Source organism: Artemia sp. Qi Xiang Cuo, chromosome 15 (assembly GCF_049724085.1).
Source record: "Artemia sp. Qi Xiang Cuo chromosome 15, ASM4972408v1, whole genome shotgun sequence".
Taxonomy (NCBI): Eukaryota; Metazoa; Arthropoda; class Branchiopoda; order Anostraca; family Artemiidae; genus Artemia; species Artemia sp. Qi Xiang Cuo.
Window position 1 is genome coordinate 22,178,078 of NC_142808.1, and position 144,179 is coordinate 22,322,256.

Below are 144,179 nucleotides of genomic sequence, written 5' to 3' on the forward strand. Positions count from 1 at the left end.
TTAACCCCCATTGCTTTTGTCGAGAAAATATTTGATGAACTTAATACAGTTACTGATAAAACCTCTTCCAAATATTTGTTGATGGGTCAAAAATGAATGAGAAGGTAGCAACTAGTGCTTTCCTTCCTCACCTGAAAATTGCAATGGGCGAAAGATTATATAATAATCTATCTATAATGTCAGCTGAGTTTAAATATTATAGTCATGCCATTAGAACACCTTAAGGAAAACTAACCTTTGATTAGAAATTCAAATAATATTATTGTATATTCCAAATATTTATCAAGCTTTGAGTTGCTGGCCTCAGCTCCTCAGTATAAGCTGGATATTGACACTTATCATTGTCTTAGTATTATAGATAATCTTGCTTCAAGTGGCATAAGAACTTATTTTCAGTACATTCCTAGCCACTCTGGTATAAGTGGTAATCATCAGGTTGATGAAATAGCAAAATATGCTATAAATATTGACCAGCCAAGTGGGAGACCAATCCCAATTAGAGATATTTACCGATGGAGACTATCAGATATTAATTTTAATAAGATTAATCCTATCCTTTCCCCCTTTCCCAATAAGTATTTTTCTAAAATTTATCATAGAATTCGTTCTGGAACAAATGGACTAAATTTTCTTGCATTCTCGTATGAGTTTTCTAATTCAAGTGGTTCAATTCCCCTGTCCCCTCTTTGCAGGCATTGTAATGTGAATAATGAAACAATTGACCATTGCCTATTTGAATGTAATATGCTGACGTCTGCACAACATACCTTGCTTTGTAAACTGCTAAAATGCTTCAAACACCACTAAATCTCACTATCAGCCAAGAGCCTAGCCAACTGTACCTGCACACAGAGCATAGAAATCGACATCTGTCATATTATATTTAAACTCCACGAGTCGTAAGACCTACTGAAATATATAGCAAAATATCCAATAAATATGAAGAGATCACATTAGTAACTCAGTATCCCCAAGAGTGAATCAAAAACAAAAGGGCTAAATAGCATTACTGAAAAGCCCGCCTGCTGTTAAATAGAAGATTGTTCTTTATTTAGGCAGCGCTATTGTGCTGCCTATGGTTTGTTTTCTCTTGGGACTTGTTGTGATTTTCACTATTGCATGTCCTCTAGCTTCAGATTTCATTTAAAATTTGGTGTGATCATGACTGTCACATATATTCCAACTACAGATTTCTTTGTCTTTTATTTTCATTTGGGATTTATTGTGATGCTTTTTGTTGCATGTATTCTAACTATATGTGTCATTTGCCTTAGCTGTTTGGATTTATTCAAATCATGTATAATTTTGCATGATGTAATGGATATGAAACATTTCTTTCTCAGCTTTTCCCTGGTCTTTATATTTTTGCTTTAATTGTATTGTTAGGCCTATATAATTCAGTAACAACCACAAATTTCTAATGTCTGTCCCCTGACATTTTTGAATTATGCATAGGCACAATCATCATTTTACTCCTTTAGTTCAAGTCATAGAGCAGCAAATCAGCAATATCAGTTGAACTAAGAAACAATGATGTGAATTAAATTTCTCCTTCCATTTATCCTTGTGAAACAATATTGTAAACTTGGCACCCTGGGATTTTCTGGCCTGAAAAAATGACAGGCTGGACTTATAGCTGAAGTTCCATCAATACACTCTCTCAGCTGTTGGGACACTTAGTGCTTGAGTTTGGTGTAACACTAGCTTACTTGCAATTCAAGGAAGATAAACAAATCCTTCAAAATATCCAGCAGCATGTATCCAAAATACCATATAACCCAACAACTCTCCTGTGCCATGAGAGGCTTGCAGCATTAAAAATTCCAACCCTTAGCTACAGTAGAAAAAGAGGTGAAATCAGCACAGTATTCAATCAACTACAAGCCAACTCTTACTTGTCAATTCAAGCCCTATCCCCATCACCCTGACCATAGAATCTGGGGAAGCACCCAAAAAATTTCTCAACAAACTACTAACCACGGAAAATGTTACCACTCTCCCCCCTAACTGTGCTGCTGTACTTTTAAACTCCCTAAGGAATTGAACTATCCAACATCAAACCCTTGGATCATCCAAAAAAGGTGTCAACAAGGACTGGGGGCAGTAGGAGTGATGTGTACACTTGGATGCACAAGTGTTCTACACTCTTCAATGTATATATTAATGACGCTCCAAGAACCGTTACAAGCAAGCTTAGCCTGTGTGCTATCGACTCGAAGCTCATTGGTCCTGTTAGAACTCAGCAGGGTGTGACCTCAATACAGTCAGATCTTGATAGCTTTGGCAAATGGGCCAAGACATGGAGGCTCAAGTTTAATGTTGAAAAGTGCAAGGTTCTCCATTTTGGAAGAAATAACCCACAATGGCAATACTCGATGTCAGCAAAGGCTAGTGTGAGACAGCCACTCTCTGAGAGCCCCTCTGAAAGTGATATGGGGGTTATTGTAGCCAAAGACCTTAATTTCAACTGCCAAACCCGAGCTGCAGTAGTAAAGGTAAACCAAACTCTTGGTTTCATCAAATGTATAAAGACAAGTAGATCCCCTGCAATAATCACAAAACTATACAAGAGCCTGGTGAGACTAAGGTTAGAATTTGGAATGTGTGTCGCCACACCAATTAATAAAACAGACCAGATGGCTCTCGAGTCTGTCCAAAGATAGGCATCAAAATGTATAAAGGGGCTCAGAGACAAAGAGTATGAATGCCGACTGCAGAGCCTCAAGCTACCAACTCTGACATACCATCAGCAAAGAGGTGATATGATAATGACCTACAAACTGCTCAAGTCTGACGACAAGGACCTCTTTCAGCCTGCCCAGTTGTCAAGAACCAGGGGTCATTCAGCAAAGCTTTTTCAGAAGCGTGCTAATACAAGGAAGAGGAACCATTTTTTCTCCTACCGCATCATAAGCCTCTGGAACAATCTGAGCAAAACGACAGTGAGTTCACCATCTGTTGACAGTTTCAAAGCCAATCTTGATAAGGAATGGGACACCAAACTATGGCTAACGCAATGGGATGAAGCTGATGTCCCGCAGCCCTATCATCACTAACTGGCGTACACTGGACTCGTCCATATTGCTAGCAAGTGCGATTTAAGGTATTTAAGGTATTTAAGGTCATTTAATATATATATATATATATATATATATATATATATATATATATATATATATATATATATATATATATATATATATATATATATATATATATATATATGAAAAAGACTTTTTGAAAAGACTATGTCAGTATAAAACAAACAGAAATTAATTAAAAAAAAAACTTTCCACAAAATTTCCAAAAAAAAAAAAACATTTATCAAATTAATCAAACGTATACAAGTCTGCTGCATGCTTATTGCTGGGGCCCTTTGGCTGCCAGACTCCCAATAAATATATATATATATATATATATATATATATATATATATATATATATATATATATATATATATATATGAAAAGACTATGTCAGTATAAAACGAACAGAAAATTAACTAAAAAAATATATATATATATATATATATATATATATATTTATTGGGAGTTCAGATATTAATTTTAATAAGTTAATCCTATCCTTTCCCCCTTTCCCAATAAGTATTTTTCTAAAATTTATCATAGAATTTGTTCTGGAACAAATGGACTAAATTTTCTTGCATTCTTGTATAAGTTTTCTAATTCAAGTGGTTCAATTCCCCTGTCCCCTCTTTGCAGGCATTGTAATATGAATAATGAAACAATTGACCATTGCCTATTTGAATGTAATATGCTGACGCCTGCACAACACAAAAAAAAACATCCAAAGAAGGTGTCAACGAGGGCTGGGGCCAAAACGAGTGGTGTGTACACTTGGATGCACAAGTGTTCTCAGCCAAACTTTGAAGTCAATACTGGCAGGCATACCACAAGGAAAAATCCTTCTATGCCAGCATAAAAGAATTTAAGGTCATTTAAAGTAGTAATATTATATTTCATGTTTATTCAAAATATTCTGCTATTAGGACCAAAAATAGAAAATAATGCTGGGAGAGGGTTGGCCTTTATTAACTTGTAGGTTTAAATGGTATGACCTCTATTTCTCCTGTATAAAAGTATTGAGAGTTTCAGCTTAGCAGAGTAAGAGAGCTTCCACATTCCAGGTATCACTTTGGCAGGATGTCTCTCCATATCTTCCAAACGTTTTTGAAATAATGAGGCTATAGATATTACAAGTGCAAGCTTGGGTCAAACTAATCCTTTATACATAAGACTTATTATCTTGGGGAAACAATTGAAAAGGGTATATTTAATCAGCCCAAACTAGCACCAGCAGCAGACTTTTTAGTATGGGTACTGAATTTTAATTTATAGTCAATGGTGACTCAAGATCTCAATCATGATTTGCAGAGGATATTAAGCAGCCAAAGAGTAAATAAGAGGGTCAAAGATTCCAAAGATACCAAAGTGAATGACATGACAATTAGCAACATTGTACTCAGAGTCATCAAATAGCTACAAAATAGGCTTGGGGCTAAAATACTCTAAAGTTGCATTCAAATTGTGTTACCTATAATTATTCTGTGTATTAAACAGTAATACCTGATTTCTTAAGATATTTCCTTCTCAACAGCATTAATTCTGAAATTCTACAAAATTCTGGTTCTAAAGTTATGACTATATCTTGGCAGAAAAACTATAGGAAGCTACTTCTTCAGCATTGAATCCAGGGCCAAAAACAAACTACAGGAACGTATTGCCTAGCAACTATGTTAGGTAAATTTGAAGTTGGGAATATACATTTGAGTTGGTTATTATTAATTTTCTGTCTATTAATAACTCTAAGTGCAGTCAAGTCACTCTCTTTATTATAACTCTTTGTGTCTCCATTCTAAGGACTGTATCAAGTGGTATTGCCTATGGTAAAATCTCTCCAAATTGCACAGTTCAATCAGAGGGCACTTAGTCACCTATATAGTGCATATTGTGCCTGAACTATCTACTACCTACATGGTTTCAATCGCATCCACCATAAAAGGGATAGAAAAAAGTTGCAGACTAATTATTTTAAATTTGCAAAAAAAAAATTATGTACCTGCCTAGGTCCACACAAAATTAGTACCTCATAAATAATTTGCCAGTTAATGATGCCCTGCCTGTCTTGTTTGGGAGGATGTACAAGCAAACAGTTTTCTGCATTGGTCTTTATGATCAATTGGCTTATTTTTTTAATTTAAGTGATATTCTACCTATTTTGTATACTGTTTAATGTGATCTCAATTCACGTTCATATATATTATGAATCTTTCAGTGTATGCCCTTTTCTTTTTGTGTTTACTCTACTGTTTTTGTCTCTTGAGTGGGTAATAAATGTTTGATTGATTAAAATTAGCTAGAATGAAAGTGAAAATGTCATTTGATGGTTTTTTTATGCTCTTTCATCATTCACTAATTGCTTCTGGGGCTAATTGCAGCTTGAGCCCCTAGAGGAAACAAAAAGCATCAAATGATGTTCTCACTTTCATCCTAGCTAAATTATATAGCCCTCTGCAAATTTACCATGAACTTTACCCCCCCCCCTCCTAATGTGAAAATATATACCCTGGATTGTTGGTAGCAAAGTTTTGAATAAAAAAATCAGCCAGATTTTTAGTTGATGGCCGTCAGAAACTGCACACTTAAATTGAAATAGTAGAAAAGTGGTTTATAATTTGGTGGTGTAATAAATGAGGTCTGAATTGTTATAAATAAGTATTTTTGGAATATATTACTCTTGAACAACTTATTTATATGCTAGTGATATGTTTTAATCACTTTGAAATACCTTAGCTAGTGTTGATAAATTCTCTGTGTGGTTACAAAACTGATATACCTTTGGGGTCCCTTTAAGGGCTCAAGATGCAATTATTGAATTATGAAAGAGCATAAAAAAAGGCAACAAATGACATCTTCACTTTCATCCTGGCTATATTGTATAACCAACTACAAATTTACGCTATGTTAACTGTTTTCTGACTTCTACTGTTCTACATCTTGGAAATTTTTATACTTGATAGGTCTATATCTATTTGAATTTAGACAATAACAAATTATACCTTAATTTTTAGTTTTAGTATTGAAATTCTTATTATTTGATTAGAATTTAAAGCTATATCAATGGATGTTTTCTAAATCCAAAAAAAGAATTTGAAGATCTTTGAAACCTCATTAATTGGGATTGAGCAAAATTCTAAAGCTGAAAATACTTTTCTTGTACTTTATTTAAGCAAAAGATCTATTTTGCAAGGTTTCGATATTTCTACAGGTCAGTGCCCTCTAGAGGGAGAAAGAGTGGAGGTAGGTACTTAAGTTGGCACAACTTAAAGAAAAAAAAATTCAATTTTTTCCATGCTAAAATCTTTTGAAATTGCCAAATAAATTGTTCTTATAGATTACATTCATCCCAGTCATTGTTAATTCTATTTTTTTAAATTATATATAAAGCACTGGCAAAAATACAAAATAGTAATTCAACCTAACCTCAATTCAAAATCAACAGACTTGGTTGAGGCAGAAAGTCTCAACCAAGTCTGTTGAACTTGGCCAGGATGAACATTATCTATAAGAAAATTTTATTTGTCAATTTATAGCAGCAATTTCAAAAGATTTACACATTGCATTTTAGCATGGAGAAAATTGAATTTTTTTTTTCTTTAAGTTGGAAAAAGAAGGAAAAAAGAGGAAAGACTTGATGATAAAGGTTTTCCCCTTGGATAATATGTTAACTAGGATCATTATATATATTCTAAAGTAAGAATTGTTTTCTACACATGTCTCCTTATCAGAAGTCACAATTCTAAAATTTTACTGTCAATAATATGATTTGGTAAAAATTTACCTAGGGATGGGTCTACAGGTTAAAGTATGTCCAGGGAAGGTGGTTTGAAACACCTACCTCTACTCCTTCTCTCTCCAGAAGAGTTTGACCAGTAAAGTTCTACAAAATCATATTATTGAGTTAGGACAAAAGTGAATACACCATTCAATGCCTTTTTTATGCTGATTACAAATATAATAATCATTTCTATTGGAAATGAATTTCAGCCCCCTCCCCCTATATATGCCAATTCAGGGTTAGGTTAGGTATAGCCTATATAGGGGGGGGGGCTGAAATTCATTTCTGATAGAAATGCTTATTATATTTGTAATCAGCATAAAAAAAGGCATCAAATGGTGTATTCACCTTATTCCTAACTCAATAATATGATTTTGTAGAACTTTACTGCCTGACCTTTAAAAATGTGTGTGTTATAAAAGTGAACCCTTGCAAAATAGATCTTCTGCTTAAATGAAGAACAACAATATTGTTTTCAGCTTCACAACTTTGCTCAATCCCAATTTATATGGTTTTCAAGAAATGCAAATACATTTCTAAATTTTGAAAAAAAACATTGATATGTCTTAAAATTCTACTCAAATAACAAGAATTGCATTTTCAGAACTAGAAGGAGTGGAGGTAGGCTAGGTAGTTCAAAATATCTTCCAAGGACATACTTTAACCTGTAGACCCATCCCTGAAAGTTTCATTTTCCTAACCTAACCCCTTTCCAAGATAGCCTAAAGTATAATTTTACCATAGACAGTTCATACATTAAGCCATAGCCTATGAATATATTTTCTTTTAGTTTTGTAGCCTATATGTCCCAAGGCTAGGTTATGTAGGACCACCAGATAGGGATATTCTCAGAAGTGACAATGACTTTAATCCTTTGATCAGCATACTTCTTTTAGTTTCGCAAAACACTAGAACCTTATCATAAGTTTTATTACCTATAAATAATACAGCTCAAATACCACCCATTAATTTATTCTGTTTCTTCAACTGTAAAAGACAGCGTTGTCCATGAAGATATACTAGCCTCAATGGAAAAAAGGCAAGGGATGTATAAAAGGTGCGTGACTCAAGGTCACAAATGGATTACTATGCACATAAATTTACAGATTATGAAGGAAGCCCGGCTAAAACTTGGCAACTGATTAAGTCGGTAATAAGCCCAAATAGTGAACCAATAACTCCTAGTAATTTACCGTGGGAGTCGGATAGTGGTGTAGCCAATAACTTGTGTACCCACTTTTCAGAAGTAGGGCTAAAAATATCGACATCTGTGGAATGTATAAATGGTGATGGTACATACCAGAATTTTCTTACTGAAGCAAGTGATACAACCATTAACTTCAGCCAGTGAGATCGTGTGAACTTGAGGATATCTTAAAAAGTATGAAAAAATCGGCAGCTGAAATTGACTTAATAACCTTTCAAATAGTTCAAAAAATTTACCCAATTATATATAGTCATCTGTTGTACCTTTTTAATCAAAGTTTTGAATTTGGAGTGTACCCAAATTGCTTGAAAAGTTCTTTGGTTATTCCTCTGTATAGAGGAGGTGATAAGGAAGATATGAACAACTACCGTCCGATATCTCTGATGGACGACTGATGGATTATTTTGAAAAAAAGATTTTTTTTTTCACTCTAGTCAATTTGGTTTTAGAAAAAAATATGTCCACAGAGCATGCTTTATTATATTTGACAACATTTGTTAACGATTGCCTAGATTCAGGTTTAAAGGTGGGTTCAATTTTGCTAGATATTATAAAGGCTTTTGTCTGTGTTGATCATAAGATTTTATTGGCTAAGCTTGAAAATGCTGGAATTCGTTTTAAAAGTCTGAAATTAATTGCTTCATTTCTTGAAGGAAGAACGCAAAGAGTACGGCTGGTTACAGTCCTGTCAAAAGAGATGGTAGTAAAGTGCGGTGTGCCACAGGGGTCTGTGTTGGGTCCCCTATTATTTCTTGTGTACATTAATGATCTAAATGGATGCCTCAAACAACTGTCAACTCCAAGGTACACTGATTGCCCGGTGCGAGGAATACTTCCATGTTTTGCTGATGATACTCAATTTACAATGGCTGCGAAAACAGAAGCGGATTTGGAAAATGGCATGAAACAAGGAATGGTGATAATCGAAAGGTGGATGCGAGTGAACGAACTGCTTGTTAATCAGAAAAAAACAATGTTCATGTTATATGGCAGAAGTGCAAATAAGTACAGTAAGGTATCTTGGTGTAATGGTAGATGAATGCCTAAGTTTTAAAGATCATATTGCATTTATAAGTAGTAAATTAGCCAAAAATGTTGGAACTCTGCGGGAGCTGAAAAATATTTTCCTAAAAAGGTTATTAGAATGTTATATTTTTCTCTTATTCATCCATATTTGCTGTACTGTGTTACAGTTTGGTCGTCGATGTTCACTAGCCATTTGTATCCGCTCCGTGTGTTACAAAATAAAGCTGTAAGAGTTTTGACCAATGAATTGTCCCAGAATTCGTTAAGATCGAGGTATCACCAATTAAAAATTTTACCATTCTTTGGTTTGGTTAAATTTTATGTAAATTTGTTTATGTATAAATTTTTTTCTAATTTGTTACCTGCATGTTTTTCGGAACTTTATAATGAAAGTGACCATAGTTATGAAACTAGAAATGTTGAATTAGTTAGAACGCCGGTTCCAGTGACTACGAGATCTAAATTTTCTATTAAGTATATTGGTCCTGAAGTATAGAACAGGCTTCCGGCGGAAGTAAAAGGTAAGAAGGTTCTTGAGGAATTTCGTACTTCTTTGCGCCGTATTTGTTTTAACCAGTATTGTAGACACGGATAAGGTGATTGATCTGGGAGTGAGTATATGCTTGTGAATGTTAAAAGAGAAAAACTTTCTTGTGTGTTGATTGAGGTGATTGTCGGTATATGAAAGGAAGCATGATGAATCATAGAGTATGAGTGTTGAATTCCTTTAAGTTCCCTGTAAAAAATTGTATTATCCTTAGAAAATTGTTTAGTAGGGGTGGGGGAGGAGATGAAGAGTCAGAGAGTTTTATTTCCCCGAGGAAGTGCATTAGTGGATAAGTAGTTGAAGTGTTCCTTTTTTGGGGTCATCCCAAACACGCTAATATGCGTCGAGACCTATTTTGATACTGTTGGTATTATATGCAGTTCTGTTTTGTTAACATTATATGGAGATTTGTATGTAGTATTTTTTTGTGACCCATTTGTTAATAAAAAAAAATATATAATTAATCGAACTAATCAGACCCAGCAAAAAGTCCTTTTTTGGAAAAAGTTTTACCCCTCATAAAGTTTAGCGAAAATTGCACCTCGCACAACATTTGTAAATGATTTCACAAATTACTCCTTGGTATTACAAAAATATTGGGATTAAAGTGTATTTGAATTGTGTCTGAAATACGTTTCCTATCTTCATTTCTTTTGTGTTGTGAAATAACGGTCCAGTACCATCAAAGCATTGCTTAGAATCGCCAACCGAGATAATTTCTAACTTGCACCGGTCGTATGTTCAAATAATGTGAACCTAATACTAGAAAAGGTGAGCTCCTTTTGCGAACAGTAAGTTAATCATTTATTCAGTCCTTTAAAACAATGCTTAACTTACTGAAAGGAGCTATCTTCTAATTGGTGAAAGCAAATTATTTGTGTGTTTCTTCTTCAGAAGGCCCAGGTCAATTATGTAGTTGGTAGGATCCTACAATATCGGTAACAGAATTTTTATTTCAAGTAACTAATAGAGGTAATAATGTATTTCCCATAATAGAAAGAATCTCTCTGTTATTAAATAACGGCAAGCATAATCATAGAAGCAAAACACCCGGAGTCCATGAAACAAAACAGTTAGTTAGGTGATGAAGTCAACTATATCACGTTACTGCAAAATATTTTTAGTTTCTGGACTAGGAATCTGGTATTTTTGCCGCCTAACATCAAAAATGATTTCTGGCAGTGCTATATTTCAAAGTGGTTGCCAAATTAATTTAATTTCTAAAACTAATATTTAGCTGAAGTTCTGCTGTAAGGCAAAGACACAGTAACCTTTCTGAAAGTACATGGATTAGTAATTAAAGTATACCGCAATGGCATCCTTGGGAATAGAGACTTAATACCAGAACTGCAAAGTCACTATTTTTTCTTCTGCCACCTCTTTTTTCAGTGGTAGTTGCATCCAATCTCTTTTCAGGACATCAGCATTTATCTCACTGAAAGAGTCCCTGAATATGTGAAAAAAAACTGTAGAAGAAGCAGAACCGGAAAAAGAAGCATATGGTTAAGACTTGTAAAACATTTGATGTGCTAATGTTCGCTTTAACTCTTTCCTGATTTCGAGCACAACTTGACATGTTATAACGCAGAGAAATGTTCTTTCGTCACAGCTAGCTACCTTACTTGAAGTTTCTGACTTTGTATTTGATCAAGTCTGAAGAATTCAAATTTCCCAATTGGTCTCAGTTTCCATTGTTTTGAAGTTTCCTAGGCGTAAGAAACTAAACTGAAAGACTGAACAGAATGCCAATATTTTGTGTTTGGTGCAGATCCTTGCCTATTTGGAAAGAGTAAATTTCTTAAAATTTTGAAATTTATTAGTATCGTGCTTTATTAGCATATTAGCGAACATTGTGCCATATTAGTAATCAACAGAATTAGATCTGTAAGAATGAAATTAAAAGAGATACACTGTGTTTATATATGATTCTATACCGCACATGACTTTATACTGCAAGGACTGATTGTTCAGTTAAAACTCAACCATTATGAGCAAGAGCTCATGAATGAGCTGCTTTGTAAAACTTTGTTCAGGCAGAGGTTATGTGATAGTTGGCGCTCACACAAGAAGATATGTAACTAAACTCATTTGCTTGAGAATGTTTACCCAGTTAAGCACATTCCATTTATTTATCCATTCAGAATTCCTTCTAAGTCTGAGATTTTTAAGTAGATTCTGAAAGTCCCTAACAAAAAACACATAATGAAGTTAAATATTAATCACGACAAACAAAAAGAATTATTTGGGTTGATTTGAAAAATTATTCAAATACCATTTTAGGACAAAAAATGTACTACTTTTATTAAAGGAGTATTAGTTTCATGAAAAGTATGCAAACAGTACTACTTTCATCAAAAGGTACAAAACAGATTTTTCGTACTACCCATGTGTAAGTACTCTAGCATCACCAGTGTTATTTTCCCTAAGGAACAATATCTCAAAACATTGTAGGAACTTTTTCTATACCCTAAAAACTCTTTTTACTCTCTCTCTCCTCGTGGACAGCTGCACCTAGCTGAATAAATGATAAAGTAAAGGGATAATCAGCAACAGCTTAGGAACGGATTAGACTTTTAAGTTGAAACTTTCTGCCCATATTCTGTGGGGGATATTGACTTAGCCCAACGGTACTATTTGCATGCTACTACTGCTACTTTTATTGCTAGTATTGCTACTAGCTGCACAGTAACTACTCTTACTAAAGCTAAGGGTATGAAGGTGAAACTTTCAGGAATGTTTATATGAATGCTTAAATGAATCAAAACTCAGTCCGTAAATGCAGGTTGTCAAGGGAACGTATCAGCAATATTCCAAGAACGATCTAGGGTATTAAAACGAAACTTTTAGGGCATGTTAGGAGGATATTGGACTAACAAAAGGCACTATTTGAATACTATTATTGCTACTCCAACTACTAATATTACTGCTGCTATTACTCCGACTACTACTACTAAGAATACTACTAGTAATATAGCTATATATGTGGGTATTACAGGTAATCTTTCATGGAATGCTGAGAAGGATGTTGAACTAAATCAAAACACACTATATCGATGCAAGTTCTCATCAATGCAAGTTCTACTACTACTAATTCTACAAATACTGCTAATTCTACTACCATGGCTTAGTGCAGTAAGGAGTAATTTTCAAGAAATATTTAGAGGAATGTTGAATTTAAAAACGTCATGTGTATGGAGGCTGTCGAAAGGGTGTATCAGCAGTTTCCCAGGAATGGATGAGAGCATTAGGTTGAAACTTTCATGATATGACAAGGCATGTGTTGAACTATTAAAAATACACTGTGTGCTTATTATTACCACTAGTGATATAACTAGTGCAACCGCTACTTGTATTACTATTACTAAGGCTAATGGTTTCAGTGAGTAATTTTCCAGGAATGTTAGGAGAAACGAGGGGTAAAATTCTAACAACTATGTGCATGCAGGCTATCAAAAGGCCGTATCAAAAGTATCACAGAGACGGATTAAAGTACTGTGGGGCAAAATTATAACAACTATGTTCGTGCACGATATCAAAAGGCCGTATCAAAAGTATCACAGACACGGATTAAAGTACTAAGAGGAAATAAGCATGGCCCGAAGAGCGGATGTTGAACTAATTCTAATAGCTAATTTAGACTAGTGTCGTCGATTCGCAAAAATCTAGGGAGAGGACGAAATTTCCTTTTTAGTCCCTACAGGAGACGAATCAGTTTTTCTTTTTTTACAATGAAAAAGCCGAGAAAAAGCATTTTTTTAATGAAAATACTCCAAAAACGTGTTTTTTCAAGATATATACAATGGGGGACACAACACTCCTCGTTTTAAATTATTTAGAACTACGATAACAATTACCCTCTCCACACCCCTTGAATATTACCTGGAAAACTACTCACTAAAACCATTAGACTTAGTAGTTATATTACTAATGGTAGTAGTAAGCACATAGTGTATTTTTATTAGTTCAACACACGCCTTGTCATGTCGTGAAAGTTTCAACCTAATACTCTCAGCCATTTCGGAGAAACTGCTGAAACACCCTTTCGACAGACCCCACAAACATGGCGTTATTCAATTCAACATGCCACACAAAATTTCTGGAAAACTAATCCTTAATGCACTTAACCATAGTAGTAGGATTTATAATAGATGTGGAAGTAGTAGTAGTAGTATATGCGTATAGTGTCTTCTGTTTGGTCCGAAATAACTCCCAACATGCACTGACAGTTTCAATTTAGTGTTCGAAGCTGTTCGTTTAATGTAAATGTTAAGCCTTTTTGAGAACGTGCATCGATATGGTGTGTTTAGCTCAACATCCTCCTCAGCATTCCTTGAAAGCTCCCCTTTAATACCTACATATCCAGCTATATTACTAGTAGCATTCTTAGTAGTAGTAGTCGGAGTAAAATAGGAGTAGCAGTTGTATTAGCTAGAGTTGTAGCAATAGTAATATTATGCAAGTAGTGCCTTTTTGTTTGTCCATCATCCCCCTAAGATGCCCTGAAAGTTTCAACTTAATATCCTAGATCGTTTCTGGGATATTGCTGATTTGCCCTTTTGACAACCTGAATGTACAAAGTAAGTTTCGATTCATTTCAATACCCATATAACCATTCTCTGAAAGTTTCACCTTCATACCCTTAACTTTAGTAATAGTAGTTGTTGTGCAACTTGTAGTAATACTAGCAATAAAAGTAGCAGTAGCAGCATGCAAATATTGCCTTTGGGCTATTTCAACATTTCCCGCATTATATGACTAAAAAGCTTCAACTTAATAATCTAATCCGTTCCTAGGCTGTTGCTGATTAGCCCTTTACTTTATCATTTATTCAACCAGGTACAGACCCCCCAGGAGGTGTCAGAGAGTAAAAATATTTTTGGGGTATCGGAAAATCCCAACAATTTTTTGAAATTTTGTTCCTTACGGAAAATAACATTAGTGGTGCTACAGTACTTACACACGGGCTGTACGAAAGTGCTGTTTTTGTACCTTTTGATCTAATTAGTGCTGCTTGAATACTTTCTGTAAAAGTATTACTTCTTTAAGAATAATTCAGAGAAGTAGTATATTTACCGTCCTAAAATGGTATTTTAAGTAATTTTTTAAATCCTGCCAAAAAATCATTTTTTCGGTATCGTTAATATTTTGTTTCATTTTTTTGTCTTCGGTTACCGACTTTCAGACTCAACTTTAAACCGACTTAGTAGGAATTTCAAATAGATATCGAAATGGGTTGTGATTAGGTGGGTAAACATTTCAAAACAGATTAGTTTATTTGTACATCTTTTTGTACTAGTGCGGCCGTCGGCCGCACGGGTATAGGGGCGCGGCCAGCGGCCGCCCGGCTGGCCGCCAGCGGGGTGGGGGGCGCCACCACCAACGGTATCTTTGAATGACTTAAGATTTTTTTGCAGACTTTTGTAAATATACAAGTTGTTGTTGTTGTTGTTACATATTTTATTAAAGAGTTTTCTTATGCACAAATTTTTTTTTTACTGTTAAATCTTTTTTTGTATGTAAATATATTAAATATAGTAAACTATTGAATTTTAACTCAGTTGTTGATGTTCATTGAATAGAATCGCAAGCACCAGAAAAAGAGAGAGATTCTTAGATTATGTACAATTTTATAACACCCTTCAGAGCTTTTCTCTGTGGGCCATCAATGAGTTGAAAAACAACACTTTTGATGAAATAATTTAGAATTGACGTGAAATGTTGTTGTCAGCAGATCATACGTCATTAACAAATATATACTATTGCTATAGTGTTTGGCAAGAATCATATGATCGAATAAGGGAAATTGATCCTCAAATTAAATTCATCAAGGGATTGGATTCTGCATTCATTTCATCGGAACGAAATTCTTTGCTTATTCTTGGTGATTTGGCCAAATCGAACCAGCAATGGTCTGACGAAATGATTTAATTGTTCACAGTACGTTCTTATCATGAAAACATTCCCGTAACCACTATCCTAAAAAATATCTTTCATCAGTGTAAATGTATACAAACTCTTGCATTGAACTGTACTCATTACACTGTGAACGAAGTTATTCATGACTCAAGTTCTCTCATAACTTTAAACAAACAAATTTATCAGGGTCAACCTAAATTTTAGCTTTCAGCTTACAATCAGGCAACAAGCAAACCCTATGGATACATTGTAATTGACCTTAATCAAAATACAAAATACACCTGAAGAAATAAGTGTTGTTAGTAATATTTTTGATCGTGAAATAACTGTATATATGCCAGTGGGCGATAGGAAAAGATATTAGTTTAAACTCTGACGTTGAAGAAGTTACATCACAATAGATACTTTTTCTGTGTTTTAAGTAGTTCAAAACCACGTCTTATGAAGGCCATACTTAACAATATAGATACAGAATTTATTAAACTACCAGATGCTATTAAGAAGCAGACTAGAGAACATCAATCCATTGTTCGTGCACTGTCCAAGAGAAAAACTAGTCAAAAGAGGAAAAGAAAACATTTAGTTCAGGGGGGGGAAGTTTTTTCACAGTTTTATTGCCAATAATTGCTGGTCTTTTTAAAAATCTTCTTATTCCATAATCATCGTCGTCATGAGAAAAATTTGGCTAAACAATATAAATTGACTGCAATTGATGAGGCTCTATCTCCACTGCAAACTTTTTAGGGTAATCCTTACAGATTTCCTTAATGATAATAGTATACCTGATGATCAGAAACTTTTGATTTTTCAAATGGCCCTTCGACGTGTTGACAAACAAAAACCGTATCAATAAAACCCATTAGTGTTTTGAACGCTACAGATAAGACACAAGAGTCAAGTAGTTCTTCAACAGCAGCAGCAGCACCATTACTATCGGACATATCAAAAACATTAGATTTATTACCAGTTTCCTATTGAGAACGGGTTAAAACATTTTTAAATTATTTGAGTGAAAGCAGTGATGTCAAAATTGATGCTACAAGTAAGCAATTCACTCTAGGTAGCAGCACTTACAATCTCATTGATCTAATAACTGATTTTGTCTCAATTCACAAGAAACTCCATTGACACAAATCTTCTGAAATATTTAAACACATCAAACTTTCCCAAAGCACTTGTGTTTAACAGAAAAATTTTAAAAGAATTGATATTAGCAAATGGTGATGATTACAGTTCTGAAAAGGATAAGTTTAAAACGCTATTGCTAACTGGTGCACCCAAATCAATCAACAACATTGATGATGATGATTCAACTTTAAAGGGTAGGAAAAAACGTCTTTCTACCACCGCCAATGCCGCCACCGCCAGTGTACAAAAGGGTAGTGGAAGAGGAAGTAGACATTTACACATAGAATGGATGAAACTTTGAAACGTATCTATGCAAAGTTTAGTGAGAAGGGAAGGCTTAGTGTCCCCAGTACACTTGCTCACGCCTCTAATGTTCGACAGAGTGGAACAAAAGAACATATTCAAAGCGAACCGAGCTTTACTCTTCATTGAAATTGCACAATTTGCATCAATTAATATCGTAAAACAAAGGCTTTCTATCCACTGAAGGTTATGGAAGCTGATTTTGTGACTTTGGATGATATACAGTAACATTATAATAAACCCTATAATTACATTATGTTTGCGATTAGTATTTTTTGTCGCTACTCCTGTGCAATTTCATTGAAATCTAAACGTGGGGAGGACACTGTAATTGTTCTGGACACAATACTTCGCCTAGATTCTTATAGTAAAATTCAAACATATCAAGAGAGTGAGTTTATCAATCCGCATGTAAACAAAATTCTGTTGAAATATGGCACAGACTTGTGTAATAGTCATAGCCCAATCAAGGCTGCATTGGCTGAACGATTGATTAGAACCATTCGTCTTCTCATTTCCAGATATTGCACACTCAAAAATACTGCCGCTTTATTCATGATCTGGATAAAATAGTGCATGTTTACAAGCAACGTCCTCATCGCTCGCTGTTCAATCTTAGTCCTCCTGAAGTTCATCATGGTGACAATTCACTTTATACTTTTCTCTAACAATATTCTTTGTCTAGCAATGAAGGTGGAATTAAAAGCAAATTTCATGTCGGTGACACAGTTAGAATCAATCGTATAACCACTATTTTTGAAAAAGGAAATTATCTATGGTCTACGGAACTTTTTAAAGCGTTAACAGTGCTAAAGATTAAACCCGTGACCTTTTGACTACGAAAAAGCAAAGATGATGAGATTTTGGGAGAATTTTATGACTATGAATTACAAAAAGCTAAAGACACTGGTTTTTATCAAATTGAAAAAGTATTAAAGACTCGTACTCGCAGGGGGATGAGACAGTTGCTAGTTCGCTGGCTTGGGTACAAGCTCTGAATTTGATTCTTGGATAGGTGTTGAAGACGTACACAATGGCCAATTATTTCTATGTGACATTCATGTCCAATGTTCTGATCCTCTCTATGACAATTTGAATAAAACAAGTGATTTTTGTTCAAAACTCTCCCCCACCCTCAAATTCAATGGTACGTATGAAGTGGCTCTGGTCAATAGTATTTTCAAAAATACCCTTGACATCCTTAAAAAAAATTCCATGTATAATGTAGAAATTAGTACCCACGAATGATCACTCGTTAGCAACATCCTCTATATGATGATTTGCAACACCTTAGTGATCGAGATAAAATTGAAAACATCAATTCATTTAAATATCCATTTGTCGTATTACCATACGAGGAACTCAGTTGTATGAATGATTTGTGTCGTACTATCATTAAAAGAATTTCCGCTCGTAAAAATGGAACTTGTCAATTCAACTATTCAAAGGAAGAGGGCAGAATCTACATAGTTCACCCATTGCTAGTGAAAGAGTTATTCTCAATGATAATCTAAGAGACGTTCCTGGTTTTAAACACAATTTAATCAACGGTAGAAGTGCTGGAACTGCTAGTGGGATGAATCATGCTATTTTTGCAGATTATCCACCAGGTTTTGCCTCGGAATCTTGCATAATTCTTTATGCGTTCTTTGTGAAAACATCGAGAGTCGGTAATTAAAATATACCCCTCCTACGTTTTCTTGAACGAAAAACAACCCATGAACATGTTCATCACTATAATACAAAGCATCTTCAGTATGTTCCTATAAACATTTCATATTTGGAACTCTGTCAGTTAACAATAAGAAGTGAATTAGCTGATCCTCTAGCAATAACACAAGGTTTGGCTGTGATTACATGTCATTTTCGACCCGTTGCTTAAGATGAACAATAGAAGAGTTCCATTTGTCTGTCCTGAAATTGATTGTAATGTTGCTGCTCTGAGTCATCATCAAATAGATCATGGGTTGGACAATTACAAGGATCAGACTACAATGTCTGGCTATGGTCTTGGTAGTTGGTTTGCTAGGCTATTTCGTTCTGCACTACCCCTTGCCAGAAAATATATTGTACCGGCTGCAACAGATTTTGGTGCCTCAACACTACAGGACTGGGGGTCGGTTTAAAACTTCAACGAGAGTCTTAAGGAAAAGATTAAATCTTCAGCAATAGCTGTTGGCGAACAAATCATATGTGAGCAAAATGAGAAGTCATTAAAAAGGGTGTGTGATAATCATTCGAGCATCAGTGTCCACTCAGCGGGGAAGCGAAAGACATCAAAAGTGACTTCGAAGAAAAAAAGAAGAGCAATAAGAAGAAGAAGAGAAATATTTTTAGATCAAAGAAAGATCTTTTCTCTTAACATGACATATCTCCCTCACAAAGAATTGCATCCGTCAATCACCTTGTCATTGAATCTATTCAATACTGAAAATGTTAATGTCAATGTCAAGTATGGCTACTATGAACAATTTCATCCCCAACAACCCCGGTCGGAAAAATATAAACATCCAAATATTTTCCAATGAAGATTATTTCATTGACTTATCGTACACATTTATTAATTTAAATGTTGCGGTGAAGAAAAAGTCTGACAATCAAACTGCTATTGCTGCCGATGGTCTATCTTATGAAAACTGTATCCTACACAACTTGTTCAAACAAATTAATGTATTCATTAATGGAACATTGGTGAGCACTAGCAATAATTTATCAAACTATGCAAGCTACATACAATTTATGTTGATGACACCAAATTCATACAAGGAGTTGAGAGGACAGGCACTTGGTTATGAAAATAGATCAAACATTGATACTGATTGTGAGTTAACTACTGCAGTGACCAAAGAATATCATTTAGTTGGAAAATTAAATCATGAAATATTTAATATATCTCAATGATTGCCTCCCAATGTTAAGATTAACATAAAGTTACAGCTAGCTTAGGCCAGTTTCATTTTGAGAAAAACACTTGCTGCAGCACCTGATGCAAATGTCAATCTCACTTCAGCAATTCTTCATGTTCGAAAACAACAGTTTATGAGCTCTGTTGCAATGGCGGTGGAAAAACTGAGAGCAAATGGTAACAATATCGAACCTCTTGTTCCCCATACGATCACCAATCAGCCTTTGGATCCTGGACTGCATCCCCCCACGATTTTAATTTTTTCAGCTTATCAAGTCTTGTGTGCAAGGTGAATGGAATTCCCTTGTATACGTTATCATTTGATAAAAAATCTTACAGAACTCCGTATGAGTTTACTGTGTAATCAGTAGATTATGATTCACGACTATATTAAAATGGAATAACCAATTCAATGTTTTCAAAAACTCATGGTGTAATTGTTTTGGACTTGTCTGGCACTCAAGATATGAGTGTTGTCAGAAGTGGGAATGTACGTTTAGAGTGCTCATTCACTGACGCTTTGGCTGAAAGTGTCACCTTAATATCACTGAGTCAGTTTGAAACCTATTGGGAGATCACTCCCAGCGGTAGTGTTCTACTAGACCTGGCATCATGAACACGATCAAACAATTGATGTTTTTAACTTGGACTCGTTCATGTCCAAATACAGATCCTATTGTATACCCTCAGCTTTCCTTGAAAAGGAAATTCCAAGTGATAACCATACCCTAATCATTGTTAATAGCAGTACGTCGAAAATAAGAAATACTGGTCGCTGGCTATGCATATTTCAAACTAGGAAAAGTATTGAATTTTTGATCCTCATGGCTTGCCATATATATTCTAAATCCCTCATATCAGCACCTACACTGAAAGCCATAGTAAAACCATAATTCAAAACCAGAAGAAAGTGCAGGCTTTAACGACTAGAAGTTGTGGCTTTCATGCACTATTTTATTTTGTTTTCCGATGTCGTGGTTATACATACAAGGAGTTTATCAAAATTTACGTGGACAATCCTCGCCTGAATGATTTCATTGTGGAAAATGCCCTCTCCCAATTGTATAATATCGATTTCAGTGCTCTAAGAATAAAATGTTCTAATAACGTTTGTAAATTTGATTATAAATAAAATAAATATATATATACAAAAAAGTCTTTTTCGTTTTCTTTAGATTTCCTCCTCTAAGTGTAGGTATTCATTGTCGTCGGTCGACAACGACTAGCGGTGGTAGATCATTGCATTCACCTTGTATTGATCATGTAGGGAAAAGTCGGTATCACATTTACTACAATACAATGTAGTTTCACTCTTATAATATCTCTTTGTGAAGTCAATGATACTTTTTCCATTCATATTGTAAAATTCACGGGTTTCAATTTGTTTATTTATGTAATGTCACAAACAAAATTCTCAAATGAAGAATCACTCTCTGTAACTGCCAAATAAAAATCCGTAGTTTTATAATCAAAACTACCATGGTCCTTACAACGATGACGTAGAAACCATACTCTCTTGTTGTTTCGACAACTGAAACGTGGACCAAATTCTTCGTCCCAAAACAATTTAAATCCATGGCGATACCAGTCTCTTAGGAGTAAACTAAATGTTCATTGAGATTTTTTTCTGTTCATACCGGGATAAGTATTTTCCCACTGATCACATTTATCATAGTGGCAGTTTGAGCATAGGAAATCTCTAACATGAGAATCGCAAACTTCTTCAAGACACAAATTACAATCGTTAACAGAAATTGCATATCCTCGATGCAACTTACATGGATTGCACAATCTACACTTTTCATTATATCCGTCTGCGACAGTGCAATTCTCACAGGAAGACCAACTACCCTATGTATAAAAACATAGTGGCCAGGTACAGTATATTTTTCTTTTCCCTGTTGACTGTCACACTGCCAAATAGAAACTAACTTGCGTTCAAAAAGGAATATTCTTTTTACTTCTAGAGAGAGAGAGAGAGGGAGAGAGAAGGAGGTGTCTCATTTCAAAGTCAGTAAAAACATGCTTGGAATTATTTGTTGATTTATTTGTTGTTCTCGTGAAAGAAGTCATTCAGATAGACTTCTGAATCAACATAGCATGTTTAGATAGTGTTCAATAGCAAATACACAATACCATTTTGTTCTGTTTAAATTAATATGTCAATAAATTGTGTAAATGCGTTTGGACCACGACGTAAAAGTTTTATACAATAGTCTAATGATGGAGAATCATTTTGAATTATATCGATAAGTATTCTTTGAGAAAAAATGTTACTTTGAAGAGATAAATCTAGAAAATCATCATCTGGGATCAAACGTTTTTCCATAAACGCAAGATTCCGCATGATTTTGTTTTCTCAAATCCATCCATTTTTTTCTTCTTGAAACTCTCACCATCAAATATAAACTAAATCGTGGAAAAAGGAAGTTTTTTCTTCTATTTTTTAGCACACTCTCATCGCCTATTGGTTCCTTAGGGAAAGGAGGAAAAATCGATCAACAAGCAATATCTAAACAGAAAAAATCAATGTAAAAGATTTTATTGTCAGAAAATGTAATAATAAAATAACATATACATTTTCACTATTTTTTCACCAGATGTCCCAATCCGTTGTCCTCAGTGTGCTTCATGATTTCATTCAATCCAAGTTGTAGTCTAGATAAATGAATAATGTTCACTTTAGCGGCAAAGCATAATAGTTCTTCCAACTTGAATTTACTCGATGATATAACATATCTACCAAACATATCATCCCACTCAAATGTTGGCTGACAATACTTTGTAATTTCTACTGCCACATTAGGGACTTTCGTCTTCATATCATTATTGCTAACTCCTTAATTTTGCAATAGTGTAAAACCACTCGTTTTTAATAATAGAAGGTTTTTCGAACTTTAATTAATGTAATTTAGTCAAATATATATTTGGAACTGCGACATCAACTATACTTCAAGTAATTTAAATCCATACTGAAGGCCAAAGAAATCCGCTATACAAGAGTTCAGTGACTCCAAAGCACCTTAGGGCCATTGCGTAACTAATACTCAAAACCAAATTATGCAAGGGTTTACGAGAGTGCTTTATGAAATAGCCTTGATAAATTTCGTTCAACCTCAATAGAGGATGGTCGTGATAAAGTTCGTCCAACCTCAAGAGTGCTCTAGGGGATGACCTTGATAAAGTTCATTCAACTTGATGCACTTCAGTGGTTCCTGTAGCAGCACGCAAATAGTACAGTGATTCCTATGGCAGCACGGGAGAAACATTTATGCAGCACGGGAGAAAGCTGTATAGAGAAACATTTTAAATAATTCCTATTCCCCCTACCTCTTTCAATATTTATCTGAAGCCTTATGAAGAGTAAGCCGTTTGTCCATTTAAATGTACTCTTTTCAGGAATCTACCCTATCCCTAACTAAACAGTGACTCACCCCCTCCTTATTATAGCTGATATGCAATTACATATCACCAAACGTAGACTAATTACATTACAAATCAAGCGAATCAACTTGGCTGAATCCAGTACTGCCACCGTGTGGCATTACTTTTTTTGCAACTGGGAAGCCTAAAATGTAGTTATTGATACTTTTAATTCAGTTGGATTCTCAGAATTTTAAATTGATTGCAAATTCGGTCCTCTTTGGGGTAAAGTCGTAGTTGGGTGCCCTAAAATGGCGGAAAACAAGACTTTCCCTGACCAAACCTGTATGTCACTTAAAGAAGATCTTTAAATTTACATTTGAATGAGCCCCCTCCCAACTATCTTGGAGCTTCGGTTTGATACAATCGCCCCTGGGAAAAAGCAAAACAAATACACATGCATCGACGATGTTTCTTCGAAAAAAACAAGCCAAACTCCTCGTTTTGAAGATTGGAGCTTGAAACCTCTACGGTAGGGTTCTCCGATATGATGTATCTAATAAAAGGATTTTCACTAAGATCACTTGTTTTGTTGGGGGATGTTTCCCTTTTTTTCAAAAATAAGGCACATTTTCTCAGATTTTTAGTTTTGAGTGGGTAACAATAAACTGAAAGAATTTTATATATTTAGAATCAGCATAAAAAGCCAATACTGCCGGTGTAGCAGTTATCATGAGAATTCCATTTTTAGTTTTGCTGAATATTGGCCCAAGACACATTTCCCTTTAATTATTTGATAAGATTCTCCTGTGACAAAATTTCTTTTGAACCTGTTCATTTTATTTAGTTGAATAAGATAATAGAAATAAAGAGGGTCAATTTGACATCTGTATAGTAAGCTGTTTTTTTTCTTTCGCTATTCTATTTTTTTTGAATGTCTAAATATATAAGGGTTTAATTTCAAGGGGGAGAATTGTCTTGTCATGAAAGAGATACATTTTACATGGCCGTTATAAAATCAAAACGTGATTTGTATGCAGGCAGGAGGATTTTTGAGTATATCTACTCCTTCTGTAAACTATTCTAAGGCGTAGAAAATTGCATAAAGACAAGCCTACATCTGTAATAATTTACAGAAGCAATAAATCTTTCTGTAATTTTGGTTTGAGTTTGATTTTCTTTTATTATTAGATGCAGAATAATTAAACATATTATTTATTAAATAAATTGATCCCTTTTCGAAGAATCCTTGTCGTTTAAAACTTATTGTATTTTGTTTCATTTTACATGCAATTTAAGTGCTCTTTTTACTTCAATTTTTTCCTAAAAGTATTTGAAAATAAACTTATTCCTACGAAAAAATATCCTGAAATATATTCCCTGTCACCCAACCACCACTGCTATTTTGGCGTCTACCCCCCCCACCCCTGGAAAATTTTCTGCCGGCGCCCTTGGTCTATTTACAAAAAGAGGTTTAAGTAGTTTCAAATTGTCAAGAGGACCATCAAATGTGACAAGACCAATCCAAGCAGCTAAGATAAAGGGTATTGAAAAAACGTCTGAAGTAATGATAGACGAAAATGACGAACAAAGAAATATACAGTTAGAATACTGGCGTCAACGACAATTACAAAGAATCAAAAACAAAAGTGAAGAACAAAGAAATATGCAGTTACTAGGCGGGCGGTAACAAGGAGCAGAACGAATTAAAAAATCAAAAATAAAAGTGAAGAAGAAAAAATATCATGTGAGAGGAACAACGCCATCACGATCTTTGACGCCGACGAAATGTGGTGGAAAACCCTGAGCAAATCTACAAAGATGCCATAAACAACGAAAGCATTAACTACGTCACTGGGACCCTTCAACGTTAGCCTATATGTATTCCATGTAGAGCCCCCCCCCCCCCCATTTTCCGAAGGAAACAATAGCAAACAAAGATGATTCATTCGGAGGTTGCTACTTATAACGAGAATAATTATATACAAGCCTGCTGCATACCGAGTACCAGGGCCCAACTTCGAAATTGGTTACATATTTTTTTTATTTATTTTTTTTTTACTTAAAACTGGCATATTGACATTTCTGGCCATATATATATGTGCATATATATATATATATATATATATATATATATATATATATATATATATATATATATATATATATATATATATATATATATGTGTGTCATATATATATATTATATGTATATATATATATATATATATATATATATATATATATATATATATATATATATATATATATATATATATATATATATATATATATATATATATATATATATATATATATATATATATATATATATATATATATATATATATATATATATATATATATATATTATAAAAATTCCTGTTTGTACAGTTCTGGTTTCTATTAGCACCAGTCTTCTTTACATTCAAAGTTCATTAGAAAAAGTTGTCAGATTCTATTTCTGGTCACTATAGGTTTTAATTTCAGTCCTCGATGTTCAAAAGCTTTGTCCTGGAAAATATATACATTTTTTTTAGTGGATGAAAATGAATCATTCGTAGATAAGTTCATCGATATAATTTAATTTGAGATTGGAAGTCTTAGGTATCGTGAACTGATCGTTATGAACTTTAAAATAAATATGTAAATCCTTTCATAGGGTTACATCTGAACAATGTCACAAATGACGGCATTTTCCAAGAATGTAATATTAATCGTTTACTAGAATCCAGGTGTAAATTGCTTAGCACACGATACCCTAGAGCGTTGCTGCTTCTTAGGGTTCTGTCAAATGACTTGAGAACCCTATTTTGGGATTAACCCAGAGTAACCTATCAAAGGCAATGGTCAGTTGGGCGATTAGTGTTACATTGTGCTTGTACATTTTTTCCAGTTTTCTAGCTGATTATGTAGAGTATTCTTAAATAAGATGGAAAGCCTGATTTATGGTTCAAAGAGTTTGAAAGATGAAGAAGATGTTTTACCTCTTAATTTGTGCAAAAGCAATGGATCTAGGGAATCAACCCCCCTTTCCGAAGCATCTAGTAAGTAGGCTATAGTAGTCTGGTCTTTGTGATATAGGCTATACAAAAATTTTAAGTCAGATCTGTGGGGTTAGTGAAATGGAGGTAAATCGAGGTAATGGAGGTAAATATTTAGAGGTTGATCACTTCTGAAGGAAACATGCAAATAAAGATAATACCAGTGAATTTCATATTTTATTCTTTCCAAATATCATGGTTGCTTTTTTGACAATGCCCCCCCCCCCCCACGATGGTTCCATATATAGCCCTAATAATGTATTTTTCCGTTAATGAATCTCGTGATACATTATAGGTTCTTTGTTAAAACGGGTTTCTGGCATCAAAACTCGATTGAGTCTAGTTTCATCTGTGATTGATTGTAATTGTTGGATAAATAGTATTTGAAATGACTTTAAAAATAGATAACTGTGGACAGGGACATTCAAAGGGGGATGACCAGGGGAAGCTCCCTTGGACGCCCTGGCTGGGCGGCCGCGGCTTGGACTTTTTATTATTTATCTTGGAATCAGGAGGGATCCCCTTAGTTAATGTTGCCCCGGGTGCCACCAACCTAGGAATGACCCTGACTATATATATATATATAGTACCGGACAAGGCCGTTTACAGGGAGGTTAGAGGTTTGAGCCCCCCCAAAAAAAGTCCGACTTGTAAAAATGTAACACATATGGATATAAACAAAATTTTTGATGCGTTTTTTAAAGTTTTTTATCCCTCCCCCTGAAAAAAAATTTAATACAGCAATGGTACAGGAAGACCGGGGGCTTCGTCGCCGGCCCCGTCACGGCTACGCGGCAGGCTTCTATATAATATGGATTTTCATTGTCACTTGTCTTCTAACTGCAGACAGTGTGAGCCTCTTTTTGATGTCATGGCGTCAGCATATGTTCAATATAACCACACTATGAAAAACATAAAATCTCTCCTAGAGTTTTAGTGGAAGGGCTCATTCGAACGAAAATTAAAAGTTCTAGTGCCCTTTTGAAGTGACCAAATATAAATGGAGGGCAACTAGGCCCCCTCCCACGCTCATTTTTTGCCAAAGTCACCCGATAAAAAGCTTGATATAGTCACTTTGTTCAGCATGGTCGAAAATATGATAACTATGTCTTTTAGGATAACTTAATCCCCCAAAAGTCCCCGGGGGCAGGGCTGAAAGTTATGAACTTTACCCAATGTTTACATATAGTAGGCTATTGGTTATTGGGAAGTATGCAGACGTTTTCAGGGGGGATTTTTTCTGGTACTGGGGGGCGTAGGTGGTTATGTGGGAGGATCTTTCCATGGAGGAAGTTATCATGGGGTAAGGGAAATTGCTATAAAGGGGGCACCAGACTTCCCAGCATTATTTAAAAAAGATCAGAAATTAAATGAAAAAAAGGTTTTTCAACTAAAAGTAAGGAGCAACATCAAAACTTAAACCGAACAGAAAATATTACGTATATGATTGGGTTTGTCCCCTAGTCAATACCTAGCTCTTAAAGCCAAAGATTTTTTCTTTTAGTACTTTCATAAGAGCTATTTATTCTAATTAACGGCCTTTGTGGTTAAGGGGTAATTATTAAAGAATTGAAACAAAACTTGAACTTTAGCGTAAACAGCGAGGTATCGAATAGGGGGCGAACCCCCTAATATACGCATTAAAAACACATGGATATAAATGTTCGTTATATAAGTTAATTCGTAAGTTACGCATATTTATTACTAATTAATTAAAAAAACTTATTCCACAAACAAGTTTTTCAAAGAAAAGTAAAGAACTCCATTAAACAAAAAATGAGCAAAACTAAAATCAAATAATCTACCAAGCGTGAAACTACCACAAATCAGCATTGATAAATAAATGAAACCCAAAACGAACAGAAATTACAATAATTAACCGAGTCAAACTCAAAACGAGCAGAGATTATCATAAGTTGGGCGCAAAACCCTTATTCCTTCCCAAGGCCAGAAAAAAATTTGCACTTAACTGAAAAAATTTAAATGTTTTTACTTTTATAACTTTAATAAATCAAATCATATTAACATTTTGATTACTAAATATCAGTATATGTATATTAAACTGACAATGCACTTTCATTTGTTATATTTTTTGTACATATTTTCTATCTGGAAATCAACATGTTTCAAAAGAGTACAAAAACTTCAGAATAGAGCTGTAAAATTATTATCTGAATTTGATGATTCTGATGAGGTTCCTGCTTATGAGCATTTTAAAAAGAATAAGTTAATGGATGTATCCCAAATTCGAGATTACCATGTCGCGATTTTCTCGTATAAATATTTGAATCAGCTGCTCACCCCTGCTTTTGAAAATATTTTTACTTTTAATAGAGACCTTCATGATCATAATACAAGAAAAGCTTATGACTTAACTCATGAGTTTAGGAGCACCACTCGGGCATATTTTGTGATTCGCCATTATGGTCCCCAAGTTTGGAATATATAGCCCGAGTGTGTGAAAAATGCGCCTAGTCTTCCGGCTTTCAAGTCACGGGCAAAGAAGTTTCTTTTATCTCGTGAGTGAATTTGGTGTTATTCCCACTCCAGGTTGTCATTCTATTTAAGGTATTTCCCCGATTTAGTTTGCTTTTTTTCTTTTTTCTTTTTTTTTCTATCTACTTCTTGTCTTTTCCTCTTTCTCTCTTTTTTCCTTTATTCCTTCGTCAGATAATTTTCTTGTGTGTTGAGAAGCAAGGTATGAATGTTATTTTAATTAGCTGAGAGTGATAACCTCGCTTGCCCTTTCAAGCTTATTGTCTTTCTTGGCAGGCGAAAGGCGAATAGTGTTTGTTTTCTTTTTTAATAAATGTATATCTCATATATCTCATATCTCATAAACATATTTTCTATCTGGAAATCAACTGCGCTGGACAAAATGGCTATCTCAAAATTTTGATTGGATGTTTTTGGGGGAATGATGGGCCCGGGGGGGGGGCTAGTTGACCTCCAATCACTTTCGACTATTAAAACAGACACTAGCCCTTTGAATTTCCAAATGAATGAGCCTTTTTTGAAGTTTCTACAACAATGCCTTCTATAAAAACCTTATATGCACCCAGGGCAAAACTTACAACCCTTGCCCCGAGGGTTTTGGGGGAGAGTCCTCCTCAAAAAGATATTTTATATCGGGAAATCAACCACGCTGAACAAAATGGCTATATCAAATTTTGATTAGATGTGTTTGGGGGAATGATGGGCGTGGGGGGGCTAGTTGCCCTCCAATCACTTTTTACTATTGAAAAGTGCACTAGCCCTTTGAATTTCCAATCGAATGAGCCTTTTTTGAAGTTTCTACGACAACGCCTTCTATAAAAACCTTATATGCCCCCAGGGCATAACTTAAAACCCTTGCCCCGAGGATTGTGGGGGAGTGTCCTCTACAAAAAAAATTTCTATCTGGAAATCAACTACGCTGAACAAAATGACTTTCTCAAAATGTCGATTGGATGTGTTTGGGGGAATAATAGGAGTGGGGGGGGGGGGGCTAGTTGCCCTTCAATCACTTTCGACTATTAAAAAGGGCACTAGCCCTTTTAATTTCTAATCGAATGATTCTTTTTGAAGTTTCTACGACAAAGCCTACTATAAAAACCTTACATACCCTCAGGGCATAACTTAAAACTCTTGCCCCGTGGGTTGTGGGGGAGTGTCCTCCTCAAAAAGATATTTTCTATTTGGAAATCAACTACGCCGAACGAAAGGGCTATCTGAAAATTTTTAGTGGATGTGTTTGGGGGAATGATGGGCGTGGGGGGAGGCGCTAGTTGCCCTCCAATCACGTTCGACTATTAGAAAAGGGTACTAGCCCTTTGAATTTCAAATCGAATGAACCTTTCTTGAAGTTTCTGCGACAACACCTTCTATAAAAACCTTATATACCCCCAGGACATAACTTAAAACCCTTGCCCCGAGGGTTGTAGGGAAGTGTCCTCCTCAAAAACATAATTTTTATCTAGAAATCAAGTACGCTGGACATAATGGCTACCTCAAAATTTTGATTGGATGTGTTTGGGGGAATGATTGGCGCGGGGGGGGGGGGGCTAGTTGCCCTCCAATCACTTTCGACTATTAAAACGGACACTAGCCCTTTGAAGTTCCAATCGAATGAGCCTTTTTTGAAGTTTCTACCACAACGCCTTCTATAAAACCTTATATGCCCCCAGGGCATAACTTAAAACCCTTGCTCCTAGGGTTGTGGGGGAGTGTCCTCCACAAAAAAAAATTCTATTTTGAAATCAACTACGCTGAACAAAATGGCTATCTCAAAATTTTGATCGCATGTATTTGGGGCAATGATGGGCGTGGGGGGGGGGGGGGGCTAGTTGCCCTCCAATCACTTTCGACTATTAAAAAAGGCACTAGCCCTTTGAATTTCCAATCGAATGAGCCTTTTTAAAGTGTCTACGACAATGCCTACTATAAAAACTTTATATGACCTCAGGGCATAACTTAAAACCATTGCCCCGAGGGTTCTGGGGGAGTGTCCTCTTCAAAAAGATATTTTCTATTTGTAAATCAACTACTCTGTACAAAATGGCTATCTCAAAATTTTGATTTTATGTGTTTTGGGGAATGATGGGTGCGGGGGGGGGGGGGGGCTAGTTGCCCACAAATCACTTTCGACTATTAAAAAGGGCAATAGCCACTCCAATTTCCAAACGAATGAGCCCTTTTCGAATTTTCTACGACAACTCCTTCGATAGGAAGTGCCCGGGTATGGAGAAAAAAAGCCAAAAAAAAAAAACACATTGTGCCCACATCGTTCTTTACTTAGGCAGCGCTAACGCGCTGCCTATGATAAAAACGTTCGTAAATAAAATTAAACAACTATCGAGAAAGCCATTTAACAAAATAAAAGTAAAATTAATGTGCAATTTGTGTTTTAATTATTGATCTACGGTGAGCCGAAATCAAAACTTGCATTAATTCGAAAGCGCTCAAAAATTAAATAAAAAAAAACAAGTTTTTTAACTGAAAGTAAGGAGCGACATTAAAACTTAAAACGAACAGAAATTATTCCGTATATGAAAGGGGCTATCCCCTTCTCAACGTCTCGCTCTTTATTCTAAAGTTCGACTCTTTCTCACAACTCTTTTTTTTTTAAACAATAAAGAACTTTAGCGTTAAGAGCGAGACGTTGAGGAGGGGACAACCCCTCCTGTTCGTTTTAATTGTTCCAATTTCTGTTCGTTTTAAGTTTTAACGTAGCTCCTTACTTTCAGTTAAAAAAAAAATTTTTTTTTTTAATCACAGGTAGAAATTTGATGTTTTTACTAGGAAATTTTAACACCCAGGTCGGTAGAAATAGGGATAGATGGTATCCTAGCCTAGGTAAATTTGGTGTCGGAAAAGAAGGCAGTAATAGATACAGAATTTTCCAGTTTTGTAGGTATAACAATCTACTTATAACCAATACGGTGTTTGGTCATAAAAAGGCTCATAAGTTAACATGATATTCACGTGATGGTATGACAGCAAACCTTACTGATTATGTTATAGTAAACTGAAGACTTGCAGGATCGATACAAGATACTAGGGTATATAGGAGTGCTGTTATTGATGTTAAAAGTAAAGATCACCATCTAGTAGTGTCTTTTGTGGTTAATGTGGTTAATTTAAAGCTGAAATTTCGGAAGGGTAACTACCTCCCGGGAAGTTATGATGTTGGTAGACTCCAGGATGAGAATTTGCGATAAATTTTCCAGGAACAGTTGAATACTTAACTTAAGAGTTTAAAATTTGACAATGGGGAAGATGGTTGGAATGATTTAAGAAAAATAATTTGTAAAGTTGCTGAAGGTGTCTTAGGGAAGAAAGTTAGGACTGCAGCTAGGAATATAAGTGAAAAAGCGTTATGTTTAATAGAGAGAACAAGGAGCTTGTACAAGAATTATCTAAATGATGGATCATATGAAAACAAAAGGAATGTAAAGAAAGTGGAGAAAGCATTAAATTATGAACTAAGAAGTTTTGAAGTTGAGGCCATGGATAAAATTGTCGAGTATCTGGAAGATGCAGCTAGACGGTATAATAGTAAAATATTGTACTGGTATGTTAATAAATTGAGAGAGAGTAGTCACTCCGGACTTGTCCCAGTTAAAGATTGGAATGAGGCTACATTTAGTGATAAGGAAAAAGTTAAAGAGAGATGGGCAGAATATTTTGAGAATTTGCTAAACCGAGATAGACTTGCAGGAAAAGATACAGAGGAAAATTTAAAAAGGTGGTGATACCTTGGATGTGAAGGAAGATTTGTTCTGTGAGGAAGAATTAGTGACAGTACTAAAAGGATTAACAAGTAATAAGGCTCCAGGTGCTGATAGTGTGGTAAATGAGTTTCTTAAATATGGTAGCTCTGAGGTTAGAAATAGGTTACTGAAGATTATGAAAATGATTTTTGAAATAGGGGAAGTACTTATCGATTTTAGGAAACCTTAATTAAGCCACTGTATAAGAAAGTTGATAAGAGTGAGTGTGGTAATTATCGAGGCAATAGTCTGGTATCTGTAGGTAGCAAATTACTTAGTAATATGATACTTTTTAGACTGAGAGATGCTGTAGACAAAGTTTTAAGAGAAGAAAAGTGCGGTTTTAGAAAAGGTAGAGGACGTGTCGACCAAATTTTCACACTTAGGTTCATAATTGAGAAGTGCCTGAGTTGTCAAACGCCTTTGGTCCTCAGTTTTATAGATTATGACCAAGTGTTCAATTCTGTTAATAGAAGAGCTTTAGCGAAGGTTTTATCCTTGTATGGTATACCAGACAAATACATAAAAGTGATTAGTTCTATGTACGAGAATAACATTGCTGCGGTTAAGGAAGGAAATTAGGTTAGCAGCTGGTTTTGTATTAAATCAGCAGTTAAGCAGGGTTGTGTTCTATCCCCCTTTATATGGATTATTTTTATGGGCTTTGTCTTAAGGAGCATAGGAAAGTCAATGGGAGACCACGGAATCAAATGGGGAGGAAAAAGTCTCCTGGACTTAGATTATGCTGATGATTTAAGCATCCTAGATGAAAGTGTGAGAAAATGAATGAACTTTTAGAGGTTTTGCGAATTCAATGTGATAGAATATGTTTGAAAATTAATATTAAGAAGACTAAGTCACTAAGGCTACGAATAAGTGAAGATGAAAAGGTGACGATCGGGTCGGCAGCTTCACTTACCTCGGTAGTATTATTAGTAAAGATGGTGGGAGCAGTGAAGATGTTAAAAGTAGAATAGCCAAGATTCAGGGTGTTTTTCCACAGTTAAAAAAAAGTTTGAAAGAATAGGAAGATAAGTCTACAAAACAAAATTAGAATATTAGAAGCTACAGTGATGACAGTGGTCAAATATGGCTCTGAAGCATGGGCGCTCCGAAAAGCGGATGAAGATTTGCTAGATATTTTCCAGAGAAATTGCTTACGGATTGTTCTGGGTACCTGGCTGAATGACCGTATTTCAAACAGTAGGCTTTACGAAAAATGTAATTCAACATCGCTTTCTAGGGCTATAATGAAGGATAGGTTGAGGTGGCTAGGGCACGTTGTTTGGATGAAGGATGACAGATTGCCAAAGATTGTCCTTTTCGGCCAACCGTCTAGGACTAAACGAAAAGCAGGTCATCCTCGTCTGGGGTGGGAGTATGTCATAAAGAAAGATTTAAAGGAAATGTGAGCTTCCTGGGAGGGTGTAAAAAGGGAAGCTTTGAATAGATTGGGACGTAGGAGGAGTGTGCGTAGCTGTGTTGGCCTCAGGCGGCTTGGTGCTGCGGGGAGTTGTTAGTAGTAGTTGTAGTATTGGTTCCAGTGGCACCTATTCATGAAAATATAAAATTTGGGAGGAGGCAATTTGATTTGTTTTATCAATGTTTTTTCAATGAAAATATAAAAACGATATTAAAATCTAGAGGAGAGAAAGCCCCCTGGACCACCTCCTATTGACATCTCTGATCAGAGGCAGCACAATAGCGCTGCCTAAACAAAGAATGATGTTGGCACAATGTATTTTGGGGTGGGGGGTATCTTTTCCACTTTGGTACTTCGTATCGAAGGAGTTGTCGTAGAAACATCAAAAAGGGCTCATTCGATTGGGAACTGAAAGGGATTGTGCCCTTTTTAATTGTCGAAAGTGGTTGGAGGGCAACTAACCCCCCTCTCACACCCACCATTTCCCCAAACACATCAAATCACAATTTGAGATAGCCATTTTGTTCAACGTAGTTGAAAGTTCTGGAAATTAGGGGTTTGAGGATGACAAACCCCCAAACCCCTCAGGGCAAGCGTTGTAAGTTATGCCCTGGTGGCATATAAGATTTTCTATAGAAAACGTTGTCGTATTAACTTCAAAAAGGGCTCATTCGATTGAAAATTGAAAAGTCTAGTGCCCTTTTTCATAGTCGAAAGTAATTGAAGGGCAATTAACCCCCCTCTCACGCCCACCATTTCCCCAAACACATCCAATCAAAATTTTGAGCTAGGCATTTTGTTCAACGTAGTTGAAAGTTCTGGAAATTATGTCTTTAAGTATGACGACCCTCCCCCCCCCCCGTTGCCCTCAGGGCAAGGGTTATAAGCTATACCCAAGGGGCATATAAGGTTTTTATAGAAAGCGTTGTCGTAGAAACTTCAAATAGGGCTCATTAAATTGGAAATTGGATGGGCTAGTGCCCTTTTAATAGTCAAAAGTGATTGAAGGGCACCTAACCCCCCTCTCACGCCCACCATTTCCCCAAACACATCCAATCAAAATATTGAGAAAGGCATTCTGTTCAACGTAGTTAAAAGTTCAGAAAATTATGTCTTTGAGTATGACAACCCACCCTCCCCACGGCCCTTAGGACGAGGGTTGTAAGTTATGCCCTAGGAGCAGATAATGTTTTTATAGAAAGCGTTGTCGTAGAAACTTCAAATAGGGCTTATTAAATTGGAAATTGAAAGAACTATTGCCCTTTTTAATAGCCGAAAGTGATTGGAGGGCAACTAACCCCAATCTCACGCCCATTACTTCCCCAAATACATCCAATCAAAATTTTGAGATAGCCATTTTGTTCAACGTAGTTGAAAGGTCCGTAAATTATGTCTTTGATGAAGACAAACCGGGAGAAGGTTGTAAATTATGCCTTAGGGGCATATAGAAGGTGTTGTCGATAAACTTCAAAAAGGACTCATTCAATCGGGAATTGAGAGTTCTAGTTGCTTTATTAATAGTCAAAAGCGATTGGAGGGTGAGTGATCCCCCCTCCCACGCCCATCATTTCCCCAAACACTTCCGATTACCATTTTGATACAGACATTTTGTTGAACGTAGTTGATGAGTCAGGAAATTATGTCTTTTAGTATGGCAACCCTCTCCCCCGCACAGCCCTCAAGGCTAAGGTTATAAATTGTGCCCTGGGGGCATATGAGGTTTTTATTAAAAGCGTTGACGTAGAAACTTCAAAAAGGCCTCATTAAGTTGGAAATTGAAAGGGCGAGTGTCCTTTTTATTAGTCGAAAGTGATTGGAGGGAAATTAACCCCCGTTTGATGCCCACCTTTTCCCCAAACAAATTAAATCAAAATTTTTAGATAGCCATTTGGTTCAACGTATTTGAAAGGTCCGGAAATTGTGTCTTTGAAGATGAAAAATCCCACACAACCCTCAGGGCTAGGGTTGTAAGTTTTGCCCTGGGGGCATATAAGGACTTTATAGAAAGCGTTGTCGTAGAAACTACAAAAAGGGCTAATATGATTGGAAATTGAATGGGCTAATGCCCTTGTTTATAGTCTAAAGTGATTGGAGGGCAGCTAACCCCCCCCCCCTCTCACGCCCACCATTTCCCCGAGCACATCCAAGCAAAATTTGGAGGTAGTCATTTTGTCAACGTTGCTGAAAGTTCTGTAAATTAGGTCTTTGAGGATGACAACACCCCCCCCCCAAAGACCAAAGCCATTTTGTTCACCGTAGCTGACAATTCTGGAAATTAGGTCTTTGGTGATGACCCCCCCCCCCCCCAAAGCCCTCAGGGTAAGGGCTGTAAGTTATACCCTGAGGGCATATAAGGTTTTTATAGAAAGACTTGTCGTAAAAACTTCACAAAAGGGCTCATTCGATTGGAAACTGAAAGACTAGTGTCCTTTTTAATAGTAGAAAGTGATTGGAAGGAGACTAACCCCCCTTTGACACCCACCATTGCCCCGAACACATCCAATAAAAATTTTGAGATAGCCACTTTGTTCAACGTAGTTGAAATTTCTGGAAATCCTTTTTCTGAGGATGACACCCCCCAAGAGCCCCCACGGTGAAAGTTATGCCCTGGGGATATATAGAAAATATTGTCGTAGAAAATTCAAAAAGGGCTCATTCAATCGGGAATTGAGAGTCGAAAGTCGAAAGTGATTAGTCGAAAGTGATTGGGGGGCAACTAACCCCCCTTTCACGCCCACCATTTCCCCAAACACATCCAATCAAAATTTTGAGATAGCCATTTCGTTCAACGTAGTTGAAAATCCGGAAATTATGTGTTTGAAGATAAAAAAAAACCACATCCCTCAGGGCAAGGGTTGTAAGTTTTGCCCTGGGGGCATATAAGGACTTTATAGAAAGCATTGTCGTAGAAATTACAAAAAGGGCTCATATGATTGGAAAATGAAAGGGCTAATGCCCTTTTTTACAGTCGATACTGATTAGAGGATAACTAACCCCCTCTCACGCCCACCATTTCCACAAGCACATCCAGGCAAAATTTGAGATAGCCATTTTGTCAACGTTGCTGAAAGTTCTGGAAATTAGGTCTTTGAGGATGACAAGCCCCCCCCCCCAACAGCCCTCATGGCATGGGTTTTCAGTTATACCTTGGGGGCATATAAGGTTCTTATAGAAAGAGTTGTCATAGAAACTTCAAAATTCATTAAATAGGAAATTGAAAGGACTAGTGGCCTTTTTAATAGTCGAAAGTGATTGGAGGGCAACTAACCCCACTCTCACTCCCGCCATTTCCCCAAAAGCATCCAATAAAAATTTTAAGACAGCCTCTTTGTTCACCGTAGCTGAAACTTCTGGAAATTAGGTCTTTAATGATGACATCCCCCACCAAGCCCTCAGGAAAAGGGCTGTAATTTATGCCCTGAGGGCATATAAGGTTTTTATAGAAAGAGTTGTCGTAAAAACTTCAAAAAGGGCTTATTCGACTGGAAACTGAAAGGGCTAGTGCCCTTTTTAATATTAGAAAGTGATTGGAGTGCAACTAACCCCTCTTTGATACCCACCATTTCCCCGAACACATCCAATCAAAATTTTGAGATAGCCATTTTGTTCAACGTAGTTGAAATGTCCGAAAATCATATCTCTGAGGATGAATACCCCCCCCCCACAGCCCCAACGGTGAAAGTTATGCCCTGGGGGTATATAGAAAATGTTGTTGTAGAAACTTCAAAAAGGGCTCATTCAATCTGGAATTGAGAGGCCTAGTGCCCTTATTAATAGTCAAAAGCGATCGGAAGGCGAGTGCCCCCCTCCAACGCCCATCACTTCTCCAAACACTTCCGATCAACATTTTGATATAGATATTTTGTTGAACATAGTTGAAGGGTCAGGAAATTATGTCTTTTAGTATGACAACCCTCTCCCCCGCACAGCCCTCAGGGCTAAAGTTGTAAGTTGTGCCCTGGGAGCATTTGAGGTTCTTATTAAAAGCGTTGTCGTAGAAAGTTCAAAAAGGGCTCATTAAGATGGAAATTGAAAGGGCGAGCGCCCTTTTTATTAGTTAAAAGGGATTGGAGGGCAACTAACCCCCTTTCACGCCTACCATTTCCCCAAACACATCTGAGCAAAATTTTGAGATAGCCATCTCGTTCAACGTAGCTGAAAGTTCTGGAAATTAGTTCTTTGAGGATGACAACCCATCCCCCCACCCAAAGCCCTCAGGGCAAGGGCTGTAAGTTACGCCCTTGGGGCATGTAAGGTTTTTATAGAAATATTTGTCGGAAAAACCTCAAAAAGGGCTCACTCGATTGGAAATTGAAAAGGCTAGTGCCGTTTTTAATAGTAGAAAGCGATTGGAGGGCAACTGACCCCCCTCTGACACCCACCATTTCCCCCAACACATCCAATCAAAATTTTAAGATAGCCATTTTGTTCAACGTGGTTGAAAGTTCTGGAAATCATGTCTTTGAGGATGACATGCCCCCCAGCCCCCACGACAAAGTTGTAAGTTATTCCCTTGGGGTATATTGAAAGTGTTGTCGTAGAACTTCAAAAGGGACTCGTTCAATCGGGAATTGAGAGGGCTAGTGCCTTTATTAATAGTCAAAAGTGATTGAAGGGCAAGTCCCCCCCCCACGCCTATCATTTCCCCAAACATTTCCGATCAACATTTTGATATAGACATTTTTTTAACGTAGTTAAAGGGTCAGGAAATTATGTCTTTTAGTGTAACGACCCTCACCCCCGCAAATCCCTCAGGCCTAAGGTTGTAAGTTGTGCCCTGAGGGCATATGAGGTTTTTATGGAATCATTGTCGTAAAAACTTCAAAAAGGGCTCATTAAGTTGGATATTGAAGGCGAGTGACAAACCCCCCTCCTCCCTAAGAACTCAGGGCAAAGGTTGTAAGTTATACATTGGGGGTATGTAAGGTTTTTATAGAAAGAGTTGTCGTAAAAACTTCAAAAAGGATTAATTCGACTGGAAATTGAAAGGGCTAATGCCCTTTTTAAGATTCGAAAGTGAATGGAGTGCAACTAACCCCTCTTTGATGCCCACCATTTCCCCAAACACATTCAATCAAAATTTTGAGATAGCCTTTTGTTCAACGTAGTTAAAAGGTTCAGAAATTATGTCTTTGAAGATGACAAACATCCTTCCCCCCCCCCCACTAGAGCCCCCACGGCGAAGGTTGTAAGTTATGCCCTGGGGCATATAAGGTTTTTATAGAAAATGTTGTCGTAGAAACTTCAAAAAGGGCTTATTCATTCGGGAAATTGAGAGGGCTAGTTCCCTTATTAATAGTCAAAAGCGATCGGAGGGCGAGTGTCCCCCCGCCCATCATTTTTCCAAACACTTCCGATCAACATTTTGATATAGCCATTTTGTTGAACGTAGTTGAAGGGTCAGGAAATTACGTCTTTTAGGATGAAAACCCCCCCCCCCGCACAGCCCTCAGGGCCAAGGTTGTAAGTTATGCTCTGGGGGCATATAAGGTTTTTACAGAAAGTTTAGTCGTAGAAACTTCAAAAAGGGCTCAATAAATTCGAAATTCAAAGGGCTAGTGCACTTTTTGATAGTCGAAAGTGATTGGAGGGCAACTAACCCCCCTTTCACGCCTACCATTTCCCCAAACATATCCAATCAAAATTTTGCGATAGCCATTTTGTTAAACGTAGTTAAAATTTCTGGAAATTAGGTCTTTGATGATGAAAAACCCCCACACACCTCAGGGCAAGGGTTGTAAGTTATGCCCTGGGTGTAAATAAGGTTTTTATAGAAAGTTCTGTCGTATTAAACTTCAAAAAGGGCTCATTCGGTTGGAAATTGAAAGGACTAGTGCCCTTTTATACAGTCAAAAGTGATTAAAGGGCAACTAAACCCCCTCTCACGCCCACCATTTCCCTACACATCCAATCAAAATTTTGAGATAGTCATTTTCTTCAATGTAGTTGAAAGTTCTGGAAATTAAGTCTTTGAGTAGGACAAACCCTCCCCTCCCCCGTCCGCCCTCGTGGCCCACAGGGCAAGGGTTGTAAGTTATGCCCTGGGGGCATATAAGGTTTTTATAGAAAGTGTTGTCGTAGAAACTTCAAAAAGGGTTCATTAAATTGGAAATTGAAAGAGCTAGTCCCCTTTTTAAGAGTCGAAAGTGATTGGAGGGCAAAAACCCCACTCACGCCCACCATTTCCCAAAACACATCCAATCAAAATTTTGAGATGCCCATTTTGTTCAACGTAGCTGATACTTCTGGAAATTAGGTCTTTAACGCAAGCAAAATTTTGAGATAGCCATTTTGTTCAACGTGGCTAAAAGTTCTGGAAATTAGGTCTTTGAGGATGACACCCCCCCCCCAAGCCCTCAGGGGGAAGGTTGTAAGTTATGCCCATGGGTATATTACTTTTTTTTTATAGAAAGTGTTGTCATATAAACTTCAAAAAGGGATCATTCAATTGAGAATTGAGAGGGCTAGTTCCCTTATTAATAGTCAAAAGCGATCGGAGGGTGAGTGTTCCCCCGCCCATCATTTACCCAAACACTTCCGATCAACATTTTGATATAGCCATTTTGTTGAACGTAGTTGAAGGGTCAGGAAATTATGTCTTTTAGTATGAAAACCCCCTCCCCCTCACAGCCCTCAGGGCCAAGGTTGTAAGTTATGCTCTGGGGGCATATGAGGTTTTTATAGAAAGCATAGTAGTAGAAACTTCAAAAAGGGCTCATTAAATTGTAAATTTAAAGGGCTGGTGTCCTTTTTAATAGTCGAAACTTATTGGAGGGCAATTCAACCTTTCACGCCTACCATTTCCCCAAACACATCCAATCAAAATTTTGAGATAGTCATTTTGTTAAATGTAGTTGAAAGTTGGTCTTTGGAAATTAGGAAATTAGGTCTTTGATGATGAAAAACGCCCACACATCTCAGGGCAAGGGCTGTAAGTTTTGACCTGGTGGTATATAAGGTTTTTATAGAAAGCGTCGTCGTATAAACTTCAAAAAGGGCTCATTCGATTGGAAATTGAAAGGACTAGTGCCCTTTTATATAGTCAAAGGTGATTGGACGGAACTAAATCCCCTTTCACGCCCACCATTTCCACAAACACATCCAATCAAAATTTTTAGATAGGCATTTTCTTCAACGCAGTTGAAAGTTCTGTAGATTATGTCTTTGAGTATGACAACCCTCTCCCCCGCACAGCCCTCAGGGCTAAGACTGTAAGTTGTGCCCTGGGGGCATATGTGGTTTTTATAGAAAACGTTGTCGTAAAAACATAAAAAAGGGCTCATTAAGTTGGAAATTGAGAGGGTGAGTGCCCTTTTTATTGTTCGAAAGTGATTGGAGGGCAACTAACCCCCGTTTCACGCCCACCATTTCCCCAAACACATCCAATCAAAATTTTGAGATAGCCATTTTGTTCAGTGTAGTTGACAGGTCCGGAAATTGTGTATTTGAGGATGAAAAGAACCCGCAACCCTCAGGGCAGGGGTTGTAAGTTTTGCCTTGGGGGCATATAAGGATTTTATATAAAACGTTGTCGTAGCAAGTACAAAAAGGGCTCATTTGATTGGAAATTGAAAGGGCTAATGCCATTTTTATAGTCGAAAGTGATTGGAAGGCAACTAACCCCCTTCTCCCGCCCACCATTTCCCCAAACACACCCAAGCAAAATTTTGAGATAGCTATTCTTTTCAAGGATGACATGAAGGATGTCTTGGAGGATGAGAAACCCCCTAAGGCCCTCAATACAAGGGCTCTAAGTTTTGCCCTGGGGGCATATAAGTTTTTTACAGAAAGAGTTTTCATAGAAACTTCAAAAAGGGTTCACTCGATTCGAAATTAAAAGGGCTAGTTCCCCTTTTAATAGTAGAAAGCGATTGGAGGGCAACTAACCCCTCTCTGACACCCACCATTTCTCCGAATACATCCAACCAAAATTTTGAGATAGATATTTTGTTCAATGTAGTTGAAAGGTCGGGAAATAATGTCTTTGAGGATGACCCCCCCCCCACAGCCCCCGCGGTAAAGAGTGTAAGCTATGCCCTGGGGGCATATGTGATTTTTATAGAAAGTGTTGTCGTAGAAACTTCACAAGGGCTCGTGCAATTGGGGATTAGACAATCTCCTCCCCAGAGCAGTCCTCAGGGCTAAGGTTGTAAGTTATGCTCTGGGGGTATATAGGGTTTTTATAGAAAGCATTGTCATAGAAACTACAAAAAGGGCTCATTTATTTGGAAATTGAATGGGCTAGTTCCCATTTCAATAGTCGAAAGTGATTGGAGGGCAACTAACCCCTCTTTCACGCCCAGCATTTCACCAAACATCCAATCAAAATTTTGAGATAGCCTATTCGTTCAACGTAGTTGAAAGTTCTTGAGGATTACAAACCCCCCACACCCCTCAGAGTAAGGGTTGTAAGTTATGCCCTCTGAGCATATAAGGTCTTCATAGAAAGCTTTGTCGTATAAACATCAGAAAGGGCTCATTCGATTGGAAATTGGAAGGGCTAGTGCCATTTTTATAGTCGAAAGTGATTGGAGGGCAACTAACCCCCTCTCGCGCCCACCATATCAACAAACACATCCAATCAAAATTTTGAGATAGTCATTTTCTGCAGCGTAGTTGGAAGCTTTGGATATTATCTCTTTGAGAATGATAGCCCCCTCCCCCATGGCCCTCAGGGTAAGGGTTGTAAGTTATGCCCTGGGGGCATATAAGGTTTTCGTAGAAAGATTTGTCGTAAAAACTTGAAAAAGGGCTCATTAACTTGAGAATTGAAAGGGCTAGTGCCATTTTTAATAGTCAAAAATGATTGAAGGGCAACCATCCCCACTCTCACGGCCGCCATTTCCCCAAACACATCCAATGAACATTTTGATATAACATTTTTGTTCAACGTCTTTGAAAGATCCGGAAATTGTGTCTTTGAGGATGACAAATCCACCAAACTTGTCAGGGCAAGGTTTGTAAGTTTTGCTCTGGGGGCGTATTAGGATTTTATAGAAAGCGTGGTCGTAGAAACTACAAAAGGGCTCATATGATTTGAAATTGAAAGGGCTGATGCTCTTTTATAGCCGAAAGTGATTGGACGGCAACTAACCCCCCTATCACGCCCACCATTTCCCAAAACACATCCAATCAAAACTGTGAGATAGCCATTTTGTTCATTGTAGTTGAAAGTTCCGGAAATTATGTCTTTGAGGATGAAGAAAAAACCCACAACCCTCAGGGCAAAGGTTGTAAGTTTTGCCCTGGGGGCATATAAGGATTTTATAGAAAGCATATTCTTAGAAATTTCAAAAAGGGCTTATTAAGCTGGAAATTGAAAGGGCGAGTACTCTTTGTATTAGTCAATAGCAATTGGAGGGTATCTAACCCCCCTTTCACGCCCACCATTTCTCTAAACACATCCAATCAAAATATTCAGATAGCCATTTTGGTTAATATAGTTGAAAGGTCTGGAAATTATGTCTTTGAGGATGAAAAAAACACACAACCCTCAGGGCAAGGGTTTTAAGTTTTGCCCTGGGGGCATATAAGGATTTTACAGAAAATGTTGTCTTATAAACTACAAAAAGGGCTCATATGATTTGAAATTGAAAGGGCTAATGCCGTTTATTATAGTCAAACGTTATTGTAGGGCAACTAACCCCCTCTCACGCCCACCCTTTCCCCAGACACATCCAAGCAAAATTTTGAGATAGCCAATTTGTTCAATGTAGTTGAAAGTTCCGTAAATTATGTCTTTTAGAATGAAAAAAAACACAACCCTCAGGGCAAGGGTTGTAAGTTTTGCCCTAAGGGCATATAAGGATTTTACAGAAAGCGTTGTCGTAGCAACTTCAAAAAGTGCTGATTAAGTTGGAAAGTGAAAGGGCGAGTGCCCTTTTCATTAGTTAAAAGTGATTGGAGGTTAACTAAACCCCCTTTCACGCCCACCATTTCCCAAAACGCATCCAATCAAAATTTTGAGATAGCCATTTTGATCAATATAGTTTAAAGGTCCGGAAATTATGTCTTTGAGGATGAAAAAAACCCACAACCCTCAGGGTAAGGGTGTTAAGTTTTACCCTGGGGGCATATAAGGATTTTATAGAAAATGTTGTCGTATAAACTACAAAACGGGCTCATATGATTGGAAATTGAAAGGGCTAATGCCGTTTTTTATAGTCAAAAGTGATTGTAGGGCAACTAGCCCCCCTCTCACGCCCACCATTTCCCCAAACACATCCAAGCAAAATTTCAAGATAGCCATTTTGTTCAACGTAGCTGAAAGTTCTGGAAATTAGGTCTTAGAGGATTACAACCCCCCCCCCTCCGGAAAGCCCTCAGGGCAAGGGCTGTAAGTTATGCCCTGGGGGCTTATAAGGTTTTTTAGAAAGAGATGTCGTAGAAATTTCAAAAAGGGCTCATTCGATTGGAAATTGAAAGGTCTATTGCCCTATTTAATAGTCGAAAGTGATTGTAGGGCAAATAACCCCCCTATGACACCAACCATTTCCCCGAACACATCCAATCAAAATTTTGAGATAGCCATTTTGTTCAACGTAGTTGAAAGGTCCAGAAATTATGTCTTTGAGGATGACCCCCCCCACCCACAGCCCCCACGGCGAAGATTGTAAGCTATGCCCTTGGGGCATATATGGTTTTTATAGAAAGTGATGTCGCAGAAACTTCAAAATGGCTCGTTCAATTTGGGATTGAGAGGGCTATTGCCGCTATTAATAGTCAAAACTGATCGGAGGGCGATTGTGCCCCCCCAACACCCATCATTTCTCCAAACACTTCCAACCAACATTTTGATACAGCCATTTTGTTGAACGTAGTTTAAGGGTCAGGAAATTATGTCTTTTAGTAAGACAACCCCCTCCCCCGAACAGCCCTCAGGGCTAAGGATGTAAGTTATGCCCTGGGGGCATATAATATTTTTATAGAAAGTGTTGTCGTAAAAACTTCAAAAAGAGCTCATTGAATTGGGAATTGAGAGGACTAGTGCCCTTATTAATAGTCAAAAGCGATCGGAGAACGAGTGTCCTCCCCCCACACCCATCATTTCCCCAAACACTTCCGATCAACATTTTGATATAGCCATTTTGTTTAACATAATTGAAAGGCCTGGGAATTATGTCTGAGGATGAAAACCCCCTCCCCCGCACAGCCCTCAGAGCCAAGGTTTTAAGTTATACCGCGGGGGCATATAAGGTATTGAAAGAATTTTCATAAAAACTTAAAAAAAAGCTCTTTCGATTGAAAATTGAGGGGGCTATTTCCCTTTTTGATAGTTGACAGTAGTCGGAGGGAGATTCACCCCCCCCCCCACGCCCATCATTTCCTCAAACATTTCCGATCAACATTTTGATGTAGCCCATTTTGTTCAACGTAGTTGAAAGGTCTGGAAATTACGTCTTTGAGGATGAAAACCCCCCTTCATAGCCCTCAAGACAAGGGGTCGGTAAATATGCCCTTTAGGCACATAAGGTTCTTATAGAAAGTGTTGTAGTAGAAGCTTCAAAAAGGGCTCATTCGCTTGGGAATTGAGAGGACTAGTGCCTTTTTTTATTAATCGAAAGGGTTCAGAGGGCAAATGACCCCCCCCAAATTCCATAATTTCCCAAACACTTGCAACTAAAATTTTGAGATAGCTATTTTTTCCACGTATGACAGGTCTGGAAATTATGTCTTTGACAATAACAAATCCCCCAAGCCCTCAGGGCAAGGATTTTAAGTTATGCCCTGGGGACGTTAAATGTTTTTATAGAAATAAATGTTAAATTGTAATTAAGTTGTAAAACAAAAAGTTAAAAAAAAAGTTAAATTGAGTTAATTTGTATTGAATGGTATGAAAAGAGTAGAAAGAGTGAATGAGTTTTGGTTTATGATAAAAGATTGTGTGACGCTGCTCAAGTCACAATAGTGGCTTAAAAAAACGTCATACGTTCTTACCATTTCTACGTTTGTTGATAATGTTATTCAAAAAATGTGTTGTAAGTGCCAGTTAAGTATGATGTATTATTAGTTGAAAATAAAAGTCAAGTGAAGTCAAAAAAAAGAAAGCTTGGTCATATAAACTTCGGAGGGGGCTCATTGGATTGGTAATTAAACGCTCTAGTGCTCTTTTTAAGAGTCAAAGTGATCGGAGGAGACCTACCCCCCCCGCCAACACAAACGTCGTATTGCCTCGAACTGCATCTAATAGAAATTTTGAGATAGCCATTCTATTCAATATAGTCTAAAAATCATGTAACAAGGTTTTTGGGATTGAAACAAACCCCAGAGATCAGGAGCAAGGGTTGTAAGTTATGCCCAGGTGGTATTTAAGGTTTTTATGAAACGGATAGTTGTTTAACTTTAGAAGAGGCTCATTTGGTTGAAAATTAGAAGTTCTAGTTCCCTTTTAACCGTCAAAGTGATCGACGGCATTTAGCCCCTCCCCCTCTTCTATAGCCCCTCCTTTCCCCAAACGCATTTGTTCGAAATTATGAGATAGTAATATTTTTCAAAATAGTCCAAAGAACATATAATAATGTCTCTAGGGATGGCACTACCCCCAGTGCTCTGGAAATAGGGTTGTAACTTATTTTCTGACGGCATATAAGGTTTTTATTGAATGGACGGTCGTATAAGCATCAAATTGGGCTTATTTCATTTGAAATTGGAAGTAATAGTTCCCTTTTTAAGAGTTAAAAGTGATTTGAGAGCAAACAGCCCCTCCCCCCTCCACGCTCAGTATTTTGGATTGGGACTCGTTGGATTGGTAATCATAAGCTCTAGTGCCCTTTTTCAAAGAGTCAAGGTGATCAGAATGCAGCTACCCCCTCCCCACAAACACACACAAACACGTCGTGTTTCCATGAGATGTATCTAATAGATATTTTGAAAGAGTCTTTTTATTCAAAATAGTCCAAATATCATACAACAAGGCTTTTGAGTTTGATAAAAACCGCCAGAGCCTGAGGGTTGTAAGTTATGCTCCTGGGGCATTTAAGGTTCTTATGGAAGTGATGGTTTTACTAGCCTTAGAGTTGGCTCACTTGGTTGAAACTGGAAGTTCTAGTTTCCTTTTAAGAGTCAATAATGATGGAGGTCAATCCTCCCCCCTCGCCCAACTCCCCTTTTTTCATCAAATACTTTTGAGTGAATTTGTGCAATGGCAATTTTGTTTAACATAGTCTAAAGAACATATAACAATGCTTCCAGGGTTGGCAACCCCCCAGAGTCCTGAGGCAAGGGTTTTAAGTTTCTCCCTGGGGACATGTAATGTTTCAATTGAATGGGTGGTCGTATTAAATTCAGATGGGTCTTATTTGATCTTAAACTGGAAGTTACAGTACCCTTTTTAAGAGTCAAAGTGATTTGAGAGAAACCTCCCCCACCCCATGCCCTTCATTTCACATAACAAATATCCAAACAAAGTTTTGATACATCAATTTTTCATCATTGTTGAAGGTTCAGTAATTACGCGTAGTAATAGTTGTAGTAGCAGTTGTAGCATTAGTAGCAGTATGCAATAGCACCTTTTTTTCAATATCTCCTTCAACGCACGATGGAATTTTTAACTTAGTGCAATCATCTGGTCCTGAAGCATTCCTGATACGTCCTCTTGACAACCTATATGGGCATAGTATATTTTGATTTATTTCAATACAGTTACAATATTACCCAAAAATTTTGCCTTAATACCCTTAGGTTTATTATTTGTAGTAGTAGCACCAGTAAACATAGTAGTAGCAGTAGGCATACCGTTAATAGTAGTAGTCTTAGCTTTAGTAGCAGTAATAGTAGCAGTAGCTGTAGGAGTAGAAGTTTTAGTATTATGATGCAAATATTGTTCTTTGGTTAATTCAACATCCCCAACAACAAGGGTTATAAGTCTGATTTCAGACACGAAACTGTTCCTAAGATATTGCTGATATGCCCTTTTGACAACCTTCTGAAATTCATTCATTTTTCAATCCTAAAACTCTCAAAGCTGACTTTAGACTAACCAGGATTCTTTCTACTTCAAGAATATTTGATAACCCACTAAAAATCTAACAAGAAAAAGAGAACATTTTCGATTTCGAAACATTTTTATTATGTATATAATTAAAATAATAACATATATTGGACATAATTACTGACACAACTTATTCTCCTCAATATATTTCAGTATTGCATTTAAAGCAGTTTGAAGCCTATATATTTGCACTATATCAACCTTCGCTGCAAAGCATTATTGTTCCTCCAATTTAAATTTACTCAATGACATCACATATCTTGCATACTCGTCATTCCATTCAAGGCTTAGTCGAGATCATCTTGTAATTTATGGTACTATATTTGGTACTCTCGTCTTTGTATCATTGCTGCTGCTACTAACACCATTATCAACTTCTAATAGTGTAACCATACCACTAATTATTGCAAATATATATCTTGTCAAACAAACGGGTAAAATCAAACTGTTGTCTCTGAATTATATTCTCTTACTAATATGAACTATATTGAAAATCCATTCTTACATTAGTTCTGGTTGCTATAAGCGGTTGTTAGGGCCTCTTGGTTAGTTTTAGTCCACCATATTTGGAGCCCCGTTAGTAACATGAGTAGATTTATCGTAACAGGCTATTTTTACTCTTACATATTTGGAGTCCCGTTCACCTGCAAATATGTGTTCATGGTCGTAATATACGGTGATGATCTGGAGGGTGTCCAATTGTCTCCCAAATAAGGACTTCCCCCATGACCTCATGATATGTTACTACTCGCTTGTAAGAGTTCGCAAAAGTGCCTAAGGGAATAGCTTTGATAAAGTTCGTTCAACCTCAAGAGTGCCTTAGAGGATGGCCTTGACAAGTGCCGTGGAAAGGAGCCAAGGAACCGGCCACAACCAAAATATAACCTAACAATCTACTAGCGTCAAAGCTTTAAGTCCGGCTCTGGTTGTGCCTTCCCTCCAGCCTCCTCACTTTACGCTAAAATTTGAATAGTACTTAGATAGGGTGAATCTAAAATGACAACTGTCAACAAGTATCTTATTTACTGATTACCTTTCAAAATATAGAGATTAATATGGCCATTTTTGTAGCCAATTAACCTCCAGAAACCTTTCATCTTTTGACATAAGATAGTTTAAAAGAAAATTTGAAAACTTGAATCTACTTCTCAAACGTGTGATTATTGAACATTATCTTCCTGGAAGGCTGCAATCCCTCCAACTCCCGCACTCCACGCTAAAATTTGAATAGTAATTCTCTAGGGTGATTCTAAAATATCACAAATATAGCCAGTTGGTACCTACAAGTACCAACTGGTAGACCAATAGTTTGAGTTTTGTCGTAGAAGCTTCAAAAGCGGCTCATTCGATTAGAAATTGAGAGGACCAGTGCCTTTTTTTATTAGTCGAAAGTAAACAGAGGGCAAATGACCCTTCTCTCCACGCCCATCATTTCCCCATATACTTCCAATCAAAACTTTGAAATAGCCATTTTGTTCAGCGTATTTGCTAGGTCTGGAAATTATGTCTTTGAGGAAAACAAATCCCCCCAGCCCTCAGGGCAAGGGCTGTAAGTTATGTCCTGGGGTTATATAAGGTTTTTATGGAAAGTTTGGTCATTTAAACTTCGGAGGGGGCTCATTGGATTGGTAATTAGGCGTTCTAGTGCTCTTTTTAAGAGTCAAGGTGATCGGAGGGTAGCTATCCCCCCCACACATGTCTTATTGTCCCGAACTACATCAAATAGAAATTTTGAGGTAGCTATTCTATTCAAAATAGTCTAAATATCATGTAACAAAACCTTTGAGTTGAAACAAACTCCAGAAATTAGGGGCAAGGGTTGTAAGTTATGGCCAGGGGGTATTTGAGGTTTTTATGGAAGGGATGGCGGTTTAATTTTAGAAGAGGCTGACTTGATTAAAAATTGAAATTTCTGCTCTTTCTTAAGCATCCACAGTTACCAGCATTTAGCCCCCCTCTCCCTCTTCTAAAAACTCTCCTTTCAAAAAACGCATCTGTTTGAAATTATTTTTCAAAATAGTCCAAAAAACATATACTAATGTCTCTAGGGATGACACAACCCCCCAGCGCCCTTGGGATGGGGTTGTAAGTTATTTTATGAGGATATATACAGTTTTTATTGAATGGGTGGACGTATAAACATTAGATGGGGCTTCTTTGATTTGAAAATTGAAGTTATAGTGCCCTTTTCAAGAGTCAAAGTGAGTTGAGAGCACACAGCCCGCCCCCCTCTACGCTCAGCAGCTGCCATAACACCTCCAATCAAAATTTGGAGATAACAATTTTATTCATCGTAGTTGAAGGTTTCGGAAATTATGTATGTGAGGAAGACAACCCTCCACACTACAGCTGAGGGAAAGGGTTGTAAGTTATGCCCTTACGGCATATAAGGTTCTTATAAAAAGGGTGGTCGTATATGCTTTGGGGGGTTTACACTTTAGTGAAAAAAAATCTTTTAAATGTTTTCACTTTTATAACTTTAAGAAATCAAAAAATTAATTAAGATTTTAAGGAATACATATCAGCATATGTATATTAAACTAACAATGCACATTCATTTGAATTTTTCAGAGGCAACGCTGTAGCGTTGCCTATAGTAAAGGCCATACGGCTCCAATGTTTTATTATTATTTATTATTTATTAGTGAGGCGATACCCAGACTCGTGTTTGTAGTTATTTTTATTCGATTCAAACTTGATTTGCATATTTAATTTAAGTTTCACTTGTTTTAAGATTTATTTATTCATTTTCATTGATATATATTGTATGTTTGTTCGTATTGATTTTTTATTCAATTTCTGTTTGTCTTAAGTTTTATTTATACTTTAATAGCAATATATTTTTTTTCGTTTTAAGCTTGATTTTCATATTCAATCTAAGCATTACTCGCTTTAAGATCTATTTATTCATTTATATTATTACTTGTTGAATATTTTTTGCTATGATTGTTTATTTAATTTCTGGTCGTTTTTGGTTTCATTTATTCTTTAATAGTAATTCCTGGTCGTTTTCAGTTTTTATTTCAAACGATATTTTCATCGGCTGATCTTAAGTTTAACATGGCCTTTAATTTTCTATTAAAAAATTATTTTTAGAAAATTGGTTTTCTAATTAATTTTTAGTAAAGTACAAATTACATCCTGGCTCTTAGAAAGCATAGGGGTTTTGAACCCTATTCATTAATTTCTGCTCGTTTTGAGTTTGACTCTGTTATTTATTTTAATTTCTGTTCGGTTTGGGTTTCATTTATATATTGATACTGTTTTTTTTATAGCTGTATGCTTGATAGATTACTTGATTCCATTTTTGTTCATTTTTGGTTTAATTTCTGTACTTTAAAAAAAAACGAATTTTGTGAAATTTTTTTTAAATTAATTAGTTAAAAAGGAGAAGTAGGCGGGATTTCGTCATAAAGCATAAGAAGCCTGCCTAGGTTTTGAAGAAGCAATTTTATTGAAATACACCTTCTTTTTGTATTCTAATTTTTTAAAATTGCCGTCCCCCTCACTAATGTTTTCATGAAGTGATCCCCCCCCTGCTAGTGCACTGGGAGAAAGAATTTTATTTTAAAGTTATTTTTTTCTGTTAAATGAAACTGTGAACCAGATGAAAAACAAAGTAAATAAATCAAATCAAGTAAAACTTAGCTGATAGTTGAAGTAAATAAAAAACGTTCGGGCATAGTGCCAATGGCCCTGAAGTTATGCTTGAGTCACCTCAAGAGCAAAAGTTACTATCATTTTTTTCCCAAAATTTTGCAACAATTCATTTTGAATATAGTCATGGACATATTCTGTTTGTAAAGGAGGAGTAGCCCCAAAAGCCGAAGCATAAACCTTAATAAAAATTAATTAAATTCCAGAAAGTCTAGACAACTTGGCCTATCCACTTTCCTGTTTAGTGAATATCTTGGATAACCCATTGATTAGAAATATATTTTCAGGTAGCAGCACTTCTTTTTCTCACGAAAAAATTTCATTTGAGTCAAAAGAGGTGTCACTAAAAACAATAGAGCCTAGATTATCTTTAAAGCCGTCGATACTGCTGACACCTTTAGAGAAAGACAATACAGCTCAAGGCTATGGTAACTTGACAACCTCATCTGCCGAAGCTCTTCAACTTGCCAGTCATAAAGCACTTTTGGAGCTGCTGGCGCTACATAGTGGTGCAGGTAGGTTTTATAGCTCCTTCATACTTATTAAATAAAAAAAACAAGTTTTTTAAACTGAAAGTAAGGAGTGACATTGAAACTTAAAACGAACAGAAATTATTCCGTATATGAAAGGGGCTGTCCCCTCCTCAACGCCTCGCTCTTTACGCTAAAGTTTTTATTGTTTTAACAAATAAAGTTGTGAGACAGAGTCAAACTTTAGCGTAAAGGGCGAGGCGTTGAGGAGGGGACAGCCCCTTTCATATACGGAATAATTTCTGTTCGTTTTAAGTTTTAATGTCGCTCCTTCCTTTCAGTTTAAAAAACTTGTTTTTTTTTTATTTCTGATCGTTTTTTAGTTAATGCAGCTTTTATTTTGGCTCACCGTCATTGAATAAGTAAACAAAATTTGCATAAAAGTTTTACTTTTATTTTGCTAAATGGATGTCTCTAAATTTGGTTATGACGCAATTTACAAATTAACTTACGTAACTAACTTCTATATTCGTATATTTTTCTTCTGACAAAAAATACAAAGTTGCAGATTTTTGTAGATATGAGCTTCAAACCTAGGTAAGAGAGTTGATTGATACGCCGAATCTGAAAATGTGATTTTCATTAATATTCATTTACTTCCAGGGGATGTTTCCCCCCTCTGGGAGAAAGCGGGTAAATTTTCTCAGGCTCGTAGCCTTTGATGAGTAATACTAAACTTAATAAAATTTATATATTTAGAATTTCATTATAAACACATTCTTTTGATACATTTATTGACATCAAAATTCCGTTTTTAAAAGTTTCGATTACTATTGAGCCGTATCGCTTGTTTTTTTTATTGTTTTTTTTTACTAGGTATATGTTATTACGTATATGAGGGGGTTCTCCCCTTAGTCAATACTCTTTACGTTAAAAGTTTAAAAAAAATTTTATTCAAAAACCCCTGAATCACAAAGGCCGTTTAATTAGAATAGATAGCTCTTTTGAAAGCACTAAAAAAAACTGTAGCGTAAAGAGCGAGGTATTGACTTGGGGGAGAACCCCCCTTACATACGTTATAATTTATGTTCGTTTTAAGTTCTAATGTTGCTTCTTACTTTCAGTTGAAAAAACTTGTTTTTTATATTTAATTTCTGATCGTTTTTTAAATAATGCTTGGAAATCCGGCGCCCCCTTCATAGAACTGTCCCTTACCCCAAAGAAACATCCTCCACGGCGATTCTCCAGAGTAACTCCCTCCTCTAGCCCCCCCCCCCCCTTCCAGAAAAAATCCTTCCTGAAAATGTCTGTATACTTCCCAATAACCAATAAATAATGCTGGCAAGTCCGGCGCCCCCTTCATGGCAATTTTCCTTCCCCCATGAAAACTTCCTTCATGGACAGATCCTCCAACATAACCCCCAACCCAGCCCCCCCCACTACCAGAAAAAAAAACCTCCTGAAAACTTCTGTATACTTCCCAATAACCAATACTATATGTTAACATTGGGTAAAGTTCATAGCTTTTAGCCCTCCCCCTGGGGACTTCGGGGGATTAAGTCATCCTAAAAAACATATTTATCATATTTGCGACCATGCTGAACAGAATGGCTATCTCAAAATTTTGATCGGGAGACTGGGAAATAACATAAGCGCTGGAGGGGGTCTAGTTGCCCTCCATTTTTTCTGGTCACTTAAAAAGGGCACTAGAACTTTTAATTTCCGTTCCAATGAGCCGTCCCACGATATTCTAGGACCACTGGAGTAGAGAGGGGGTACCAGCGCGACCCCTCACCCTTGCTGCCACCTACAACTTTGTTACATAATTTATGCATGTTTTTATGTCTGTTCGTTGTCAGTGAGAATTAAAAAACAGGATTTTTCTCACTTTTATGGATGTTTTTTTGGACGGTTATGTGTGTTGGTCAATTTATTTGATGTTTTTCATGGATGTCAACATCAATTTATGGATGTTTTATGGTTTTTGTGAGTGAGAATGAAAAAACAGGAATTTTCTCACTTTGATGGATGTTTTCTGGATTATTGAGTCTAACGGGGACCAGAGTCAATGACCTCTTTTTCCAAGATCTTGTCATTGTTGTTGTTGTTGTTGTAAGTGCATGCGAGTCCCTAGGGAGAACACGTGGTTAATCAAAGTGGGTCAATGACCTAAATTTCCAAAGGTCGATTATTGTTTCCAGGCAAAGTTTTAATGTCTGACAGATGATGTCATGGTTAATTGATTTGTCAAGAAAAGGGGAATTAATTTGTTGTTTCTAAGGGGAATTATTGATTCACGAAAAGGTTTCTTAGTAATTTGAAATGTGACAGCGCAGGGATGCCAAAAACAAAAGGAACACGCAGAAATTACGTTTAGGGATTATTTGGGCGAAACCGTTTTAGACATTTTAGGGAATTATTTCGGCGAAACAGTTAGAGACATTTTAAAAGATGATTTTAGAAAAGGTTTTAGAAGAGAATTTGAGGGTGAAACTCTGTGGTCGTTATAATACACAAGTTCCATTTGAACAGTGTCGTGAGGTCCTCTACCCCAACCCCAAAAGGGCCCTCATACCCCATCCCAACCCCGAAGGAAGCCCCCGGTCCTCAAAGGTCCCTCGGTTTCCTAGTAATTTCAAATGTGAGGTTGGGTTAGGTTAGATTATGTTATGTTATGTTATGCTATGCTATGTTATGTTATGTTATGCTATGTTATGTTATGTTCTTTTCAAAGGGCATTTCAGAACAAGTTCTTTTCTTAATGTCCTTCCTAAACTCATTTTACAAATTGAAGTACCCATCCTTTACACCCACAACTTTACTATACAGCTTTTTTGAATGCTCCAACACCAAGAAATACTTTTCAAAGGGCATTTCAGAACCAGTTCTTTTCTTAATGTCCCTCCTAAACCCATTTTACAAATTGAAGTACCCATCCTTTTTACACACAACTTTACTTTACTGCTTTTTGAATGCGCCAACACCAAGAAATACTTTTCAAAGGGCATTTCAGAACCAGTTCTTTTCATAATGTCCATCCTAAACACATTTTACAAGTTGAAGTACCTATCCTTTCGACCCACAGCTTTACTTTACAGCTTTTTGAATGATCCAACACCAAGAAATACTTTTGAAAGGGCATTTGAAATGGTCATCCTTTTCACCCACAACTTTACTATACTGCTTTTTTGAATGCTCCAACACCAAGCAATACTTTCCAAAGGGCATTTGAAGTAGACATCCTTTTCACCCATAACTTTACTATACTGCTTTTTTGAATGCTCCAACACCAAGCAATACTTTTCAAAGGCATTTCAAAACCCGTTCTTTTCATAATGTCCATCCTAAACCCATTTTACAAATTGAAGTACCCATCCTTTACACCCACAACTTTACTTTACAGCTTTTTGAATGATCCAACACCAAGCAATACTTTTCAAAGGGCATTTGAAGTAGTCATCGTTTTCACCCACAACTTTACTATACTACTTTTTTCAATGCTCCATCACCAAGCAATACTTTTCAAAAGCATTTCAGAACCAGTTTTTTTTATAATGTCCTTCCTAAACCCATTTTACAAATTGAAGTACCCATCCTTTTTACACACAACTTTACTTTACAGCTTTTTGAATGCACCAACACCAAGCAATACTTTTCAAAAGACATTTCAGAGCAAACAAATCACACAGCCTACTAGGTGTCTTACCTTAGCTTACATAAGGTAGGCTATCAGTGGAAGTCATCAGGTCTGCAAAACTACCAATAGGGTAGCCTATATATTGATACTTTCTTTTAGAATCATTAATGTTTACCTTTAAACTGCTTCATGGTTAAAAGATCCTGGTATGCCAAAAATCCTAGTAACATCAAGGATAGGCCTAGTCTAGTCAAGCTCTTTTCAAGAAGCATTCCTTAAAAGTATTTTTCAAAGAAAAGAGCTTTGCTAAACTTGGTTCTGATTTCTGTTTTGCTCGAATATACAAGGAAAACATAACAATAGAGATGACTAAGATTTTTGGGTTGACTCATAACAGACAATGTCTACAGAACTTGCTGATGAAGAAGCATTATGAGCCTAATTTTCCTGGCCACATCATTTCTCAGGTAGGTTGACTAAGTTTTAGGATTGATATGTGACCACCAAGTTGCCTGAACTGCATTTGGAACTATGAAAAGCCATCTGTATGACTTTGTTGTTGTCTCTATGTATTAGTGAGGTAATGTAGTTTCTTCTGTATGACATTTTAGTGGATCATAAATTAAATAAGAAAACCAAAAAGTATTCTGTATAACTTTATTCCTGTTTCTCTATAATAATTTGATGTTTAAAAATTGTCTATTGTTTTGACTTTATAGTGCTTTGTTTATAAGAGTAAATGACAATATTTGTTGCTTAGAGTTGCTTAGTCAAACAATGCTCACCCAAGTAATTTGTATATCTAATATAAAAAAAAACATAAAAGGTATATGCTACTATTATGTAATAGCTATGAGGTAGATTTATATCTAAATATTTAAGGAAATCACACAGCCTACTAGGTGTCCTACCTTAGCTTACATAAGGTAGGCTATCAATGGAAGTCATCAGGTCTGCAAAACTACTAATAGGGTAGCCTATATATTGATACTTTCTTTTAGAATCATTAATGTTTACCTTTAAACTGTTTCATGGTTAAAAGATCCTGGAATGCCAAAAATCCTAGTAACGTCAAGACTAGGCCTAGTCTAGTCAAGCTCTTTTCAAGAAGCATTCCTTAAAAGTATTTTTCAAAAAAAAGAGCTTTGCTGAACTTTGTTCTGATTTCTGTTTTGCTCGAACATACAAGGAAACAACTCTTTCTAAGGCTATATGCTGATTTATTTATTTTTTGGTCATTTTCTGCTGTTTAACAGCACACGTTCTTTATTTATGAAATTGGCCACGAACTTTCCTATTGGAATACATTATGCAAACTGGCGATCTTTCTCCTTAAAAAAAAGAATTATCGGTTTTTCATACTAATTTAAGACGTATATGGCTGTGTAAGTTTGCACTTGACCAATTTAATGAATTAGAATTTAGTTAAGAGTTTAGTTTTTAGCTTAGAGTCTTAGCTTAGAGTTTTTGTTGAAGTTCTAGTTTAGTTTTAGTTAAGAGTTTAGAGTTTTTTAGCTTAGAGTCTTAGCTTAGAGTTTTAGTTAAGAGTTTTAGTTTAGTAATAGTTAAGAGTTTAGAGTTTTAGCTTAGAGTCTTAGCTTAGAGTTTTTATCAGAGTTCTAGTTTCGTTTAGTTTTAGTTAAGAATTTAGAGTTTTAGATTACAGTCTTAGCTTAGAGTTTTTGTTAGAGTTGAAGTTTAGTTTAGTTATAGTTAAGAATTTAGAGTCTAGCTTAGAGTTTTTGTTAAAGTTATAAGTTAGTTTATTTATATTTAAGAGTTAAGAGTTGTAGCTTAGAGTCTTGACGTAGAGTTTTTGTTAGAGTTCTAGTTTTGTTTAGTTTTAGTTAAGAGTTTAGTGTTTTGAATTCTAATCTTAGCTTAGAGTTTTTGTTAGACTTCTAGTTTAGTTTAGTTTTAGTTAAGAGTTTAGAGTCTTAGCATAGAGTCAGCTTAGAGTTTTAGTTAGAGTTCTAGTTTAGTTTTATTTAAGAGTTTAGAATTTTAGGTTATAGTCTTAGCTTAGAGTTTTTGTTAGAGTTCTAGTTTATTTTAGTTTTAGTTAAGAGTTTAGAGTTTTTAGCGTAGTCTTAGCTTAGAGTTTTTTTTGTTGAAGTTCTAGTTTAGTTTAGTTAATAGTATAGAGTTTTAGCTTAGAGTCTCAGCTTAAAGTTTTTGTTAGAGTTTAAGTTTAGTTTAGTAATAGTCAAGAGTTTAGAATTTTACCTTAGAGTCTTAGCTTAGAGTTTTTGTTAGAGTTCTAGTTTAGTTTAGATATAGTTAAGCGTTTGGAGTCTTAAATTCGAGATTTAGCTTATAATTTTAGTTTAGTTTTATTTAAGAGTTTAGAGGTTTTTTTTATATTAGAGCATAAGCTTATAGTTTTTGTTATATTTGTAGTTTATTATAGTTTTAGTTAATATTTTTGTGTTTTAAATTAGATTATTATATTAGAGTTTTATTTGGAGTTGTAGTATAGTTTAGTTTTAGTTAAGAGTTTAGAATTTTAGCTTAGAGTCTTAGCTTAGAGTTTTTTGTTAGAGTTCTAGTTTAGTTTAGTTTTAGTTAAGAGTTTAGAGTTTTTAGCTTAGAGTCTTAGCTTAGAGTTTTTGTGAAGTTTTACTTTAGTTAATTCATAGTTAAGAATTTAGAGTTTTTAGCTTAGAGTATTAGCTTAGAGTTTTACTTAGAGTTATAGTTTAGTTGAGTTTTTGTTAAGAGTTTAGATTTTTATCTTAGAGTCTTGGGTTAGAGTTTTTCTTTAAAATCTAGTTTGTTTTAGTTAAGAGTTTAGAGTTCTACCTTAGAGTCTTAGCTTAGAGTTTTTGTTGGAGTTCTAGTTTAGTTTAGTTTTAGTTAAGATTTTAGTGTTTTAGCTTAGAGTCTTAGCTTAGAGTTTTTGTTAGAGTTCTAGTTTAGTTTAGTTTTAGTTAAGAGTTTAGTGTTTTAACTTTGAGTCTTAGCTTAGAGTTTTGGTTAGAGTTCTGGTTTAGTTTAGTTTTAGTTAAGAGTTTAGTGTTTTATCATAGAGTCTTAGCTTAGAGTTTTTGTTAGAGTTTTAGTTTTACTTAAGAAATTAGAGTTTTAGCTTAGAGTCTCAGCTTAGAGTTTTTGTTAGACTTCTAGTTTAGTTTAGTTTTAGTTAAGAGTTTAGTGTTTTTAGCTTAGAGTCTTAGTTTGGAGTTTTTGTTGAAGTTCTAGTTTAGTTTAGCTTTAGTTTAGAGTTTTAGCTTAGACTTAGAGTTTTAATTAGATTTCTAGTTTAGTTTTAGTTAAGAGTTTAAAGTTTTTAGCTTAGAGTTTTAGCTTAGTTTTATTTATAGTTCTATTTTAATTTGGTTTTATTTAATAGTTTATAGTTTTACCATATAGTCTTAGCTTAGAGTTTTATTTAGAGTTAAAGTTTAGTTTAGTTACAGTTAAGAATTTAGAGTTTTAGCTTACAGTCATAGCTTAGAGTTTTACATAAAGTTATAGTTTGGTTAAGTTTTAGTTAAGAGTTTCGAGTTTTAGCTGAGTCTTAGCTTAGAGTTTTTGTTAGACTTCTAGTTTAGTTTAGTTTTAGTTAAGAGTTTAGAGTTTTACCTTAGAGTCTCAGCTTAGAGTTTTTGTTAGACTTCTAGTTTATTTTAGTTTTAGTTAACAGTTTGATGTTTTACCTCTGAGTTTCAGTTAGAGTTCTAGTTTAGTTTACTTTTAGTTATGAGTTAGGTCTTTTACCTTAGAGTCTTAGCTTAGAGTTTTAGTTAGAGTTCTAGTTTAGTTTTAGTTAAGAGTTTAGAATTTAAGCTTAGAGTCTTAGCTTAGAGTTTTTGTTAGAGTTCTAGTTTATTTTAGTTTTTGTTAAGAATTTAGAGTTTTAGCTTAGAGTCTTAGCTTAGATTTTTTTTTGTTGAAGTTCTAGTTTAGTTTAGTTAATATTTTAGAGTTTTATTTTATAGTCTCAGCATAGAGTTTTTGTTAGAGTTGAAGTTTATTTTAGTAATAGTTAAGATTTTAGATTTTTAGCTTAGAGTCTTAGCTTAGAGTTTTTGTTAGAGTTCTAGTTTAGTTTAGATATAGTTAATCGTTTGGAGTTTTACCTTCGAGACTTAGCTTAGAGTTTTAGTTTAGTTTAGTTAAGAGTTTAGAGTTATTTTTAGCTTAGAGTCTTAGCTTTGAGTTTTTGTTAGAGTTCTAGTTTAGTTTAGTTTTAGTTAAGAGTTTGGTGTTTTACCTTAGAGTCATAGCTTAGAGTTTTAGTTGGAGTTCTAGTTTAGTTTTAGTTAAGAGTTTAGAATTTTAGCTTAGAGTATTAGCTTAGAGTTTTTTGTTATAGTTCTAGTTTAGTTTAGTTAAGAGTTTTTAGTTTTTAGGTTAGAGTCCTAGCTTAGAGTTTTTGTGAAGTTGAAGTTTAGTTTAGTCATAGTTAAGAATTTAGAGTTTTTAGCATAGACTCTTAGCTTAGAGTTTTACTTAGAGTTCTAGTTTAATTTAGTTTTAGTTAAGAGTTTAGAGTTTTATCTTAGAGTCTTAGCTTAGAGTTTTTGTTTAAAATCTAGTTTAGTTAAGAGTTTAGAGTTCTACCTCAGAGTCTTAGCTTAGAGTTTTACATAGAAATGAAGTTTAGTTTAGTTATAGTTAAGGGTTTATAGTTTTAGCTTGGAGTCTTAGCTTAGAGTTTTAGTTAGAGTTCTAGCTTAGTTTAGTTTTAGTTAAGAGTTTTGAGTTTTACCTTAAAGTCTTAGATTAGAGTTTTAGTTAGAGTTGAAGTTTTGTTTAGTTTAGTTATAGTTAAGAGTTTATAGTTTTAGCTTAGAGTCTTAGCTTAGAGTTTTAGTTAGAGTTATTGTTTAGTTTAGTTTTAGTTAAGAGTTATAGCTTAGAGGTTTAGCCTAGAATCTTAGCTTAGAAATTTAGTTAGAGTGTTAGGTTAGACTAGATTAAGTTAGGTTAGATTAGGTTAGGTTAAGTCAGGTTAGGTAAGTGAGGTTAGGTTAGCTAAGTTAGGTTAGGTTAGCTAGTAAACATCTCTCCATGTTTGAGTTAGGTTAGGTTAGGTTAGACTAGATTAAGTTATGTTAGGTTAAGTTAGGTTAGATTAGGTTAGCCTAAGTATGCGCGCGTACGTAGGCTAACCTAACTTAATCTAACCTAACATAACTTAATCTAGCCTAACGTAACCTAACTTAAACATGGAGAGATGTTTACTAGCTAACCTAACCTAACTTAGCTAACCTAACCTGACTTACCTAACCTGGCTTAACCTAATCTAACCTAACCTAAATTAATCTAATCTACCCTAATACTCTAACTAAATCTCTAAGCTAAGATTTTAGGCTAAAACTCTAAGCTAAAACTCAACTAAAACTAAACTAAACAATAACTCTAACTAAAACTCTAAGCTAAGACTCTAAGCTAAAACTATAAACTATTAACTATAACTAAACTAAACGAAACTTCCACCCTAATTAAAACTCTAAGATAAGACCTTAATGTAAAACTCAAAATTCTTAAGTAAAAATAAACTAGAACTAGAAATCTAACTAAAAATATCTCCTAAGACTTTAAGCTAAAACCCTAAACTCTTAGATAAAACTAAACTATGCTAGAACTATAAACAAACCTTGGAGATAGGAGTCCAAGCTAAAATTCTAAACACTTAACTATAACTAAACTAAACTTCAACTCTATGTAAAACTCTAAGCTAAGACTCTAAGGTAGAACTCTAAACTCTTAACTAAACTAAACTAGATTTTCAACTAAAACTCTAAGCTAAGACTCTAAGATAAAACTCTAAACTCTTAACTAAAACTAAACTAAACTAGAACTATAACAAGAAACTCTAAGCTAAGACTCTAAGCTAAAAACTCTAAATTCTTAACTATGACTAAACTAAACTTCAACTTCATAAAAACTCTAAGATAAGAGTATAATCTAAAAACTCGATAATCTTAACAAAAACTAAACTAAACTAGAAATATAACAAAAAAACTCTAAGCTAAGACTCTAAGCTAAAAATATAAACTCTTAACTAAAACTATACTAGAAATCCAAATAAAACTATAAGCTATGACTCTAAGGTAAAACACCAAACTCTTAACTAAAACTAAACTAGAACTCTAACAAAAACTCTAAGCTAAGACTCTAAGCTAAAAAGAACTCTAAACTCTTAACTAAAACTAAACTAAACTAAAACTCTAAGCTAAGTCTCGAAGGTAAAACTCCAAACGCTTAACTATATCTAAACTAAACTAGAACTCTAACAAAAACTCTAAGCTAAGACTCTAAGGTAAAACTCTAAACTCTTAACTATTACTAAACTAAACTTCAACTCTATCAAAAACTCCAAGATGAGACTAAAGTACATAACTCTAAGTTATTAACTAAACTAAACTAGAACTTCAACAAAAAAAAACTCTAAGCTAAGACTCTAAGCTAACAACTCTAAACTATTAACTTAAACTAAAATAAAATACAACTATAACTAAAACTCTAAGATAAGATTCTAAGCTAAAACACCAAACTCTTAACTAAAACTAAACTAAACTGGAAATCAAACTGAAACTCAATGATAAAAAATATAACTATTGACTAAAATTAAACTAAACTTGAACTCTAACAAAAAACTATAGGCTAAGACTCTACTGTAAAACTCTAAACTCTTAACTAAAACTAAACTAAACTAGAAGTCTAACCAAAACTCTAAGCTGAGACTCAGCTAAAACTCGAAACTCTTAACTAAAACTTAACCAAACTATAACTTTATGTAAAGCTCTAAGCTATGACTCTAAGCTAAAACTCTAAATTCTTAACTGTAACTAAACTAAACTTTAACTCTAACTAAAACTCTATGGTAAAACTCTAAACTCTTAATTAAAACTAAACTAAAACTCTAAATAAAACTAAGCTAAGACTCTAAGCTAAAAACTCTAAACTATTAACTAAAACTAAACTAGAACTCTAATTAAAACTCTAAGTCTAAGCTAAAACTCTAAACTAAAGCTAAACTAAACTAGAACTTAAACAAAAACTCTAAACACAGACTATAATCTAAAAACACTAAACTAATAACTAAAACTAAACTAAACTAGAAGTCTAACAAAAACTTTAAGCTGAGAATCTAAGCTAAAACTCTAAACTCTTAAGTAAAACTAATACTCTAATAAAAACTCTGAGCTAAGACTTTATGCTAAAACACTAAACTCTTAACTAAAACTAAACTAAACTAGAACTCTAACCAAAACTTTAAGCTAATGCTCAAAGGTAAAAAACCAAATTATTAAATAAAACTAAACTAAACTAGAACTATAACAAAAACTCTAAGCTATGACTCTAAGCTAAAACTCTAAACTCTTAACTAAAACTAAACTAAACTAGAACTCAAACAAAAACTCTAAGCTAAGACTCTAATGTAGAACTCTAAACTCTTAACTTAATTAAACTAGAATTTCAACAAAAACTCTAAGCTAAGACTCTAAGATAAAACTCTAAACTCTTAACTAAAACTAAACTAAACTACAACTCTAAGTAAAACTCTAAGCTAAGACTCTAAGCTAAAAACTCTAAATTCTTAACTATGACTAAACTAAACTTCAACTTCACAAAAACTCTAAGCTAAGACTCAAAGCTAAAATTCTAAACTCTTAAATAAAACTAAACTAAACTAGAACTCCAACTAAAACTCTAAGCTATGACTCTAAGGTAAAACATCAAACTCTTAACTAAAACTAAACTAAACTAGAACTCTAACAAAAACTCTAAGCTAAGACTAAACTAAAAAAAACTCTAAACTCTTAACTAAACTAAACTAAAACTCTAAGCTAAGTCTCGAAGGTAAAACTCCAAACTCTTAACTATTACTAAACTAAACTTCAACTCTAACAAAAACTCTAAGCTGAGACTCTAAGCTAAAACTCCAAACTATTAACTAAACTAAACTAGAACTTCAACAAAAAAAAACTCTAAGCTAAGACTACGCTAAAAACTCTAAACTCTTAACTAAAACTAAAATAAACTAGAACTCTAACAAAAACTCTAAGCTAAGACTCTAAGCTAAAATTCTAAACTCTTAACTAAAACTAAACTATAACTCTAAATAAAACTCTAAGCTGACTCTATGCTAAAACACTAAACTCTTAAATAAAACTAAACTAAACTAGAACTCTAACAAAAAATTTAAGGTAATACTCAAAGGTAAAAAACTAAACTCTTAACTAAAACTAAACTAAACTAGAACTCTAACAAAAACTCTAAGCTATGACTCTAAACTAAAACTCTAAACTCTTAACTATAACTTAACTAAACTATAACTTTAAATAAAACTCTAAGCTATGACTCTAAGCTAGACTCTAAATTCTTAACTATAACTAAACTAAACTTCAACTCTAACAAAAAAACTCTAAGCTAAGACTGTAAGCTAAAACTCTAAAGTCTTAACTAAAACTAAACGAAACTAGAACTCTTATAAAAACTCTAAGCTAAGACTATAAGCTAAAACTCTAAACTCATAACTATTACTAAACTAAATTATAACTCTTAACTAAAACTTTAAGCTAAGACTCTAAGCTAAAAAACTCTAAACTCTTAACTAAAACTAAACTAAACTAAAACTAACTAAAGCTCAAAGCTAAGACTCAAAGCTAAAACTCTAAACTATTAACTATAGCTAAACTAAACTAGAACTCTAACTAAACTCTAAGCTAAGACTCTAAGGTAAAACTCTAAACTCTTAACTAAAACTAAACTAGAACTTCAACAAAAACTCTAAGCTAAGACTCTAAGCTAAAAATTAAACTCTTAACTAAATTCTAATTCATTAAATTGGTCAAGTGCAAACTTACACAGCCATATACGTCTTAAATTAGTATGAAAAACCGATAATTCTTTTTTTAAGGAGAAAGATCGCCAGTTTACATAATGTATTCCAATAGGAAAGTTCGTGGCCAATTTCAAAAATAAAGAACGTGTGCTGTTAAAGAGCAGAAAATGACCAACAAATAAATAAATCAGCATATAGCCTTAGAAGGAGTTGTTTCCTTGTATATTCGAGCAAAACAGAAATCAGAACCAAGTTCAGCAAAGCTCTTTTCTTTGAAAAATACTTTTAAGGAATGCTCTTTGAAAAGAGCTTGGCTAGACTAGGCCTATCCTTGATGTTACAAGGATTTTTGGCATACCAGGATCTTTTAACCATGAAACAGTTTAAAGGTAAACATTAATGATTCTAAAAGAAAGTATCAATATATAGGCTACCCTATTGGTAGTTTTGCAGACCTGATAACTTCCACTGATAGCCTACCTGTGTGATTTGCTTGAATATTTAGATATAAATCTACCTCATAGTTATTACATAATAGTAGCATATACCTTTTATGTTTTTTTTATATTAGATATACAAATTACTTGGGTGAGCATTGTTTGACTAAGCAACTCTAAGCAACAAATATTGTCATTTACTCTTATAAACAAAGCACTATAAAGTCAAAACAATAGACAATTCTTAAACATCAAATTATTATAGAGAAACAGGAATAAAGTTATACAGAATACTTTTTGGTTTTCTTATTTAATATATGATCCACTAAAATGTCATACAAAAGAAACTGCATTACCTCACTAATAGGCCTACATAGAGACAACAACAAAGTCATATAGATGGCTTTTCATAGTTCCAAATGCAGTTCAGGCAACTTGGTGGTCACATATCAATCCTAAAACTTAGTCAACCTACCTGAGAATTAATGTGGTCAGGAAAATTAGGCTCACGATGCTTCTTCATCAGCAAGTTCTGTAGACATTGTATGTTATCAGTCAACCCAAAAATCTTAGTCATCTCTATTGTAATGTTTTCCTTGTATATTCGAGCAAAGCAGAAATCAGAACCAAGTTCAGCAAAGCTCTTTTCTTTGAAAAATACTTTTAAGGAATGCTTCTTGAAAAGATCTTGGCTAGACTAGGCCTATCCTTGATGTTACTAGGATTTTTGGCATACCAGGATCTTTTAACCATGAAGCAGTTTAAAGGTAAACATTAATGATTCTAAAAGAAAGTATCAATATATAGGCTACCCTATTGGTAGTTTTGCAGACCTGATGACGTCCACTAATAGCCTACCTTATGTAAGCTAAGGTAAGACACCTAGTAGGCTGTGTGATTTGCTTGCTCTGAAATGTCTTTTGAAAAGTATTGCTTGGTGTTGGTGCATTCAAAAAGCTGTAAAGTAAAATTGTGTGTAAAAAGGATGGGTACTTCAATTTGTAAAATGGGTTTAGGAAGGACATTAAGAAAAGAACTGGTTCTGAAATGCTTTTGAAAAGTATTGCTTGGTGTTGGAGCATTCAAAAAAGTAGTATAGTAAAGTTGTGGGTGAAAAGGATGACTACTTCAAATGCCCTTTGAAAAGTATTGCTTGGTGTTGGAGCATTCAAAAAGCTGTAAAGTAAAGTTGTGGGTGTAAAGGATGGGTACTTCAATTTGTAAAATGGGTTTAGGATGGACATTATGAAAAGAACTGGTTCTGAAATGCCCTTTGAAAAGAATTTCTTGGTGTTGGAGCATTCAAAAAAGCAGTATAGTAAAGTTGTGGGTGAAAAGGATGACTACTTCAAATGCCCTTTCAAAAGTATTGCTTGGTGTTGGAGCATTCAAAAAGCTGTAACGTAAAGTTGTGGGTGTAAAGGATAGATACTTCAACTTGTAAAATGGGTTTAGGATGGACATTATGAAAAGAACTGGTTCTGAAATGCCCTTTGAAAAGTATTGCTTGGTGTTGGTGCATTCAAAAAGCAGTATAGTAAAGTTGTGTGTAAAAAGGATGGGTACTTCAATTTGTAAAATGGGTTTAGGAAGGACATTATGAAAAGAACTGGTTCTGAAATGCGCTTCGAAAAGTATTGCTTGGTGTTGGAGCATTCAAAAAGCTGTAAAGTAAAGTTGTGGGTGTAAATGATGGGTACTTCAATTTGTAAAATGGGTTTAGGAAGGACATTAAGAAAAGAACTTGTTCTGAAATGCCCTTTGAAAAGAACATAACATAACATAACATAGCATAGCATAACATAACCTAACCTAACCTCACATTTGAAATTACGTGGAAACGGGGGGACCTTGGCGGACCGGGGGGTTACTTGGGGGTTGAGGTGGGGTATGAGGGCCCTGTGGGGGTTGGGGTAGAGGACCTCACGACACTGTTCACACGGAACTTGTGTATTATAACGACCACAGTTTCACCCTCAAATTCTCTTCTAAAACCTTTTCTAAAATCATCTTTTAAAATGTCTCTAACTGTTTCGCCGAAATAATTCCCTAAAATGTCTAAAACGGTTTCGTCCAAATAACCCTAAACGTAATTTCTGCGTCTTCCTTTTGTTTTTGGCATCCCTGCGCTGTCACATTTCAAATTACTAAGAAACCCTATCGTGAATCAATAATTCCCCATAGAAACAACAAATTAATTCCCCTTTTCTTGACAAATCAATCAACCATGACATCATCTGTCAGACATTAAAACTTTGCCTGGAAACAATAATCGACCTTTGGAAATTTAGGTCATTGACCCACTTTGATTAACCAAGTGTTCTCCCTAGGGACTCGCATGCATTTACAACAACAACAACAACAATGACAAGATCTTGGAAAAAGAGGTCATTGACTCTGGTCCCCGTTAGACTCAATAATCCAGAAAACATCCATCAAAGTGAGAAAATTCCTGTTTTTTCATTCTCACTGACAAAAACCATAAAACATCCATAAATTGATGTTGACATCCATGAAAAACATCAAATAAATTGACCAACACACATAACTGTCCAAAAAAACATCCATAAAAGTGAGAAAAATCCTGTTTTTTAATTCTCACTGACAACGAACAGACATAAAAACATGCATAAATTATGTAACAAAGTTGTAGGTGGCAGCAAGGGTGAGGGGTCGCGCTGGTACCCCCCTCTCTACTCACTGGGTCGATACGATCAACCCTGGGGAAAAAAAAAAAGAAAAAAAACAAACAGATAAACACATCCGTGATCTTTCTTCTGGCAAAAAATACAAAACTCCACATTTTTGTAGATAGGAGCTTGAAACCTCTACAGTAGGGTTTTCTGAGACGCTGAATATGATGGTGTTATCTTCATTCAGGTTCTATAACTGTTAGAGGGTCTTTCCCCTTTTTTTTTGAAAATCAGCCAAATTTTCTCAGGCGCGTAACTTTTGATGGGTAGCACTAAACTTGATGAAAGTTATATATTTGAATTCAGTATTGAAATCTGATTCTTTTCATGTATCTATTGGTATCAAAAATCCGTTTTCTAGAGTTTCGGTTACCATTGAGCCGGGTCGCTCCTTACTTACAGTTCGTTACCACGAACTGTTATATGAGAAAACGGACGTTTTCTTCCAGTAGCTTTTGGCATCCAAAAAGGGAGTTAAAACTTTCAATTTCTAATTGAATTGGTCCCCTCCCAAGTGAATTGGGTCCCCTTAGTCCCTTTTCTATGTGAATTGGGCGGGGAAAATGTTTTTGGAATTTTTCTGGCCCTTTTTTGATTGTATTTTGAGAGAAAGCAATGTTTTCAAGGCCTTACCCAGAGGGGGGGGGTTATATGGGGGTTTGAACCCCCCCCCCCCCTTTTGAAATGATTGTCTGGCTCGTAAAAACGTAACAAAAATGGATATAAACAAATTTGTTATACGTTTTTTGAATTTTTTATTTATACCCCCCCCCCCAAAAAAAAATCCTTGATTAAAATCCCCTCCGAAAAAAATCCTGGGTACGGCCTTGAATGTTTTGTTTGTTTTTTTCTCTGCTGTGGGGTCCCCTTCGCGCAAGATTTCTTAAAAGTTTCAGGATAATTGAAAAAAAATCACCTTTTTTTGTGGCCTCACTTGCTAGAAGAGGACCAAGTTCAAAGAAATGAATCATTTGAACAATTTTTGTGTACATTAGTTACCTTGACCCAAGCACTTACGGCTGTAAGTTTCAAATTGATCAGGAATTAGGTTTTGCAGAAACGCGATGTCAACCCCTCCCCCCACAGCCCTCAGCGAAAGGGTTGCATGTCATGCCATGGGGGTAAATAAGTTTTTATAGAAAGGGTGGTCGTATCAACTTCGGAGAGGGCTCATTGGACTGATAATCATAAGTTCTAGTGCCCTTTTTATGAGTCAAAGTGATCGGAGTGCGACTACCTGCCTCCCACCCCCCAAACACATCGTATTTTTGCAAAATGTATCCAATACAAGTTTTGAGACAGTAATTTTATTCAAAATAATCCAAAGATCATATAACAAGGCTTTTGGGATTGAAAAAACCTCCAGAGTCTGGGGGCAAGGGTTGTGGGTTATATCCCGGGCCCATTAAAGGTTTTTATGGAAGGGATGGTTGTATAAACCTTAGAGGAGGCTCATTTGGTTGAAAATAGGAAGTTCTAGTTCCTTTTAAAGAGTGAAAAGTGATGAAGGGCAACTACCCTCTACTAGTGACTACCCCTTTTTTCACCAAACGCATCTGATTGAAATTGTGAAATAGCCATTTTGGTCAAAATAGTCCAAAGAATATATAACAATGCCTCTAAGGTTGACACAACCCCCTAGAGCCCTGGGGCAAGGGCTGTAAGCTATGCCCTGGGGGCATATAAGGTTTTTTGGAGTGGATGGTCGTATAAACTTCGGATGTGGCTCATTTGATTCGAAATTGGAAGTTATAGTGCCATTTTAAGGAGTCAAAAGTGATTTGAGAGCAATCATACCCCCACGCCCATAATTTTTCCAAATACATCCAATCAAAATTTAGATATAAAAATTTTGTTCTGCATACTTTAAGGGTCCGGAAATTGTGCCCCCCCCTCCATAGCCCTAAGGGCAAGAGTTTTAAGTTTTAATCGGGGGGGGGGGTATAAGGTTTTTATAGAAAAAGTGATTGTCTATATGTCGGAGCGGAGCAATTGGATTCGCAATCAGAAGTTCTAGTTCCCTTTTTAAGAGTCAAAGTGATCAGAGGGCAGCCATCCCCAACACACGTCGTGTTTTCCCAAAATGAATTGAATAGAAATGTTGAGATAGCCATTTTATTCAAATTGTTCAAAGGTCATATAATAAGACTTTTGGGGTTGATACAAACCACCAGAGCCTGGGGCCAAGGGTTGTAAGTTATGCCCCGGGGGTGTTTATGGTTTTATAGAATGGATGGGTGTATAAACTTTACAGGTGGCTCATTTGGTTATAAATTGGAAGTTCTAGTTCCCTGTTGAGTCAAAAGTGATGGAGGTCAAATAACCCCGCCCCCCTTCCCAACTACCCTTCTTTTCACCAAACACAACTGACTGAAATTGTGAGACAGCCATTTTAAACAAAATAATCAGAAGAACATATAATAATGCCTCCAGGGTTGACATACCCCTCCCCCCCCAGAGCCCTGGGGAAGGACTGTAAGCTGTGTCCTGGGGGCATATAAGGTTTTAATAGAATGGGTGGTCGTATGAACTTAAGATGGGGCTCATTTGATTTGAAATTGGAAGTTGTAGTACTCTTTTTAAGAGCCAAAAGTGATTTGGGAGCAACCAGCCCCCCCCCCTCCCTGCCCCACACCCGTCATTTCCCAAAAAAAACATCGAAACAAAGTTTTGAGACGTCTATTTTTCCAGCATCGTTGAAAGGTTGTAGTAAATATGCGTTTGGGGATGTCACCCCCCCTCCCCCGAGGCCTCAGGGCAAGGGCTGTAAGCTAGACAGTTGTTATCAAAAGTTGAGAACTAATACTACTGCTGTGACTCCTATTACAACTGTACCTAAGGGTTTGAAGGTGAAATTTTCAAAGAAGTTTTAGGGGGAAAGTAAACTGAGTCGCAACATGCCATCCGTATGAAAGTTAAATATTTATGAAAGTTAAAATTCTTTTAAGTAATTTCACTTTTATAACTTTAAAAAATCAAAAATTAATTAAGATTTTAAGAAATAAATATCACCATATGTATATTAAACTGACAATGCAGATTCATTTGAATTTTTTTCAATAAAGTACAAATTTTATTCGGGCTCTTAGAAAGCATAGGGGTTTTGAACTCTAATCATGTCAGTTTCTGCTCGTTTTGAGTTTAAATCGGTTATTTACTGTAATTTCTGTTCGTTTTGGGTTTCATTTATTTTGTTGATGCTGATATGTGATAGTTGTATGCTTGGTAGATTATTTTATTCTATTTTTGTTCATTTTTGGGTTAATGGAGTTCTTGTACTATTTCTTGAAAAACTTATTTTGTGGAAAAAGTTTTTTCAGTCAATTTCTGTTTGTTTTATATTGACATAGTCTTTTTCAGGAAAAAAAAAAATGATAGTTTGATTGTTTGTTCTTGTTATATGCCTGTATCTCATCGCACAGTAGATAACTAGTTCAAATGTACTCCATAGGCAGCGCTCCCATGGAATCTGATCTCTAATTAACACTAGAGGTATTGATGGATTGATGGTTGGAGAACTTCTAACCTACTATAGTTACGTATTTTATTTTCTTCCATAGGAAGTGGCGCGGTCACCCATTTATCTTACTCGCCATTACAACTAGTGTAATCTATAGCGGCACAAGTTTAAAATAGTAACGGCGCAATTCATAGCGTTACAAGAGTGGCGCAAACTATTAGCGTTACAATATCATAAAAAAAGTTTTAGAAAAGCTTAGGGTTAACAGATTTTGTTGACAAAAACATAGAATTCAAAAACTGCATTATGAATTTTAATATACAAAACATCAAGTGAAGGCGCTGTCAGAAAGAGCAAAGTGTCATCTGCAAACAGAATGACACCAGTCTCTGACAAGTAATGCTTCATTCGTTCAATGAAAATGATAAAAAGGAGAAATCCCAGGATTCACCCTTGTGGGACCCCGCACTCTGTTTTCTTTTTATTAAGGTAAAAGATATTTCCTTTTTTGAAGAAACCAACTACCATCCTCACTTTATACTTTAACTACAGCAATGTTGTTCTCTTACATATCACTTGTCACTTTAATGTATTTATCTGGTATTACAGGTAGCATAATCGCGCTGTCTAAGTTAAGAGCAAAGCGGGCTTTATGTATTGTTTATTTGTTCATTCACTTATTTATTCGTTTTATGGTTCAACTTGGCTCTTTTCCTTACATAAGAAAAACTTTGCTTTTACATTAATTTGATCAAAACTACATTATTTTTTACCGACAGTTCCGTTGAGAGAGTCAACTGCCAGTTTAGTAAGCCGTCATAATTTATCACTGCCATACCTGCCATTTGTGATTCGGCCAGAGTCACCAGCATCAAGGGATGTTGATCTCGGAAATGAAATGCAAAGAGGTTCCTCGCTCTTCCAGGAAGATGCGTCACACATGCCGTCAAGTTCCAGTCATCACAGTAAGCATGAATCTATCGCTCAGCCAGGCACCCTCCAACTGCTGGATTTATAAATTTATTCTATTTTTTAATTGTTTGGTTTTGGATATAGTATTGGGATCCTAAAAAACAAATGATCAGGTGTTAAGTTGAGAGGGAATAGGCCTAATCAGATTTTTAAAAATGTAAGCGTTTTGAGGAGACAAATGGGGGATCTAGAATACTTACATTATATATATATATATATATATATATATATATATATATATATATATATATATATATATATATATATATATATATATATATATATATATATATATATATATATATATATATATATATATATATATGTATATATATATATATATATATATATATATATATATATATATATATATATATATATATATATATATATATATATATATATATATATATATATACATGAGGCTTATAAAAACTAAACATAATCACAGGAATATTTTTATCATGATCTGCGTAATCATAATCAACACAGCAAGTGTATTTACGTAAACATTTATATAATTGGATTTAGTCTATTTAATGCTTAACACTGCCATGTCTGCCACTTGTGATTCAGTCACAATCGTTCCGTTAATTTTTGGAAATTTAAGTATTTTAAACAGGGACTTAATTTTAAAGAAATTTATTAGAAATTGAGAATTAAATGTTTTAGTGCAGAGTCTCATAGTATGAGGAGATTGAATTTCTTATTCTGAAGATGTCCTGGCAGACTTTCCGCTACTCTACTATCTTAATCACGTGTGCAAATTGGGGGTGGGAGAGAAAAATTACCCTCCCTCCCTCTCGTATTTTGTTCCACCCTTTCAAATTTTAAAAATATATCTTTTTTTGGTATCTTCGTTGAGGAGAACTGTTTTTTTTTACATTTCTATTGAAAAAAGCGATAAAATATCAAAGATTTCCGCCCTCTCTATATTTTGAAATACATTTTGTCCCCAAGCTCCTACATTTCCGTGAAACGGCACTCTTGACCTTAATAGCAAATGGATGATGACGTCATCATAAAAAGTACTAAGTATCCCAAAAGTCAATCCCTAATTGAAAATTTCCTTCAAACCTAGAAATGTAAAATATGTCTTTAAGCTAACTTATAGAAAATATGTGCATGTTATTAGCATGAATCTGATATATTATTTTGATTCCTACTTGGCAATACAAGGACCATTACCTAATCCCAGCTGCCACAAGGCTAGGAACAGGCTTGCTACCTGTCGCTGTAAAAAAAAGAAAAAAACACACTGAAACATCGTCAATGATCGATGGTCTATGTACCATCAATGGCTTTGTATCTTTATACTCATGGGTGTCGTTCGGGGGGAGACAATGCCCCCCAATAACTTGGAGATAAAATTAGTATATAGCCCATGCGCCTTGACTATCCAGATATGTACCCCTCTTGCCCCCCCCCCCCAATAAGAATGCTGGAGCTACGCCCCAGTTTATCCTTTTACAAATATATTAAAGACGGTTGTGAAATTTGGTGATAGAACTGATCCAAACATATTTGAGAACGAATCAGATAAAAAATATTTCAAAAACTGAGGCTTATGTTACGATGTGGAAGTCCAAAACCACTGTGTACCTTTCCAGTCACAACTTGACTACTTAAGCCACAACTGTTGCTACTGTGGTTTCAAGTATCAATTAAGGTCGTTCGGTACCTTAAAGAATCACCCTATTTTGGCCATTACAAGTTTTTTAGCTTTTGGGGCCAAACTATTCATAATTGATTTGGTGGTCTAACAAAAACTTGTATAGCTTCGATGAGAGCTCTGACTAAACGACGGAGAACTAAAACCCGACACCTACTTCCCCGGAAATTTTCGAAAACCATTTAAATTCTCCAGTTTTGTGCCAGAGATAGAGATATTTGGATTTAATGAAACTTACATAAATTTTGTTTTTCTTATTATTGAGCGAAGCAGAATTTTCTTTTTAGAGTTCAGGAAAGGACGATCCCTACAAATTACTCTCGTGTTCCTACTTGGAAAACATTAAAAATCAGCACAAAAGAAGTCTCATTGAATATTCTGATAGCTTTGTAAGTCTCCTGTTCAAGGGCAGATCCAAGGTTTTTTTAGGGGGGGGCGCAAAACAGGTCGATCTGATAAATTTGCGTTAGGAGTAAGTTTAGTTAACGCAAACTTGCGTTAACTAAGTAAATTACACTACTTTAGACTACGTTAGGGGGGCACCCCTCGCCCCTCCCCTGGATCCGCCACTGTTCCTGTTGTGTTAAATGACTTGATTGAAATCTTTGCGGACACAGGATGCACATTATTTATGCTATTCATACATTGATTACACAGCGTTTCGCTTAATAATTAGTAAGAGATTGTACATTTCCTTTGTTTTAAAACAGCCTCTCGTTAGCTTTTCGAACTGTTGAAATAACTAATATCCCCTATCAATTTATACTAAAATTGATTTCGAAGCTCCCCATGGTACTGAGAAAATTTGCTAATGGAAACCTGGTCTTTGAAACTGTCAGCAGATACTGAAACTCGCAAACTGACATCTTGGGGGTCGAACCTCCTCAAAAGCAACTATTATTATAATTACAATTATTAGATTATAATTACAATTATTAATAGATATTTGGCCAAAATTACTGCTGTCAAAAATCGTGGACACACCCTTGATAGTGGTAAAAAGAAAGACTAAGGCAAAGCGAAAATGATAACAACAAAATCACGACAGCACAGTGAACCCGCAAACTGATAAGGTCCTACGGTTCTACACACAAAAAACAGTTTTAGGCCGAATTTCCAATACCTTCTCAACTGATATAATAAAATCAGTTGTTTTATATTCAGCAATAAAAAAGCAATTGAGGTAGATAAAGCAAAATATTTATAATAAGAAGAATAGTTTCAGAAGAAAAACGAGGAATCATTAGTTAACAGAAAAGGTATTTAGTGTTAAATTATAAACATAATTATAATTTTGTTCTTTATATGATTATAATTATAAATATAATTTTGTTCATAGTTGTTTTTTCTGTGTGTTTTTTTTTAGTGTGTCTTTCGCTGTGTTTATATTTTTCTTCTTCGTGTTGCGTGAGGTCTTCTTCATTGTATATATGAGATACTGGATTTCCGGTAAAGTTACTAATAAGTATCAATCTCAGCTATAGGACACCCATTATAATTTCCAAGTTCTGCAACTATTTTAGTAGTCTCTCTTCTTAATTGTTTTCCCTATTCTGAAAAATCTGAGTTTGAAACGCAGGAATTGAATAACAAATCCTAGCCACTCTCCTAGCCTAGCTAGAAATTCCTAGCCACTTAAAATACAAAAGATGGGAGAGATATGCTGATCGTCAAATGCAAATAAGTCAGGTTGAACCATCGAATTAAAAAAACACATTACACATTAAGAAGCATTAATTTTAGTCATAGTGCACCGTAAGAGCACAACTGATACACAGAGCACAACAGAGCACAACTGCACAACTAATACAAGCTGAACGGTTATGCTTAAGTCGACTAACAAACACATTAAGAAGCATTAACAGTAGTCAGAGTGCACCGTAAGAGCACAACAGAGCACAATTGCACAACTAACACAAGCTGAACGGTTATGCTTAAGTCGAATAACAAACACATTAAGAAGCATTAATTGTAGTCATAGTGTACCGTAAGGGCACAACTGACACACAGAGCACAACAGAGTACAACTGCACAACTAACATAAGCTGAATGGTTATGCTTAAGTCGACTAACAAACACATTAAGAAGCATTAATTGTAGTCATAGTGCACCGTAAGAGTACAACTGACACACGGAGCACAACTAACACAAGCTAAACGGTTATGCTTAAGTGCACTAACAAACACATTAAGAAGCATTAATTGTAGTCGTAGTGCACCGTAAGAGCACAACTGCACAACTAACACAAGCTGAACGGTTATGCTTAAGTCAACTAACAAACACATTAAGAAGCATTAATTGTAGTCACAGTACACCGTAAAAGCAGAACTGACACACAGAGCACAAGTGCACAACTAACACAAGCTGAACGGTTATGCTTAAGTCGACTAATAAGCAAAAGATTATTCAAACAAGTTATGTAAGATATATCAGCCAACCCCATGAAAAACAGCGAAGAAATACTTGAAAGTATTTTATGTATATGTTACCGTGAAAGACCGAAATTTGAGAATGTCGACATTCTTCTTTTTCAATTTGGATTTAGTCAGCTTTACCAGTCATCCTTTTCAGTTTTATGCAAGGTTTGAGGGTGACAAGTTAGGTTAGGTTGGGCTATGGTAGGTTTTTAACCAATTTCTGAGATTTGTAACCTAATTTAACCTAATCTAACTTTAACTCTTACTATCAAACCTTGCATAAGACTAGCAAAGCTGATTGAATCCAAGCAGAGAAAAAAGAATTTCGGATACTCACCGGTGAATGTTGACATTCACCAGATTTTGGTCTTTCACCGTAACATGCACATAAGACACGGGCGCATGCAGTGTTTTTCCTTGGGAAGAAACTAATATAAAAATTTGATAATTTAAATACAAAATGCCAAAGAAATTCTGGAAAACAGTTTTTTATTGTAAGGTGGGGGGGCTGTTGTTTCCCCGTTACTTCCATCCCTGATACATATGCACTAAAAATTTAAGGTGAAATATCTCCCCGTTGCTTAACGAATAATCGAACATTTATTCTGCCAAACAGTTAACTTCCTGATTTTAAACATATACGCCATTTTTTTTTTTTTTTGCCAAAAACGTAATGCATGGATAATCGACGCATAAGAAACAAGCTTAAGTAGGGAGTATAAAGCTGAATACGGAATGAAATTAGTAGTCAGTGCAGAGACAAAGATCTAGTATTTTCATTTCCAATCATTCCGTATATTGATTTTTTTTTATTCTATGACTGAATAACCAAGGCCATTAAACTGCAAGCAGTCCCACCCCCCCCCCTCCTTTGGACCCATCTTAGGTTTATTCACGCCTGAAAATTGTGATATTCTAAGTTTTTTCTTTCGGTTGTTTCAAAATTCCGAATTCCTTTGGGCAGGGTAACATTGTCGTCAGTGTTCCCACTTTAAATCGTAACAATAAATAAGAAAAAATAATAAATTAATTTAGTAACGCTTCTCGTCTATTCGAATTCGAATATTAACTATATGCATATTCTCAACTACATCTTCAAAGGAAGGCTACACCTTCTGAAGCTGTTTGCATCCTATGGGTCTAACAAATATGTTTCTGTTCTGGTTTTTCACCAACATTTCTTCCTTTTTTTTTATTTTGCACCCGCTATTGTCAAAAATTGTATAACTGTAACCTATGTGGAGGTCTTTTTTATTAACATTAAATTCCTGATGTTTTTTTTTAACCTTTAAGATGTACGTTATTGATGTGGCTTGTCCAATTTACCAATCCAAAAAATAAGATTTGACTTTCACTGGTCTTGGTACGTTAGCTGAAAGCTTCGCATGCAAATTGTTGCTTGAATACTTTTGAAAAGAGCAGCTTTGAAAGAACGAAAAAAATAACTAATAAAACGAATTTTTAAAACAGTAAGACAAAATGAATCACCACGTATGTTTTCTGCGAGAAACTTTACCATAAATAACTGTTTTTTAGTCTCCCTGGAGTGTAATTTGCTCTTTACTGAAAATTAAAAAACTGGAAATATTGTAAAGCAGCTTTTATATGTTAGCAGCAGATATGTAAGTCTAATAAAAATAGTCAATTTCTACAAATAGGCTGATATTGAAAAAAAAACCTGACAGTTTAAATAAAATTAGAAGTTTTTGACATAATCATGTAAACACTTTAAAAAGATATATTTCGTTTTCAGTAAAGTGTAAATGATACTTTAGCCATTACCAGGGGGGAGAGTTGTCGTCTTAAGTTTGGCTTCATCGTTCCCTTCACTATCTGCTTGTTTTAAGTTTCAGTTCTGAATATGTCACTATAGACCCAATTACCGATGTGAATTTCTCTCTAAAAGTACAAAAGAGTGTCCTTGAACAATCGATAAGCGCTGTGGTAGGAAAAACAAGGATCTGAGCGTATTGCCGCAAACTAAAAACAATTCAATCTCAAATTATTATAATCAATAATTCGGAAATCGGTAGATGGCGTTGTACTAAGCTAGTCAAAATGCGAAATAAAAGAAATGATCCATTTGTTTGCTGTTTATTTATTCAGTATATAAACAATTTATTCATTTATTTATTTATTCAACACCGAAAACAAAACTGCTTCCCCTTGTTAAGTGACACTGAAAAAATAAAAAACAAAAACGTTTACAAGAAAGAATAGCAAAGATAAAAGAAAAGTGTTTGTTGAGTTTCTGACATAATTGAAACAAACCCTATTCCAGGACCTGTAAAAAAAAGAGACAGTTCCCGATTAAGGACCCTGCTTGGAAAGTTTAATCGGAGAGACAAGTTTTCCAATGATTAAGTATTATGGTAACAAACTAAAACATTGCAAATGTTCGGATAAGTAATAATAAGATATGATATGTTTTTTTGTGTCTGCTTAATAAGCGCAAAATAAACTAAAAAAATATGACACAAACGGTTTAAGAATGCGGGGCTGTTTTGAAGGCGTGTTTGTCTCCAGGATTCTTCTGGTGAACACATTGTTGATCAACAGTCGCAAGAATAGGTGACACCTAGGGCCGTATCCAGGATTTTTGTTCAGGGGGGGTTTTACTAATTTTTGACTTTTTTGGGGGGGGGGTTACTAATTTTTGACTCAGTTTTCGACTAATTTTACTGATTTTTACCTTTACTAATTTTCGACTTATTTTCGAGTCGGTCAAAAATTTCGGGGGGGGGGGGGTTCAAACCGGGTAACCCCCCCCCTGGATACGGCCTTGATAGGTGTGCTTTTCAACAATTCTTGATCAACGATATTTTACGCAAGAGCACGAATTGTTGGAAATACTGTTGGAAAAAAGATGATACTTACAAAGTCAGTTCAACGTCTTTTTATTTATTTTTTTTTCCTTTATACTTGTGTTTACTCTGGTACTTTTCATTATTTATACAACTTTTCACAGTTTGATCGAATTCTGAAAATTTCAGTTTTATATCACAAAGTTTGTCCAGTGCCCTTTTAAGGGGGAAGAGGTAGTTAATTATAAAAAAAAAAACTTCTCGCGTCTTACTTTGGGCAAGAGATCAAGCTAATAATAGCTCTTTTTTCTTTAAAAAAAAAAGTCCCATAATAATATGCCTTGAAATTTCACACTTAATTTGACAAACAAGCCCGGTAAACAACGGTTTTAATTTTGGTCGTTTTTATCCGCAATGTTGATCAACAAAACCCGTGTTGGTCACCAGAATACAAACTTCAATCAACACCACCAGAAAAGACCCGTTGGGAATCAATTGCTTATTAATGTTTGAATTTTTAAAGGCAAAAAGTGTTGTAAAATTTAACTAATTAATTTACTCATTTATTTTAACAGCCAACGTGGCAAAGCTAACAATATATGATACTGTCCTAAAAATTTCAGAACTTATAACTATTCATAAGAAAAATCTTAAAAATCAAACTTTTCAGATATGAATGATCATATCTGAAAACTATGATATGAATGGTTATATCTGGTCATATCTGGACCCTAAGATGGGTCCAGGGAGAAAAGAATTTCTATTTTTAAATATTTGGTATCTGAAGCATTTTGAGAAAGGAAAAATAAAAATGAAAAAATTTCTTAATTTTACCTAAGACATTAGAAACAGTAACGGGACAGGAACAACTAGAAAACATAGCATTTTAACTTATTTTTTAAAAATTTGCTATTGAACTAGAATAAAATTAATTAGGTACTCTACTTTCATCAATGCCCAATAAAAATAAAAAGGCCAGGGACTTTAAGACAGAAGCACACTTGCCTTTTGAAGGTGGTGCGATGTGATACCGCCAAGATAAAGGGTTTGATAGTTAATGTTGGAGGTAATTCCTTCCAGAAGGGGGGAGTTCATGAAGGTGACTTCAGAAGGTGGATTCCTCCTTTTTCTCTCTTTTATTACTCTTTCGTCTGGCAAACTCTACCGCGACTCGTTTTCTATGATCAGTGAAAACAAAATCTAAGCCCATCACAAGTAAATTTTCTTATTTAAAGATAGCGAGAAAGTACTCAGGTGCTCATATTATAAAAGTGTGAAAATAAATGACAAAGGAATCAGCGATAACATTCTTCATGAGCTTCGTAGAATATTTCGGTTGTATTTTTTTGTGCTTCAGTTTAAGAATAAGCTCCTCTAGAATATGTCCGGAAAACGTTTTATGTACCAGCTAAATGAGGTAAGCCTTATGGCACTCACTATTAAAAATAAGCAGGGAAGTCCCCCCCTCCCAAATAATAAAAAATCATATATTGCCTTCCATGTATTTCGATGTCCCTTGCCTAATAATTCGCTCTTTTCAAATTGGTGACCAACGTCTCAAATTTTCTTCCTCGAAACCAAATTTATTGAACCCGATCACTTGACAACAAGGACATTTGGGACTTAAATGGAATAATAATTAATTCGGGGACCTTACAAGTGCCCAGGATAGGGTAAACATTCGAAAAGCTAACATGTCGCTGTAAAGAAATGAAGTTATACGTGAAAAAATAAAACACGTCAATGCAAAAAAATGTCTATGTCAGAGCTAGAAGGAGGGTGTTGGTGGGATCGTCAGAAACATATTTGCCTTTAATCCTGGGATCTTGTTGATCCCAAAAACGTTTAATTTGGCTATGCAGGATAGTTTTGGACGAATTAGTAGAGTCTGAGACACACAGACATTGGTAAATTTTGTCTTCGATGTTCATAGATGAAATTGATATCTTTTAGATCCTACAAAGCCACATGCTGCCTTCACAGACAATGCTGCCTCCTCCAAATCTTTTGAATCACCCATATCAGGGATCAAGTCCCCATCTAGCAGAGATGGACTTGAAGTTTCTAGCGCTTCTGGTGATTCTAAGGTGAAAGATGCTCGATACTATGAAAGAAGACAAAGAAATAACGAATCGGCACGGAAATCAAGGGAGAGAAGAAGAGAAAAAGAAAAAGAAGTAAGTATAGATATGTATAAATGAAAGAGAACCAGAAATTGGTAAGGCTAGACAAACTCTAGGTTGTCTTAATTCAAAATAGTTAACACCATCCAGTCCTGATGAGCAAAGTTGAAAGCCATTATTAAAACATAAACAAAGTAATTTCACCGTTTCGTTTTTGATTCATGTATGAGTTAAAAAAGTAGGAACCCTAATGAAAAAACAGTTATTTATTTTTAGCTTACCCACTATATCTCAATCCATAAAAACAGTTTAAGATCATACAAGCTGGGTGTTTTGAACTCCGTTTCAGGTTGCGTTGAAGTGAGCATGGACTCTGACGAGACTTCAATTCTAATACAATAAAGTAAGCTTGTTTTGAATTTTCTAGTTCTGCAGCATAACAGCAACACTGTCAGTAGCGCTAGTTCAATTCTTATTAAAGTTGTTTTCCATGTTGAAGTGCCAATTTTTCTTCTTTTTGGTTTGGATATTAGGGGAAGTGTAAAATAGTTTCACCTCGCTAATGCATGGCAGCATGCACTTTGAATTGCAAGACAATAAAAAATTGCTTCAGTGTCTACAGGTGTCACAATTTCATAGGCAAGGGTCATAGCTAGTCATGACTACTTCAGCTGTACAAAAGAAGCTTTTCGTCTGTCGGGTATCAAAAGGTCATATCTTCATAGTTGTAAATTTTAGAAGAGCAGAAAAAACCTCACATTTTTTTATTTACCATCCGAAAACCATAAAGCAAAAATAGATTGATATGTAAAATCAATATATATCAACCTGTTTTTGTTTTGCGATTGTCGGATGGGAAATTAAAAAGTTAAGGTTTATTCTGCTCTTCTGAAAATTTATTACTATGGAGATACGATCGTTTTATTAATTCACTGCTAGAGGTCGATGAAATGCATACACAAATACATGTGATTACAAGAATAAAACTTTAAGAGAAACAAATGAGCATTTATCAATGTATAATTAATAAGATGATTAGATTCAACTGGTGAAATAGATAAAATGACTCATAGTCTGTTTTTTTAACCGATTTTTGTCCATATTGGCCAAAAATCTACACTTGAATGTTATACGGTCTTTTTTGAAACTTAGTAAGACTCCTAGATATAGAAAAAAAAACTTTTTCAAGGAAATCTTGCTCGACTTTATTTTATGTCCATTCAACACAATGATTCCTTTACAACAGACAACGAAAAAAAACAAAAACAAGAATACTGGCGTCGCCATTTTATTTCCTTTTTTTAGAAAAGGTGTCAAAAGTTTAAGACGTGAATTTTCAGCATTAAAAAATAGCATATATAATATTCATCAAGATCTGATAGTGCCCTTAAAATCGCCCCTATTTTGTGACACCATGGCCTTCATCCACAAATTAATTGTCTTAGGCTACTTTTAATATTGATGAAAATAATACATTTGGAATCAGTGTAAAAAGTCAAATATGTGTTTTTCTCTACTCTCTAATCTATAATATGTCTTACTATTGGACACGACGCGCTCTTTTTTAGGCTTTTTTAGGCTTAACTATTGTGTACATTACATCCTGCTAATCATTTTGTGTCTCTCATTTTAAAATGATTTTGGTGACTCCAGATAATACAAACATCAGCAACACTACCAGACATGGTGTATCACAAAAGGGAAGAAAGTTACCTGATTAAGATTTTAATATTTTTTTTTATTTTCTCATAGCCGTGGTAAATAATGATGGTACTAAAGAATAAAAATACTGAAAAAATATTTTTAGTACTAAAAGTAAGTTTTCTCCTTGTATTCGGGTCAATTTCACATCTGCATATAAAGATTAAATCCCTGTGATTGTCAGAAAGTTCCAATGAGTTTTTATACCATGACTACCCTACGGTTTAATTTTTAATTCTTTTTTTTTCCTAGAAGCCGGTAGTTTATTTTAAAACTAATTAGGGACTTTCCAAGCTTTAACTACCCAAGGCCAGCTCTGTATGTCCTTTTAGATGCTACAAGGTCATCACCTTTCTCTGCTTTAAATAACTAACAGCCATTTCATTAGCAGTAACATGGTTATCAGACTCTAAATAGTAGTTCATAAAAGCCTACATAAGTCGAATTTTAAGTAATATAAATGAATTAATTGTGCTAGTAGTGCTAATTGATTTTAGTAGTAGTGCTAATTGATTACATGTGATTCATACATTTCCCTCAGAAATTTCAGCCGAGTTAGACCACTGGAAATGGAGGAAATATTGATGATGTGATAATAACATTACATTTATTATAAGTTGAATAAGGCCATACAACACATAATTCGATAATACAAATCATAAGATAAATAGTAACACATCTTTTCTCCCCCCCCCCCAAAAAAAAACAGCAAAATTACTCCAGCTTAAATTATTATAGTTTCTTTACCATTTCATTAACACACTAACAAACTTGGATCTTTATCATTTTCAAATTCACATAGTTGATCCAACGGAGCTCAAGGGTATTACCCTAACAAAAATTATTTTTAAATGGAAAATCTGCTTCCATCCTGATAGAACATGAGCCATATCCTCAACTCCTAAAGTAACCTACGTTACCATATGCTCAACTCCTAAATTAAACCTACATTACCATATCCTCAACTTCTAAATTAAACCTACATTACCACATCTTCAACTCCTATATTTTAGAAGTGTTTATGCATTTTAAAACATATGGGCTTATTTGGGCTAAAAACCTCTTCTTAGCCAAGTTACTAGTATGGGCTGCCTCCCCTTAATAGTAAAATGTTTGTAGAGATGAATATGTAATGATTCGGAGGTAATAGGCTTTAGATTTTCTATGCAGGATTTCACCTCTTATTGATAGAAGAGCATCGCCAAGTATTGAAAACCTATTTGTGACCAAGACGGACCCACGATTGCACAAAGCCTCCATTTATACTGGAGGTCCCAGGGACTTCTTGCTGTCTAGTTCTAATCTTGCTTTAGCACGTAGTGTAGCATTAAGAAGATGTATTATTCCTTATCCTGTACTGATTTTTGATCATTGCTTTCTCCGAGGTCATAATAATTTTAACGATTAAAATAATGCAAAAATAGCAACTTGGCATGTTCCGACGTTAAAAAAAACAGACTTGTATTGACATTTTGACCGACAAATACAGACGTTTTGAACTGGACTTGTTAAGAGTTACATAAACTCATATCCATGGGGCGTGAAACGTGAAATTAGGTGATATAGATGATTTACTCAATCAGGACGGATGGGATGCATAGGCATGGAGTAAGGCTCATTATGAATAAGAAAACTATTACATCTTATTGAGGTTGGGAAGGTGGATAGGGACTCAGATTAATTTTAATTACAGCTACACGAACAAATAAACAGAATCCCAGGTAGATATAAGATATTTTTATTAGGGGATATCACTGCTCTAGTTCGTAGAAACAGGGATAAATGGTATCCTAGCCTGGGTAAATTTGGGGCAGGAAAAGAAAATAATAACGGTTATAAACTGCCACAATTTTGTAGGTATAATAGTCTACTTACAAACAGTGCAGTATATGGTCCATGAGTTAAGTACCAGATGTTGTCTCAGCGATGAAAGTTAAAAACGCACAAAGGCAAATAAGTGAAAATGCTTTAAGTCCGTTAGAGAAGAGGAATGACTTGTACGTGAAGTATATGAGTGATATATCATATAAAATGAGAGGGATCTAAGGAAAGTATTAAAATATGATTTAAGAAGGTGTGATACAGTGGCCATGAATAAAATTGCTGAAGATCTGGAAGTTACAGCCACACAACATAATAGTAGAATATTGTATTGGCATGCAAGAATATTGAGAGGGAATAATCAATCTGAACTTGTCCCAGTTAGAGATGGGAATGGGGTCACGATTAGTTGTAAAGAAAGAGGAGAGTATGCTTCGGCCAAATTTTTATTCTTAGATTAATAACAAAAAATGAAACTAATTTTAAAATTTTTAACTATTTTTCAAGTTTAATTTACAAGATTAAAATTATTGCTCAGATACCATAAATGTTTCGCAGTTTATAACTTTATCGATTCTGAACTAAAACTAAAATAAAATAAAAATTGTTTTTTCCATTTTTACGTTACGTCTCTCATTACATCATATATGGTTAGTACATAATCGGTGTTAGATCTTACGTCACGTCACTTATTACTTCATTTAAAAAATCAAATATCTTTGATATCCATGAAACCATGAAACCATGAAAACCATGAAAAGACATCTAAAATGCAGTTTTTTTTTGTAAAAAGTGATTCTGTTTTAAATCTTTGTTTGATTTTGATTAAAAAAGGCACCCGAAATTTTAATTTCTGTTCAAATAAGCCCTCTCACAAAATTCTAGGACCTCTGGGTCGATATGATAACCCCTGGGAAAAAAAAGGCCAATAAACACGCATCCGTGATCTTTCTTCTGGCAAAAAAATACAAAATTCCACATTTTTGCAGACAAGAGCTTGAAGCCTCTAAAATAAAGTTCTCTGATACGCTGAATCTGATGGTGTGATTTTTATCAAGATTCTATGACTTTTAGTGGTGTTTTCAATTTTTTTTTTAAATAAGGCAAATTTCCTCAGGCTCGTAACTTTTGATGGATATGAGTAAACTTGATGAAACTTATATATTTCAGCATAAAATCAGCATAGAAATCAAATTCTTTTGTTCTATCTATTGATATTAAAATTCCTTTTTTTAGAGTTTCGGTTACTATTGAGACGAGTCGCTCTTACTATACAAACTCCTGGAATTTACTAGGTAAATTAAAAGTCCTGGAATTAAATTATGCTGAAATCTGAGTGTCCTAGATGAAAATACTAGCAAAATAAATGAATTTTTGTAGGTTTTTGAGAGTCCAGCACATGAGAAGATCGATTAAGTGGATAAATTTACTTAACTAGGTAGTATGTTTAGTAAAGTTGGTGGATGCCGTGAAGATAATAAAAGTACAATAGCCAAAGCCTAGGGTGTTTTTTCACGGTTGAAAATATATTCGGAAGAATGGAAAGTTTATAAACCAAGATTAGAACATTAGAAGCAACATTGATGACAGCGGTCAAGTATGGTTCTGAAACCTGGATATTCAAAAAAAAAAAAAAAAAAAAAAAAAAAAAAAAAAAAAAAACAGAAGGATTTGTTAGACGTTTTCGAGAGGAATTACCTACAGGTACTTCTGGGTACTCGTCTGACTGGCCGTGTTTCCAAAAGTAAACTGTACGAAGAATATGGCTTTTTTCAGCTTTCTAGGGCTATAATGAGAAAAAGATTGAGATGGGACCCATTCTGCGGATAAAGAATGACAAGTTGCCTAAGATCGTGTTTTTTGGCCAGCCATCCAGGACCAAAAAAGCAGATCGTCTAGAAATGGAATTTAAGGAAGGACTTAATGAAAATTATAACTTCTCGGAAGGGTCTTCTCGGAAGGGTGTCCCTTCTTGGAAGGGAGGTTTTGAATTTATTGGATGGAGGAAGAGCATGCGTAGCTGTATTGGCCTCGGGTGACTTGGTGCTTCTGTTTTAAGCTGCTGTTAGTAGTGGCAGTAGTATATACAAAACTTAAATTTTGTAAGACTAAAAATTGAATGACAAGAATGACTTTTAGATCGTGACTGCTCTATGGTTCCCTTTTTGGTCTTGAAGGAATTTAATTATCCTAGCAACAGGAAAAAGAAAATATTATATTTTACTTTCTATTGTAAATTTGGAGATAAAAGTATTTGCGCAGTGATTTTTAAAGTAATTTATTTCACATTTATCTATATGAAACATATCTATGTAAATTATTTTTATCTAACGCAATAATCATGTTCTGCTGCCTGCCTTTAATACAAATAGGTAGAACTAATTCCCCGGTTTGTCAAAAACTTGGGATTACCATTTATACGAGAAGAAATCTTATAAAAGAAGGGCCTTTTATGACCTTCTTTGGGCCCTAATTTAGAGGGAATCGAATTTTGTTTGCATTTCTTTTTTTACATTGAAGTCACCAATTGTTTTTTGCATTGAAGCCCCCTATTTTGATTTTTTTTTTTTTTTTTTTTTTTACATTAGGTTGCACTTGTGAAAAGGACGTAAATAATAAGAAATTGCGGCCATTTCCACCAAAACCATTTCGGCCATTTCGTTGGGGTAACCAGGTGTTAAGCCGGAGGACATAGTTACGGAACGTAATATATGACAGCGGGCAAAATATGTGGTAAACAGAGCTATTTCAAGAGGGGGGAGTGCATCTGGGGCAGTTGCCCCGGGTTTCGTGGCCTGGGGGTGCCAAGGCTGGGGTATTGCCCACTTTGGCCCAATTTCTTACCTGATTCGGCGTTTTTCGCTTCTATTTCAATTGAGAAAGGGGTGCTGTAATTAATTTTTCCTCGAGCGCCACTAATCCGAGGAACAGCTCTGGTGGTAAGGATGGGGGGAGACCGAATATAAGTCCCTCTACTACTAACTTCTGTATTGTTGGAGTTGGAGATGCTGGGCCTTTGTATCCTGAGCCTCGACATAGATTAATGATTCCGCCCATATTAATGATAATAATAATAATAATAACGATCATCTTTCTGTGATAGTCATAAGCCTAAAACCTTTCCGCGCCACTTAAAACCATATTAAATGGATATTGATGTATAAAATTTAATATTGATTGACTCTGATGACTGTTGATGTTGTGATGTTGATGACTCTGATGTTGTTAAGCCAAGAATAAGAAATCTATCTTCTAATCGACCAAAACAGTGATGGGATAATTCATTTTTTTTTTTTTTTTAACAAAACATAAACACTTATAACAGAATGACGTCCACACTTCAGCTGAATATGAATAGCTGGCCGGGTGATTCTGGTCTTTTCACCTGAAAATAAGTCAAAATTTCAAGAAAAAGAATTTATCAGCACAGTGATTGCAAGAGGTTTTTTAGCCCGAAAAGCTATCAAAACAAATAAAACCACAAAAATTATCCATCAAAATCTAGTGCAAATGCTGCATTGTTTACAAGGTTATAATTTCCTCGGGGAGCGCTACTCCTCAAGGTCACCCTGCAGTGGTGACCATGGCGTCATAGCCTGACGCCACTTCGAGGCCACGCAAGCAGGATTTCCCTTTCGGGAATAGGGACGAAGGAAGGACCTTATGATGGAACAAAGATCCCAAAGTATCTCGCAACACCGGAAAGCTCCGTCCTTTTATACCCAGCATATCCCTGGCAGTGATTTAGATAGCAAGGGACACAGACGATAATTTTCGATCTTTGGTGCATTTTGATATAAAACCAATTTTTACAAGTTATTTCGATACTTATGTTTTTAATCTTCTTAGTCTTTGATGAATATTTGTATATCTGATTCTAACGATTTACTTTATAATAGCAAATCTTGCTTGTGAAACTTTGTACCAAGACTACGCCCACCCATCCTTCAAGCAACTTTTAGCCATGTCATTATCCGTATATGATAATTTATGGGAGCCAGTCTTTACTCCCCTCCCCTCGGAGAGAACCCCTACCCCGGAATATATCCCCCTTCTCGCGGAAAATAACCTCTGCGTAAAATACCCCATGGAAAATACTCCCAGAAAGTATCTCCCCATGGAAAATCCCCCCCGTGGAAATTCCTCCGGAAAATTTTCACCGATAATTCCCCTCATGGAAAATTGCCTCACGCGCAAAATGGAGCAGCCAAAGAGAAAGTACTCAAAAGGCGCCTCAAAATGTCCTAAGGGGTAACAAAAGGAACAGATAACAAAACAGTTTTAGGACAGGGGTTGGTTGGTCTCCAATCACTTTCGACTTATAAAAGAAGGATTAGAACTCTCACAAAATATCCGTATGTTTTCCAATAATAAATAATATCTGTAAGCAATGGACAAATTGCAAAACTTGAAGCCCTTTCTCTAAGGGCTGGGGGAGGGGTGGGGGTCTTGTCATCCCCAGAGGCATATCTATTAGACCTTTCAATTATGATGAACCAATTGGCCATCTCAAAATTTCATTCAGATGTCTTTGGGGGAAAGGGAGGCAGAGGAAGAGGGCTAGATGCCCTCCATTTTGTTTGGTCACTTAAAAAGGCACTTGAATTTTTGATTTTTGTTTGAGTAAGTCCTCTCCCGATCATCTACGATCCTTGGTTTGATACCATCATCCCTGGGGGAAACTTATTGTAAGTTTTATTTAATTTAGATAAACATAGAATTAGTTCTAAGGGAGAGACGAGGGGAGGGTGGAGGTAGAACCTGATATTTGATCCCTCTTGATTTCTGGGGGTATTTCTGGTCCGCGCCATTATTATCAAACTAAAGAGTAACATTAAGCCTCAAAATGAGCAAACTTTATTCATTATTGGAGGGGGACTTCCCCTTCCTCATCCCTGCCTCTGCTTCGCGGTTGTTGAAACTTCGGAGGATGCTCATTCAATCAGAAATTGAGGGTTCCAGTCCTTCTTTTTTTATAAGTCGAAAGCGATTGGAGACCAACCAGCCTCTGTTCTAAAACTATTTTTGATATCTGGTCCTTTCTTACCTCTTAGGTCAGGACATCTGATTGACATTTTGAGGTACCTATTTTGTACTTTCTCTATGGCTGCTCAATTTTGTTTGTGGGGGAAAACTTCTGGGGGAACAATTTTGTTTGTGGGGGAAGGGTATTATCGGTTTTTTTCGGAAGGGGGTAGGGGGTCACGGGGTGTTTTCTGCAGAGGGGGCATTTTCTGAGGGAGGGGGGGGGGTGTAAACACCTAGACCCGATACCTGTTACAGAAAATTTACTCTGTAAATAGACGAAATAAGATAAAAGTTTTTTAGCATATTTTATTATCTGTTCTGTCATATCAGAATTTTCACTTGTAACTACGATTTTACTAATGAGGGAGTTTCAGAGGAGCTCTATACACTATGGGGCACTGGGACGACGGCTTGATTGGGCTAATTTTAAATCTGGTCCAATTCGGAGAAAGTACTTTTCTTTTAACAACAACATTTTCTTATTTACATTTATTTTTAAAGAAAGAGGCAAAAGCGATATACCTGGAAAGCCAATACAACGTTCTGATCAAGAATTTGGTGCACTATTCAACACTGCTGAAGAAATTTGAGTCAAACTTCGTTTTGTCAAGACAATCCTTACAAGACTCCTCGTATTCCAACTAAATTCAACAGCAAGACTTGGTGTTTATTTTTTTTAATTGTAGCATGCTTATTCATTTTACTGTAGGCTAGACAAGTATGGTGAATTGTTATTTTTATTTTACGTTTAATAGCTAGAGATGATGAATTGACACCAAACCAATTTCTTTGAAAGGATGTTTTTTTTTTGGCAAATAAGTAGTGATCGTATCTTCAACTTAGTGTCAGGTATAAGGGAGGAAAATGCGAACACTAGAAATAGGCAGTGGCGGGTCCAGAGGGGAGCGAGGCCCCCCCCTAACGTAGTCTAAAGTAGTGTAATATACTTAATTAAGGCAATTTTGCGTTAAATAAACTTGCTCCTAACGCAAGTTTAGCAGATTAACCTATGTTGCACCCCCACGCCTAAAAAATCCTGGATCTGCCCCTGGAAATAGGGTGTCCAGAGTAACTTTTGTCTTAATAACTTCTGGTTTTAAGAATGTTAAACAGGCTTAAAAAAGAAATTAATACTATTTTAATATTAATAAGAGGCAAGTTTTTTTTTATTAAAAAAAAGTTAGAACAATTAAAAGAGACAATATTAGGTCACAAAAAACCGAACATATGAAACATAACAGAGATGCAGAGAGGTGGAGGTATTTTGCTCATAGGAGAGGCTTAAAACATATTCTGAGAAGCTCCAACACAAAGAAATTGTGCCAAATGGTTTTTATAAATATCATTTTTTACTGTATTTGAAATCCTAAAAATGTTTGACGGGGAGAGTAAACTACTTAAGATGAAACTTAAAGATTGGTTAAGGGTAAGGTAAGTATCAAAATCAAATTTCCTGTAAAGAAAGTTGTTAGATATTCAGTTTGAAGTTTAAAATTACCAGTTTGAGTTTTAAATTACCAGTTTCATTTTGATAATTTGGGTTTGAAATTACCAGATGATAGAATCTTCGGGATTTAGATGTAGGTTAAGTTTAATTAAAGTTGCTGACAACTAAAATTGCCAAAAATTTGCCGAAGATTAAACAATTTTGCATTTATCACTAATTGATACAGCAAGGCCAATAAGGAATTTTGTATACGGCTCAAAAGCGTTGCTTTTTTTCCCAAAAGTGTTGCTTTTTTTTCCCAAGGCAAGATTTGGAAGGCCAGCCCGTGTTTTGACATATCATCTCAAGTTCTAGGTTTTTAAAAATTAAATTTCAAGAAGTACCCAATAAAACACAAATTGTAACAAAAATTGTAACCTGTTCAGTTCTTAATTAGTGTCATTTTTTATTCATTCAATCTGTCTTAAATTATTATTTCAGGAATTCAAAACTTTTGTCATGCCTATAAGTTTAATTACTAAAAAATATGAAATACAATTTTTGCTGAATTTATCTATTGAAATTTTAGAAAAATTTAATATTTATAGAACTAAATAAAATAGACTTAAAAATTATGTATTCAAGGTAGCCGACTGCTAAACTTGTTAAACTATCAAATCTACTATTAAAATCTTACTATTTTGTGTTTTGTCAGAATTCATTAAACATTCAAATTCGTTCCTTTTTTTACGATTCATTTACTTTGATTCTTCTCTTTTTTATAATTTAGTATCCCACTGCCTTTGCTATTTTTTAACATGTGCGCTAGTTATTTTAATTATTTCCTTAATTTTACTTATTTCGATTTGTCGGTTTTTTAATCAATTTTGCGAAGACAGTTACTAGAACTAAACGTGGACGAAGATTTGGCTGTGTATCCAACATCCGTCTTCAGCGAAGAATAAAGACGTTAAACATTAAATGAGAACATTAAAAAATATGTTCATTTTTTGAACAGGTCCAAAAGAGAAATTGAACCCTTTTAAAAGATTTGTACATTTTTTTCTTAAGAGAAAGAGCGCATGTCTAAACAATAGACTGATAGTATGAACAGCCAATAATTTCTACTTTCTTCACTGAAAATTAGAGCATAATTTTGACTTTTATCTGAAATTGACATGATCAATAATTCTTTATGGTGTGCGAAAGCACAGGATGGTTGGCCCCCAACCCCCCATTCCCCTTCCTGACTGAAGGGCCAAGAAACGGAGATCAACACCCTCGGTAGGGACTGTAAAGTCCAATGCCGTATTCTTTACCTTTACCTTTAATAATTCTTTATAAAGCACTTGCGTATTTAAAATAGCTGTGGTCGTCATAAAAAGTACCCATGTCAAACTGTGATAATTTATGGCAGAAACACTGATCTTATGGTTTCTCAAAATCACATTTTTAACTTCAGGCGGTCTTTTAATTTTTCTGTAGACCTTTAACGAAGACAGTGACTAGACTAAAAGCCTGAAAGAACCTTTTTTTGATATATTCAATAGCTTTTTTCAGCAAAGAATAAAAACTGAATCAAAAATACACAAAAAATTAAATAGAACCATAAAGAAGAAAAAGCAAACCAATAAGAAAGTTTGGCGTAATCATGTTACACCATTTTGTCTAAGATTTAGCAGGATTGAAAGGGATATCCATAATTATTATTTATTTTATCCTGCTTTGTATAACTTTAACATGCATATTTCCGCAATCGAATCTTCATTATGTACCTTTATATTCTAAAAATGACGGCCAAAACTTGTTACTCTTGATTTTTTTTTTTTATTGTAGTTCTTGTTTAATAAGTTTATTTCAAATTTTGGTAGGTTTTAGAATTAGAATCTCTTGCAGCTTGAATACCCATATTTTAGCTAGTTCGTGGCCAATACATTTTTTTTATACTTTGGAAATTAAAACTTTTCTTGAAACTTTAGCATGTGCTGCCCTTGTAAAGAACACTGCCGCACCGCATGTGCTGTACCACCCAGAATCGCAGGCACACAATATTCAGTTTCAATATTTTTATATTATTGTGTAAAAAAACTACAGTCCTGTTTTTAGCGTGCGTTCATGAAATAGAACAAGTATGGTTTTTCATTATATATATTTTTTTTTAATTTCTTTTCCGTAATGTTATTGAATTATATACAACAAACTAAGATTTATGGGCCATGTAATACAGTAATAAATTGAAGGTAAGTCTTTTATTAAACAGGTCTCTGAACTAATTGTCGGTGAAATGGTCTGTGATTGAAGAGGAGAGTTGTGATAAAGGTATGTGATGTGGTACACAAGGGGCATGGTTCTTGTGCTAATTTTTCTAATTTTTATGTGTGATGTAGTGCAGCTGATTTTGATTTGTAGAAGGCTATTTAATTAATAAATATTTGAACCATATATTTGTCTTACTTAGATATGCATTAAGGCTAGTCCTGAGGCTAGTGAAAAAAGATGCCATGGATAAAATAAATTATTATTACCTCATGTTTTGAAAGTAAGGGGGGGCTAAAAAACTCTAGTTTAGGACTTAGACTATGGTGACACTAATGTGCTCTTTTCATTCTAATCCGCTACGATTTGCATGGGATTTTAAATTGTTCTTTTTTTCAAAATCTATTTTTGCAACAAATCTAATATTAATAAAAAACATCATTCTTTAATCAGCTTTGAATAAAAATGTTCTCTCTAGACAATATTTTATTCCAAATATGATTTTAGCCATTCGGTTATTATGGGCTGTTGTAACTCTTAACTAGGCTGCAGCTATTGCTGCAATTAGGCTGAAGAATTCGATAAAATGATAGAATAGTAGATGACTCGGCATTGTGCTGATTTTCAGCAATGGGGTAATAACAAATGATTATTGACAGATAAGACGTTGTGATTGAAATTATTGTGATCATAAAGCATTATCACTAAATTCAGAAAGTTCCACGCTCTAAATTCAGAAAGTCCTGCCGAATCTTGTCTTGAATGCATTATCGCAAGAGAAATCAGTGAGAAATTGGTCTTTTAAAAGCAACTTCAGATGGGGCCTTGGATCTAATCGGGTTTTGAATCCATGTAAATTTCTCAATATTATTTGCCTGAAAGAGTTTTTAGAACTATTTGATAAGCTGTAATAGGTGGTCTTCAAAATAAGACTTCAGATTAAAAGACAAATTAATTTCATTAGAGGTTGCTAAGTAGAGCAACAAGGGAAAACTCATTGATTCCACCTTTATTCATTTTTACCTCCTATAGCTGCAATTTTTTTCTTCTGAAACCTGAAGTCTTTTGGCTCACCGTCATTGAATAAGTAAACAAAATTTGGGAAAACTCAATGATACCACCTTTATTCATTTTGATCCCACCTTTATTCATGATACCACCTTTATTCATGATACCACCATGATATCACAATGATACCACCTTTATTCATGTAGCTGTAATTTTTTTCTTCTGAAACCTGAAGTCTTTTTTCGAAAACTTTAGAGAACTAGAATGCCAACAAATTTGGCAAATTGCTTAAGTAAATATGTCTCGTCACCATTATGACGGGAACCACAGCTCCCTGTTGCTCCCAGAGGAACCATGGATCCTCTTGCTCCCTGTTGCTCCCAGAGGAACCATGGATCCTCTTGCTTCCTGTTGCTCCTCAGCAGGTCATGGCTTACAGTTTGAGAAACACTCGTCTAGTAAGAAAGATTTGCAGTTAAAGTTTTATTCCGGAATGATAACTATTTTTAAGGCATATCTTAACATTGAAAAAGTTTATAATTTCTAAAAATAGCTTGAAATAATGAGTCAGAAGTAAAAGCCAGGGAATTGTTCGGGGAGGAAGCTCCTTATTGTGGATAGAAGCACACAAAAAAGTGCTGGAAGTGAATAAAATGGGATGAAGCTTACATTAAGTTTCTATTCAACCGAAGACCCAGGGACTTCTTTTGTCCTGTTTGATTTAGGTCAAAGATTTCGGGCAGATTTGAGAAGGATCTGCCGGGACCTTTTCCTTTGCTCAAGTCCCTGAAAATGTCAATGATTTACGTGATATGAAAAATGTGATTTCGAGTGGTAAGAAGTTGAAAGTCAACAATCCTAATGACATTCTGATTGACGTATTCAAACGTTTTTGACAAGACTTACAAGGAGTTTCATACTGTTACTACTATTAGAATCTTCAACAGCCCTAAACCACCTAAGATATACCCAGTGGCGCACAATTCCCCTCCGCCTCAATTTTTTCAAGATATTTTTTCTTGATTCCCTCCCTGTGAGTTACAATTTTCTTCATACTGTTACTACTACTAGAATCTTCAACAGCCCTAAGCCACCTAAGACATACCCAGTGGCGCACAATTCCCCTCCGCCTCAATTTTTTCAAGAAATTTTTCCTTTATTCCCTCCCTGTGAGTTACAATTTTCTTTCAATTCTTCCTTATGACCTCTTTGCGTTCTATTTGAGGAAGATATGGTTTTTGTTAGGCCCCAAATGGATGGCCAAAAAGCACAATCTTTAGCAATCCGTCATCCTTCATCAGTAAAACGCGGCCTATTCGTCTTAATTTTTTCTTTCATTATAACCCTAGAAAATGGGATCCTTAAACTATTTTTTTTTTTAATTTCCTCAATTCTTTGAAGTGCTTACATTTCAGAGCTAAGTATAACAACTGTCATTACTGATGCTTCAGATGTTCTAATCTTAGTCTGTAGACGTCTCTTTTTCTTCTTCGAATTTTTTTTCCGCAATGCTATAACTCCCTGCACCTTTGCAATTCCATATTTTACGTCTTTACTACATCCACCATTTTACTAATTATACTACCCCGGTAAGTGAAGTTGCCCACATATTATCGGTTATCTCGTCTCCTAATGTCATCTTTTCGTCATTATTTATTCTTAGCAAAATTAACCTGGTCTTCTTAAAATTAATCTTCAAACCCACTCATGTATCTTTAACTCACAAAACCTCAGAAATTCCCTAAGTTCTTATATATTTTTATCCTAAACACTCAAATCATCTGCATAATCTATGACGGGGTAAGTTTACTTTTCCGTTTGATTCCACGCTCTCCTATAATCTTTTCTGTGCTCCTTAGGAGAGAGTTCGCTAAAAAAACGAAAAAGAAGACATAGACCTGCCTGACTCCTGTTGTCAAACTTACTACTCGCTTATTTCCAACCTTAACCAAATAAATATTATCAAAAAGTTCGTGGTAATCAGACTGATCATAGAAATTCACTGTTAATCAGTTTGTGGTAACGAACTGTAAATAAGGAGTTACTCGGTGTTATGTTTTTTATCTTTCTTTTCACTTTTCTTTTTTACTTTGTGATGTTTTCTCGGCTCGTAGTTCGTTATCATTTGGTTTGAATAAGGCTAATAACCTGTTTTATTGGAGATCCAAGACACGACCTATTTTCACTTTGTATGAGTCTTTTGGTATGATTTTTTTTCCCAGATGAATCAGACCTTTCCCGAATGCTGAGTAATAAGCATCTCTGTTGAAAATTAAATAAAAAAACAAAGTTTTTCAACTGAAAGTAAGGAGCGACATTAAAACTTAAAACCAACAAAAATTTTTCCGTATATGAAAGGGGCTGTCCCCTCCTCAACGCCTTGCTTTTTACGCTAAAGTTTTTTATTGTTTCAAAAAAATAGAGTTGTGAGAAAGTCAAACTTTAGCGTAAAGAGCAGGGCGTTGAGGAGGGGACATCCCCTTTCATGTACGGAATAATTTCTGCTCGTTTTAAGTTTTAATGTCATTCCTTACTTTCAGTTAAAAAAATTGTTTTTTTTATTTAATTTTTGAACGTTTTTGAATAAATGCAGGTTTTGATCTTGGCTCACAGTACATAAATAATTAAAACCAAAATTTTCACATTAATTTACTTTTATTTGGTTAAATGGCTTTCTCGAAACTTGTTTCATTTTATTTACGAACATTTTTATTAGTAATAAATATACGTAACTTACGAATTAATTTACGTAAGAAACTTCTTTATTCATATATTTTTAATACGTATATCAGGGGGTTCTCCCCCTATTCAATACCTTGCTCTTTAAGCGAAAGTTCGAATTTTGCTCCAATTCTTTAAAACTGACCGCTTAATCACAAAGGCCGTTGATTAGAATAAATAGCTCTTATGAAAGTACTAAAAATCTCTGGCTTAAAGAGTGAGGTATTGACTAGGGGGTGAACCCAATCATATATGTAATATTCTCTGTTCGTTTAAAGTTTTGATGTTGCTGCTGTTGCAGTTGAAAAAGTTGTTTTTTTATATTTAATTTCTAATCTTTTTTAAATAGTGCTGGGAAGTCCGGCGTCCCCTTCATAGCAATGTCCCTTCCCCCATGAAAACTTATTTCATGGAAAGATCCTCCCACATAACCCCCGCCCCCCCCCCCCCACTACCAGGAAAAATCTCCCCTGAAAACGTCTGTACTGTATACTTCCCAATAACCAATACTATATGTTAACATTGGGTAAAGTTCATAACTTTTAGCCCTCCTCCCGGGAACTTCGGGGGATTAAGTCATCCTAAAAGACTTACTTATAATATTTTCGAACATGCTGAACAAAATGGCTATCTCAAAATTTTGATCAGGTGACTTGGGAAAAAATGAGCGTGGGAGGGGGCCTAGTTGCCGTCCATTTTTTTTGGTACCTTAAAAAGGGCACTAGAACTTTTAATTTCCATTCGAATGAGCCCTCCCACGATATTCTAGGACCACTGGGTCGATACGATCACTCCTGGAAAAAAACAAAACAAATAAACACGCAAGTAGTAAGTCATATAAAGGTTTCACCAGTGATTGCGTAATATGCCTTACCACGGGCCAGGCATCTATATATTTGAACCCTACGCCTGAGGCATGGATATGTGTGTAGGTTTTCAACGAATTGGGGTTACCAGGGTCATTTGCAAAGAGGTACCATTTCTATAGAAGGTATAGTAATTTGAAAAATCATATGGAATTTGCTTGAAGTTATATACTTTGCGTACGCGCCCGTATCAAACAGGTTGGTTATAATCTGTTCTGATTCAAGTTTTTTCTGACACAATTAACTGAATTTCTATTTCATGATATACAAGTTTTTTTAGGTTAAATCCGTATCGGAAAAACCGGTGTATCTTTTTAGTTTTCTTTACAATTCATATTAGTAAGAGAATTGAATTCAAAGAGAATAGTTTTTATTTGCAAGGATAATAGTAGAAGAAAAAAATGAGTGGTGCATTTACATTATTGGAGATTAATGATGGAGCTAGCAACAGTGATGTAATTACTTCTTTAGTTTACGAGATTTGCGAATTTTTTGCGAAGAGGTATTAGCGTAAAGGTATTGCGATGGTTAAGAATGGCTCACGGGTAATTAAAGAATGGGGTGCTTACATCAGATACTTAATAGATTTGACGCTTACAAGAGACATTGCTAGAGTCAAATATATTTGGTGTTGGTGATATTATGACCCTCCAAGCCCCCTGGGGAAAGGGCTGCACAGTGTATCGGTATCGGACGTATTATTTTTGGGCGTATTGGTATCGCAGGTATCTATACAGATTTTTAGTAGCTCGTATAAAAGATATTACTCATATCTACGTTCTTCCTATAAATTCAACCATCAGCAACTTCAAAACGGCACTAAAAACGGCACTTTTGGTGCAATGTCTCAAGTGGAAAAGCTGGGGCTAGTGGACTACCAGCACTTTTAGATTGACGTTTAATGGGTCATTCGAAAGCTAATGCTCGTATCTACGTGATGTTTATCATTTATCCCATCACTTAAAAAAATACTTTTGTTGTCACTTCTTAAGTAGATTAAATAAAAAAAAACAAGTTTTTTTTAAATTAAAGCAAGGAACGACGGTAAAACTTAAACCGAACAGAAATTATTCCGTATATTAAAGGGGCTGTCCCCCTCCTCAACGTCTCGCTCTTTACGCTAAAGTTTTTTATTGTTTTAAAAAAAAAGAGTCTTGATAACGTAAAACTTTTGCGTAAAAAGTGAGGGGTTGAGGATGGGGAAGCCCCTTTCATTTAAAGAATAATTTCTTTTCGTTTTAAGTTTTAACGTCGTTACTTACTTTAAGTTAAAAAAAAAACTTGGTTTTCTTTATTTAATTTTTGAACGTTTTTGAATTAATGCAGGTTTTTATTTTGGCTCACCGTGCATGAATAATTAAAAAAAAATTGGCATATTAATTTTACTTTTATTTGGTTAAATGGCTTCCTCGGATCTTGTTTAATTTCATTTACGAACGTTTTTATTAGTAATAAATATACGTAACTTACGAATTAACTTACGTAATGAACTTATATATTTATAGATTTTTAATACGTATATTAGGGGGTTCGCCCCTAGTCAATACCTTGCTCTTTAAGCTAAAGTTCGAGTTTTCTTCCAATTCTTTAAAAATGACCCCTTAATCACAAAGGCCGTTAATTAGAATAAATAGCTCTTATGAAAGTACTAAAAAATATTTGGCTTAAAGAGCGAGGTATTGACTAGGAGGTGAACCCAATCATTAGCGTGTTTATTTGTTGTTTTTTTCAGGGGTGACTGTATTGAGCCAGAGGTCCTAAAATATTGAGAAAGGCCTCATTCAAATAAAAATTCAAAGTTCTAGTGTTATTTTTCAGTGATCTCAGGATTTGGACGGCAACTAAGCCATCTCCTCGGATCATTTTTCCCAAAGTCATTGAATCAAAATTTTGAAATTGCCATATTTATTCAAAAAAATCTAATAACTATGTCTTTGAGGGTGATTTAACCCCTCACATGCCCGGGAGGAGGACTGCAAGTTATGAGCTTTGCCCATTGTTTGAATATAGCATTGGTTATTGGGAAGTATACAGACGGGTTAAGTTTTTTTTGTGGTCGAGGGAGGGTTGGGGTGGAAGGAGTTAAGTGGTCGGATATCTACATGGAGGAATTTTTAATGGGGGAAGAGAAATGTTATATGTAGGTGGTGTCAGATTTCCCAGCACTATTTAAAAACGATAAGAAACTAAATTTTAAGCTAAAATTTAAACTATACAGTAGTTTAAATAAATAAAACTTTCAGTTGAAAGTTTTTCAACTGAAAGTAAGGAGCAACTTTAAAACTTAAAAAGAACATAAATTATTTCGTATATGAGGGGGGTCGCCCCTTCGTCAATACCTCACTCTTTAGGCTAAAGTTTGTTTATTGCTTTCAAAAGAGCTATTTATTATAAATAAGCGACCTATTTGATTCAGGGGTCATTTTTAATGAATTGGAACAAAATTTGAACTTAGCGTGAAAGGCGAGGTGTTGAGGAGGAGGGAACCCCCCTCATATACGTAATAATTTTGGTTCATTTTAAGTTTTAGTGTTGTTCCTTACTTTCAGTTGAAATTTTTTTTGAATATTTCTAATGCACTAAAACATAGAGCGCTACAAACATCAGAATCAACTTTAGAGGGACAATTTATCTGTAAAAGAGGGTTTATTATTTCCTTAATAGGTTTTTATTATTTTTTTTTTTTAAGGAGGAAATAGATTAATGCAATTACTCTCCCCCTGAAAAGGGACCAAGATGGAACGATACCACATCGATGCAAGCTACCAAAATACACGGTGAAAATATCCCTTTACACATTGACAACGATTCGAGTGAAACAAGAAAACGGTTAAGGACACTTGTAAAAACACAGAAAAAGGACAAACACAGCCTTCTGTATAATGGTAGAGATGTGAGACGCTTTAGTCTATTAAATCACGCAATGAAATACCCTGTGATATCGTTATACCCCGTTATATCGTTATGATAATCATTACAAAACACCAAAATTCTTCATCGACAAAATATATTTATTAATATTTTTTTTATTTTTTATTTAAATTGTTATTTATAAATTAAAGTTTATTAAATTTTTAAAAAGTTAAAAACGGTTAATAGACGAATCAAATTTAAATTTAAGCAATTGTAACAATACTAGATTTTCAACAGATGATAAATCTTCCATCAAATCATGAGTAGAAAATACACTTTCAGATCCAGCATGCCAGGGAACACACTTTCATATTCAGTATGTAGGAGAGCCCTAAATGGTCACCCCCTAAAAAGGTAAGTTAACCCTAAATGGTTATTGGTTAGTGAACTGTAATCTGTTTGAGTATGATAAACGCTTTTGGAGTACTACATTACGTTATATAAACAGACTGGGATTCTATGATAGACTGATTACACCACTTAATAATACTGGTCAGGAACTGAGAGATGTCCAGGAGGAAGTCAGTGGAATTTGCAGCTTTTTCGGAGTTGAAGCACTCTACGTAAAGGGCAATGTACATACAGATAAAGTTTTAATTCAAAAGTTTGACCCTAGGATTCCACTTTTCAATCTAGAAGAGTTTAAGTGTCCTAAATTTGAGGGGTGTATCACCGTCCTGAAGACGAGGTTAGGTTCTTCGCACAGTGGATACCTAAGAACATACCTGATCTTTATAAATCCATAAGACATGTTAAAAACTATTCTATATCATGGGACCATCGTTTGTGGATGTTTAAGAGTGAACTCTAAGTACTAATTTTATGTAAACATTTGTTGTTGTTTTTTTTTTTTCTCAAAAAAAAAAAAAATCTTTTTCAAAACATCAAAATTTTTCAACTTTATTTATTTTTTTCTTTTTGTAAATAACTTAATATGTCAGAATATGCTTACACTTCTAACAATTGCGCTCTGTGATTGGTCAGAGACATGATATGACTTCCCCACCGGTACTCTATGACCGGTTATTGACACTACCTAATCTATTGTATGTATTAAATCATTATTTTGTACGCAGTGGAATGATAAACATATAAGTTATATCTTTTAAAAAAAAAAGTGTAGATGGATCATTTTAATAAAGTGTGTTTACATAACAAGGTTATTGTAGCATTGAATGCTGACAAAGAGAAGTATTTAAACTTTGAAACAAGTACAGGTGGTAGTCCTCTTGGAAATGTCTGCATGCATTGTCATGACAGTAAGGAATTGAATTTCTTTGGAATACCGAAAAAATTCAACTCTTATGTTGGTGGTTATGCGAGATTGATATCTCCAGAGATGATTGCACTCAAAGAGAATGCCAATATAAAAATAATCATTGATGATAGAGGACAACTCCTTGCTACTGTTTTAGCTAACACATTACCTACTGATACATCCAATCGTCACCTTTCGGGTATTAGCATTCAACGGAAGATCAATAAAAGAAAGGCCTACTCTTCTACTAATATCGTAAACCATATCTTGTCTACGTGTCGAAACTGTTACCTCTGTAAAAATAATGTGATAATAGACAGTGAAATTGCCAGAAAAATAAAAAGGGCAATGTCAGAAAATATCACGATGGAATATAAAGATGAATCGATGAAAAAGAAAGCACCAGCAAACGTTACTGCCATTGATCAAACAGTCATTGATCCAAATAATACCAAAGACGAAAAGCAAATTGAGCCTGTTGATGAGACACCAGTAAAAATTGTATATGACTCAAAATTTAATAATGATTATTCTACTGATTACGAACTAAGAGAAGACAATAGCTATAATATCAAGAGATAACATGGTGAACTATTTTATGTAACATATTCAAAATGTCAAAAGTTAATCATTTATATTAATAATTTATAATAATATATTTTTTGTATTAATATTATACATATTATTATTTCATTAAAAATATATTATTCATTACATTGTTATGTGTTCATTATTTTTAGAGTAAGCTAGCATATCAAACGTTTAGAATGTCTAATAAAACGTCGGAGATGTAAGAAAAGGAATTTGCATACATCTATTGTCAGACACATGGGAACAAATTCCAACGAAAAAGAAACAATATAAAAGAAACTCACATTATTTTTATGCTAGGACTATTTTGAAAATTAAAAAACTTTTTTCAGTTTTAACGATCGAATTTTAATGTGAGTTAAAAAAAAATCTCAAATGGTTTGTTAAATCAGAAATAATTTAAAAAAAAACACAAAAGTTAAAAAAAATCCAAAATAGTTCTTGCAATACCAAAGTTATTCTTACAAAGTACAAAACTACTTTATACAAACCCGAAATAGTTCTAACAGATTAAAAAAACATTTGCTACATAATACAAAACACTTGCTTCAAAATATGAAAATTCTAACAACATCCCAAATAGTTCTAATTGAATACAAAAGTTCAAACGTATTCTAAAAATAATTTTTACTGAACATAAATAATTCTTACAAAATACAAGAAGTTCTAAAAAATCCAAAATAGTTCTTACAAAACAAAAATTATTCTTACAAAATAGAAAAAATATTTTAAACGAATCCAAAATAGTTCTAGCAGAATAAAAAATAGTTACTACAAAATATAAAATTCTTTTCAAAAATAGCAAAAATTCTAAAAACATCGAAAACAGTTCTTGCAGAATACGAAAAGTTCAGAAAAGTCCGGAAATAGTTCTTACAAAATATAAAAATACTTTAGACAAATCCAAAATAGTCCTAACAGAATAAAAAATAGTTCTTGCAAAATACAAAATACTTGTTACAAAACCAAAAGATTTCTAATAACATTAAAAATAGTTCTTACAGAATATAAAAGTTCAAACAAAATCCAAAGCAGTTCTTACAAAACAGAAATAATCCTTAAAAAATACAAAAAGTTTTAAGAAATCCAAAATAGTTCTTACAAAACAAAAATTATTCGTAATAAATACAAAAATACTTTACACAAATCCACAATAGCTCTAACAGAATATAAAATACTTGGTGCAAAATACCAAATACTTGCTTCAAGACACTAAATTTCTAACAACATCCCAAATAGTTATTATAGCATACAAAAAATTCAAACTTATTCCGAAAATAATTCTTACAAAGCAGAAACAATTCTTGTAAAATACAAAAGTTGTAATAAAATCGAAAATAGTTCTTAAACAACAAAAACTATTCTTAAAAATAGAAAAAATCCTTTACACAAATCCAAAATAGTTTTAACAGAATTAAAAATAGCTTCTGCAAAATATGAAATACTTGTCACAGAGCACGAAAATTCTAACAACACCGAAAGTATTTCTTACAGAATACAAAAAGTTCAAATAAATTCCAAAAATAGTTCTTAAAAAACAAAAATAATTCTTACTAAATACAAAAATATTTTAGACAAATCCAAAATAGTACTAACAGAATAAAAAATAGTTGTTGCAAAACTTGAAATACTTGTTACAAAACAAAAATATTTCTTAAAACATCAAAAATAGTTCTTACATAATATAAAAAGTTCAAACAAAATCAAAATTGTTCTTACGAAACATAAATAATTCTTAAAAAATGTAAAAAGTTATAATAAATCCAAAATAGTTCTTACAAAACAAAAATTATTCGTAGTAAATACAAAAATACTTTACACAAATCCACAATAGTTCTAAAAGAATAAAAAAATACTTGGTGCAAAATACAAAATACTTGCTTGGATTTGAATACCAAATTCAAGACACTAAATTTCTAACAACATCCCAAATAGTTATTATATCATACAAAAAATTCAAACATATTCCAAAAATAATTCTTACAAAGCAGAAACAATTCTTGCAAAATACAAAAAGTTGTAAGAAAATCAAAAATAGTTCTTAAACAACAAAAACTATTCTTAAAAATAGAAAAAATCCTTTACACAAATCCAAACTAGTTCTAACAGAGTTAAGAATATCTTCTGCAAAATATGAAATACGTGTCACAAAGCACGGAAATTCTAACAACACCGAAATTAGTTCTTACAGGATACAAAAAGTTCAAAGAAAATCAGAAAATAGTTCTTAAAAAACAAAAATTATTCTTACGAAATACAAAAATATTTTAGACAAATCCAAAATAGTACTAACAGAATAAAAAAAAGTTGTTGCAAAATTCGAAATACTTGTTACAAAACAAAAAGATTTCTAACAACATCAAAAATAGTTCTTACAGAATATAAAAAGTTCAAACAAAATCTAAATTGTTCTTACGAAACAGAAATAATTCTTAAAAAATATAAAAAGTTGTAAGAAATCCAAATTATTTCTTACAAAACAATAAATTATTCTTAAAAAATAAAAAATAGTTAACAAAAATCCATAATAGTTCTAACAGAATAAACATTACTCGATGAAAAGGACAAAATGCTTGCTTCAAAACATTAAATTTCTAAAAACATCCCAAAAACTCTTGGATACACACAATACGGAAATTTCATTCAATAAATTATACAAAATATTTGTAAGTAAGTGACAAGCTCTTTATTGATTTCACCTTTTGAATATATAGTACAGATACTTCATTCAAGAAACGTGATTAAACACGTTTTGAAACTACATGCTATTTGTATGCCTTTCCTTGGCACCTTTCCAAACGACCGGGGACTCCCCAATGCGTCCTAAACAGTGCAAAAAAGTAAGCAGTAAGAAAACTCTACGTTATCAACCAGACTGCTTATTTAAGGATCAATCGCGGGATATACGCACAGTTGGCAGGGCTTCTTTTAATTTTTTTTAAGCTTCTGTTAGACCAGGTTACGTGCGCGCACGTAACTGTTTCGTGCTTTGTGAATTTTCGTGCTTTGTGAGAAGTATTTCATATTTTGCAGAAGCTATTTTTAATTCTGTTAAAACTATTTTGGATTTGTGTAAAGGATTTTTTCTATTTTTAAGAATAGTTTTTGTTGTTTAAGAACTATTTTTGATTTTATTACAAATTTTTTTATTTTGCAATAATTGTTTCTGATTTGTAAGAATTATTTTTGGAATAAGTTTTAATTTTTTGTATGCTATAATAAATATTTTTTATGTTGATATAAAATTAGTGTATTTAATAAATTATATTGTATTTTTAACAAAGTATTTTATATTATCTTAGAGATATTGTGGATTTTTTTAAAGTATTTTTGTATTTATTAAGAATAATTTTTGATTTGTAAGAACTATTTTGGATTTCTTAAAACTTTTTGTATTTTTTATGAATTATTTCTGTATTGTAAGAACTGATTTGGATTTTATTTGAACTTTTTTATTCTGTAAGAACTATTTTTAATGTTGTTAGAAATCTTTTGGTTTTGTAACAAGTATTTTGTATTTTGCAAGAACTATTTTTTATTCTGTTAGAACTATTTTGGATTTGTCTAAAGTATTTTTATATTTTGTAAGAACTATTTCCTGATTTTTCTGAACTTTTTGTATTCTGCAAGAACTGTTTTCGATGTTTTTAGAATCTTTTCTATTTTTGAAAAGCATTTTATATTTTTTAGTAACTATTTTTTATTCTGATAGAACTATTTTGGATTCGTTTAAAATATTTTTTCTATTTTGTAAGAATAATTTTTGTTTTGTAAGAACTATTTTGGATTTTTTAGAACTTCTTGTATTTTGTAAGAATTATTTATGTTCAGTAAAAATTATTTTTAGAATATGTTTGAACTTTTGTATTCAATTAGAACTATTTGGGATGTTGTTAGAATTTTCATATTTTGAAGCAAGAGTTTTGTATTATGTAGCAAATGTTTTTTAATCTGTTAGAACTATTTCGGATTTGTGTAAAATAGTTTTGTACTTTGTAATAATAGCTTTGATATTTCATTAACTATTTTGTATTTTTTTTAACTTCCGTGTTTTTTTTTAAATTATTTCTGATTTAACAATCCCATTGAGATTTTTTTTTTTAACTCAAATTGAATTTATATAGCTAAAAATGAAAACAGTTTTTTAATTTTAAAAATATTACTAGCATCAAAATAATGTGAGTTTCTTTTATATTGTTTCTTTCTCGTTGGAATTTGTTCCCATGTGTCTGACAATAGATGTATGCAAATTCCTTTTCTTACATCTCCGACGTTTTATTAGACATTCTAAACGTTTGACATGCTAGCTTACTCTAAAAATAATGAACACATATCAATGTAATGCATAATATATTTTTAATGAAATAATGCTATGTAGAATATTAATACAAAAAATATATTACGATACATTATTATTATCAATGATTAACTTTGGACATTTTGAATCTGTTCCATAAAATAGTTCACAATGTTCTATCTTGATATTATAGCTATTGTCTTCTCTTAGTTCATAATCAGTAGAATAATCATTATTCCATTTAGAGTCATACACAATTTTTACTGGTGTCTCATCAACAGGCTCAATATTCTTTTCTTCTTTGGTATAATTTGGTTCAATGACTGTTTGATCAATGGCAGTAACGTTTGCTGGTGCTTTGTTTTTCATCGATTCATCTTTATATTCCATCGTGATATTTTCTGACATTGCCCTTTTTATTTTTCTGGCAATTTCACTGTCTATTATCACATTATTTTTACACAGGTAACAGTTTCGGCACGTAGACAAGATATGGTTTACGATATTAGTAGAAGAGTAGGCCTTTCTTTTATTGATCTTCCGTTGAATACTAATACCCGAAAGGTGACGATTGGATGTATCAGTAGGTAATGTGTTAGCTGCACCAGTAACAAGGAGTTGTCCTCTATCATCAACGATTATTTTTATGTTGGCATTCTCTTTGAGTGCAATCATCTCTGGAGATCTCAATCTCGCATAACCACCAACATAAGAGTGGAATTTTTTCGGTATTCCAAAGAAATTTAATTCCTTACTGTTATGACAATGCATGCATACATTTCCAATAGTGCTACCACCTGTACTTGTTTCAAAATTTAAATGCTTCTTTTTGTCAGCATTCAATTCTACAATAACCTTGTTATGTAAACACACTCTATTAAAATGTTCCATCTTCACTTTTTTTTAAAAGATATTACTTATGTGTTTATCGTTCCACTACGTAAAAAATACTGATTTAATACATGCAATAGATTAGGTAGTGTCCATCACCGGTCATAGAGTACCAGTGAGGAAGTCACATCGTAGATCTGACCAATCACAGATCGCAATTGTTAGAACTGTTAGAATATTTTTACATTTAAAGTTATGTACAAAAAGAAAAAAATAAATAAAGTTGAAAAATTTATAAGTTTTAAAAAAAATTTTTTTTTTTGAGAAAAAAAAAAAACAACAAAAAAATGTTTCAAAAAAAAAGTACTTATATTTCAATCTTAAAAATCCACAAACGATTGTCCCATGATATAGAATAGTTTTTAACATGTCTTATGGATTTATCACGATCAGGTATGCTCTTAGGTATCCACTGTGCGAAGAACCTAACCTCGTCTTCAGGACGGTGATAACCCCCCTTCAAATTTAAGACACTTAAACTCTTCTAGATTGAAAAGTGGAATCCTAGGGGTCACACTTTTGAATTAAAACTTTATCTGTAGGTACATTGCCCTTTACGTAGAGTGCTTCAACTCCTAAAAAGCTGCAAATTCCACTGACTTCCTCCTGGACATTTCTCAGTTCCCGAACAGTATTATTAAGTGATGTAATCACTCTATCATAGAATCCCAGTCTGTTTATATAACGTAATGTAGTACTCCACAAGCTTTTATCATACTCAAACAGATTACAGTTCACTAACCAATAACCATTTAGGGTTAACTTACCTTTTAGGGGGTGACCATTTAGGGTTCTCCTACATGCTGAATATGAAAGTGTGTTCCCTGGCATGCTGGATCTGAAAGTGTATTTTCTACTCATGATTTGATGGAAGATTTATCATCTGTTGAAAATCTAATATTGTTACAATTGCTTAAAGTGAAATTCGAGTCGTCTATTAACCGTTTTGAACTTGTGAAACATTTAATAGCCTTTAATTTCTAAATCACAATTTAAAGAAACATTAAAAAAAAAATAAAAAAAAAATCTCTTTGGTCGTTAAATCATTTTCGTGTTTTGGAATGCTTAGTATAACGATATCACGGGGTATAAGGATATAACATGGTCTTTCATTGCGTGAGTTAATCGACTAAAGAGTCTAACATCTCGACCATTATAAAGAAGGGTATGTTTGTCCTTTATATGTGTTTTTACAAGTGTCCTTAACTGTTTTCTTGTTTCACTCGAATCGTTGTCAATGTGTAAAGGGATATTTTCACCGTGTTTATTGTTTGGTTGCAAAGTTTTGGTATCGGTCCATATTGGTCTTTTTTCATGTGGTTTTTAATTTAATGACTACAATTCCTAATTAAAAAAAAAAAAAAGAAGAAAAATTTAGTGATGAAAAAATAAACCCAATTTTAAAGAAAAATTTTCCCACAAAAGATTATTCTGTTTTTTGTAGCGCTCTATGTTATAGTGCATTAGAAATATTCAAAAAAAATTTTCAACTGAAAGTAAGGAGAAACACTAAAACTTAAAATGAACCAAAATTATTACGTATATGAGGGGGGTTCCCTCCTCCTCAACACCTCGCCTTTCACTCTAAGTTCAAATTTTGTTCCAATTCTTTAAAAATGACCACTGAATCAAAAATGTCGATTAATTAGAATAAATATCTATTTTTATATCAATAAACACACTTGAGTATAAAGAGTGAGGTATTTAAAAAGGGGCGAACACTCTCATATCCTAAATAATTTCTTTTCGTTTTAGGTTTTAAATGAGCTACTTACTTTCAGCTGAAGAACTTTCAATCGAAATTGTTATTAATTTAAACGAGTATCTATTTTAAATTTTAGTTTAAAATCTTGTTTCTTATCGTTTTTAAATAGTGATAGGACATCTGACACCACCTACATAGAAAATTTCTCTTCCCCAATGAAAAATTCCTCCATGGAGAGATCCTACCACGTAACTCCCTCCCGCCACCCCTCCCACGACCCCAAAAAAAACAGAAAAAGTCTGTATACTTCCCAAAAACCAAAGCTATATGCAAACAAAGGGCAAAGCTCATAATTTGCAGTCCTCCTCCCGGGCATGTGAGGGATTAAATCACCCTCAAAGACATAGTTATTAGATTTTTTTGAATAAATATGGCAATTTTAAACTTAATCCGGTGACTTTGGGAAAAAATGATCCTAGGAGGGGGCTTAGTTGCCGTCCAAATCCTTAGGTTACTTAAAAAGGACACTAGAACTTTTAATTTCTATTTGAATGAGGCCTCTCTCAATATTCTAGGACCTCTGGGTCGATACAGTCACCCCTGAAAAAAAAACAAATAAACACGCTAATGATTGGATTCACCTCCTAGTCAATACCTCGCTCTTTAAGCCAAATATTTTTTAGTACTTTCATAAGAGCTATTTATTCTAATTAACGGCCTTTGTGATTAAGGGGTCATTTTTACAGAATTGTAACAAAGCTCGAACTTTAGTTTAAAAAGCAAGGTAATGCCTTGGGGTGAACCCCCTAATATACGTATTAAAAATCTATAAATATATATGTTCATTACGTAAGTTAATTCGTAAGTTACGTATATTTATTACTAATAAAAACGTTCGTAAATGACATTAAACAAGTTCCGAGGAAGCCATTTAACCAAATAAAAGTAAAAATAATATGCCAATTTTGTTATTAATTATTCATGCACGGTGAGCCAAAATAAAAACCTGCATTAATTCAAAAACGTTCAAAAATTAAATAAAGAAAACAATGTTTTTTTTTTAACTTAAAATAAGGAACGTCGTTAAAACTTAAAACGAAAAGAAATTATTCTGTAAATGAAAGGGGCTTCCCCCGCTGCAACACCTCACGTTTTACGCAAAAGTTTGAATTTCTCACGACTCTTTTTTTTTTAAACAATAAAAAACTTTAGCGTAAAGAGTGAGGCGGTGCGGAGGGGGACAGCCCCTTTCATATACGGAATAATTTATGTTCGGTTTAAGTTTTACCGTCGTTCCTTGCTTTAATTTAAAAAAACTTGTTTTTTTATTTAATCTACTTAAGAAGTGACATAAAAAGTATTTTTTTAATTGATTGTAGAAATTATAAACATAACGTAGATAAGAGCATTAGCTTTCGAATGAGCCATTAAACGTCAATCTAAAAGTGCTGGTAGTCCACTAGCCCCAGCTTTTCCACTTGAGACATTGCACCAAAAGTGCCATTTTTAGTGCCGTTTTGAAGTTGCTGATGGTTGAATTTATAGGAAGAACGTAGATATGAGTAATATCTTTTATACGAGCTACTAAAAATCTGTATAGATACCTGCGATACCAATACGCCCAAAAATAATACGTCCGATACCGATACACTGTGCAGCCCTTTCCCCAGGGGACTTGGAGGGTCATAATATCACCAACACCAAATATATTTGACTCTAGCAATGTCTCTTGTAAGCGTCAAATCTATTAAGTATCTGATGTAAGCACCCCATTCTTTAATTACCCGTGAGGCATTCTTAACCATCGCAATACCTTCACGCTAATACCTCTTCGCAAAAAAAATTCGCAAATCCCGTAAACTAAAGAAGTAATTACATCACTGTTGCTAGCTCCATCATTAATCTCCAATAATGTAAATGCACCACTCATTTTTTTCCTCTACTAATATCCTTGCAAATAAAAACTATTCTCTTTGAATTCAATTCTCTTACTAATATGAATTGTAAAGAAAACTAAAAAGATACACCGGTTTTTCCGAGACGGATTTAACCTAAAAAAAACTTGTATATCATGAAATAAAAATTCAGTTAATTGTGTCAGAAAAAACTTGAACCAAAACAGATTATAACCAACCTGTTTGCTACGGGCGCGTACGCACAGTATATAGCTTCAAGCAAATTCCATATGATTTTTCAAATTACTATACCTTCTACAGAAATGGTACCTCTTTGCAAATGACCCTGGTAACCCCAATTCGTTGAAAACCTACACACATATCCATGCCTCAGGCGTAGGGTTCAAATATATAGATGCCTGGCCCGTGGTAAGGCATATTACGCAATCACTGGTGAAACCTTTATATGACTTACTACTCACGCACCCGTGATCTTTCTTCTGGCAAAAAATGTAAAATTTCACATTTTTGTAGATAGGATCTTGAAACCTCTACAGTTGGGTTCTCTGATACGCAGAATATGATGGTGTGATTTTCATTAAGGTTTTATAATTTTAGGGGGTCTTTCCCCCTTGTTTCGAACATCAGCCAAATTTTCTCAGGCGCGTAACTTTTGATGAGTACGTTTAAACTTGATGAAACTTATATATTTGAAATCAGCATTAAAATCTGATTCTTTTGATGTATCTATTTGTATCAAAATACCGTTTTCTAGAGTATCGGTTACCATTGAGCCGGGTCCCAATAACCAATACTATATGTTAACATTGGGTAAAGTTCATAACTTTCAGCCGTCCCGCTGGGGGCTTCGAGGGATTAAGTCATCCTAAAAGACATAGTTATAATATTTTCGACCATGCTGAACAAAATGGCTATCTCAAAATTTTGATCGGGTGACTTTGGGAAAAAAATGAGCTCGGGAGGGGGGATTAAAAACATTTTACACAAAATGTTTTTATTGCAAAATATTTTTAAGAACTATTTGTTTATAGCAACAATTTCAAAAAGTTTAGTGTGTAGTTTGATTTTTTTAATCTCAAAAATAATATAAATATCTTCCTAAATTCCAGTTTGAATACATAGATAGAAACTTTGAACCGATAGAAATTTTTGAAAAGCTGACGTGCCTTGAAAGATGGTAACTCTCATTTCAGGTTTCAGCTTAAAATTCTACTGTCTAACTCAGATTTTTGGGACACCGGGTTGCAGTGTTCAGTTCCTAAAGTGGCAGTTGTACCCTGTGTTGCCAGGTTTGGCTATTTCCGCCGATTGGGCAATAAAACAATGTTGCCACCCTGGCCTGAAAGTATTTACTAAATCTGAAAGGAAAAATTTGCTGAATCGCATTTGTTTCTACTAAATGCTCCAAAAAAAAAATTTGAGCACCATCAAGCATCGATGTTTACTATAGGAGGATAATCAATAGGATTTTCACAATCTTTTTTCCTTTTTTTTCTCTTTTCTTTCGTTTTCATAGTATGATTGAAAATTCCGGAAACATACAAGTTCAAAAATCCTTTTTCTTTGGATTATTTGTACGTACTACTGGATAGGCTTCCTATTCCAGATGCGGTGTATCCAATACGTCAAACAATAATCTTGGATTCTGGAAATCCCGCTGGTGAAGCCTGGCTTTAAATTTATCAATGGTCTTCAGGTCGTAAAGTTCAGATATATTGAAAAAGTAAAAAACAATCAAAGAAGAAAAACAGCTACAACTCATAATCACGAAGCAATTCAGGCAATGAAGTGCTTAGAATCTGAGGTGTGTTTGAAAGTGACGGCTTGTGACGGCCCTTCAATTTTGTATTTTTAAGAGGAAATATGCCAGTTTCAAAACACTAATTGGGCTGGTCTTTAAATAAGGGATAAACTGCTAATAAAAATTTCTGGCAGATTTTAAAGCAATTAATTTAGGATTTTTTTTAACTACTTTTTTTTGGTTTATCTCTCATTCGTATTCAAGGGAATCAAATACCAATATAATCTATGTCACTTCAAAACGGAAATGACGTAATCGGCTACCGGTTTAGTTGTGAAATTATGTAAATTAAAAAGTGCACCTGAAATCGGACTAGGGCTGCCAAGAAAAAAAAAGAAAAAAGTCTTCAGGTCAGGCAAATCATACAAATTGAAAAGTAAGAAGAAAAATATGTAGTCGCAATTAAAAAAAAGTCGCACTTAAAAGGCATTATCGGTCTCATCCGAATTTAAAGTTTCCGCTAGTGTTAAATTCTGACTGAGGGATCTACTTGTTTCCATTTCTAGGTAGCCCAAGTCAAATCACTGGAGATCTCCCAGTCATGTACTCAACTTGACGATCTGAGAACAAGTTTCTTCGTTTTCGTCAGGGACGAAGCACTCGAGACATTTAGCCTATTCCGGTTTTTGTTTTTGGATGACCGACAAAATCGAGAACGACTCTATGCTCCAGAACTTGAATGGGGCAAGCTGCAGAGAGTCAGAAAGAACTTGGGCAAGTATGGAAAAAGTTAATTTCCAGCAGCATCTTTAAAAAGGGACAAAGCTAACTAACAAACGTAGCAGCTGTTATGAGAGCCTGGGAAAATTTTCTGAAAACAAATTAAGCCGGCATACCAGTCCTGATTTTAAATAGTTTGCCTTTCGAAGCGATTATCAAGAAGAAGCCGCAAAAAAGTAGAGATTTTTAAGCGCTAGGGTCGACGCGAAATAGCAAAAATGAGAGCAATAGTAGCCATAATATGTAACGTAATCGAAATCAGATTTTGTAATGAATGGACCCTTATTTTTTTTCTGAGTTCATGGAAAATAATAAAAGTTTTGTTTACTATAAATCATGACTTTTTACTAGATTTCGGGAAACTTACTAGATCCTCTGAATTTACTAGATTTTATTTTTTATTTTACTAGATCTAGTAAAATCCTGCTGATGTTGGCAACCCTGCTATAAAATTTTTACCTTTGGGGGATAAGTGACTAAAAACCCGTGAGGCGGGTTTTTGAGCTATAATATATCAAATCTCGCAACTTTTGGGCTAGAAATTGAATTTGCTTGAACCACCCCCCCTCCAAAAATCATGTTTGTGATATCTATTTGGTCATTTACCTTCTTTGGGTTCTTACTCCACAATATAATTATAATGTGTCTTAGACTGCGGTTACCCCCCTTTAATTTGTGGGTACACCACCTCATATCTTCATCACCATTCCATGAAAATAAAAGTATATAGACCGTTTACCGTCCCAATAAAGATAACGTATACACATAATACCCTGACCTTTTTTTTCTGAGCATCCACATCTGGTTTCTAAATGCCTAATTGCCACTCGATCGGACTATCTGTCTGGTTTTTTCTACAATTAGCCATGGCTTGATGCATGCCCGCAACTACTTGATTTTCATTCAAAATCAATGGATTTTGAATTGTACGTACAAATAGTCCAACCAGGAACATAGGCCCACGGTTTTGTAGGAGTGGTATTGGGATTCAAAGTATCCTCCCTTATCCTCCTTCTAGGGTTTAAGCTATACATAAAAGTGTCATATTTTACGAGCTGCGATAGATATTTTTACTTCGGTAAAAGAAATGCCAACACAACTATGTAACGTGTGTTTGTGCAGCTGTTGTAACTTTTTAAACTCCCCCTTTTCTGCGCAAATTAACATGAAATTAATGAAAAACTATGCAAAAGTAAGTGGAAGCCTTCCCTCTCCTCCAATCTCTCCCAAAATACAACTACAGGTCATAACATACCTGGGGCACGCAATGGAGAAAATAGTAAAACAAAAGTTACAGAGAGGATAGGAAACTGAAACCTTTTATTATTTTTTATCCAGTAATACCCAGTAAATGTAGCCACAAAACAACTGTCAGCTGCTATGTCTTATGATACATGCCATGAAATCTTAAACATGCTATGAATTTGAACTTATTAATTTTTTGAACACTCAAGTAAAGAAAATTTAAAATAGGTGATTCTAATAATCTTATGGCTATAGTCTATGGTGAGACAATAGGTGTGTATTAAGATGTACAGGTATTCCAGATAATATCAAACAGTTCGTGGTAACGAACTGTAGGTAAGGAGCGACCCGGCTCAATAGTAACCGAAACTCTAAAAAACGGAATTTGATACCAATAGATTCATCCAAAAAATCAGATGTTTATGGCGATTTCAAATATATAAGTTTCATCAAGTTTAGTCTTACCCATCAAAAGTTACGTGCCTGAGAAAATTTGCCTTATTTTCAAAAAAGGGGGAAACACCCCGTAAAAGTCATAGAGCCTTAATGTAAATCACACTATCAGATTCAGCGTATCAGAGAACCCTCCAGTAGAGGTTTATAGAAGCTGACAGTTGTTTTGTGGCTACATTTACTGGGTATTACTGGATAAAAAATAATAAAAGGTTTCAGTTTCTTATCCCCTCTGTAACCTTTCTTTTATTATTTTCTCCATTGTGTGTCCTAGGTATGTTATGACCTTTAGTTGTATTTTGGGATAGATTGGGAGAGAGGGGAGGCTTCCACTTACTTTTGTACAGTTTTCCATTAATTTCCTGTTAATTTGCGCAGAAAAGGGGGAGTTTTAAAAGTTACAACTGTTACACAAACACATATTATACAGTTGCGTTGGCATTTCTTTTACCGAAGTAAAAACATCTATCGCAGCTAGTAAAATATGACATTTTTATGTATAGCTTCAACCCTAGAAGGAGGATGAGGGAGGATACTTTAGATCCCAATACCCCTCCTACAAAACCGTGGGCCTATGTTCCTGGTTGGAGTTGGACTATTTGTACGTACAATTCAAAATCCCTTGATTTTGAATTAAAATCAAGTAGTTGCGGGCATGCATCAAGCCATGGCTAATTGTAGAAAAAACCAAGACAGATAGTCCAATCGAGTGACATTTAGGCATTTAGAAGCCAGAAGTAGATGCTCAGAAAAAAAATTTCACGGTATTATGTGTATATCTTATCTTTATTGGGACGGTAAACGGTCTACATACTTTTATTTTCATGGAATGGTGATGAAGATATGAGGTGGGGTAAGTAAAAAGGGGTAAGAAGGTACGGAACGTACATAATTTATGCATGGTTTATAATACCACGAAGGAGACAGATTTCTGAGAAATTGATTGCATAATCGACTAGGACAAGAGGGGAACTAGATTTCTTGGAAATTGGTTACATAATCGACGATCTCGACATAATCGATTGATCTACGAAGGGGAACTAAGAAACAATATGGCTTCTCTGGTCTTTAGGTCTGAGAGATAAATTAATATTCTATTTTTAAATATGGTTTCTCTGGTCTTTAGGTCTGAGAGATAAATTAATACTCTATTTTCAAATATGGCTTCTCTGGTCTTTAGGTTTGAGAGATAAATTAATATCCTATCGAAGCTTCAATAGTGTAAGTAGGAACACCTTAGATTTTTTCAAAAATTCATACGAGATCAAGACAGATTGAAAATATTTTAGGAGAGAAATGGTTTCCTGGGAATTTCAAATATGACAGCGCAAAAGGATGCCGAAACAAAGGAAGACGCAGCAATTACTTTTAGGGGATTATTTGGGCGAAAATAAATTAATCAACATTTTAGGGATTATTTTGGCGAAACAGTTAGAGACATTTTAAAGGATGATTTGAGGTGAAACTCTGTGGTCGTTATAATACACAATTTCCTTTTGAAAAGCGTTGTAAGGTACCCTAACCTAACCCCCAAGGGCCCCCCTCCATACAACTTTTTGCCCCCCCCCCCTATTTTTTAACACTTTTTTTTGCACGCTTGAGACACAGAAGGGTTCCCCCTCCCCCCATTTCTTTTACAATTTTTGAAGTGTTTTTTAACTTTTTTATATTATTTTTTTAACATGGTATTTTTTCAATTTTTTTACGCATCTTAAAATGACATGAAATATGCTTACGGCTCTACCAATAGTACTCTATGCTTGTTCATAGACACGACACGGTTTTCCCACTGGTACTCTATGGCAGGTTATCGACACTACCTAGTTTATTGCATGTATTAAATCAGTATTTTTTTGCAGTGGAAGGATAAACACATAATTCATATCTGTAAAAAAGTGAAGATGAATTATTCGACGAAAGTATGCGCAAATGATAAAATCATCGTCACGCTGAATGCTGACAAGGATAAATACCTGAACTATGAAACAAGTACAAGTGGTAGCACTATTGGAAATGTATGCGTGCTTTGTCATGACAGCGAGAAGTTAGATTTCTTTAGAGTACCCAAGAATTTCAATCGTGTAAACGGTGGATATGCGAGAGTAACATTACCAGAGAAATTAGTTCTCAAAGAGAATGCAAACATAAAAACAATTGACGATGATCGGGGACAACTCCTTGCTACTGTTTCTGGTGACACATTACCTGTTGATACATCCTATCGTCCTTTCCGGTATTAACATTTTACAGAATACAAGAAGAAGACAAGCATACTCCTGCCCTAATGTCATTAATCATATCTTGTCAATGTGCCAAAACTGTTATCTATGTAAAAATAATGTGACATTAGACAGTGAAATCGAAGGCAGAATATAAAGGACATTAGCAGTCAATATCGTCAGTGAATATAAAGATGAATTGATGGAAAGTGAAGTGCAAGTGAACGTTATTACTACTATTGACCATATAGTCAATGAACTCAATAATACCAAAGACGATGTGCATATTTAACCAGTAGATGACACCTCAATAAAAATTTTGTATGACTCAAAATGGATTAATGATTCTTTTACTGGTTATGAACTAAGAGAAGAGAGTAAATTTATTGTCAAGAGAGAATATAATGAATTATTCTATGGAATACATTCAAAATGGCCGAAGTTTGTCAGTGATATTAACAATTTACAATAATGTATTTAACATATTTTTATATTAATATTCTACATCTCGTTATTTCATTAAAAATATCCTGTGCATTACATTGTTAAGTGTTCATTATTTTAGGGTATGCTAGAACGTCAAACGTTCAGAATATCTATTAAAAAGGTCAGAGATGTAAGAAAAGGAATTTTTAGATATAAAGATACTACTAGCAGGCTTACAGTGGATATATTAGAAAATGAGATAGTTTAACAGAACTTTTACCAATGTCTGAGAGAGATGAGCGGAATTTTTTCTCAAAATCTCCACAGACAAGCAAACACCCATCCTGACACACAGCTGAGAGAATTTTAGTTTTCAAAAACAGGAACATCCACCTTTAAAATACATCTGTTTCTATTAATAATATTTGATTTTTAATAAAATTGGGTTTTAGTTTTCAGAAATAAGAACATCCTCGTTTCAAATCCATCTAATTTTAATAATAATGTTTTTTAATAAAGCTTCGGTTCTAGTTTTCCGAAATAGGAACATCCGCGTTAAAAATATATTTGATTATATTAATAATATTTAATTTTCAAATAATGTAATTTCATTGTCGAAATCAACGATAAGCCCATTTTACAAGTTGAAGTACTCACCTTTTTCACTCCCAACATTACTTTACGACTTTTTGCATACCCCAACACCAAGCAACACTCTTCAAAAGGCTTTATAATATTATTTCAGAACAATATCTTTCTTAATATTCCACCTAGACCTGTTCTACAAGTTGAAGTGCTCATCTTTTTCACTCCCAACATTACTTTACGACTTTTTGCATACCCCAACACCAAGAAATTCTTTTCAAATGCTTTATTATATTATTTCAGAACAAGTTCTTTTCTTAATATTCCACCTAGACCTGTTCTACAAGTTGAAGTGCTCATCTTTTTCACTCCCAACATTACTTTACGACTTTTTGCATACCTCAAAACCAATTAATACTTTTCAAAAGGCTATATTTTTTATTTCAGAACAACTTCTTTTCTTAATATCCCTCCTAAGCCCATTAAACAAGTTGAAGTACTCATCTCTTTCACTCACAACATTACTTTACAACTTTTTGTATACCCCAACATCAAGCAATAATTTTCAAAAGGCTTTATTATATTATTTCAGAACTAAGTCTTTTCGTAATATCCCTCCTAAACCAATTTTACAAGTTGAAGAACTCATCCTTTTCAACCACAACTTTTCTTTAAGACTTTTTGCATACCAAAACATCAAGCAATACTTTTCAAAAGGATTTATTATATTATTTCAGAACAATGTCATTTCTTAATATCCCTCCTAAACCCATAAAAATATATACTTTGATCGTGAAAAGTTAGCTCAATTCTGATTTTTCCCAAAGAACTTACAGTTCAATTCTAATTTCTCCAGAGAAAATAAAAAGCTTCCACTTAATTTCCCAAAGACATAAGAAAATTAAAGTTCTATTCTAAATTTTTCCGGAGAAGATCGAAAAAGTTATACCATAGTTGTGAATATCTTCCATGAAGAGAAAAAAATTAAATTACTATTCTAAATTTTTCCGGAGAAGATCGAAAAAGTTATACCATAGTTGTGAATATTTTCCATGAAGATAAAAAGTTCCACTTTAATCCTAAATTTTCTCAACGAAGTGAAGAAAAATTCAAGTTCTCTTCTGAATTTTCTCAATAAAAAAGAAATTAGTTACAGATCAATTCTTTTTTTCCATGGAATATAAAAAAGTTCCGCTTCAGTTCTGATTTTTCTCAAAGAGATGGAAACTTAAAGTTCTGTTCCGAATTTTTCGTAGAAGATAGAAAAAAGTTATACATGGATTGTGAATATTCGCAATAAGGATAAGGAGCTCCACTTTAATTTTAAATTTTCTCAATGAAGTGTTAAAATGTTCAAGTTCTCTTCAGAATTTTCTCAATTAAAAGAAATTAGTTACAGATCAATTCTTTTTTTCCATAGAATATAAAAAGGTTCCGCTTCAGTTCTGATTTTTCTCAAAGAGATTGAAATTTAAAGTTCTGTTTCGAATTTTTCGTATAAGATAGAAAAAAGTTATACATTGATTTTGAATATTCGCAATAAGGATAAGGAGCTCCACTTTAATTCAAAATTTTCTCAATGAAATGTTAAAATGTTCAAGTTCTCTTCAGAATTTTCTCAATGAAAAGAAATTAGTTACAGATCAATTCTAATTTTTTTTTCAAGAAATAAAAAGGTTCCACTTCAGTTCTGATTCTTTGACAAAGACATAAAAAAATTTAAAGTTCTGTTATAGATTCTTCCATAGAAGACAAGAAAAGTTACATTATGATTGTGATCATTTTACAATGATGATAAAAAGTTCCACTTTAATTATAACTTTTCTCAACGATGTGAAGAAAAGTTCAAGTTCTCTTCTGAATTTTCTCAATTAAAAAGAAATAAGTTACACATCAATTCTATTTTTTCCAGAGAAAATAAAAAGGTTCCACTTCAGTTCAGATTTTTCCCCAAGGACATAAATTTAAAGTTCTTCACCAAAAATTTTTTGTAGAAGATAGAAAAAGTTATACATTGATCGTGAATATTTCACCATGAAGATAAGGAGCTCCACTTTAATTCTGAGATTTTCCCCAAAGACATAAAGAAATTTAAAGCTCTGTTCTAAATTTTAGCGTAGAAGATAGAAAAAGTTACACTTTGATTTTGAATATTTCGCCATGAAGATAAGGAGCTCCACTTTAATTCTGAGATTTTCTCTAAAGACATAAAAAAATTTAAAGCTCAGTTCTAAATTTTACTATAGAAGACAGGAAAAGTTATACTATGATTGTGAATATTTTCCATGAAGATAAAAAGTTCCACTTTAATTATAAATTTAATCAACAATGTTGTGTGGAATACGGTTTGTGATGATGTAGCCACTGCTAAAAGTTTATTTCAAGAAATATGTACCAATGGTTTAGAATTAACAAAGGTTCCAGAATTTACAATTGTGACGAATAAAAAAGAGCAAAAGTTTTTCAAAGTGAATGTTAAATCACGCTAGGCGAAGTTAATGATTTTACGTAATGGGAAAAAACTTAAGAATAAGACTTTCGGTTCAAATACAGCTAGGAATAATGTTTACGTCAGCGATGATGCTCCATTGTGTGTTCGTGAAGCGCGGAAGAGACTTTACGAGACTAAATCTAAATTGAGTAGAAAGAGTATTCCAGCTTGGGTATCTAATACTGTTCCTCCCTTCATTCAGATTGAGAGAGATGGTGTTGGAAAAGTGAAATATATGTATAATGAGCCAATACCAGAGCTACTTGATTGTTGATTCTAGCATTTCATTTTGTTTTGTTTTGATGTTTAGAGTCATTTTTTGCTATTATAAGATGAATTTTGTATTCGTGGTTAGGGGCACTAGCACAAGTGTGTGCCTGATGAAGAAAACCAATTATATTTTTCCTCGATTGCATTATCCTGTATTTTTTAATTTGAGTGAGATTTTTTCCCTTTAATTTTCCATGTGTTTTTTTTTGTTATATTGTATGGGCAGTGGGTGCAGTGGCGGGGATTTTCTTTTGTACGAGACGGTGGAGCGTGTTCTACTGTCTTGTATGGACGGTTCCATGTTGTTTTACTTATTGTTTATGATGAAATGGCAGGGTGGTTTTCGTCGCTATTTATGTTATGTTGTATCTTTTTATTTTGTATTTTATTTATGATAAATTTTATTTTTAATTTATTTTCTCTTTTTTTCAGTTTTTTTTTCTTTTTTTATTGATTGCGGCCCTCCTGGATACTGGAGATCACTTGTGGTTGTTGTAAGTAGAGTTAATTTTTCTATGAGTTTCCTCGTTTGCCTCCTAAGCTTGTGTCTTGAAAAAATGAGTTGGATTATGACAATAATAGATTGAAAAAACTTGAGAGAAATTCGTTGAGTTGGGATGTTCTGGGGAATGGGGTCTTAAATCCGGATTATGATGAAGGAACGATGGAGGATTTTCCAGTGGTTAAATATAAATTTCCAGTTGATATTGGAAATAAATCTACTATGGGTCAGCAAAGTTTGAGCATTTTCTATTTGAATTGTCAAGGTCTTTCTAGTTCATTTAATTTTTTAACCAAACTATGTAAGTTTTCTGAGTTGGATGTGCTTGCATTGAATGAAACGTGGCTTCGTAATCATACAATTAGTCTACTTGAAATTGATAGTTATGATTGTGTGGCGCAAAATAGGGAATCACGATTACATGGTGGATTGGCTTTATATTGCAGGAAGAATATTGCAGTGAAAATACGGAATGATCTACGTGTAAATAAAGAGATGGTTTTTGAATCAATGGTCGTTGAACTTTGTAAGTCAGGAACATTTTTCTTTGTGGTGGGTGTTTATCGAACTCCATCTGGAAATGTACAGGAATTTAGTGATTTGCTGGAGCGGCAAATGGATAAGTTGTCAGGTTTAAATCGCCCATTCTTTGTTTGTGGAGACTTTAATCTTGATCTATTTTCAGTAAATGTAAACCCGAGAATTCGTGAGTTTTTAAATGTTATGTTGGGTTACGGTTTAAGACCGACAGTTAATATATGTAGTCGAGTAACTTTGCGCTCAGAATCACTTTTGGATAATATATTTGTTAATGTGAAGTATGATTTTGCTGATGTTATTTTGAATGATGTTTCTGATCATTTTGGTGTTCTTGTTGTTATTAGAGAGTTTGGTGTCCCTACAGCTATGAATATACCACCAAAAATTTCTGCATTGAAAATGGATGCTGAGGCTCTTAACATATTCAGAAGAAAATTAAAGAACACTCAATTTGACTTTTTAGAAAGTAGTGATCTGCAAGTGAATGAAAAGTTTGCATTGTGGTATTCAGAAATAACTAAATTACTAAGAGAAAGTTGTACAATTATTAAAAAGCCGGCGTTTCATGTTACCCCTAGAAAACCCTGGGTTACTAGAGGACTGATGAAGGCGATATCAAATCGAAGACTGCTATATAAATATTCTGTAGTGTCTCCTGAGGCGAAAGTGAGATACAAGAAATATAATTGTGAACTCAATAACCTATTACGAGAAGCGAGAATTAATTGTTATCGAAATGAGTTTAAAAAAAGTGCAGGTAATCCCAGGCGAACGTGGAGAGTAATTCACTCTGTTCTCAGCCCTTCCAAAAGTTCAATTTTACCTGAAAATTTCAACACTGATGCTTCGATTGTAGATAATATGTGTGACCATTTTTCTATTGTTGGTAAACGGATAGCGAAGTCCACGAGAAAATTTTTTGAGGATGGAACATACTACCAGTTTTTACCCGAGGAAAGTGATGTATCTGCACATCTGAAACCAGTAACTGCTAGTGAATTACGTACCACATTGTGGAACATGAGAAATAATGCTTCGGGTGCTGACTTCCTTTCATTGCGTGTACTTAAGTATGTTTTCTCGGAAATATGCGACCAGGTTTGTGTTCTATTTAATATGTGCCTAAAAATTGGTGTTTTCCCCGATTTTATGAAAATTGCTAGAGTGGTTCCGCTTTTTAAGGGCGGGGAAAAAAATTTACCGAATGATTGTAGGCCTATTTCATTGCTGTTAGTTTTATCTATAGTTTTTGAAAAATTGATTAGTGGTAGGATGGTTGATTATCTGGAGAATAAAAAGTATTTTAGGAAGACTGAGTTTGGATACCATAAAGCAATGTCGACAGATCAAGCTCTTCTTTTTCTCACGACTTTTGTGAACGATGCTCTGGATCAAGGGTGGAAAGTTGCATCTGTTTTTTTGGACATTGTGAAAGCCTTCGATGCAGTGGACCATGGAATTCTTCTGGTGAAGCTGAGGAATTGTGGTTTTTAAGGTATGTTTTATCGTCGATTGGAATCTTTTCTCCAGGATAGAAAGCAGTTTGTTCGTGCTAGTGAAATTAAATCGCAAGTTAAAAGTGTTGAATTCGGTGTCCCTCAAGGGTCTGTTTTGGGGCCACTACTGTTTTTTATATATATTGATGACCTGCGAAATGCTATCAATGGACTGTCTTTTGATTTAAAATGTCGTGATGCATCAAAATCTATTTTGCCTTATTTCACTGATGACACGCATCTAACTGTTGCTGCAAAAACCGGGGAAATGCTTATACAGAATCTTCAGACTGGCATGTTAAACATTGAGAAATTGATGAGGGTTAACAGACTTCAGCTAAACCATGCAAAATCCCATTATGTAATGTATGGGAGAAGTAGCAATTACTACCCTTGGATTTAAAAAATACAGTTAGGTGAAAATATTCTGCCTCGGGAAGTTTCGACAAAGTATCTAGGGGTGATTGTTGATGAGTGCCTTAACTTCAAAGAGCACATTTCATGTGTTAGTGGCAAAGTCGCCAGAAATGTTGGGATGATGAGGAAACTGAAGCACTTTTTTCCGAAAGACATTATGAGATTGCTTTATTTTTCTTTTGTTCACCCATACCTTCTATATGGTTGTCTTGTGTGGTCAAGCACGTTTTTAATGCACCTTCGTCCCCTTAGAAGTTTACAAAATAATGCCCTCCGTGTTTTAACTGGAGATAATCATAATATGTCTGTTAGACATAGATATAATCAAGTAAATATATTACCGATGGCTGGATTATTCCGTTTTTATAATGCTCTTTTTATGTTTAATATACACACGCGTTATTACCTGAGTGTTTTAGGGAAATGTTTACAAGTGGTGTTAATTTTCATAATTACTCGACTAAAACATCAACATTAGTTCGGCGACCTCAGGTTATTACAAAGCAATCTGTTTTTTCCATAAGACATGTTGGCCCTCGGGTATGGGAACCATTAACGCAGGTAATTTCAACAATTGATGAGCTATATGAATTTCGCAGTAAATTAAAAGGACAGTGTTTGTCTACATATGAGTTTTAATCCTTGCTGGGCGAATTTTCTCTCAAGGGATTGTGACACTTTTTTTTGGGAGGGCGACGAGGAGGTAGAATAGAATGAATGATTTTTAGTTTTGTGTCTTCGGTATCCAATTAGGTCGTGAAATTATTAGAAATTAATTTATTTCGTTTATTTTTATTTATTTATTTTCTTCTTATTATTTTTTGTCCTTTTTTTGGGGGGGGGGGGTCTAAGGCTGGCTGGTAGTAATTGTGTATGTAGGGTTTTGTAAAAGGTGATGTGTACCCATACAAGTTTAATAAACTTCGGGTTTTGTTGTTAATGTGTTGTATTTTTTTAATAAAATCTTTTTCTCTCTCTTAAAGTGAAGAAAAGTTAAAGTTTTCTTCTGAATTTTCTCTATGAAATTAAACCAGATACAGACTAATTATATTTTTTCCAGAAAAAGTAAAAATTTTCCGCTTCAATTCAGGTTTTCCTCAAAGAGATGAAAACGTTTTAAGTGCTGGTCAAAATTTTTCATAGAAGATAGAAAAAGTTATATCTTGATCGTGAAAACTTAGCTAAATTCTGAATTTTACAAAAGAACTTACGGTTAAATTCTAATTTCTCCAGAAAAAATAAAAAGCATGCACTTCAATTCTTAATTTCCCAAAGACACAAAAAAATTAAAGTTCTATTCTAAATTTTTCCGTAGAAGATAGAAAAAGTTATACCATAGTTGTGAATATTTTCCATGAAGATAAACAGTTCCACTTTAATTCTAAATTTTCTCAATGAACTGAAGAAAAGTTCAAGTTCTCCTCTGAATTTTCTTAATGAAAAGAAATAAGTTACAGATCAATTCTATTTTTTCCAGAGAAAATAAAAATTTTACACTTCAATTCAGATTTTTTTCAAAGAGAAGAAAAAATTTAAATTACTGTTCCAAATTTTACATAGAAGATAGAAAAAGTTATACTTTGATCGTGAAAAGTTAGATCAATTCTGAATTTTACCAAAGAACTTACAGTTCAATTCTAACTTCTCCAGAAGAAAAAGCATCCACTTCAGTTCTTAATTTCCCAAAGACATAAAAAAAAATTAAAGCTCTATTCTAAATTTTTCCGTAGAAGATAGAAAAAGTTATACCATAGTTGTGAATATTTTCAATGAAGATAAAAATTTCTACTTTAATTCTAAATTTTCTCAACGGAGCGAAGAAAAGTTCAAGTTCTCTTCTGAATTTTCTCAATGAAAAAGAAATTAGTTATAGATCAATTCTTTTTTTTCCATAGAATATAAAAAGGTTCCGCTTCAGTTCTGATTTTTCTCAAAGAGATGAAAATTTAAAGTTATGTTCCAAATTTTTTCTAGAAGTTAGAAAAAAATGATACACTGATTGTAAATATTCCCATTGAAGACAAGGAGCTCCACTTTAATTCTATATTTTCTCAATGCAGTGTAAAAATGTTAAAGCTTTCTTCAGATTTTTCTTAATGAAAATAAATAAGTTACAGATCAATTCTAATTTTTTTTTCAAGAAATAAAGGTTCCACTTCAGTTCTGATTTTTCCCAAAAGACATAAAAAAATTTAAAGTTCTGTTCTAAATTTTTCCATAGAGGATAGGAAAAGTTATACTATGATTGTGAATATTTTCCATGAAGATAAAAAGTTCCACTTTAGTTCTAAATTTTTTCAACGAAGTGAAGAAAAGTTGAAGTTCTCTTCTGAATTTCATCTATAAAAAGAAATAAGGTTTAGATCAATTCTATTTTTTCCAGAGAAAATAAAAAGGTTCTACTTCAGTTCAGATTTTTCTCAAAGAGATGAAAAAATTTAAAGTTTTGTTCCAAATTTTTTATAGAAGATAGAAAAAGTTACACTTTGATCATTAATATTTCGCCATGAAGATAAGGAGCTCCACTTTAATTCTGAAATTTTCTTTAATTCTGAGAATTCTGAAAATTTAAATCTCAGTTCTAAATTTTACCATAGAAGATAGGAAAAGTTATACTATGATAGTGAATATTTTCCATGAAGATAAAAAGTTCAACTTTAATTCTAAATTTTCTCAACGATGTGAAGAAAACTTCAAGTTCTCTTCTGAATTCTCTCTATGAAAAGAAATAAGTTACAGATCAATTCTATTTTTCCAGAGAAAATATAAATTTTCCACTTCAGTTCAGATTTTTCTCAAAGAGATGAAAATAGCTCACTTCTGAATTTTACCAAAGAAGAGTCACAGTTAAATTCTAATTTTTCCAATTAATTTAGACTAGGTTACATGCCGGGGTATTCTCGGTGGAAGGGTTTTTCCAGGAGAGAATTTTCCGTGGGAGGGATTTTCGGGGGAATTTTTGAGCAGAAATTTTGCATAGGGAGTAGGAAGGGTAGGAAATTTGCACATATTTTTCTAATAAAGTTGAATGTTATTCATTTTAAAGGTTAATTTAGGCTAGGTTACGCGCGCGTAACTTAGCCAAAATTAACCTTAAAAATGAATAATATTCAACTTTATTAGAAATATATGCGCGAAATTCCCAACCCTCCTTCTCCCAATGCAAAATTTCCGCTCACAAATTCCCCTGAAAAACCGTCCCACAGAAAATTCTCTCCAAGAAAAACCCCTCCCCCGAGAATACCCCGGCATATAACCCAGTCTAAATTAATTGGAAAAATTAGAATTTAACTGTGACTCTTCTTTGGTAAAATTCAGAAGTGAGCTATTTTCATCTCTTTGAGAAAAATCTGAACTGAAGCGGAAAATTTTTATTTTCTCTGGAAAAATAGAATTGATCTGTAACTTATTTCATTTCATAGAGATTTATTTCTTTGCATCCTTTTGCGCTGTCATATTTGAAATTCCCAGGAAACTATTTCCTTCGTAAAATATATTCCATCTGTCTTGATCTCGTTTGAATTTCTGAAAAAATCTAAGGTGTTCCTTCTTACACTATTATGGCTTCGATTGAATATTAATTTATCTCTCAGACCTAAAGACCAGAGAAGTCATATTTAAATATAGAATATTAGTTTATATCTCAGACCTACAGACCAGAGAAGCCATATTTAAAAATAGAATATTAATTTATCTCTCAGACCTAAAGACCAGAGAAGCCATATTGTTTCTTAGTTCCCCTTCGTAGATCAATCGATAATCCCCCGTCGATTATGTAATCAATTTTCAAGAAATCTAGTTCCCCTCTTGTCCTAGTCGATTTTGCAATCAATTTCTCAGAAATCTATCCCCTTCGTGGATCAATAAACCATGAATAAATTATGTACGTTCCGTACCTTCTTACCCCTTACTACTGGGGTACCCACAAATTAAAGGGGGGTAACCAAAGTCTAAGCCACATTATAATTATATTGTGGAGTAAGACCCCAAAGAAGGTAAATGACCAAATAGAAATAACAAATCTGATTCTTGGAGGGGGGTCGAGCAAATTCCATTTCTAGCCCAAAAGTAGCGAGATTTGATAAATTACAGCTAGAAAACCCGCCTTGCGGGTTTTTGTCACTTATCCCCCAAAGGTGAAAATTTTATAGCAGGGTTGCCAACGTCAGTAGGATTTTACTAGATCTAGTAAAATAAAAAAAAATCTAGTAAATTCAGAGGATCTAGTAAATTTCCCAAAATCTAATAAAAAGTCATGATTTATAGTATACAAAACTTTTATTATTTTCCATGAATTCAGGGAAAAAAATAAGGATCCATTCATTACAAAATCTGATTTCGATTACGTTAGATATTATGGCTACTATTGCTCTCATTTTTGCGATTTCGCGTTGACCCTAGCGCTTAAGAATATCAAATTTTCTCGCGGCTTCTTCTTGATAATCGCTTCGAAAGGCAAACTATTTAAAATCAGGACTGGTATGCTGGCCTAATTTGTTTTCAGAAAATTTTCCCAGACTCTCAAAACAGCTGCTACGTTTGTTAGTTAGCTCTGTCCCTTTTTAAAGAAGCTGCTGGAAATGAACTTTTTCATACTTGCCCAAGTTCTTTCTGACTCTCTGCAGCTTGCCCCCTTTCAAGTGCTGGAGCATAGAGACAGTTCTCGATTTTGTCGGTCATCGAAACCAAAAACTGGAATAGGCTAAATATCTCGAGGGCTTCATCCCTGATGAAAACGAAGAAACTTTTTCTCAGGTCGTCAAGTGGAGTACATGACTGGTAGATCCCCAGTGATTTGACTCAGGCTACCAAGAAATGGAAACAAGTAGATCCCTTCAGTCAGAATTTAACACTAGCGGAAACTTTAAATTCGGATGAGGCCGAGGACGATTAAAGCCTTTTATGTGCGACTTTTTTTAATTGCGACTACATATTTTTCTTCTTACTTTTCAATTTGTATGATTTGCCTGACCTGAAGACTATCAACACAATGGTATTTTTTTAAACTAATTATTGTATGTTTTTAAGTTTTCTTTTTCTTGGCAGTCCTAGTCCAATTTGAGGTGCACTTTTTAATTTACGTAATTTTACAACTAAACCGGAGCTGATTACGTCATTTCCGATTTGAAGTGACATAGATTGTATTGGTTTTTGATTCCCTTGACTACGAAAGTAGAATGCTTCGTCTGGATTCTAGACCTTTATGTTCCTTCCTATGCTATTCTGGACCTTTACGTTTCTTCCGGTGCTATTCTAGGCCTTTATGTTCCTTCCTGTGCTATTCTGGACCTTTACGTTCCTTCCGGTGCTATTCTAGGCCCTTATGTTCCTTCCTATGCTATTCTGGACCTTTACGTTTCTTCCGGTGCTATTCTAGTCCTTTATGTTCCTTCCTATGCTATTCTGGACCTTTACGTTCCTTCCGGTGCTATTCTAGACCTTTATGTTCCTTTCTATGCTATTCTGGACCTTTACGTTCCTTCCGGTGCTATTCTAGACCTTTATGTTCCTTCCTGTGCTATTCTGGGCCTTTACGTTCCTTCCGGTGCTATTCTAGACCTTCTTGTTCCTTCCTATGCTATTCTGGACCTTTACGTTCCTTCCGGTGCTATTCTGGACCTTTACGTTCCTTCCTGTGCTATTCTGGACCTTTACGTTCCTTTCTATGCTATTCTAGGAGTTTATGTTCCTTCCTGTGCTATTGATAAGAATTTCATAAGAATGTACATTGCCAAAAAAATTAAGTTTTGAGGAGATTACGTTCCTTGGCACCTTTGGAGAAAAAGGGTTAAAGTGATTAGCAATTAAGAGCGGGGATTCTCCGCTGGGTTTTTTTTTAAATCGAAAACTAGAGATTGTCAAATTGTGTATTTAGGAATTGTTTTGATTGACATTTTTGCAAAAAGGGATAAGGAATTCGCAAATTGGACACTATGAAGGATATTAATTAATGTTTTGAATAATAGGAGTGTGATTGATTCTAATTAGTGATTGGATAATTTTTTAACATGAAATCTCTGAATAAAATATTTTTTGGGGGAGATGGGTTGATTGTGTACTGTATAATACACAAATGATATTTGGACAGTTTTTTAAACTGTTGCCTGATTCCGTGTGGTTTTTCTTTACTTGGTGCCCATTAAAACCGAAATTTTTGTGTTAAAAAAGTAGTTCTTATATCTTTTAAAAGAGCTTTACGGGGTTTGAGAGACTCTGTTGACTGATTCCATGTGGTTTTTCTTTACCTGGTGCCCATTAAAAACGAAATTTTTGTGTTAAATAAGTAGTTCTTGTATCTTTTAAAAGAGCTTTAAGGGGTTTGAGAGACTCTGGTACCTGATTCCGTGTGGTTTTTCTTTACTTGGTGCCCATTAAAAACGAAATTTTTGTCTTAAATAAGTAGTTCTTGTATCTTTTAAAACAGCTTTACGGGGTTTGAGAGACTCGGTTGCCTGATTCCGTGTGGTTTTTCTTTACTTGGTGCCCCTTAAAAACGAAATTTTTGTCTTCAATAAGTAGTACTTGTAGCTTAGAAAAGAACTTTACGGGGTTATAGAGACTTGGGTCCCTGATTTCGTGTTATTTGTCTATACTTGGTGCCCAATAATAATGACATTTTTGTGTTAAAAATTTAGGTCTTGCGTCTTTTGAAAGAGTTATACAAAGTGTTAGAGAATCTGTTGCCTGATTCCGTGTTGTTTTTATTTACTTATTGCCCATTAAAAACGAAACTTTTGTGTTAAAGATGTAGTTCTTGTATCTTTTAAAAGATCTTTACGGGGTTTGAGAGACTCGGTTGCCTGATTCCGTGTGGTTTTTATTTACATGGTGCCCATTAAAAACGAAATTTTTGTGTTAAATAAGTAGTTCTTGTATCTTTTAAAAGAGCTTTACGGGGTTTGAGAGACTCGGTTGCCTGATTCCATGTGGTTTTTCTCTACTTGGTGCCCATTAAAAACGAAATTTTTGTGTTAAATAAGTAGTTCTTGTATCTTTTAAAAGAGCTTTGCGGGGTTTGAGAGACTCTGTTGCCTGATTCCGTGTGGTTTTTCTTTACTTGGTGCCCATTAAAATCGAAATTTTTGTGTTAAATAAGTAGTTCTTGTATCTTTTAAAAGATCTTTACGGGGTTTGAGAGACTCTGTTGCCTGATTCCATGTGGTTTTTCTTTACCTGGTGCCCATTAATAACGAAATTTTTGTGTTAAATAAGTAGTTCTTGTATCTTTTAAAAGAGGTTTACGGGGGTTTGAGAGACTCGGTTGCCTGATTCCGTGTGGTTTTTCTTTACTTGGTGTCCATTAAAAACTAAATTTTTGTGTTAAATAAGTAGTTCTTGTATCTTTTAAAAGAGCTTTACGGGGTTTTAGAGACTCGGGTGCCTGATTTCGTTTGGTTCTTCTTTACCTTGTGCCCATTAAAAACGAAATTTTTGTGTTAAATAATTAGTTTTTTTATATTTTAAAATAGCTTTATGGGGTTTGAGAGACTCTGTTGCCTGATTCCGTGTGGTTTTTTTTTATTTGGTAGTCATTAAAAACGAAATTTTTGTGTTAAATAAGTAGTTTTTGTATCTTTTAAAAGAGCTTTAAGGGGTTTGACAGACTCAGTTGCCTGATTCCGTGTGGTTTTTCTTTACTTAGTGCTCATTATAAAAGATGTTTTTGTGTTAAAGAAGTAGTTCTTGTATCTGTTAAAAGAGCTTTAAGGAGTTTAAGAGACTTGGCTGCCTGAGTTCGTGTGGTTTTTCTTGACTTGGTACTCAATAAAAATAAATTTTTTGTGTTAAATAAGTAGTTATTGTATCTTTTAAAAGAGATTTAAGGAGCTTGAGAGACTTGGTTGCATTGTGTTTCCAATACTTTTATTACAAGAAACTAGTGTTTACGGTCAAAAACCCTTATTAGCTCAGATTTTACAGAAATAGTTTTATTTTTCGATCCGAAAATAGACTAAAGTTTCAGATTTGAACCAGAGAATTGTATTTTCCATAATTTTCTTACATCTTTGGAAATCATGAACGATAACAAACATGTTTTTGACCAGATGGGTTTTCGACACCACATTCAGCATGGCGTGCGCTATTTTTTTTTATCATGAACCCTTTAGAGACCAATTTGATCAACTTGGAGTAACTTCAAATAGAATCATTACCGATATTGATATTAGTGCGTAAACTACAAACTGACAAAAATATCCAGAACTTTTTTTCTTATAGCCTTGACTTTGAAGACATTTCTTCATCTTAATTGGGTTTAGAAATATCATGCAAAATAAAACTAGCCAAACCGTCCTTGCTTTGTCGAATTTTGAGGAAACAAAAGGATTGTAACACCTTTGGCTCGTTTGTATGTAATTTCAAACCAGTGAAAAGAATGAAACGTCTTTGAGTCACATTTTTTTTTAAGTAAATTCGATGTTTCTCTATGATTCAATCCCAACGTCCCCCTGCTCTGAGTGTTGAAAATGATTTCAGGACATTATTTTAGTTTTTTTTTCTTGTCCCAAACTATTTTTTTATCATGAACCCTTTAGAGATCAATTTGATCAACTTGGAGAAATTTCAAATAGAGTCGTTACTGATATTGATATTATTGCGTAAAATACAAAATGACAAAAATATCCAGAACTTTTTTTCTTATAGCCTTGACTTTGAAGACATTTCTTCATCTTGATTGGCTTTAGAAATATCATATAAAATAAAACTAGCCAAACCGTCGTTTCTTTCTCGAATTTTGAGCAAACAAAAGGATTGTAACACATGAGTGGCTCGTTTGTATACAGTTTGAATCCAGTGACAAGAAGAAAACGTCTTTGATTAACATTTAAAAAAAAAGTAAATTCTATGTTTCTCTATGATTCAATTTCAACATCTCCCTGCTCTGATTGTTGAAAATGATTTCATGACATTAGTTTAGTTTTTTTTCTTGCCCCAAACTATTTTTTTATCATGAACCCTTTACAGATCAATTTGATCAACTTGGAGAAAGTTCAAATAGAATCGTTACTGATATTGATATTATTGCGTAAACTACAAACTGACAAAAATATCCAGAACTTTTTTTCTTATAGCCTTGACTTTGAAGACATTTCTTCATCTTAATTGGCTTTAGAAATATCATGCAAAATAAAACTAGCCAAACCGTCGTTGCTTTGTCGAATTTTGAGCAAACAAAAGGATTGTAACACCTGATTGGCTCGTTTGTATGCAATTTCAAGCCAGTGAAAATAACGAAATGTCTTTGAGTCACATTTTTTTTTTAAAGTAAACTCGTTGTTTCACTATGATTCAATCCCAACGTCCCCCTGCTCTGAGTGTTGAAAATGATTTCATGACATTATTTTAGTTTTTTTCTTGCCCCAAACTATTTTTTTATCATGAACCCTTTAGAGATCAATTTGATCAACTTGGAGAAATTTCAAATAGAGTCGTTACTTATATTGATATTAGTGCGTAAAAAACAAACTGACAAAAATATCCAGAACTTTTTTTCTTATAGCCTTGACTTTGAAGACATTTCTTCATCTTAATTGGCTTTAGAAATATCATGCAAAATAAAACTAGCCAAACTGTCGTTGCGTTGTCGAATTTTTAGAAAACAAAATGATTTTAAAACCTGATTTGCTCGTTTGTATTCAATTTCAAGCCATTTAAAGGAAGTAAACATCTTTGATTAACATTTAAAAAAAAAGTAAATTCTATGCTTCCCTATGATTCAATCTTAACGTCTCCCTGCTGTGAGTATTAAAAATGAGTTCATGACATTATTTTTGTTTTTTTTCTTGCCTCAACTATTTTTTTATCATGAACCGTTTAGAGATCAATTTGATGAACTTGGAGAAAGTTCAAATAGAATCGTTACTGATATTGATATTATTGCGTAAACTACAAACTGACAAAAATATCCAGAACTTTTTTTCTTATAGCCTTGACTTTGAAGACATTTCTTCATCTTAATTGGCTTTAGAAATATCATGCGACATAAAACTAGCCTAACCGTCGTTGCTTTGTCAAATTTTGAGCAAACGAAAGGATTTTAACTCCTGATTGGCTCGTTTGTATGCAATTTCAAGCCAGTGAAAAGAACGAAACGTCTTTGAGTCACATTTTTTTTAAAAGTAAACTCGTTGTTTCTCTATGATTCAATCCCAACGTCCCCCTGCTCTGAGTGTTGAAAATGATTTCAGGACATTATTTTAGTTTTTTTTTCTTGTCCCAAACTATTTTTTTTATCATGAACCCCTTAGAGATCAATTTGATCAACTTGGAGAAAGTTCAAATAGAATCGTTATTGATATTGATATTAGTGCGTAAACTACAAACGATTAGTGCGTAAACGACAAAAATATCCAGAACTATCCTAAAAGTGTCTGATTCAAACTTTTACCTTGAGCATCGATGTTGTTAGCAGAATTTAAATAGGATCGCTTATGAGTGCTGGCGTATCTGATGAAGTAATTTAAGTCGTATTATAAATTTAATTTTTTTTTTTTAATGCAGTAGTTTTTAGTAAGGACACTCGATATCCTAAAAGTGTCTGATTCAAACTTTTACCTTGAGAATCGATGTTGTTAGAAGAATTTCAAAAGGATCGTTTATGAGTGTTGGCGTATCTGATGAAATAATTAAGGTCGTATGATCAATTTATTAAGGACACTCGATATCCTAGATATCCTTCTGAGAAAATTCAGAAGAGAACTTGAACTTTTCTTCACTTCGCTGTGAAAATTCAGAATTAAAGTGGAACCTTTTCTCTTCTCAGGGAAAATATTCAGAAGAGAACTTTAAATTTTTCATCTCTTTGAGAAAAATCGGAACTGAATTTAAAAAATTTTAGAATTAAAATGAAACTTTTATCTTCATTGGAAAATAAACACAATCATAGTATAACTTTTCCTATCTTCTACGGAAAAATTTAGAATAGAACTTTAAATTTTTTATGTCTTTGAGAAAAATCAGGAAGCTTGGAAAAATTAAAATCGATCTGTAACTAATTTCTCTTTAATTGTGAAAATTCAGAAGAAAACTTGAACTATTCTTGAATTCCTTAAGAAAATTTGGAGTTATACTGGGGCTTTATATCTTTATAGCAAATATTCACAACTAACGTACATCTTTTTCTATCTTTTATGGAAAAAATTTAGAATAAAACTTTATATTTTAATGCTTTTCAGAAAAATCACAACTGAAGTGGAAGCTTTCTATTTTCTTGGAAAAATTTGAATTGATTTGTAACTAATTTCGTTTTCATTGAGAAAATTTAGAAGAGAACTTGAACTTTTCTTCACTTCGCTGTGGAAACTCAGAATTAATGTGAAGCATTTCTCTTCTCAGGGAAAACATTCTGAAGAGAACTTTAAAATTTTTCATTTCTTTGAGAAAAATCGGATCTGAATTTAAGAAAACTTAGAATTAAAGTGAAACTTTTTATCTTCATGGAAAATATTCAAAATCATATTATGACTTTTCCTATCTGTTATGGAAAAATTTAGAACGGAACTTTAAATTATTTATGTCTTTAAGAAATTAAGAACTGTATTGGAAGCATTCTATTTTCTTGGAAAAATTAGAATTGATCTGTAACTAATTTCCCTTTCATTGATAAAATTCAGAAGAGAGCTTGAACTTTTCTTCACTTCATTGAGAAAATTTAGAATTAAAGTGGAGCTTTTTATTCTTATTGAAAATATTCAGAGCTTATGTATAACTTTTTCTATCTTTTATGTAAAAAATTAGAACAGATCTTTAAATTTTTTCATCTCATTGAGAAAAATCAGAAGTGAAGTGTAACCTTTTACACTTATTGGAAAAATTAGAATTGATCTGTAAATAATTTTTTTTTAATTGAGAAAATTCAGAAGAAAACTTGCACTTTTCTTAACTTCATTGAGAAAATTCGAATTAATGTGAAGCTTTTTTATACTCATGGACAAGATTCACAATCATAGTATGACTTTTCCTATCTTCTATGGAAAAATTTAGAACAGAACTTTATAATTTTTTTATGTCTCTGAGCAATTAAGAACTGAAGTGGAAGCTTTTTTTCATTTTCTTTGTTAAATTTCAAATTGAGTTAACTTTTTCTTTTCTTAAATAAAATTCATAAGAGAACTTGAAGATTCTGCATTTCTTCGTGAAAACTCAGACGTAAATTAGAGATCCTTCTCTTCATGGTGAATATTCACGACCAAAGTATAACTTTTTTTTTCTTCTATGAAAAATTTGGAACATGACTTTAAACTTTTTCACGTCTTTCAGAAAAATTGAAAGTGAATTTAAGAAAATTTAGAATTCAGTTGACAATTCTTATATTCATGGAAGTTATTCAGAATCATAGTATGACTTTTCCTATCTTCTATGGAACAATTTAGAACAGAACTTTAAATTTTTTATGTCTTTGAGAAATTAGGAACTGAAGTGGAAGCTTTTTTCATTTTCTTTGGTAAATTTCGGAATTGAGCTAACTTTTTCTCTTCTTTAAGAAAATTCAGAAGAGAACTTGAAAATTTTGCACTTCTTCAAGGAAACTTTGAATTAAAGTGCAGCTCTTTATCGTTATGGTGAATATTCACGATCAAAGTATAACTTTTTTCTATCTTCTATGGAAAAATTTAGAACAGATCTTTAAATGTTTTCATCTCTTTGAGAAAAATCAGAAGTGAAGCGTAACCTTTTATATTTATTGTAAAAATTAGAATTGATCTGTAAATAATTTTTTTTTCATTGAGAAAATTCAGAAGAGAACCTGCACTTTTCTTAACTTCATTGAGAAAATTCGAATTAATATGAAGATTTTTTATCCTCATGGAAAATGTTCACAATCATAGTATAACTTTTCCTATCTTCTATGGTAAAATTTAGAACTGAGCTTTAAATTTTTTATGTCTTGGGAAAAAATCTCAGAATTAAAGTGGAGCTCCTTATCTTCATAGCGAAATATTAATGATCAAATTGTAACTTTTTCTATCTTCTATAAAAAATTTGGAACAAAACTTTAGTTTTTTTCATCTCTTTGAGAAAAATCTGAACTGAAGTGGAACCATTTTATTTTCTCTGGAAAAAATAGAATTGATCTAAACCTTATTTCTTTTTGTTTAAAATTCTTTAAAATTCTTTAAAATTCAGAAGAGAACTTCAACTTTTCTTCACTTCGTTCAGAAAATTTAGAATTAAAGTGGAACTTTTTATTTTCATGAAAAATAATCACAATCATAGTATAACTTTTCCTATCTTCTACGGAAAAATTTAGAACAGAACTTTAAATTTTTTTTTTATCTTTTGGGAAAAATCAAAACTGAAGTGGAACCTTTATTTCTTGAAAAAAAAATAGAATTGATCTGTAACTTATTTCTTTTCATTGAGAAAATTCTGAAGAGAACTTGAACATTTTTACACTTCATTGAGAAAATATAGAATTAAAGTGGAGCTCCTTATCTTCATTGCGAATATTCACAATCAATGTATAACTTTTTTCTATCTTCTACAAAAAATTTGGAACATAACCTTAAATTTTCATCTCTTTGAGAAAAATCAGAACTGAAGCGGAACCTTTTTATATTCTATGGAAAAAAAGAATTGATCTGTAACTAATTTCTTTTTCATTGAGAAAATTCAGAAGAGAACTTGAGCTTTTCTTCACTCCGTTGAGAAAATTTAGAATTAAAGTGGAACTTTTTATCTTCATTGAAAATATTCACAACTATGGTATAACGTTTTATATCTTCTACGGAAAAATTTAGAATAGAACTTTAATTTTTTTTTATGTCTTTGGGAAATTAAGAACTGAAGTGGATGCTTTTTCTTCTGGAGAAGTTAGAACTAAACTGTAAGTTCTTTGGTAAAATTCAGAATTGATCTAACTTTTCACGATCAAAGTATAACTTTTCCTATCTTCTATGAAAAATTTGGAATAGTACTTTAAATTTTTTCTTCTCTTTGAGAAAATCTGAACTGAAGTGGAAAATATTTATTTTCTCTGGAAAAAATAGAATTGATCTGTAACTTATTTCTTTTCATTAAGAAAATTCAGAAGAGAACTTGAAATTTTCTTCAATTCGTTGAGAAAATTTAGAATTAAAGTGGAACTTGAACTTTTCTTCGCTCCGTTGAGAAAATTTAGAATTAAAGTAGAAATTTTTATCTTCATTGAAAATATTCACAACTATGGTATAACTTTTTCTATCTTCTACGGAAAAATTTAGAATAGAGCTTTAATTTTTTTTTGTCTTTGGGAAATTAAGAACTGAAGTGGATGCTTTTTATTTTCTCTGGAGAAATTAGAATTGAACTGTAAGTTCTTTGGTAAAATTCAGAATTGATCTAAATTTTCACGATCAAAGTATAACTTTTCCTATCTTCTATGAAAAATTTGGAATAGTACTTTAAATTTTTTCTTCTCTTTGAGAAAAATCTGAATTGAAGTGTAAAATTTTTATTTTCTCTGGAAAAAATAGAATTGATCTGTAACTTATTTCTTTTCATAGAGAAAATTCAAAAGAGAACTTGAACTTTTCTTCACATCGTTGAGAAAATTCAGAATTAAAGTGGAACTTTTTATCTTCATGGTAAATATTCACAATCATAGTACAAATTTTCCTATGAAATCTCAGAATTTGGAAGAAATCTCAGAATTAAAAGAGAACTTGAACTTTTTTTCACTTCGTTGAGAAAATTTAGAATTAAAGTGGTACTTTTTATCTTCATGGAAAATAATCACAACTATGGTATAACTTTTTTTATCTTCTAGGGAAAAATTTAGAAAAGAAATTTAAATTTTTTATGTCTTTGGGATATTAAGAACTGAATTTTAAGCTTTTTATTTTCTCTGGAGAAATTAGAATTTAACTATAAGTTCTTTTGTAAAATTCAGAATTTAGCTAACTTTTCACGATCAAAGTATAACTTTTTCTATCTTCTATGAAAAAGTTGGAACAGTACTTTAAATTTTGTAATCTCTTTGAGAAAAATCTGAACTGAAGTGGAAAATTTTTATTTTCTCTGGAAAAAATAGAATTGATCTGTAACTGATTTCTTTTCATAGAGAAAATTCAGAAGAGAAATTAAACTTTTCTTTACATCGTTGATTAAATTTAGAATTGAAGTGGAACTTTTTATCTTCATGGAAAATATTCAGTCATAGTATAACTTTTCCTGTCTTCTATAGTAAAATTTAGACCTGAGCTTTAAATTTTTTTATGTCTTTAGAGAAAATCTCAGAATTAAAGTGGAGCTCCTTATCTTCATGGCGAAATATTCAAAATCAAAGTTCAACTTTTTCTATCTTTTACGCTAAAATTTAGAAAGAGCTTTAAATTTTTTACGTCTTTGGGAAAAATCTTAGAATTACAGTGGAGCTCCTTATCTTCATGGTGAAATATTCACGATCAATGTATAACTTTTTCTATCTTCTAAAAAAATTTTTGAGGATGACTCTAAATTTATGTCTTTGGGAGAAAATCGGAACTGAAGTGGAACCTTTTTATTTTCTTTGGAAAAAATAAAATAGATGTGTAACGTATTTCTTTATCATTGAGAAAATCCAGAAGAGAACTTGAACTTTTCTTCACGTCGTTGAGAAAAGTTAGAATTAAAGTGGAACTTTTTATCCTCATTGTAAAATGATCACAATCATAGTATAACTTTTCCTGTCTTCTATGGAAGAATCTAGAACAGAACTTTAAATTTTTTTATGTCTTTGTCAAAAATCAGAACTGAAGTGGAACCTTTTCATTTTTTAAGAAAAAAGAAATGATCTGTAACTAATTTCTTTTTACATTGAGAAAATTCTGAAGAGAACTTGAACATTTTAGCATTTCATTGAGAAAATTTTGAATTAAAGTGGAGCTCTTTATCCTCATTGCGAATATTCACAATCAATGTATAACTTTTTTCTATCTTCTACGAAAAATTCGAAACAGAACTTTAAATTTCAATCTCTTTGAGAAAAATCAGAACTGAAGCGGAACCTTTTTATATTCTATGGAAAAAATTAGAATTGATCTGTAACTAATTTCTTTTCATTGAGAAAATTCTGAAGAGAACTTGAACATTTTAACATTTCATTGAGAAAATTTAGAATTAAAGTGGAGCTCTTTATCCTTATTGCGAATATTCAAAATCAATGTATAACTTTTTTCTATCTTCTACAAAAAATTTGAAACATAACTTTAAATTTCCATCTCTATGAGATAAATCAGAACTGAAGCGGAACCTTATTATATTCTTTGGAAAAAAAGAATTGATCTGTAACTAATTTCTTTTTTATTGAGAAAATTCAGAAGAGAACTTGAATTTTTCTTCACTTCGTTGAGAAAATTTAGAATTAAAGTGGAACTTTTTATCTTCATGGAAAATATTCACAACTATGATATAACTTTTTCGATCTTCTCCGGAAAAATTTAGAATAGTAATTTAATTTTTTTCTCTTCATGGAAGATATTCACAACTATGGTATAACTTTTTCGATCTTCTCCGGAAAAATTTAGAATAGAACTTTAATTTTTTTATGTCTTTGGGAAATTAAGTGGAAGCTTTTTATTTTCTCTGGAGAAATTAGAATTGAACTGTAAGTTCTTTGGGAAAAATCAGAATTGAGCTAACTTTTCATGATCAAAGTATATATTTTTATGGGTTTAGGAGGGATATTAAGAAAAGACCTTGTTCTGAAATAATATAATAAAGCCTTTTGAAAAGTATTGCTTGATGTTTTGGTATGCAAAAAGTCGTAAAGTAAAGTTGTGGTTCAAAAGGATGAGTACTTCAACTTGTAAAATTGGTTTAGGAGGGATATTACGAAAAGACTTAGTTCTGAAATAATATAATAAAGCCTTTTGAAAATTATTGCTTGATGTTGGGGTATACAAAAAGTTGTAAAGTAATGTTGTGAGTGAAAAAGATGAGTACTTCAACTTGTTTAATGGGCTTAGGAGGGATATTAAGAAAAGAAGTTGTTCTGAAATAAAAAATAAAGCCTTTTGAAAAGTATTAATTGATGTTGGGGTATGAAAAAAGTTGTAAAGTAATGTTGGGAGTGAAAAAGATGAGTACTTCAACTTGTAGAACAGGTCTAGGTGGAATATTAAGAAAAGAACTTGTTCTGAAATAATATAATAAAGCATTTGAAAAGAATTGCTTGGTGTTGGGGTATACAAAAAGCCGTAAAGTAATGTTGAGAGTTAAAAATATGAGTACTTCAACTTGTAGAACAGGTCTAGGTGGAATATTAAGAAAGATATTGTTCTTAAATAATATTATAAGGCCTTTTGAAGAGTGTTGCTTGGTGTTGGGGTATGTAAAAAGTCGTCAAGTAATGTTGGGAGTGAAAAAGATGAGTCCTTCAACTTTAAAATGGGTTTATCGTTGATTTCGACAATAAAATTACTTTATTTGAAAATTAAATATTATTAATATAATCAAATATATTTTTAACGCGGATGTTCCTATTTCGGAAAACTAGAACCGAAGCTTTATTAAAAAACATTATTATTAAAATTAGATGTATTTGAAACGAGGATGTTCTTATTTCTGAAAACTAAAACCCAATTTTATTAAAAATCAAATATTATTAATAGAAACAGATGTATTTTAAAGGTGGATGTTCCTGTTTTTGAAAACTAAAATTCTCTCAGCTGTGTGTCAGGATGGGTGTTTGCTTGTCTGTGGAGATTTTGAGAAAAAATTCCGCTCATCTCTCTCAGACATTGGTAAAAGTTCTGTTAAACTATCTCATTTTCTAATATATCCACTGTAAGCCTGCTAGTAGTATCTTTATCTCTAAAAATTCCTTTTCTTACATTTCTGACCTTTTTAATAGATATTCTGAACGTTTGACGTTCTAGCATACCCTCAAAATAATGAACACTTAACAAAGTAATACATAAGATATTTTAATGAAATAACGACATGTAGAATATTAATATAAAAATATGTTAAATGCATTATTATACATTATTAGTGTCACTGAACAACTTTTAACATTTTGAATCTGTTCCATAATATAATTTATCATGTTCTCTCTTGATACTATAGTTACTCTCTTCTCTTAGGTCATAACTAGTAGAATAATCATTAATCCATCTTGAGTCATACACCATTTTTACTGGGATGTCACCTACTGGTTTTACATGTATTTCGTCTTTCGTTTTATTGGGTTCATTGACTATACGGTCAATAATAATAATAAAGTTCACTTGCGCTTCACTTTCCGTCAATTCATCTTTGTATTCATTGACGATATTGACTGCTAATGTCCTTTATATTCTGCCTTCGATTTCACTGTCTAATGTCACATTATTTTTACATAGATAACAGTTTTGGCACATAGACAAGATATGATTAATGACATTAGTGCAGGAGTATGCCTGTCTTCTTCTTGTCTTCTCTAAAATGTTAATACTCGAAAGATGACGATAGGGTGTATCAACAGGTAATGTGTTACCAGCAACAGTAGCAAGGAGTTGTCCCCGATCATCGTCAATTATTTTTATGTTTGCATTCTCTTTGAGCACTAATTTCTCTGGTAATGTTACTCTCGCATATCCACCGTTTACACGATTGAAATTCTTGGGTACTCCAAAGAAATCTAACTTCTCGCTGTCATGACAACGCACGCATACATTTCCAATGGTGCTACCACTTGTACTTGTTTCATAGTTCAGGTATTTCTCCGTGTCAGCATTCAACGTGACGATGATTTTATCATGTGCGCATACTTTCGTCGAACTAATTCATCTTCACTTTGTTACAGATATGAATTATGTGTTTATCCTTCCACTGCAAAAAAATACTGATTTAATACATGCAATAAACTAGGTAGTGTCGATAACCTGCCATAGAGTACCAGTGGGAAAACCGTGTCGTGTCTATGAACAAGCACAGAGTACGATTGGTAGAGCCCTAAGAATATTTCATGTCATTTTAATATACGTAAAAAAAAGTTGAAAAAAATACCATGGTAAAAAAATAATATAAAAAAAGTTAAAAAAAACTTCAAAAATTGTAAAAGAAATGGGGGGAGGGGGAACCCTTCTGTGTCTCATGCGTGCAAAAAAAGTGTTAAAAAATAGGGGGGGGGGGCAAAAAGTTGTGTGGAGGAGGGTCCTTGGGGGTTGGGGTAGGGTACCTTAAAACACTGTTCAAATGGAAATTGTTTATTATAACGACCACATAGTTTCACCTCAAATCATCCTCTAAAATGTCTCAAACTGTTTCGCCAAAATAATCCCTAAAATGTTGATTAATTTATTTTCGCCCAAATAATCCCCTAAAAGTAATTGCTGCGTCTTCCTTTGTTTCGGCATCTTTTTGCGCTGTCATATTTGAAATTCCCAGGAAACCATTTCTCTCCTAAAATATTTTCAATCTGTCTTGATCTCGTATGAATTTTTGAAAAAATCTAAGGTGTTCCTACTTACACTATTGTAGCTTCGATAGAATATTAATTTAACTCTCAAACCTAAAGACCAGAGAAGCCATATTTGAAAATAGAGTATTAATTTATCTCTCAGACCTAAAG

The 144,179-nt window shown here is 34.0% G+C and overlaps 2 protein-coding genes across 7 annotated transcripts in view; one reads left to right on the forward strand and one right to left on the reverse strand.

Moving 5' to 3' along the window:
- sw (cytoplasmic dynein 1 intermediate chain short wing) overlaps positions 1-7,824 on the reverse strand; it is a 96,478-nt gene extending 88,654 nt beyond the window's left edge. For all 6 annotated transcript variants that reach the window (XM_089101737.1, XM_089101734.1, XM_089101733.1 and 3 more), the window contains exon 1: positions 7,794-7,824. The gene's annotated coding sequence lies outside the window, so the exon portion shown is untranslated. The remainder of the gene's footprint in view (positions 1-7,793) is intronic.
- Positions 7,825-26,100: 18,276 nt separating this feature from the next.
- Positions 26,101-93,508, forward strand: LOC148943452 (uncharacterized). The gene is made up of 5 exons (XM_089100862.1): positions 26,101-26,300; positions 51,906-52,133; positions 71,895-72,080; positions 80,934-81,157; positions 90,155-93,508. Exons 1-5 carry the CDS (start codon positions 26,186-26,188, stop codon positions 90,296-90,298), a joined length of 897 nt encoding a protein of 298 aa, XP_088956988.1. The 5' UTR covers positions 26,101-26,185; the 3' UTR covers positions 90,299-93,508.
- The last annotated feature ends 50,671 nt before the right edge of the window (positions 93,509-144,179 follow it).

What these genes read in the sequence shown, in the direction of transcription:
- LOC148943452 (XM_089100862.1), top strand. Translation starts at nt 26,186, where the DNA reads ATGGAAAGCCTGATTTATGGTTCAAAGAGTTTGAAAGATGAAGAAGAT. An exon ending in GGCGCTACATAGTGGTGCAG is followed by an intron (nt 52,134 to 71,894) that starts GTAGGTTTTATA and finishes TTTTACCGACAG; the next exon opens with TTCCGTTGAGAGAGTCAACT. An exon ending in GTCAAGTTCCAGTCATCACA is followed by an intron (nt 72,081 to 80,933) that starts GTAAGCATGAAT and finishes GATATCTTTTAG; the next exon opens with ATCCTACAAAGCCACATGCT.